Raw genomic sequence first — 106843 nt, 5'->3', positions numbered from 1 at the left:
GGTGCCCACACAGGTATCAGTCCGGTCAGAAGCGAGCCGGGAGGATGAGGCCGAGGAGTGGGAGAGGGAGGTGGACGGTTTGGTGGCCTGGACTTCAAAGCTGGACTCCACTGAGCTGGAAAATAGCTGAGCACCAACATCGGACTCTGCGGAAACTTCCGAAGGAAAGGAGAACCAGCAGCGGCTGTGAGGCCCTGTCCACTCCCGGGATTTTAACCATGACATTCCCCCCCACCCGCACCCGCACCACCACCACCACCACCATCCCCGTCACTGGCCCAGTGATGGCACCGTTGTTTAGTTACACGAGTGGGGTGTGTGAGTGGGTGGGTGTGTGAGTGGGTGGGTGAGTGGGTGGGTGAGTGGGTGGGTGGTGAGTGTGGTGGGTGGTGGGTGGTGGGTGTGTGAGTGGGTGGGTGGGTGGGTGAGTGGGTGGGTGGGTGGGTGTGTGAGTGGGTGGGTGAGTGGGTGGGTGGGTGAGTGGGTGTGTGTGTGAGTGGGTGGGTGGGTGGGTGAGTGGGTGGGTCGGGTGGATAGAGTCTCTGCCTCTGTCCCTCGTGGTGGTGTATAAAATAAAATATTCCCTCGAGGTTCGGAGTTACAATTGATAATAATAATTTTCCGCTCTTTGTTCGGTGACGTGAGACTGGATGGAAGTTCCTCTGCTTATTTTGAGTGGTGCTATCGTAACCATATGGTGGTGGTGGGGTGGTGGGGTGGTGGGGGTGCAGGGGCGGGGTGGGGGGGGGTGTGCAGGGGCGGTTAGAGCGAGAGGACCTGGGTTTGATCCCCGGGCAGGGCCAGACCTCAGGCAAGTTCTGTCACACTTTTTTTTAAAAAAAATCACATTCCTAAAATTACAATAAAAGAAACTCCCTCCTCGCCTCCCCTCCCCTCCCACCCCCCTCCCCTCCCCTCCCTCACACGCACAAAACAAGTTATCTGAAGTTTTTTTTATTTTGCTTACGGCGTCCCCCCCAAAAAAAGGGGGCAGTAAAACAAAAAGGGGTTTGTTTGCGCAGCGGATGGGGCGGTGAGGAGCGCGGGAGAGTGGTTGCGTTTTATCGATCACAATAAATGACAATTTAAAAAAAAAATAGAGAAAAGAATTTACCAATAGTCCTTGCGTTCGGTGCAGCGCCTCTCATTGGGTGATCGCGAAGTGCGTCGCCGGATTCACTGTGAAGTGTAGTGACTGTGTGCTTGTAGGTGAATGTACAAAATATATATCTAAATATATATATATATATACGCCGGAGTCTCGGGAGTTTAGTGGTTAGAGCACTCGCCTCGCAAGCGAGAGGACCCGGGTTCGATGATTCCCGCAAGTTTCCTTACTCCACACGCCTCTGTTTACCCGGCAGTAAGTAGGAACACCGGGTGGTTTGGAGGATCACTTTTCCGGAGTGGTGGGGTTGCGGGGGGGGGGCGGGGGGGGAGGAGTGGGGGGGGGGGAGAGGGTGTGTTAATAAATTAGTCCCTTATAAAAAATTTGGCGACTGAATCCCGCGATCGCCCGCCCCGCGTTTGGCCCACGAAACGAAACGTGCGGTCGCTGCACTACGCGGTGTACGACGACGACGACACAACAACAACAACAACCGCTCGCATTGACCTTCCGGCATCTCGGAACAGCTACATAGGACACGAGGAATATTATTATATCTATCATTACTATTATTATTATTATTATTATTAGCGATAACAGTAATCCTGGCAGTCGGGAAAAGCGCGGCGCAGGACGCAGGAGTGTAGTGACTGTGAAGTGTAGTGACTGTGTGACTGCAGACGGTTTCTCCATCCAAACAGCCAGAGGTCTGGGCTAAGCCATTGGGGCGGAGGGGGTGGTTTTGCTCACATCTGGAGCCGCAAACCCGGCTGTTTCGCACGGCCCCAATGCCAACCGCCCGGTCGACCGCAAGGGGACGCCCCAGGGGGTCTCTGGCTGCCTCCAGCCCGCAAACTGTCCGCTCAGACTGCGGGGGGGAGTGAGCCCGGGACCCACACCCCCCCGGTCTGCGCAGAGTGAGGTGCGGCTCTCACTAACACCTGGAGAGGATTCCCCCCCCTCTCTCTCTCTCTCTCTCGCTCTCTCCCACTGTCAGGAGCGCTCTACCTTTCACCTCTCTCCCTCTCTCTCTAAAGAAAATAATAATAATAATAATATAATAATAATCCTCGCATTGGATATAGCGCTTTTCTTATTTTTCACATCGCATCTGATTTGCGGATTCTCTCAATGTTACTCAATGCTGGAATTCCTGACAAGGGTCGAGGGTCTGGCTCATTCGGCCAAGAACTTTGAGCTCACAGCCGAGGTTGACGCTCCAGTGTAGGGCTGGGGGGAGATCCGCACTGTCGGAGCTGCCATCACGTGTTAAACCGAAGTCCTGTCTGTAAAGCTCTCACGGCACAATTCGAAAAGGGAAGCGAGTTCCTCTCTCTCAGTTTCCTGGCCGAAAATTTTGACTCACTTTGTGGCTCTTTTTGGGACATTGATGGTGCGGTCCTCAACAGAATAGACAGTCACTACGCTTTACAGCGAATCCTGTGAAGAACTTAGGGACATTTTTGACCTGATAAGACACAGGGGTTATTGTTGCAATGAATGCAGTGATTTTCTTTGCGAGCATCCATTTTGCACACAGCGACGTTCCCGCAAACAGCCGTGAAATGAGTGACCAATTTTATCTGGGGGGCATTGTCGGCACTGCGGAAAGGGAGAGAGAGAGAGAGAGAGAGAGAGCGCAGCGGGATCTCTAAGGTGGACTGACTCAGTTGTTTGTGAGGGATGGAGCTGGAGGTTGGTGGGTGTGTCTCCACTTATCAGCCAGCCATCTGTAGGTGAGTTCCAGGAGCACTCTTCACACTCCCTGGCTTTGTTAATGATTAGCTTGTGTGTTAGTAATAAGTTAGTAACCCAGAAACCTTCAGCGCTAACAAAAGGCCATTGGGCACATTGTGTCTGGGCCACCACGAAAAATCGTCCCACCAGTCCAATGCCAGTGTTTATACTACACATGAGTCCCACCTGCTCATTGCTCCCTCACGTACCCTTCTATTGCTTTCTGTCTCAATCTACGGACACTGCTGTGCACAAAATATACTTTCAATTCACTGTACGGTATATTTTGTGAAGCGCTATTATATGTCTCAACGAAGTGATAAGGCCCTATATGGAACCCAAGGATGTATTTTTATATTTAACTGTTCTAAGTAATGTGTTGATCAAGCTCTTCTCCCCCCCCCCAGCTATTGCTCACTGATAATCCTTTGGGATTTCAGTGCTCGGGTCAAGTTGAAAACAACGACAGGCATGTATCGGGAATACCGAATGGAAAACTGTAGTAAATCACGAAAGTAATCCGTTAATCCCAGGGAGAAAGGGGGAAAATTCCTTGCGGTGTGTGATTGCATGACCCTGAAAGCGTCATCCTGGGACTCTGCCGCTCACACTTTCGCCTCACGCTTGAGTCAGAAGATTGTGGGGTCGAGCCCCACATCAGGACACTCTGAGCTCACAGTCTAGGCTGATGATCCCGATGCAGTGCTGGGGGGAACACCGCATTGTTGGAGGCATCGTCATTTGGACGAGACGTGAAACGTCACTCCACCGTCTCTTCAGGGGCGTTAAAGATATTGCAGTGCTGTAGGGAACCGGTGAGAGTGTTTCCCTCTCTGTCCCGGCCGACAATCCCCCAGATAAAATCGCTTGCTCACATCTCGACGGTTGCAGCATGTTATTGTGTGAACATTGGCTGTTGTGTTCGCCTACAAAACACAAGTCACTTCCCTTTACTGTGAAGAGGTGTGAAGCGCTTAGAGACGTCTCAACAACAGATAAAGGTAGCGGGGAGGGAGGTGCTTTGATAGGAAGCATAGCCTGAGGTGAGCAAGCGATTTTACCCGGGGCGTGTGGGTGGGGGGGCGGGGGTGGGTGGGGGGGGGGTGGCGGATTGTCAGCCGGGACACCGGGGGGGAGAGCGCATCGCTTGGATCTTTCAAGTCCACCCGAACTTCCTGCCCCATCTTCCGATCGCGCCTAAAGACGTTCCTCTTTGACAGTACGGAGCTCCTCTCTCCCCCCCTCCCTCTCTCTCCCCCACACACCCCCCCCACCCACCCCCCACCCGTGCCTGGAGCGAGAGTTCTGCTGCCAGAGTCAGGCAGTGAGTGGTGTGTGGTGTCTGGAATGCTCTGCGCTGCTCTGTGTGGGTAATGGGAAGCAGGCGCGCGGTGGAATTCTGCTCTGCAGTGTTCCTGGGGGAAGCTGAAGCGATTGGGCCAGAGAATGAGTCTCAGGGTCAGGAGGTGGGGTCTTCCAGGCCCCCTACATTGTTTACCCACAAAATACACAGTCAACTCCGCTTTACAGTGCAGGAGGTGTTTTGAGACGTCTCAACGACGTGACAAGGCGCTATGTCAAATGCAAGGATTATTATTGTTATTATTATTATACGTTGGGGGCTCTGAGCTCACGCTGGGACGAGGGGAGGTGGGGGGGGGCACTGCATTGTTGGGGGTGCCGTCCTTTGGATGAGACATTAAACCAAGCTCCCTGTCTGTTTCAGGTCGATGCTAAAGGTTATGGTGTGGTTTAGTAAATTGTGCGTGTGTGTGTGTGTGTGTGGAGAGGGGGTGGGGGGTTGTTCTCTGTTCACTATAATGTAATATAAAAACCTGTGCCGTTAATTATTATGGTCGGTCGTGTGCAAGACGAGCTGTCCAGGCAGTGTCCCCGACGTCCTTCCTCTTCGACCGTGCCTACGGTCACCTCCCCGCTCCCTCTCCCCGACTCGGAGTCGTGCTCCGCCACTGTCAAGCGCCGTGGGACCCTACCCCGCGTGAGGGGCGCGATATAAACGCAGATTGTTGTTGATGTCCTGTCACTCAGCTCACGTGGGGTTGTGTTTGGCGTCAGCACTTTGGCTCTCACTCTCACGCACTCTTTGTTGAGAGCTTTGGCAACGTGAGTTTGGTTGTGGAGGCTGAGAGTGGTGGAGTCGCGTGGGCAGGGAGGGCAGGAGGGGTTTCTTGAAGTGGTTGCGACGAGGCTGCTGCCTGGGTTTATTGGAAACCTCAGGAATGCAGACCTCTCGCTGAGCTTTTTAAGATTAAATCTGGCCGGCAGAACTGGCTCCTCCAGCGCTCAGCTCCCACTGAGTGAGTGAGTGTGAGGGTCAGACTGTTCGTACAGAGGTGTGCGTGTGTGTGTGTGGTGGGGGGGGGGGGGGGGGTGTGTGTGTGTGTTGATGCAGCACTGAGGCTCACACTAAGTGACTGAGTGAGTGTGAGTGACTATTTGTGCAAGCGTGTGTTGGTGCAGCACTGGCTCACACAGCTCGTAGCTCGCACTGAGTGAGTGTGAGGGTCAGGCTGTGTGTGTGTGTGTGTTGGTGGCTTCTGTGTGCACAGCACTCATCTCACGTTGAGGGACTGATTGAGTGCGAGGCTGTTTGTGCAGGTGTGTGTTTGTGACGTCCTGTGTGCATAGCGCTCCACCAGACACCATCTAACGTGACGGCAGCTATATAAACGGAAGTAATAATAATCATAATAATCCTTGCATTTGATACAGCGCCTTATCCACATCATTGAGACGTCTCAAAGCCCTTCAACGAATATACTATAAAGTGAATTGACTGTGTATTTGCGGGCGAAACACGGCAGCGAATTGCGCACAGCGGTGTCCCACGAACAGTCGTGGATTGAGTGACCAATTTTTTGACCAATGTTTTTTTTGGGGGGGGGGAGAAATTAGCATTTCCCCTAGAAAGGGATCCAGAAATCGACTAACGACCGGGTTCCTTACTTGCTGCTTGGTAAACAGAAGCGTGTGGAGTAAGGAAACTTGCCCCAACCCGCCCGGGGAATCGAACCCAGGTCCTCTTGCTTGCGAGTGCTGACTGTTAAGCTACCGGATGGACTCCACAAGCTGTGGTTGTTGTTGTACCGTGTGGTGCCATGGGGTGCTGTGGGGCTGAAACCCTGCTCACCAGACCCTGTGACATATGGAAGCCATTGAATAATGTGCCGTCGTCAGTCCCTCTAGTTCCCGGCCCCTCCTCGGGCTTTGAAGATGCTTTTATAGAAGCTGCTGCGTTTCGGGAACAAACTTGTTTTTCTGTTTTTTTTCGGGCAAAGCTCTTGTGGTTTTTTTTACGCTCCCCATGCGTGCGCTCACACACACCCACGCACACACACTGGACACTAACCTGCATGAGGGACGCTATGTCAATGGAAGAAGTTGATTCGCTTGAGGACACGGGGTGTGTGTATGCACATGTGCGTGTGGGTGGGGAGGGTGGAAGTGTGAGTGCATCACAGATCTGGACTCACCCTGACCACCCTCTGGTGTGTGTGGATAGTGGTGGGAGAGGGCAAAGCGCTGCGCTGCATTGGAGCATCAGTAAGATTCCAGATGTGGGGTTTGAACCCACAACCTTCTGACTCAAGAGGCCAGAATGCAAAACCATTCTTCCCCACTCCTATTTACTCGCACATACGCTCTTGCACACTCACACGTTCACTCTCTATCACACACACACACACACACTCATTCGAGAATGTTCCGTTTTGAGCACAGCTCCAAGTCTTTCACAAGTGTGAGCGAGCTCCGAAGAAGTCTGTCTATGTAGGCGAACGTGGCAGCGAATGTGCACACAATAACATCCCCCAAACAATCAGACAAGCACCAGGAGAACTCTCCTCTGCTCCGCCAGTACCATGGGAGATCTTTAACAGCCGCCTGAACGGGGCACAGACGAGACCACAGTTTAAGCTGTTCGAAAAGAGTTTCTCTCTCTTTCTCTCCCTGTGACCTGGCCGACAATCCTCCCCAGATAAAATGGCTCATTTTCTTCACGGCTATCTCGGACCTGGGAGTGTGGTCGGACAATGTAGAGGGAGCTTTACTATGTCTCTAACCCTGACCTGGGAGTGTGGATGGAAAGTGTAGACATGTTGGGATATTGCTGTGCGCAATTTGGCTGCTGCGTTTGACTTCCATGCAGTCACTACACTTTATAGTGAATCCTGTGAAGCGCTTTGACGGTTTTGATGATGTGATCAGACATTGTACACAAACTCACGGATTATTACCACCGTTGGATAACTGCCCTTTATTCTAGAATACTCCCACACTTTTAATGGCGGAGGTTTTGCTGTGCAACTCCAGTATTCCAGAAGGTTCAATGGCCACCAATGTATTATAAAATGTTTGAAGGACGCGCTCCCTGGGCCTGGCATCTCACTGACACGCCTCCTCACACTCTCTCTCTCTCTGTCTCTCTCTCTCTCTCACACACAGGCAATCTACAAGTCTTTTGTCTACGCAGAGAAGGTTTCCAATGGGGAGAGTGAGGTACAGCAGGTGAGTGCTGTGTGATGATTGTGTTGGGGACAACAAGGGACAATGACCGTTTGGGTCTAAACTAACTGCTCGTTTAGCCTGGTGGGACGTCCCATCAGAACCTGAGGCTGAGAGTGAGAGAGGGTTGGGGGTGGAGGTGGGGGGTATCAATGAACAGGGTTACCAGGAAGGGTTCAAGAGGCAGGACACGAGAAGGATGAGATCTAATGAGTTGAACCATTACTAGAGGCACAGTGTAGAGGGAGCTTTACTCTGTCCCTGACCTAGGAGTGTGGGCGGACAGTGTAGAGGGAACTTTACTCTGTCTCTAACCCACACCATTTATTCTTATTTATTTATTGAAATCAATAGCTGCCCTTCATCTTCGTTTTACCACCCCCCCCCCACCCCACCCCCGGCCGCCCTGCCCCCCTCCACATTGGAGGATTGGGGCTGCCTGGCTTGGGGGAGTGAGGAATGTCTGGGTGGGTGTGAGGGACTCGGTTACGGTGCTGTACAGCACAGCCTCGGACAGTAACCTGAGACGAGAGAGGCTGTCACATTGTGAAGCCAGCCAGTGGCAGTCTATGCTGGGTAATCCCATGCAGATGTGAAGGATGTGATGTGCAATGTGCAGAGGGGGGAGGGGGGAGGAGGAGAGTGGGGGGGGGGGGGGGAGAGAAGGGAAGAGCGTGCCGGAAACTGATGCAAACTTCGGGATCTCACACTGGATTCTTGGGTTTGAGTGTTTGCTACAGGTTGCCGCTCCAGCAGGGGGGGGGGAAGGGTGGTGGGGGGTGGGGAGAAGCACCACATTTTCTGAGACGCCGTCCTTCAGGCGGGACGTTCATACCGAGGTCCTGCCTGTGCCCTGTTCAGGCGGACGTTAAAGATCCTGTATCTATTGGAAAAGAGAAGGGAGTTTCTCTCTCTGGTGGCCTGACAATATCTCTCCCCCTGCTCCCCCCCCCCCCCTCCATCACTGTGTGAAGGGCGGTCAAAAGCACGTGCACTTCCTGAGCGGTGGTGGGGGGGACGGGGACGCGGGTGGATTGAGCAGGCTGGCGAGTGACAGGTGGGTAGAGATAGAGTTGGCTGTTGGCCCAGGCAGTATGAGAGTTGGGGGTGGGGGTGTAGGGTGGGGGGGAAGCAGGTGTCCTTCAGTCTCTGCTCCCAGGAACATTCTAAGGGGGGCTGGTGACGGGGGGTATTTTTAAAATTAAATCTTCCCAGTTTTAATTTTGGCATTGCATAGACAAGTGGAATTCAATTTGTGTGGGTGGTGGGGAAAGAGCGCGTGTGTGATGGTGGGGGGAGAGAGTGTGGGGGGGTGGGGGAGGGAGAGTAATAATCATTGCATTTGACATAGGGCCTGAAGTTTAGTGACTGAATATTTTGTGGGCGGCACGGCAGTGTCCCACAAACAGTTGTGGATTGAGCGACCAAATTATTATTTATTTAAAGGGATTGTGTAAGGGTTAACTCAAATTCATGACCCTGCGGTGAAGTAAGGACTGACACAAGGTGCTGTACAAAAATATGGATGTTTATTAATTCAAATTAGTAATAGTAATTAAAGGAATACATCACGATAATGCTTACGTATCCATGTACAGTTCACAACGATTTAAGTTGATCTAACCAAATGCTGTGGAAGAGATAGTGGAGCAATGTCCAGGTTAATGTCCATTTTAATCCAAATATATCTGTCCATCAAAAGGTATCCCAAGTATTGTTGTTTTCAATCACCCGAAAGTATCAAGGTATTATTATAATAATAATCCTTGCATTTGATATAGCGCTTTTCACGTCAGGAGGACGTCCCAAAGCGCATCACAGAACACACCGTAAAGTGAATTGACTGTATATTTGTGGGCGAACGCGGCAGCCAATTGCGCACAGCAATGTCCCACAAACAGTCGTAGATTGAAAATGACCAATTTATTATTATTTTGTTTTTTGGAGGGATTATTATTTTGATATGGATATCCAAATATCCAGATATGGATTACTTCCATTCTCCTGTTCTTTTTTCCGAATCTCTTTCCGAATCGATCTCCGTTTATACGGTTGGGGAGCTGACCTTTCGCCATTGTCTTTTGCAAGATGGTTCTCTCTCCCATGTTAAACCAGCTGTAGACCAATTTTCCACGAGAAAATGACTGATAAGGAATGAAAACAGTTTGTTGTTTATAAAGAGTCTTTTGTTTCTCCTCCTTGAGAAAGGATCTTTCTTGGAAGCTCGTCACAACCAGCTCCCCTCATATGAGATTGATCCTATGTCTCAAATACATAAACATCGCACATTTAATTTGCGATATTATTTAACACTTTAAGTACAGAATCTTACATTGAGGAACAAAAGCATCTCCACATCCCCCTGTAAATCACACAGGCACTACACTTGATTGTGGAGCGCATTGACACGCTTGAAGGGGTATCAATTGGACGAGTTATTTTGTGCTAGCTGTTGTAAGTCGTGCCATCTCCTGGGCCCTGTGCTTTGATCTGTGTGTTTCTGTGATGGGATTCTGGCCAGCAGTAAACCATTAGTGTAGAGGATGGCATTAGTGTGCTGGCACGGCTCCCACTGACCTTTCTCATCCAGCTATAAGCAGGGCTTGGATGTTGCAGTGGGCAAGACGCCTCCTCTGGGACCTGGGGTTTGAACTCGGCCCAGATCTGATGGGATTAAAAGTGCCTCGCTGCTGCCAGACAGTGTAGAGAGAGCTTTACTCTGTCTAACCCTGACCTGGGAGTGTGGACGGACGATGTGACTGCTCGCTGTTTGACGTGTTGTCTCTGCCCCTCTCCCACAGCTGGCTAAGAAGATCCGGGAGAAGTTTAACCGGTACCTGGACGTGGTCAATCGCAACAAGCAGGTGGTGGAGGCATCGTACACCGCACACCTCACCTCCCCCCTCACCGCCATCCAGGATTGCTGCACCATCCCCCCCTCCATGATGGAGTAAGTACTGAGCTCCCCCTTCACTCTCAAACCCAGGCACCCCCTCTGCCCAGCGCATAAGAATTTTCTGGTGAAAGAAGACCAAGGTCCATCTAGTTCTCCGTCCACCATCCTGGCAATTGCTTGACATGTCATGTCTCAAACTAGGTACTGTATCCCGAGATATTACCAGAGATAATAGCAGAAATCTATCTAATTTCACCGAATATATTGTAAACATACTCAATCCATGACTGTGGGACCCTGTGCTCAATTGACTGCCGCATTTTACACGCAAATATACAGTCGCTCCACTTTACATCATATTCTGTGAAGCGCATTGAGACGTCCTAACGACGTGACAAGGCACTGACTGTATCAAGTGCAAGGATTATTATTGGGAGGGAAGGGGTGTGGGGGGAAGGGGCTCAAAACCACGACCCCCCTGACCCAGAGGCGAGAGCATGAGGGGCTGAGAGCGAACGCAGGGAGAGACGTGGAGCTGTGTTGATTAAGGAGGAGAGCTGGTTGTGATTTCAGGTGGAGTCTGAATTCTCTCTCTCTCTCTCTCTCGCTCTGCATCACTCCAGCATCTGGTTCACATGATAAGGCCAGCCTGATTCAAGCGTGCTTGGAATTTGCTGGAAGCTTCGGTTTTGATGTCAAATTCAAAGCGTTGCCAAGAAAATAAGTTTTTTTTTATCATCTGTACGTTCAGCCCCCAAACCCCCCCACTCTCCCTTCTCCCCTCCCCCCCCTCCCCCCCCGGACATCTCGTCGGCAAAATCGAGGCCAGCCGGGGGTCTGGGGGAGTTTAATATCTTAAGTTAAAAGCGCTCAGAACATCAATCAGCCAGCGGCCAACGCATGCTCCACGAGGGAGCTCGTCTCCGCAGGGAGAGATCAAAGCACACGCAGAGAGGCTCTGCAATCACTCTCTCCGTCTCTCTCACACTCTCTCTCTCTCCTCACCCTCTCACATAGGAAAGGAGTAAGCCATTCAGCCCCTCGAACCTGTTCCACCATTCTATTGCTTCATGGCTAATCTGTACCTCAACTCCAATTCTCTCAACCTCTTTTTTTCCCCTCTCACTCTTCTCACACTGTCCCTTTTGCTCTCCCTCTCGCTCTTTCCCGATCCCGGTCTCTCTCAAGCTTGCTCGCTCATTCTTTCAATTTGCCCAACCTCTCTCTCTACCCGTCATTTGCTTCCTATCTTTATCTCTCGTTTCTTTCTCTCCCTCGCCCTCCTCTCTCTCATTTTCCTCTTTTTCTCTCCCTCTCCCCTCCCTCTCTCTTTCTTTCTCCTCTCTCTCTCTCTCTCTCTCTCTCTTTCCCCCTCTCTTTTTCCCCCCTGTCCTTTTTCTTCTCTTTCCTTCCCCCCTCCATCCTCTCCCCCTCTCTCTCCCTGGGGCTGTGTTGATCAGAGTCTCATTAATGCGCTGCCAGTGATGTGACGGCTCTTTGGAAACTGAATTTCAATGTGTCTCGTTTGATCATTGACAAGTGAGGAATGTGGCATGGAAACTCATCAGCTGGCTTGTCACGGACCTGGGCTGCTCCATTGCTGTGGTGGCGGGTAGCGTGATTTACTGGCTTATGATGTCTTTGTGGAGGTAGAAGGAATGGTAGTGTCCATGGGGGGGGTTGGGGGAGTGGGATTTATCCCCCGTGTGTGATGCTGGCACTGATGCGGGTTATGGGTTCCCAGTGAGAGCCCGGACGGACAGGGTAGGGGGAGAGAAAGAAGAGAGAGGACGAAGATAGAGAAAGTGGGGGAGTGAGAGAAAGTGAGGGGGGTGGTGGCGGGGTGCGGAGTGAGAGAAAGTGGGTGGGGGGGAGAGAGAGAGAGAGGAGAGCGGGTGGGGAATGAGAGAAAATGGGTGGAGGAGTGAGAGAACTTGGTCGGGGAGCAGGGAGAGAACGTGGGTGGGTGGGGAAGGAGAGAATGTGGGTGGTTAGGGAGAGAATCTGGGGGGGAGGCAAGGGAGAAAACGTGGGTGGGGGGAAGGAGAGAAAACGTTGGGGGGTAGGGAGAGAATCTGGGGGCGCATACTTGGGGGTGAGGGGGGAGAGAGAAGTTGGGGGGGTGGGGGAGCACATCACTGGCTCCAATATCACAACCCTTGTGCTGCATTCACCCAATGTCAGACACTGACACAAAGTGGGGGGGGGGGGTTAATGAATGGGCTTATTGCCCCTTCTTCCCCTCCCTCTCACTCCCCCCCCCCACTCCCTCTCCCACCCCTCTCTCTCTCCCCCCTCCCCTTCTCTCTTTCCCCCCTCCCCTTCTCTCTCTCCCCACGCCTCTCTCTGTCTCCCCGCCCCTCTCGCTCTCTCTCCATGCCTCTCTCTCCCCGCACCCCCTCTCCCCACCTGCCTCTCCCCTCTCCCCGCTCAGGAAAACTCAGTGTGATTCCAGCGCCCTCTAGTGTCCAGCAACTCACTCAACACACATGGCAGACATTGGTACAATGGAATCCCATTTGCCAACGTCAACAAAACAGAGCGCCTTTCACGTCGGGAGGACGTCCTGAGGCTGTGGAACCCTCTGGTCCAACACCTGGGGAGGATTACCCACCGAATGTTTGGGGATATTTCAGGGTGACAAGAGAACACGGGGTCTCTCTCCCTTGTATGACTTGTTCCAAATCTCTCCCCACACTCTCCCCCAGCTTTCTCTTCCCCTCGCCCCTTCCCCCTCCCCCTCCCCCCGACACACACACACACTTTGTGTGTTTAACCTGGTCTTGTTCTCACCCTGCAGGTTCGATGGGAATTTCAACACCAATGTTTCAAAAACCATCAGCTGCGACCGTCTCTCCACGGCCATCAATAACCGAGCATTTAATCCCGGCCGGGACCTGAACACTGGTCAGTATCTCCCCCCTCCACCCCGTTTGCCCCCCCCCCCCCCAGTGAGTCACTAATCTCAGCCGCGCTCACACAGACAACTGATGTATACCCTCTCCCCCTCACCCATCCAAATTCAGCCACAGCCTGGCTCAGTCAGTCACATTCTTGCCTCTTTGAGTCAGAAAGTCCAAGCTCCGCGTCTACGCCTCGTCTACGCTCCAGTGCAGGGTATTGTCAGAGGTGCCGACCTGAGGATGAGATGTTAAACCAGGATCTGTATGTGCCCTGTTCAGGTGGACATTAAAAATGTCCCAGATGAAATCCCTCACAGCTGTCAGCTGCCACGTTCGCCTACAGAGTCACTACACTTTACAGTTAATTGCTGTGAAGCCCTTTGAGACATCCTCTGGACTTGAAAGACCCTGTGCCAGATGCGAGGATTATTATTATTATTCTATACAGGCCTCTGGAAGTGGCTCAACCATGTGATTGCGCCCATGACCCCATTTGAAGCACCTGTCTTGGCTGGTTGGCCTCTGACAATCCCATGTACCTTGTCGTGCTTTAATTGTTATGTGGTTTCAGCCGGTTAGAATCCAGCAGTGTCCAATACACACTCCAATACAGTGTCCAATACACACTCTGGGGTGCCCAAGCCTTGGCTCTTGCTAACCAAAAAAAATGCTTCTGGTTATTTCCCAATATTCCCATTCTCTTTCCGGTTTGAAACCCTGCACAGTTCTCGCTGATAACTTCAAATCCAACGCGGGGATAAAATGGCAATATTTCAGCTCGGAGGAGGGAATCTTTACCATATTCCCGGCTCACACCTTCCACTGCAAAACGAGTTATGAGCATCGCAGCAGGTAAACCGCCTGTCTACTCTCTCTCTGTGCTCGTGGTGTGTGTGTGTGTGGATGTGTGTGAGGGGTTGGTGTGTGCTAACTGTGTGGGTGTATGTTGGTTGCTGGGTGCTCACAGTGTGGGGTGCTCACTGTGTGTTGCCTGCTGTGTGACTGTACTCACTGTGTGTGCTCACGCTGTGTGTGTGTGTGTGTATACTCACGCTGTGTGTGTTGGTTCCAGGCCGGTTTATGTCTCGACAGTGCGGCCTCAGGCCAAGCACATTGTGGTGATGGTGGATCATGGGGCGTCAGCCACCGACACCCAGCTCCAGATCGCCAAGGACGCCGCCCAGGTCATCCTCACCTCCATCGATGAGCACGACAAGGTAAGCCCCCCTCCTCTTCCTCCTCCCCTCCCCTGCATTTACCACTGATATTTCTCCCTTCCCCCAACCCCCACCCACCCCAAACGCACATACGCACACAGACACGATTTCGGTGTCTGCATTCCTAATGGTTCATCAGTGAGGCGAAGTGACTCCGGAGTCGGTGTTCCTCATTGTTCCAGAGAGAGACGGAGCAATTCTGAAATAAATAATAACATAATAATCCTTGCATTTGATACTGCGCCTTATCACGACTTCGAGACGCCTCAAAGCGCTTCACAGAATATACTGTAAAGTGAATTGACTGTAATTTGTGGGCAAAAATATTCCTGATTGTTCACGAGCGACTCTGGAGTCAGTGTTTCCGAGTAAGGCAGAGTGACTCTGGAGTAACCATTGCCGCTGGGTCCTCTGCAGATCTCAGTGCTGGCGGTGGCGGACACGGTGAGGACCTGCTCCCTGGACCTGTGCTACGAGTCGTCGCTGTCCCCGGCCACCAGCGAGACCAAGAGGAAGATGAGCTCCTTCCTCAGCAACATCAAGGCTGCCGAGGGCCCCACACAGCACGCACTGGGCTTCCGCAAGGCCTTCCACCTCCTCCACAACACCAACAGCAGCCACAGCCCTGGCCGTGAGTGTTGAGGGGGTGTGGAGTGGGGCGTGAGTCAGCATTGGGGGAGAGCGGGCCATGAGTGTGATGGGGGTGTGAGTCAGTGGGTCAGGAGGTTGTGGGTTCAATCCCCACGTGACTGATTTAGAACTCACAGTCCAGACTGACGCCCCAGAGTGGGGGTGGGGGGGGGGGGGAGGCATTTCAGAGGTGCCACACAGAGAGAAGTAGCTGGGGGTGAAGGCTGGGTTTGCTGCAGTCAGTGGGGATGCGGGGGGAGGGTTGGGGGGTGTTGTTTGCATCCAATGTAGGGAGTGGAGTGGCTGCGGGGAGGTTGGGTGAGGAGCGGTGGTGGGGTGGAGTGTGGGTTCAGGGTGCTTTTGCCTGTGCTCAGGCACTAACCTGTCCCCCCCACCCACCCCCCATTCACTGCCCACAGCCACAGACATGGTGATCGTGTACCTGTCGTCGGGCACCACCTCTCGGGGCGGGTCAGAGGCTGAGAAGGCGGCCACACTGAGTGCCGTGAGCGAGGAGAACAGGCGGCTCAACAACTCCGTCATGCTGCTCACATACGCTCTGATGAACGGTGAGTCATGGAGTGGGGGGGTGTGGGGGGAGTGGTTTGTGTCTGTTGGGGGTAGGTGGGGCTCGTGGGCTTTGTATGTGTGTGTGGGGGTGAGGGCTATGCATGGGTTGGAGGGGGCTGTATGCGTGTGGGGGTGCAGGTGGGGGATGTGAGGGGGCTGTGGTGGAGTGGGGTGGGCGATAGAGAGGGGGCTACATGTGCTTGTGGTGGGGGCTGTCTAGTCGCCTTTTCAGAAGCTTTGGCAGAGGGGGCAATTTGGAGGGGGATGGGTTTGGTGTGGTGGGGAGATCTCTTGGCACACTTGTCACTGAGGTAGTAAGTGACTGAGTTGAGTGCTCGATGAGAGCCTAAGGAGAGGGGGGGGGGGGAAGGGACAGTGACAGTAACCTGAGCTGCTGACGTTAACCCTGTGTTGTCCAGAGGGCGTGACGGGGCTGAAGGAGCTGGCCTTCCTGCGGGACCTGGCGGAGCAGAACGCGGGGAAGTATGGGGTGCCGGACCGCATCGGGCTGCCCGTCGTCAAGGGAACCATGATGGTGCTGAACCAGCTCAGCAACCTGGAGACCACCGTGGGCCGCTTCTACACCAACCTCCCAAACCGCATGATCGACCAGGCCGTCTTCAGCCTCCCCTACACTGACGAGATGGGCGATGGTGGGTCCCTCCTTCCCTCCTTTCTTAGAAACATAGAAACAGGAGGAGGCCATCCAGCCCCTGGAGCCTGTTCCACCATTCTATAAATTCATGGGTGATCTGTACCTCAACTCCAATTACCCGGCCTTGACCCATATCCCTTGATACCCTGACCTAACAATCCTTTCTTCCTTCTCTTCCCTCTACCCCCCCCTGCGGATATCTCCCCAACCCTGTGTCTCCCCCTCCCATTGCCACCCCTCCTTTGCCCTCTACTGACTTACCCATCTTGGGTTCGCACAGAACCTCGGAGGGTTGGTGGGGAGTTATAGGAGGGGGAATGGGTCCACTTTCTTTACTTCACCCCTCCTGCTGCCAGGTACCAGGCTCCTCATAGCTAGACTGTGGGGATTGAGGTGGCCACAATTTACACTGACACACTGCTCTCACCTTGGGAGGACGTCTCAGAGAGCTTCACAGAGCTGTGTGGGCACCCGAGCTGATGGTGGTGGGAGGAGGGCAAGACAAGTCAGAGGCTTTAAAGGTGGGAATGGAGAGGGAAGTCCGTGATGGATATCCAGGACTGAGGAGGGGGGGGGAGAGGGAGAATTGCTGAAAGTTTGGTTGCAAATACGTTTGTTAGAGATCGGTCACCATGGGGACACCCCCCGCCCGCCCGCCCCCACTCCTATGCATTGCGTCCCATTCTCTTCCCCCCACTCCCACGACCCTGGCTGTGCGTGTGTGTGTAGTTGACCAGTGGTGCCCTCTGTTCGCAGGTCTCATCATGACGGTCAGCAAGCCCTGCTACTTTGGGAATATGCTGCTGGGCATCGTGGGAGTGGACGTCAACCTGGCCTACATTCTGGAGGACGTGACGTACTACCAGGACTCGTCTGCCTCCTACACCTTCCTCATCGACAACAAGGGTAACAGCCCTGCTCAGCACAGCACAGGGACAGTCCAGCCTCCGGCCTATCACCAGGGGCCACACATCATCTCATTCAACCAGAAACATCTCAGAATGCTTCACCCCTTATATACAGCGTCTTTAACCCAAACAGAGACGTTTCATAATGCTTCGCCACACACATTTACACAGTGCCGTTTAATCGCCCAGAGATGTTTCACAATGCTTCGGTTCCCTCGTCCTCTAACTCTCTCTCTCTGTTGCAGGCTACACCCTGATGCACCCTTCGCTGACACGGCCCTACCTGCTGACGGAGCCCCCGCTTCACACCGACATCATTCACTACGAGAACATCCCCTGGTTCCAGCCCGTCAGACATAACATCCTCAGGTAGAGAGAGCGCAGGGGACGTTGCCTGGCTGGGGGTGAAGGGAGAATGGGGAGGGCAGTGGTTTTGCCGGGGCGAGGTGTCCCAGAGGCTCAGGGATCGGGGAGGGGGTTATGGTGTCCAGTGGATTAGTGGTGGGGGCGTGTTGTATGTTGGTTGGCAGGAGGGCTTGGGGCGCCTGGAGAGGCGAGTTGGCGGGCAGTGGATGGGTGGGGGTTTCAGCAGAGGCAGGTTGGGTGTGGTGGGGTTGAGGGGGCAGAGGGGTTGGCAAGGGGAGAGGCTCGACGGGTTGGGGGTTTGGCAGAGGGGGCACGTTGGAAGGGCATGGGTTTGGTGTGGGCGGGCTTGGTGGCGGTGGGGAGGGGGTGGGGGTCGTCTTCTTGGCACACGGTGACTAACCCAGTGTCCTTGCCCAGCCTCCCCCTGGGGAGCCAGATCATCATGGTGCCCGTCAACTCTTCCCTGTCTTGGCACATCAACCGCCTGCGTGACACCCGCCCCCTCACCTACACTGTCAGCTATGCCTGGAAACTGGTAGGTACCCCCTCCCCGGTGGTGGGGGGGGTGGGTTCTGTGCTGAACAGGATGCAGGCTAGAGAGGAATTGGGGAGAGAGAGAGAGAGGGGAGGGGGGGACGCATGTTACTAATTCAAATTACTCTGGTACTAAATCACCAGGTTACTAAGTTATTGTATTACTATTTAATATTACTGCTAGTTATTAGCACTTACTCTGTTGGGCAAGTTATCAGGTTACTGTGTTACTAAGTTATTGTATCACAGAGTTAAAAGTGATGATAAGTGACTGTATGCTGAGTTACCGTAGGTGAGTTGGCGGGGTGGGTGGGGTTTCCGGGAGGGGCAGGTTGGGTTTGGTGGGGGGTTGGGTTGAGTGGGGAGAGGGCTTAGCAGGGGAAGGGCTTGGGGGGTTGGCAGAGGGGGCAGTTTGGAGGGGGGTGGGTTTGGTCTGATGGGGAGGTGGGGAGTTCTCTTGGCACACATGTCACTGAGGTAGTGAGTGACTGAGTTCAGTGCTCGATGAGGGGTGGTCAGTGTACGTGTGTGTGTGTGTGGGGTGGGGCGGGGGGGTTGCCAGCGGGGTAGTGCGTTTGTGTATGGGGGGGGGTTCTGTGTGGGTGTGGAAGGGGAGATGACATGCGTGCGTGCGGTGCGGGGGGGGGCCTGTGGTGTGTGTGGGGGGGGTTGTTTGCTGCAGTCTCTGTGCGGCAGTAACGCTGTGTGTGTGTGTGTGTGTGTAGCAGTGACAGGCAGCAATAACACAGTGTGTGTAGCAGTGACGGGCAGCAGTAACTGTGCGTGTGTGTGTGTATGCGGCAGTGACGGGCAGCAGTAACAGTGTGTGTGTGTCTGCAGATCCAGGACACGTCCTTTATCCTGTGTATTGTGGTGGTGCAGCCCCAGGTGCCTGTCAAACATCTGAGAAACCTCAACACGGCCCCGAGCAGCAAGTTACTGTACCACAGGCTGGACCTGCTGGGCCAACCCTCCTCCTGCCTGCACTTCAAACAGCTGGCCACGCTCGGTACGTCACACCGGCCGGCTCCCGGTTACACTCCGGGCTTCCCACTCCCCCTCGCGCCGGCTCCCCCCCCCTTCTGGGAGTTCAACTTTTCGTCCGAAGGCCTGGAGCATGGCCTCTGAGCTTTAGGGAATCAGAACTAACCGCTGCCCCTGTCCCACAGAGAGCCCAACCGTCATGCTGTCCGCTGGCAGCTTCTCCTCGCCCTTCGAGCACCTGAGCCAGGCCGAGACCAAGCGCATGGTGGAGCATTACACCGCTTACCTGAGCGACAACACTCGCCTCATCGCCAATCCCGGCCTCAAGGTAAGCCCCGCCGGCACTCCGGTAGAACCCCCGTTCTCTCCCCCCCCCCCCCCACCCCAACACACACACACACACAAACGCATACAGCCTCCGGGCTCAGCTAAACACCAGCCTCATTGATTGGGGAAAACACTTCCCGCAACAACAACAACACATCACATTTACACAGCGTCTTTCATGTCGGGAGGACGTTGCAAGGCACTGGACAGTTAGGGATTTGGACCCGAGGTGTGGGGGGGGGGGGGTGTGTGGTTGGGATCGAGAGGGGTGGAGGGCAGGGAAGGGGTAGAGGGGTGGCCGAAGGCGAGGTCGAAGAGGAAGGTCTTAGATGACGCCCCTTGAAGGAGGCAAGGGAGGGGGTGATGCGGAAGGTCTGTTGGATGGAGTTCCGAGGGTGGGGGCAGAGAGGCTGAATGCCGATGGTAACCGGAGCGAATGGAATTGATGGGAATTAAGGAATCTAGTTAAGAAATACCGTAAATTAGACATCCACCGAGGCACCTGGTGGACTTCAGTCGCTTGTGATATGGGGGGGGGTTTGGTGAAGATTTTAAGCGAAGAGGAGAGCATTACTTGAACCAGCTGATCTGAGACCCAGCCCCCTGGCCTGGAAATCACACTCTCTGTCCGTCCAACTCTCGCTCTCTCTCCAGGAACAGAGGAAGAGAGGAGTAGGCCATTCAGCCCCTCAAGCCTGTTCTGCCATCCTGTTAGATCATCGCTGAGCTGCACCTCAACTCTAATTTCCCCTTGCCCCATATCACTTGATACCCTGACCTAACAAACACCTATCCACCTCAGTCTTGAAAATGTGAATGGATCCAGCAACCAGTCTTTTGGGAGAGAGAGTTCCAGATTCCCACTCCCCTTTACGTGAAATGCCTCCTGATTTCACTCCTAAATGGCCTGGCTCTAATTTTAAGATGCTACCCCCCCCTTGTCCTGGATTCTCCCATTCAAAGGATATAGTTTCTATGTATCTACCCTATCAAATCTCTTTATAATTCTAAACACCACCATTAGATAATCCCTCAACCTTCCAAACCAAGTTCACGCAACCTATCTTCATAATTTATAATAACCACTCTGTCTCGCTCTCGCCCTCTCTGTCTCTATTTCTCTCTCTCTCTCTCTCTCTCTCTAGTCCTCTGTCAGGAGTGAAGTCATGGCGACCAGCCACGTGACGGATGAATGGATCTCTCAAATGGAAGTGAGCGAACTCAACAGCTACATCGTCAGACGTTACATAGCCACGCCCAATGGTGTGCTCCGCATCTACCCCGGCTCCCTCATGGACAAGGCCTTTGATGCCACTAGGAGGCAGTGGTGAGCAAGTGGGCATTCCCTGCGGTGGGAATCATAATACAGTGAAACCCAACAACAACAGCTTGCATTTACACAGCACCCCTCATGCAGGGTAGCCTCCCAAAGCGCTTGACGTGGGGGAATCACAATGCCGAGCTGAGGGGAGGAGGTGATCGTAGGCACGGTCGAAGAGAAAGGCCTTCAAGTGCAACCCTAAGATAGGAAAGGAAGGGGCAAGGCGGAGGGATAGAGGAAAAGTTTTCCAGAGTTTCGGGGCGCAGTGGCTGAAAGTGCAGTTATCGATGGTGGAACAGAGGGCACGAGGGACATGCAGGAAGCCAGAACCATTCGAGCGGAGGGAGCGGGTTGGGGAGTAAGCAGGTCGCAGAGGTAGTGAGCTGCCAGGGCATGAAAGCATTTGAATAAGTCCAATCTATATAAGTCGGACATCTACTCAAGTCTCGTGCGAGAGTTTATATTCTGTGCAAGTTTGGCGTAACTCATACTTTAGCATAAGTCATTAAATGTATGGTCGCAACTGATGCGACTTATGTGAGGTTTCTTGTGAAGTAATCATGATCTTGCATTTAGTATGGTGCCTTTCACATCGGGAGGCATCCCAAAGCGCTTCACAGCATTTTACTGTAAAGTGTAGTGACTGTGTGTTTGGTAGGTGAAAGGGGCAGCAGGTTTGCCCACAGTGACGTCCCGCAAACAGCTGTTAAGTGAATGAGGGGTGTAAAGGGCGGAGAGTGTGACATAGTGGGGCCCTGGGGTGGGTGGGTGGGTGCTTCGGTGGGGGGGAGTGGGGAATGAACCGAGTTACCAATTGGGCTGCGCTGGAGTGGGGAGGGACTTATTCCCTTTTGGGGGGATTCTGGGGGGAGACAGTGAACCGCACACAGACACCCTCGGGACCCCACACACTATCAGCTCTGATCTCTCTCCCCCAGGTATCTGCACGCCATGGCCAACCCGGCTCTCATCACCTTCACCGGCCCCTACTTGGATGTTGGGGGTGCTGGTTACGTGGTGACCCTCAGCCACACCATCCACTCCTCCAGGTAACGTGACCCCCTCCCTACGCACACAACACACACCTTTAATCCCTCCCGCCCCACATACACATCCCCCCACTCTCACACACATACACCTCAGACCACACACATACCTGTTGACCTGTCTGTCTCTCCCCCCCCTCCCCCCAAACCCCCCCCCCCCGCACACAACACACACCTGTGCTTCTTAACAGAAATGTGGCCTGGGAATATAAAGCCGAATCTTTATGATTGTGACAGTTACTGGGAAAGCCACGTTTGCGACAGTCATTGATACACTTTTCAATCTCAGCCAACTTTTCCCATCACAATTCAAGAGGAGGGTCTCGAGACAGGCCTTGAAGGAGGCAAGGGAGTGGGTGAAGCCAAGGGACAGTGGGATGGAGTTCCAAAGAGTGGGGGCAGTGAGGCTGGAGGCCTGACTGCTGATGGTAGGGCAGGCCAGGTGGTGGAACGTGAAGCAGGCCAGAACCTGCTGAGCGGAGGGACCAGACAGGTTGATATGGGGTTAACGGTCATAGAGGTAGGAAGGAGCAAGGCCGTGGAGGGCCTTGAAGGCGAGGATGAGGATTTTGAACTCTATCCTCTGGGGGATGTGGAGCCAATGAAGCCGAGAGAGGACGGGGGTCATGGGGGACACAGAGCTTTGCGGGCGAGGCCAGTCATTGGGTCAAACCTCTTGCTTGTTCCTTCTCCCCCACAGCTCTCTCTCGGCCCCCGGGCACGCAGTGGCTGTCATGGGCATTGATTTCACCCTGAGGTACTTCTACAAGGTGCTGCTCGACCTGCTGCCCGTCTGCAACCAAGATGGCGGCAACAAGATCAGGTAAGCTCTCAACCCTGACCAACCTGCTAACCTTTGCTAGTGAGTAAACCAGCACACGAGGAGGGAAGAACCTTCCTGAAGGAGTAATGATTCATTGACGGACCACTCTCTCTATCTCTGTTTGTTGCTCTATTTCTCACTCTCTCTGTCTCTCTGTATCTCACTTACACTCTCTCTCTTTGTCTCTCTGTCTCACTCCCACTCTCTCTATCTTTGTCTCTCTATCGCTCACTCACACTCTCTCTGTCTCTCTCTCTCTCTCTCTCACTCTGTCACTGTCTATCTCTCTCAGTCACTCTTAATCTCTATCTCACTTTATCTCTCTCTACTTTCTGTCTCACTCTCGCTCTGTCTCTCACTCAATCTGTCTCTCTCTGTCTGTTTTACACTCTCATTCTGTGTCTTTCTCTGTATCATTTCCTCTGATTGACTGACTGATCCATCCACCTACCCTCTCACTCTCTCTCACAGGTGCTTTATAATGGAGGACAAAGGTTACCTGCTGGCACACCCCACACTGATTGACCCCAAAGGCCACGCTCCGGTTGAGCAACAGCACATCACACACAAGGTACTGGTGCCATCTCAAACCTTGAGAGTCCTGTAGCTTAGTGGATAGAGCACTCGCCTCGCAAGCGAGAGGACCTGGGTTTGATTCCCGGGGCAGGGCGAAATGTTGGGCAAGTTTCCTTACTCCACACACCTCTGTTTACCGAGCAGTAAGTAGGAACCCGGGTAAGTCACTACACTTAGCAGTAGATTTTGTGAAACGGCGTCCTGACGTGATAGGCGTTGAGTGTAAGGATGGATACTTGTGGAACATTGCTGTGATCAAAAATGTCTGCCGCGTTTGCCTGGAAAACCAGTCACTGCACTGATTGACAGTGAAGCGCGCCAGACAAGATGCTGTGAACGATTCTCACTCACTCTCTCACTCTCCCCCTTTCACTTTCTCTCTCTTTCCCCCTCACGTTCACTTTCTCTCCCCACTCACGCGCTCTTCCCTCTCACGCTCACTCTCTCTCTCTCTCTCTCTCCCCTCTCACGCTCACTCTCTCTCCCCTCTCACGCTCACTCTCTCTCCCCTCTCACGCTCACTCTCTCTCTCCCCTCACACTCACTCTCTCTCTCCCCCTCACACTCTCTCACACTCTCCCTCTCACACTCACTCTCTCTCTCTCCCCTCTCACGTTCACTCTCTCCCCTCTCACGCTCACTCTCTCTGTCTCCCCTCTCACGCTCACTCTCTCGGTCTCCCCTCTCACGTTCACTCTCTCCCCTCTCACGCTCACTCTCTCTGTCTCCCCTCTCACGCTCACTCTCTCGGTCTCCCCTCTCACGCTCACTCTCTCTCTCTCTCCCCTCTCACGCTCACTCTCTCTCCCTTCTCACGCTCACTCTCACTCTCTCTCTCTCCCTCTCCCTTTCACTCTCTCTCTCCTCCTCTCCCTTTCACTCTCTCCCCCCCCTCACGCTCCTTCACTCCCCCCCTCACACTCTCTCTGTGTGTGAGAGCAGGAGCCGCTGGTGGCCAATGATATTTTAAACCATCCCAACTTCGTCAAGAAAAATCTGTGCAACAGTTTCAGCGACCGGACGGTGCAGAGATTCTACAAATTCAACACCAGCATCGTGGTGAGCACAGTCCCACAGCGCTCGGGGTGGGGTGGTGGCCAGGGAGAGGAAGGGGATATCCTGTCGCATGGTGGTTAAGAGCATTCGCCTCACAAGTGAGAGGACTCGGGTTTGATTCCCGGGCAGGTCGAAGCCGTAGGCAAGTTTCCTTACTCTGCGCACACCTGTTCACCGAGCAATAAATAGGAACTTGGCAGATCTCCGTACGGGGTAATAATCCCTTTTGTTAAAACAAAAGTAATAGTAAAAAAAAAGTAATATCGCGGTCCCTCAATCCACAATCATTTGTGGGACACTGCTGTGCGCAATTGGCTGCCGCATTTCGTCCACCAAATGTACAGTTACTCCACTTTATGGTATGCCCTGTGAAGCGCTTTGAGACATCTCGACGAGATGATAAGGCGCTGTATCAAATGCAAGGATTATTATTATCTCGGGGTCTTTGCGGCTTGGTTGTTCGTTCGCTGGAAGTGGGGGTGGAAAGTGAGGAGTGTTGCTGATGAGCGGGGTGGGTAGTGTATCCGCTTACATGTGTGTGTGTGTGACACAGGGAGACCTGACTAACCTGGTGCACGGCAGCCATTGTTCCCGGTACCGGCTGATACGCATCCCCGGCACCAACACCTTCCTGGGCCTCGTCAACGAGACCTGTGATGCCCTCGCCTTCTGTGCCTGCAGCATGGTGGACAGGCTGTGCCTCAACTGCCACCGGTGAGTACCGGGCAGGCCTCGCTCCCCTCACTGCCATGTAGCCCCCTCCCAACCTGGGCGCAGTCCCTTTCCCCCCCACCCCCACACCCCCCATCTCAGTCCCCTCACACTCACATACACCCCCAATTCACTCCCCTCACCCCCACATACCCCCACCTCAATCCCCTCACCCTCACATAATCCCCCAACTCACTCCCCTCACCCCCCATGTACCTCCCGCGCTCCACCCAATGTGCCACTCCATGCTACCAGCACCACGCTCTGTCCACCACAACACACCGTGCTTTTTACCGCACGTCCCACACCGTGGCCCCCACTATATACGTACCGTGCAGTTGAAATCGTTGTGAATTTCAGCTATATATATATATATATAGCACCTGCGAATGAACATAGAGGATGTCACACAGGCTGCTCCCACCCTCAGGAATCCCCACACGCTATCCTACAACAAAACTTGTGGAGTCCTGTAGCTCAGTAGTAAGTGCTTTGCAAGTGGGAGACCTGAGTTCAATTCCAGGCAGAGGGCGAAACCTTGGGCAAGTTTCCTTACTCCACACAGAGCCTAATAATAATCCTCCAAAACCAAAACCAATAATAAATTGGTCATTTTCAATCCACGACTGTTTGTGGGACATTGCTGTGCGCAATTGGCTGCCGCGTTCGCCCACAAATATACAGTCAATTCACTTTACGGTGTGTTCTGTGAAGCGCTTTGGGACGTCCTCCCGACGTGAAAAGCGCTATATCAAATGCAAGGATTATTATTATTATTATTATATAGCGTGGTGTAGCTCTATCGGGAGCGAGGCCAAGATTGGTGACTCGTTTTGGGGGAGGCCCAGGGTTACTCGGTTCGCTTGAGCGGTCATGGGCCGATGGGCGAGTGAGTGATGGAGTATTTTGTCTGCAGAATGGAGCAGAACGAGTGCGAATGCCCCTGTGAGTGCCCATTGGAGGTCAACGAATGTACTGGCAACCTGACCAACGCTGAGAACAGGTGAGAATCACTGGGCATCTGTGTCAGTGGCCCTGTGTGTGTGTGAGACATGGCGAGGCGAACACTAACCTGTGGCGGCTGCTGTGTGACAGGAACCCGAGCTGTGAAGTTCACCAGGAGCCGCTGACGCTGGCAGCCTTTGACCCCACGCTGCAGGAGACCCTCCCCCAGTGCATCAACACCCGGTGTCGGGAGAGAGCGTCCAGCGGGTAAGTGCCTGTGTCAGACCAGGGCTAGGTGTGCCCGGGTCAGGGGAGGGAGGGAGATCAGAGGTCAGGGGGTAAGTGTGCTCGAGTAAGGGTGTGGGGGGTTGGGGGGGGCGGAAACAGAGGAGAGGCACTGGGAGACACGCCACACACCTTTGTCCCCGATCCGGCTTCTTGGAATTTGGTTTGGGGAAGAACAGCAGTGTTTGTAAACCCTTTGAAAAATCTAAGAATGTGGCCCGGTGTGACCCTCTGATGGGGGGCTGCTTATCAGCCTGTGACTGGGTAGGATTAGAGCGCGGCAGGTTTGTGTGGGGAACGGTTTTGTGTGTGAGCGGAGCCTGTAGCTCTCAGTGGTTAGAGCACTCGCCTCGCAAGGACCTCGATTCGACTCGCGGGCAGGGCGAAACCTTAGGCAAGTTTCCTTATTCCACACGCCTCTGCACCTAGCAGCAAGTAGGAAGTTGGTTGTTAATCGATTGGTGGATCGCTTTTTCAGGGGTAATAATCCCTTCCAAAAAATTAACTCAATCACTCAATCCAGGACTGTTTGTGGGACACTGCTGTGCACAATTGGCTGCCGCATTTCACCCACAAAATATAGAGTTACTCCACTTTACAATATATTCTGTGAAGGGCTTTGGGGCATCTCAGCGACGTGACAACAACAACAACAAAATTACATTTGTACAGCGCCTTTCACGTCGGGAGGACGACCCAAGGCGTTGGACAATCAGTGTTTCGGACCTGAGCTGGGGGTCGGGATCGAGGTGGGTGGAGGGCAGGAGGGGGAGGAGGATGACCAAAGGCACGGTTGAAGAGGAGGGTCTGAGATAGGTCCTGAAGGAGGCAAGGGTGGGGGTGAGGCGGAGGGACTGCGGGATGGAGTTCCAGAGGGTGGGAGCAGAATGGCAAAAGGTTTGCCTGCCAATGGTGGGGCTGGTGAAGCGGAAAACGTGAAGCAGGCCGGAGCCCACTGAGCGGATGGAGTGGGCAGGATGATAGGGGGTTAGAAGGTTGCAGGGGTAGTGGGGAGCAAAGCCATGGAGGTCTTTGAAGGTGAGGACCAGGATCTTGAACTGTATCTCCTGAGTGATGGGAAGTCAGTGGAGTCGGGCAAGAATGTGATAGGGTCACGGAGCCTGGTGTAAGAGAGGACACGGGCTGCAGAGTTCTGGATGATCTGCAGCCTATGGAGAAGTTGGGGAGGCTGACAAGCAAGGAGTTTGTGTAGTCGAGCCTGGATGTTATGAATCCATGCATGAGGGTCTCAGCGGCCTGCAGTATGAGACAGTTGCGGAGGTAGGGGAGGGCAGATGGGGTCATGGCACGGATGTGGGGTAGGAAGCGTATTTGAGGGTTAAAGTTCTGGCTGGCTGAGTAAGGTGGAATGTGTATCCTTGGATGGTGAAGCTTTCAGCGCGTGTATATATTTGTGCTCCAGGGTAACCCGCTCTCTCTCTTTCTCCCTCTCTCTGTCTCTCTCTCTCTCTCTCCCTCTCTTCCTCTCCCTGTCTCTCCCTTTCGACGGGGCAGGGAATGCATCGGTTTGCTGGACTGCGAGTGGTGTATGGTGGAGAGCGATGGCAAAACCCACCTGGACGAGGCGTACTGTGCCTCCCAGAAGGAGTGTTTTGGGGGGATCGTGGGAGCCAACAGCCCTTATATGGACGACATGCTCGCCCTGGGTGAGCGACAACAGCTTGCATTTTCTATAGCGCGTCTCACACGGACATGGCCATTTCAGGTCATGGAGATCCACGCATCTCACGACCCTCCTCTTCGACCACGCCTTCGGCTGCCCCTCCTATCCTCCCTGTCCTCCACACTCTCTGATCCTAACACCTCTCCCCCCCCCCCCACCCCTCCCAACCCACAGAGTTTAGGTCCAAATCCTCCTGAAAGGCGCTATCTAAATGTCATTTTGTATTGTATTTTGTATTAGAAGAAAAACAAATTGAGACCGTTTTAGGGGTTTTTGAAAGTTAATATTATTAATAATCTCACGTAATGTGGAATATTTCGCCCACAAAACACAGAGTCCCTCCACTTTACAGTATAGCCTGTGATGCGCTTTGAGACGTCTCAACGACGTGATAAGGCGCTGTATCAAATGCCAGGATTATTATTGTAATTATATTATAATGTGAAGACGATTTGAGGTCTCAGACTGGATGGAATTTGGTGCCTGTGCTGCCTGATTACTTCGCTCCCCCTCTCTCTCTCTCTCTCTTTCCCCATCCGCCCCCCCCCTTCCAGGTGACGAGGTCATTGCCCTGAACATGATAAAGAGCGCCCCCGTGGGGCCGGTGGCGGGGGGTATTATGGGATGTATCATGGTGCTGGTGCTGGCCGTCTACGCTTACCGTCACCAGATCCACCGCAGGAGCCACCAGCACATGTCACCGCTCGCGGCTCAGGGTAAGCCGTCACCGGGCAACCGCGAGGCCTGACTTCAGCACAGGAGAGGAGTCAGGAGGGGGAGGAAGACACGGAGTGGGGTGGGGGGTACAGAGAGGGAAGGGTCAACAACAACTTGCACCCTTCACGTGGGGTAGCGTCCCGGAGCGTTTGACAGTGGCGGAGTTTGACCCCGAGCCAGGGGCAGAGGGAGGGGGGAGGTGACCATAAGCCCGATCAAGAAGGAAGGCTGGATTTGTAAGTGGGGAGGGGGCAAGGCGGAGGGACTGAGGGAGAGAGTTCCAGAGTTTTGGGGCGTAGGGACTGAGGGAACGGCCACTGATGGTGGAGCGGAGGGGATGAAGGACGAACAGGAGGCCAGAGACAGCTGAGCTGAGGCAGTGGGTGGGGGACGGGGGTGAGCACTCCGGGTGCGCGGGGGGAGTGTAGGGAGGCCGAGGGGGAGAGCCGGGGAGGGGAGTTGGGGGGCTTGAGATGGGGGGAGTCGTTTGCGACCCCCTGAGCTGAGGCATGACTATTGTATTCTCTGTGTAGAGATGTCGGTGCGAATGTCCAACTTGGAGAACGAGCGAGACGAGCGAGATGAAGACAGTCACGAGGACCGAGGAATCAGTGAGTGTCTCTGCTCCCGCCTCCGGCAAGGGGTGGTGGGGGGGATCTCTCATCTCAGGGCCTCTGAGCTCACAGTCCAGGCTGGCGTTGGGGGAGGTGGGGGAGGAGCGCTATGCGATCAGAGACGCCATCCTTCAGAGGAGACGATAAACCTCACTTCCCGTCAGTGCCCTGTTCAGTTTTTCCTGCGGTTGACGAGGGTGACTGAGCCGGGCTGACACCAGCTACTTCTTGTTTCAAACCTTGTGTATAATGAACATCTACAATTGTTGTTGTATTATGTCGGAGTCCTGTAGCTCAGTGGTTAGCGCCCTCGCCACGTAAGCGAGAGGTCCCGGGTTTCGATTCCCAAGGAGGGCAATAACTTAGGCAAGTTTCCTTACTCCACAGGCCTCTGTTTACCTAGCAGTACGCAGGAACCCAATTGTTAGGTGATTGGCTTTTCTGGGGGTATTAATCCCTCAAAAAAAAATGCTGTCACTCATTCCACTGCTATGTGCAATTGGCTGCCGCGTTTCGCCCACAAAACACACAGTCACTCCACTTTACAGCGTATCCTGTGAAGCGCTTTGAGAAGTCTCAATGACGTGATGGGACGCTCTGTCACACGTAAGGATTATTATTACTTGTATTTGTTATTATTATTCTCCCCTCCTACGCCCCCTGTTTTGACAGTCAGTAACACCAGGTTTATCGCGGCTGTGATTGACCGACACGCGCACAGCCCGGAACGCCGTCGCCGGTACTGGGGCCGGTCCGGCACAGAGAGCGACCACGGTAAGCACCGGCTTCACCATCACTGCCATACGGTCAACACTCCCTCCCCGACCTCAGCCTGCTTCTGGTTACCATGAGAGCCCTCAGCTGGGCCCCCTCCCTCATGCCCTGCGCTCACTTTCTCGTTTTTTCATTCACTCCCTCCCTCTCGCTCTCTCTCGCTATCTTTCTCTCTCTCTCACTCTTCTCTCTCTCTCTCTGTCTCTCCCCGCCGCTCCCCCTCGTTTTCTCTCTCTCTCTCCCTCCCCTCCAATCTCTTCCCTTGTTCTCCCTCATTCACTCTCTCTTTCCTCTAACTCCTCTATCTCTCTCTCTCTCTTATTTAGCTGCCCTTTACTCATACTCCTAAAATGAGTGGAGGGAGAGTCTAACCTGTGGGGGGTGGGTGGGGGGGAGAGCATGGCTGGGGGGGGGTATCCCATCGCGGGGGGTTAACCTCTCATGGCCCACAGGCTACAGCACCATGAGCCCACAGGAGGACAGCGAGAACCCGCCCTGTAACAATGACCCACTGTCGGCCGGGGTGGACGTGGGCAACCACGAAGAGGAGGGGGAGCTGGAGGCCCCGCCCCAGACCACAGCCCTGCTCAGCCACAAGCCCGGTCCCTACCGGCTCCACCAACACCAACACCAGCACCAGCTCCAGCTCCACCACCTACAGGCTGCCGTCACGGTGCACACTGTGGACGCCGAGTGCTGAGACCACCCACCCCGCTCCTCCTCCAACCCCCACCGAGACCACCAACACTACCGAGACCACCACCCACCACTTGATCGCAAGGAATTCCGAGGATCTCCTTGGTGTGTTTTCTTCTCCTTCCAAACCACCCCCCCCCTCCCTAAAAACACAATCCAAACGGGGATTGGGGTTGGAAAAACAAGGATCCACGGGGAAAATGATCGGAACAGGATTTTCCAGGATTGGGATTGGGACTGGAGGTGGGAAACGGACTTGGCAGGCAGCTCAGATTTTTTTTTAACACAATAAAGGATTATTTTTCTACTATTTATTGAACTTTTGTTTGGACGGGACAAAAAAGCCAAGACTTTTTTTCCTCGTGGGGAAGAGGAGGAGATGGAGTGAAACGAAACTGATGTTTTTATATATATATATATATTATATATAATAGGAATATATTAATGAAAAGGGAAAAAAAATGTACGCCGAAGACTGACTGCTTAACGGATGGACAGACAGTCTGTGTGTTTGGCTGCTGATCACGATGACTTGAGAGATTGTCGGTAAATCGTCTTCTGGTTGGCGCCATGGAGAGATCCCAGTGTTCCGTGATCCCGAAGCCGCCCAGCATTTCCCGGAAGAAGAGCGGGAGCCGTGTTGTGACGTTCCAGCGTGGGATCAAACAGCCCAGTCCCGTACAAGACGGAACGTGTTGGCGGGCGGACGGCTGAGGGAGGAGAGAGGGAGCGGAAGCGAGGGAGTCGTTTCACAGCTCGGAGAAAGCAACAACGCCGTCGGGATCGCGGGAGCGAGAGACCTGTCCAACAATGTCCGGGTCGGATGTGGTGTGTACAGGGTGTTTCACAAAGTCCTGTTACCCCCATGTTTTTTCTACTGTGCACTGACCAACAACTGGAACATGTGGAAGAATGATGATCATTGTGTTTAGTAGTACTTAGTTGTATTCAGTACAAGTATTTAACTGTATTTGGATGTCCAGAGGGCCGTTGTGAGTGAGTGTGTGTTAGCACCGTCATTTTCAGGGCAGAGAATGATCCGTCACCCTATTCGGTGCCACATCTTCTGTAACATGGATGGAGTCAGTGACGAGGGCGAAAATGCACCTCTGACAGTTTGTCTCGGCTCCTCCACAGTCTTATTGTGACTGTTGTAACAGGTAACAGGACTTTGTGGACACTCTGTACAGTTTATTGGAAATGTCTTTATTCACTTTGCTGCTGCTGATTGAAGTGTCGGAGAGAGAGAGAGAGAGAGAGAGAGAATGCAGAAGGTCTACTAACTCCCCAGCCTTCCTCTCTACCTCCCGGCTTCTCTGAAAGAATTGTTTTATGAGATTGTAAATTTAAATTTTTTTATTTTTATGTGAGTTGAACGACTTGTTTGCCAGTGTTTTTTTATATATTGACGTGTGAACCTTAGAAAATAGATTTTTTTAATCCCCAGTGAGTTCAGTCCTTTGTTTCGAACCTCAAGAGTTATCAAGTCTCAAAAGAAGTGTGGTTTCCGTGTGAGCTGTTTCTGTTTCTGTTCTGACCTGTGTCACAAAGCTTTGCTGTGTAAAATACAACAACTACTAGATTACATTTGTATAGCGCCTTTCACGTCGGGAGGACGTCCCAAAATAGTTTCATGGGGTGGGAGTTCTCAGTGAACCAGTCGCTTCGTAAATCCCAAAATCTCCATCGCTTGAGCTTCAGTGGTGTCCTGTAGCTCAGTGGTTAGAGCACTGTTTGTGGGACGCTGCTGTGTGCAATTGGCTGCCGCGTTTTGCCCACAAAATAGAATCAATTTGCTTTACAGTATATACTGTGAAGCACTTTCAGACGTCTTGAAGAACATGATAAGGCGTTAAATCAAATGCAAGGATTATTATTTTTATTGCTTATCCTAGATAAAGCAAAACCTTCCTCCCCTTTACCCCATTGCCCATCATCAGGCTTATTTCTCTTATCTCTGGGAAGCACTTAGAGGCAGTTTTTTTTATGTGGAAAGCACAAGTTGTGCAGAGAGCGAGAGAGGGAGGAAAGTCTCATTTTGCCCACAAAATGCACAGTCACTCCACTTTACAGTATATTCTGTGAAGCGCTTTGAGATGTCTCAACGACCTGATAAGGCGCTATATAAAATTCAAGAAATATTATTATTGTTGTGATTTGGTAATTCCTCGCAAATTAGCACAAAGTGACATTTACAGCCTCATTGCTCATTAACCTCATGTTTGAGAATTTCCCTTTCTGTAAAACACACTCCTGGGAGAGAGAGTCCCATCAGCCAGTGAACTGTTCCCCCAGAAAGAGGAGGCGGGAGAGGGGATGAGGGAAGGCGACAGCGAGGGATGGGGAGGGAGAGAGAATCTGTGAATCTCCAGCGCTCCGGACGTCCTCCCAACGTGAAAGTCGCTGTATAAATGCAGCTTGTTGTAATCTTGTCACCTCCTGATAGAAACATCACACATTTCCTTCCCCCTTCTGGAAAAGGAGGAGGCCATTCAGCCCCTCAAGCCTGTTCCACCATTCTACAAGATCATGGCTGATCTGTACCTCAACTCCAATTGCCCTTGATACCCTGACCTATCCACCTCAGTCTTGAAAATTTTAATGAAGGAGGGGAAAAATCTGAAAAAGATATACAAAGAGAAATTGGAAATGTATTATTTTCCTTTTGTTCAGGCTGAGTATTTTGAGCGGGTTTTAAGGCGACCACATCTCCGGTGTATGCTATAAAATCAAAATGGCTGTTATTTTCCTCAGTTGTCTGCTGAGCACATCTCAAACTCCAGTAAAATAACGTCATGTTTTCAAATCTATTTGAAATCAGTCACTTGCTCCCAGCGCCGTTTTGGGTCTGTTTTTGGCCTCAAAAGAGAGTGTTAGTGGTATTAAATCTTTCTGTCACCCTCCCTTTGTCTTGAATAGATATATATATTTTTTGATGTGTTGAATTGACCATCTGTTTGCCGCACCCTGGTTTCTGGTGATTGTGGGTCTGGATAATCAGTGTTAAATTCACTCCATCGTGATGTGTACCTATCACGTGTCACGTGTAAAGTGTCGACTTAATGTGTGCTCACGACTGCACCCTTCGTGTTCACGACTATCATATCTGTTCACGACCGGACTTCATATTTACAATTACGTTCTGTCTATCAACGACTGCGTTGTGTCTGTTCAGGACTCCACACTGTGTACGTATGTTGTATTGGCAACTCCATTGGGTTTGGCTTCTCTTTGGGAAGCCTTTGGCGATGGAATCTTGCCCCCACATGGGTGGGCTCTCACCACAGCGTAATTTAATGTTTACAGATGTAAATAGATAAATATTGGATTAATCTCCTTTTATCTCCACGTTAGGAAGCGGAGTGCTTAGTGACTATCTACCCTCAATGTAATTTTACCTAAAAACTGGAAATCTGTATCTTTTAATTAAAAAAGTGTTTTGATGGAGAGGCGTTGTGTGTGGTTTGTCTGTTTGCCTGTGTAATTTCTCCTGAACCAGAACCTCTCGAGAAGAGGGTTCAGCTGCGAAGCCTCCAACGATAAATGGAAATCATGTAAATATTGCATCCGACACAGTACCTTGACTGTCTAATGCTTTAGGACTTCCTGCTGACATGAAAAGCCCTATGCAAAAGTAATTTGTTGTCTCCCAAGTGCTTCACGGGATTTACTGTAAACTGTAGTGACTGTGTTTTGTAGGCAAATGTGCTTAGATTTGCAGTGCAAACTGTTGGAAGAGAGAAGGGAATTTCTCTGCGGGTGTCTGGCTGCCGGATCACTTTGCTGTACCCAAACCCCTGGTGCTTTTGACCACAAGTCATTATTAAATAAATAATAATCCTTGCATTTGATATAGCGCTCTTCACGTCTTCTCGACGTCTCAAAGCGCTTCACAGAATAAACTGTAAAGTAAATTGACTATATTTGTGGGCGAAACGCGGCAGCCAATTGCGCACAGCAACGTCCCACAAACAGTCGTGGATTGAAAATGACCCCATTTGTTGTTGCTTTGTTTTGGAGGGATTATTATTAGGCTCTGTGTGGAGTAAGGAAACTTGCCCAAGGTTTCGCCCTCTGCCTGAAATTGAGCCCAGGTGTCTCGCTTGTAAGGCGAGTGCTCTAACCACTGAGCTACAGGACTCCATTTGGCACTGCCCCCAAAAACACTGCTTGTGTGAGCAATTTTATCTGTTGTCCAGGAGACCAGGAGAGAGAGAAATTCCCTTGGCTTTTCCAACAAGGCCATGCAGGGTTGCCAACTCTGGTTGGACAGATTCTGGGAGGAAGAAGTGCTATCGCAAAGTGAGACGGTGCTGACTTCACCTTAACATCTCAGATTGTAAAGTGCGGCAAAATCCCAATAATGTCCCTAAGCCCCAAGAATTCCCTTTGCTTGTTCTCCTTCCCCGCTCGCAGTCACGTCTGGGAGATTAATCTTTAATTCCCGGGGACTCCGGGACAAGCTTGGGACGGTTGGCAACCCGAGCACCGCGGGGAGCTTTACCGTCCGCCTGAACAGGGCACAGACTCCCCCGGGGAGTGAGGTTTCAACGGCTCGTCAGAAGGACGGCGTCTCTTTGACGCTGCGGCGATTCTCTCCGCCCAACGTGGGCCACGCTGGGGCTTCTGCCCTGACTGTGAGCTCTCACACACAGCCCCCGACGTGGGGCCCGAACCTAAACCCAGGAGGGCAAGTGACCTAAACTATAGTCTACGTACAACAGCAACTTGCTCAGTGGTTAGAGCACTCGCTTTGCCAGTGAGAGACCTGAGTTCAATTCCAGGCAGAGGGTGAAACCTTGGGCAAGTTTCCTTACTCCACACAGAGCCTAATAATAATCCTCCAAAACCAAAACAATAATAAATTGGTCATTTTCAATCTACGACTGTTTGTGGGACATTGCTGTGCGCAATTGGCTGCCGCGTTCGCCCACAAATATACAGTCAATTCACTTTACAGTGTGTTCTGTGAAGCGCTTTGGGACGTCCTCCGGACGTGAAAAGCGCTATATCAAATGCAAGGATTATTATTATTATTATTATTATATAGCGCCCTCCAGGGCTGAACAGCGCCTCAGAGCGCTTAACAGTGACGGACGGAGCCTGACCATGAGCGCGGCCGGAAAAGGGAAGGTTTTCACGGGGGACTTGGAAAAAGGGGGCGAGAGAGAGAGAGAGAGAGAGGGGGCAAAGGGGGCGGAGGGGTTGAGCGAGAGGCGTTCCAGAGTTGCGGAGGGGGGGTAGTGGCTGAAAGCGCGACCGCCAATGATGGAGCGGAGGGTGCGAGGGGCGCGCAGGAGGCGGGGGGTTGGGGAGTGAGGAGGGCGGAGAGGGCGGGAGGTGCCACAGGGAAGGGATTGGAACACAGAGGGAAGGAGGGCAAGTGAGACTGTAGTGACCGGAGTGGCCGCGGGGGCGCTGTGGGGGGGGGCCGCAGTGTGGGAGCGGCCGCGGGGGCGCTGTGTGTGTGGGGGGGGAGGGCCGCAGTGTGGGAGCGGCCGCGGGGGGCGCTGTGTGGGGGGAGGGCCGCAGTGTGGGAGCGGCCGCGGGGGGCACTGGTGTGTGTGTGTAGGGGGGAGGGCCGCAGTGTGGGAGTGGCCGCGGGGGGCGCTGTGTGTGTGTGTAGGGGGGGGGGAGGGCCGCAGTGTGGGAGCGGCCGCGGGGGGCGCTGTGTGGGGGGGGGTGAGGGCTGTGTGTGTGTGGGAGCGGCCGCGGGGGGCGCTGTGTGTGTGTGTGTGTGTGTGGTGGGGAGGGCCGCAGTGTGGGAGTGGCCGCGGGGGGCGCTGTGTGGGGGGAGGGCCGCAGTGTGGGAGCGGCCGCGGGAGGCGCTGTGTGGGGGGAGGGCCGCAGTGTGGGAGCGGCCCGCGGGGGGCGCTGTGTGTGGGGGGGGAGGGTCGCAGTGTGGGAGCGGCCGCGGGAGCGCTGTGTGTGTGTGTGTGTGTAGGGGGGAGGGCCGCAGTGTGGGAGCGGCCGCGGGGGGCGCTGTGTGTGTGGGGGGGAGGGCCGCAGTGTGGGAGCGGCCGCGGGGGGCGCTGTGTGTGTGTGTGTGGGGGAGGGCCGCAGTGTGGGAGCGGCCGCGGGGGGCGCTGTGTGGGGGGGGGTGAGGGCTGTGTGTGTGTGGGAGCGGCCGCGGGGGGCGCTGTGTGTGTGTGGGGGGAGGGCCGCAGTGTGGGAGCGGCCGCGGGGGGCGCTGTGTGGGGGGGGGGGAGGGCCGCAGTGTGGGAGCGGCCGCGGGGGGCGCTGTGGGCGGCGCGGACACTGAGCGGCGGCGGCGGGAGGAAGATGGCGGCGGCGGCGGCCGGGGACGGAGCGGGCGAGTGGCAACCGTTGGAGCCGCTGGAAGTGGAGCGACGGCTCGAGCGGACCCGCAGCCAACTCAGCAACCGCCGCAAGATCCTCATCAAGAGCCTGGTGCCCGGCACCGGCCCCCAGGTACCCGGCACCGGCCATGACACCGGCCTCACCCCCTCACTCACCCCCTCACTAACCCCCTTCCCCTCACACTCCCTCACACACTCCCTCACACACTCCCTCACACACTCCCTCACACACTCCCTCACACACTCCCTCACACACTCCCTCACACACCCCCTCACTCACCCCTCACTAACCCCCTCACTAACCCCCTTCCCCTCTCACTCCCTCTCACACTCTCCTCACACACTCCTCACACACACCCTCTCACTCCCTCACCCACTCCCTCACACACCCTCTCACACTCCCTCACACACACCCTCTCACTCCCTCACACACACCCTCTCACTCCCTCACCCACTCCCTCTCACTCCCTCACCCACTCCCTCTCACTCCCTCACCCACTCCTCACCCACCCCTCTCACTCCCTCACCCACTCCTCTCACTCCCTCACACACTCCCTCACACACCCCTCACACTCCCTCACACACTCCCTCACACACTCCCTCACACTCCCTCACACACTCCCTCTCACTCCTTCACACACTCACCCACTCCCTCACACACTCCCTCACCCACTCCCTCACACACTCCCTCACACACACCCTCTCACTCCCTCACACACTCCCTCTCCACTCCCTCTCACACACCCTCTCACTCCCTCACCCACTCCCTCACCCACTCCCTCACACACTCCCTCACACACACCCTCACACACTCCCTCTCACATCCCTCACCCACCCTCTCACTCCCTCACACACTCCCTCCCTCTCACTCCCTCACCCACTCCCTCACCCACTCCCTCTCACTCCCTCACCCACTCCCTCTCACTCCCTCACCCACTCCCTCACCCACTCCCTCTCACTCCCTCACCCACTCCCTCACCCACTCCCTCACCCACTCCCTCACCCACTCCCTCCCTCACCCACTCCCTCTCACTCCCTCACCCACTCCCTCACCCACTCCCTCACCCACTCCCCTCCCCACTCCCCCCACTCCCTCACCCACTCCCTCTCACTCCTTCACCCACTCCCTCACACACACCCTCTCACTCCCTCACACACACCCTCACCCACTCCCTCACACACTCCCTCACCCACTCCCTCACACACACCCTCTCACTCCCTCACCCACTCCCTCTCACTCCCACTCCCTCTCACTCCCTCACACACACCCTCTCACTCCCTCACCCACTCCCTCACCCACTCCCTCTCACTCCCTCACCCACTCCCTCTCACTCCCTCACCCACTCCCTCACACACACACCCTCTCACTCCCTCACCCACTCCCCCCCCACCCCCAGACGCCCTCACTAACCCTCTCGCATCACGACCCCCGCCCTCTCCCCTCATCCACCCCCTCACACACCCACTCCCTACCCCCTAACCACACACCCTCACACCCACCCTCTCCTCCTAACCCCCCCCACTCCCCCAGCTCCCTACCCCTTCCCTGCCCCTCCCTCCCCTACTCCCCCTCCCTCCCCCTATACCCTCACCCATTCCTTCACTAACCCCACTCCCCCACTCCCTCACCTTAAGCACTCGCTAATCCCCTCTCCCTAACCCCCTTCTCAAACCTATTTCCATCCCCTCACCCACTCCCTTTCCCCCCCCTTACCCCCTCCTCCTCCACCCCCTCACCCACCTGCAACCCTCTCCCCACCCTCCTAACTCCGCACCCTCCCACCCTCTCACTCACAACCTCACCCATCCCCTGAGAGGCGCTTTGAGACGGCGCGATATCAGATACAACTATTATTATTATTATCTTCCTTGTTTCAGGAAGTGCATGAGCTGTTGGCAGACTATGAGCTGAAGTACTGCTACGTGGACAAGAACAAAGGCACCGGTGAGTTCCAGTCCCTCGGGCTGTTGGCTACGCTGCAGAGTAACGGACTGAGCGGGTCCCTGTCCACAGTGGAATTCCATTAGCTGTTTCACTCGTGTCTCAACCCCCGGAGGCAAGAGACTGAGTGAGAGGGTTTCCTCCCAATGCAGGTGAAAAATCAACCACAGGACATGAGAATGAGACACAGTGCTCGGGAGAGGGCAGAACGGATCAGGAGATTTCGAAGGGAGCTGGATGGATATTTAAAGGGATCTGCTGTGTGCGGTGTCATAGACAGGCAGGGCACTGAGAAACCCAGTTTCCATGTGCTCCTGACTGAGGCCTGGATACAATGAGGTTATTTCCCTGTGTCTTTCTCATAGCAACTTGTGCTGCCTTTCCACAGGCCCTGAGGTCAATATCATTACATCACATAGATAGCTCCCAGTGCAGCTATTAATTCATCTCCCCAATGAGAATCTACCGACGTAAATATTGCTCTTCAGATACCATCCAACACAAATATTTATTTGCCTTCATGTTGTAACCTCAAATGTTTTCTTTCTGTTTCACTGTCTCTCTTTATGTTTTTTCTCTCTCTTGGCTTCCATATGTATGTGTATGTGTTTCTCTCTCTGTACATGTGTGTATTTTTTTCACTCTCATTCTGTCTGCCTCTCTTTTTCAAGCTTTCTGAGATATGATACCCCATGTCAAGGGCACCATATTGTTGTTAGCTTTTTTCTCTGTCAGTTTTTTTCTGTTTCGTTTCTCTCTCCCTCTTTGTCTCTAGGCCTTCATTCCATGCAGAATTGGCTCTGGAGCTAGACTTAGACCTTGACTTAGATCATTCCATCCACGTAACAACCCTCGCCTTGGGAGCCCTCATTACCACAGGCCCTTTTCCTTAACCTGCCTCATTTCACCCAGTAACAGCTCGCTGCGTGCCTTTGTGGCAAATCACCAGACCTGCCTGCCTTTCTTTTGACATTTTATAAAGGTGACAGAACAGTGAGAGAATGGTTGCAGTTCTTTGTGAACTGTATACAAGCTTTAATCTCTGTTACACACAACAATATAGTGCCACCGTGGAGCCCTGTAGCTTAGTGGTTAGAGTACTTGTCCTGTAAGCGAGAGGACCTGAGTTTGGTTCCCGGGCAGGGCGACACATTGGGCAAGTTTTCTTACTCCACATGCTTCTGTTCACCTAGCAGTAAGGAGGAACCCAGTTATTCGGCGATTAGCAGATCGCTTTTCCCAGGGTAATAATACTTTAAAAAAAATAATTATTATTTGGTCACTCAATCCACGTCTGTTTGTGGGACACTGCTCTGTGTGATTGGCTGCCACGTTTTGCCCACAAAACAGTCAATTCACTTTACAGTATATCCTGTGAAGTGCTTTGAGACATCTCGAAGACATGATGAGGTGCTATATCAAATGCAAAGATTATTATTATTATAATGGTTTCCAAGGACGTGGTGGGTAGATTTGTGCCTATTGGCCTGGGGGGAGTGAGAGGGTTAGCGTGTCAGGGTGTAAAGGTGCTAATTGCCCTAAGGGAGGAGGGACGGGAGGGTCTTCAGCAGGGCTTAGGTTACATTGGATTGAATAGTAAACCTGGTCCAGCTGTAATCTGCTTCACTGTGTAAATGTCATTCCATCTTTTACCCCTCCTCAGACTTTCCCATCTCCTCCTTGGCTTCTCAGAGTGCTGGAGAGCAGCCCCTGCCCCACCGGGATCTAACCAAACCACAGAAACATACATCATCCTTGTATTTGATAGAGCGCTTTTCATGTCTTCAAGACATCTCAAAGAGCTTTTACAGAATATACTGTAAAGTGAATTGGCTGTATATTTGTGAACAAATTCCTAACCTTTACTTTGTTAAGTGAGGGATCTGGTGTGAAGTTGGGAGCAGCATATTCCTCTCTTAGTTTTGCTCCACTTCCCCAACACTTCACCATCCCCTACACCTTTTATCTCATCTCCTGAAAGCCTGTACTCTTTGGGGATAGCTCAGCCAGCCATTTTTCATGGATGATCTTAGGTGGTGAGTGTTTGTAGACTATTGGTAGATTATTCACCATGACAGACCACTGGCTCACAGCTCTTTCACTGCTCTGCTCCACACCCCCCCCCCAAAAAAAAATGGTGCTTTAAATAGAATTTCCTTCCTCCTCTGCACCCTCCCCACCACCACTCACAACCTTATTTGATGTGGCCTTTCCTATCAATTAACTCAGCTCCTGTTAACCCTGAAAGTCAAAGCTCTATTGGGTAGGGTGGTGCTAGCTGGACAAGCATCAGGAAAGCTCGGCAGACTGCCCTCTCAATGACAAGCTGTGTGTTTTTAAGCTGATTAGACTCCAGCGTTACCCCAAAGCACACTCTGAGGTCCCCAAGCCTTGGCTCTTGCTGACCTGCACCTAATGCTTTCAGGAATTAGGTAAGCAGGACGTGTCTCTCCAGGGAGAGCGCGCACATTCCATTCCAGCTATCTATCTCTGGGATTTCCACGTGTAGGTGGGATGCGTGGAATTCTCAGTTGGGTTTCGAGACTCTTAAGCAAAGGCGATGGGTCGCTGCGTGTGTCAACACCCGGCTGACCCCCAAAAAAAATCAATTAAATCCGATCAAATCATTCCCATTGAACACCAGGATTGGTTCCAGAGGAACGCTCAATATTATTCTCGTTGAGAAGGTTTGTGTTACACAGCACCTGATGTGTGCAGACTGAGGCAATTGGGCGAGTGTGACTGACTCACTACAATGGGGAGAGGTGTCACTGAGTGTGTCACTGACCTCTGTGCTTGCTGTTTACACCACAGGCAATGCTGCGTAAGCTGGATATCCGGGGGATTGTTGGCAGCATTGCAAAGCATAGAAAAAGGGGGAAGTCGGAAGAAAATATCCAGTACGTCACGGCCTGTGTAGCCGTGACAACCGCGCACTGTGGGGCACGCTCCTTTCAGTCTTCCCAACTCTTCCGTTGGCCTCTCTCGGCCCCACTCACTCCAAGGAGAGCTTTGCTGGCAATTAAACAACGCTCAATTTGTGAAACTCTGAATTTATAGAGTGAGGCAGTTTCCAGGTCCTTCAACATGGCTCTCGGTCTCTCACAGCCTAAAGCTGAAGTCATTGAATTCTCTCTCAGTAAGGTCATTACCAAAGGGAGAGAGGCTGGCACAGAGGGTTGCTAAGGCCTCGGCATATGTGCAGTCGCCTGCCGCGTCTCGCCCACAAAGTACGTGGTAAATCCACTTTACCATGTATCCTGTGAAGCGCTTTGAGACGTCTCAAGGATGTGATAAGGCACTATATCAGATGCAAGGATTATTATTATTATTAAATGTTACTAAAATCCAGAGTTTATCCAGAGGCCAGCATTGTGCACTGTCCTGGGAAATCCTATGATTTTGAGTGCCTCAGTTTTGCCTGGTTGTACGTTAAACCTTCCCCTGGCTGTTTTAGCAGCTATCACACTGCCGCCCCCACAACACCCACCCCCCACCCCCCAAACCCAGCGTGTGGGCGTCACTTGATCTCTCACCGCGGTGCCCACAGCGCTTGTCAATGGATTTCAGGCCTTGTGACCTGCTTTGGAAAGCGAGGTCCTGTGCACTCATCAAAACCCATCAATTGGACAGTGAGCGAGTGCCACGGGCAGGAGGCATTGGCTGCGGGTTCTGAGTTATCATTGACCTGACAAAGAGCATGTAGGTGAAAAGTCAGGCCCCGCGCCATTGGTTTGAACAGGTTTCTAGACTAGTGCATGTGTGTGGACGTGAGAGAAATTTGCTGCATTCATTGTGAGCACCTATTCTATTTTCAATGGAGAGATCATTCTATCTCCCCCACCACCCCTCAACCCAACCAAACCCAGCCATAGTGACTGGTGATGTGTGCATTGTTCCACAAGCGCTGAGGTGCTGTCTGTTGCCTTCCCCTCTCACATGTGAGCCTAGATCCTTGACCCGGTCAGGTTTCGCACACAAATAATACAGTCACTCCACTTTACAGTATATCCTGTGAAGCACTTTGAGACATCTTACCGACATCTTACCGACATGATAATAATAATAATAATAATCCTTGCATTTGATATAGCGCTTTTTACGTCGGGAGGACGTCCCAAAGCGCTTCACAGAATATACTGTAAAGTGAATTGACTGTATATTTGTGGGCGAACGCGGCAGCCAATTGCGCACAGCAATGTCCCACAAACAGTCGTGGATTGAAAATGACCAATTTATTATTGTTTTTGGTTTTGGAGGATTATTATTAGGCTCTGTGTGGATAAGCCACTATATCAAATGCAAGGATTATTATTATTGTTGTTGTTGGCAACAGGAGTCACTATTGGGAGGAAGATTCCCCCCAATGTTAATTTCCCCCCCATTGGGCCATTATAGCTCTTCCCTTCTCCACTCCCCCATTACTTTCTCAATCACCAACTACTATCAGCTGTTTCCATTCAGTCCATGAACCTGTGGCCTTTCTGGTCTTTGTAGCTCAGTAGAGCAATGCAGTACATTTATCCACTAAATATGGTGGGTGGATTTTTAGCTGCTGGAAAGTATTCATAAATTGCACAATCAATTCGAGGCATGTATCTCATTCTTTCAAACTGTGGAAGCTGGAGTTAGATTGAATCAAGGAATGTTGAAGGATGTGAGTGGGATCAGACTGGGTGACTTTGAGCTCACAGTCTAGGCTGACACTCCAGTGTAGCAGTGGGGGGAGCAATGCATTGTAGGAATGAGCTTTCGTCCTTTAGATGAGATGTTAAGCTGAGGTCCTGTCTGCTGCGGCGATGTTTGAAAATAATCCTTGCAGTTGATATAGCGCCATATCATGTCCTCGAGATACCTCAAAGCGCTTCACAGGATATACTGTAAATAATAATAATAATAATAATCCTTGCATTTGATGTAGCGCTTTTCACGTCAGGAGGACGTCCCAAAGCGCTTCACAGAACACACTGTAAAGTGAATTGACTGTATATTTGTGGGCGAACGCGACAGCCAATTGCGCACAGCAATGTCCCACAAACAGTCATGGATTGAAAATGACCAATTTATTATTATTGTTTTGGTTTTGGAGGGATTATTATTAGGCTCTGTGTGGAGTAAGGAAACTTGCCCAAGGTTTCGCCCTGCCTGGAATTGAACTCAGGTCTCTAGCTTGCAAAGCGAGTGCTCAACCACTGAGCTACAGGACTCCAGTGAATTGACTGTGTATTTTGTGGGCGAAACGATCAGATGTGCGCTCGATCTTCTGTCCAGTGTGTAAATTTGATGCCTCTGTTATTTTCAGCCTTTGTGACTCTGCTGAACGGTGAGCAAGCGCAAGATGCCATTCAGAAACTCCACCAGTCGGAATTTCAGGGCCGTGAGATCTCTGTTCAGCTTCAGCCGACAGACACGCTGCTGTGTGTGACCAACCTCCCCCTGTGCTACAGCCAGGAGCAGTTTGAGGAGCTAGTGCGACTGTATGGGAACCTGGAGCGCTGTTTCCTGGTGTACAGCGAGACCACAGGACACTCGAAGGGCTACGGCTTCGTGGAGTACATGAAGAAGGATTCAGCAGCTCGGGCCAAGTCTGAACTGATGGGCAAACAGCTGGGGACGTGCACGCTGTCTGTGCAGTGGACAGACGTCAATCACCTCTCAGCCGATCTGCTTCACTCCAAGTGCCTTTGTGTAGATAAGCTACCACTCGACTACCGGGACGCCGAGGAACTGACCCAACTGCTCTCCCGGCCGTACCGACCGGTCTTCTGTCAGGTACGTGACGCCGTTAGAGAGTGGGGGGGTGGGGGCACGGCAACTCAGACACGCGCTATTTAGAGGGCACTCTTTTTATTCAGGGAAGAGTAAATCTCGGAATGTCCCATTGCGCTTGTCGGTAACAAACCAGGCTGTCGGTACCGCTCTTGCTTCTGTGTCAGAAGGTGGCGTCAAAAAAGAGAGAGTTTCTCTTGGGTGAACCGGCCAAGAATCCCGCAGATTAATTGCTCATTCTCTTCATAAATATTTGGGAGACCTCGATGACTATGTTTGCTCACAAATATGCTTTACAATAAATCCTGTGAAAAGTTTCAGAGAGACAAGGCACTCCAAAACTCTTGTTTATTTCTTCTGACCCGCTATCTATGAATTTCCCCGGCAGCTGACCCCGGGATCGAGCAGCCAGGCTGGCTTCGCGGTGGTGGAGTACGAGACGGCCACTCAGACGGAGCTGGTGCAGCGAGCGCTGGACGGGATGCTGTTGGGGAACAGTCGGATCCGGGTGTCGTTCTGTGCCCCGGGACCCCCAGGCCGCAGCACGCTGGCCGCGCTCATCGCTGCCCAGGGCTTGGTAAGATAGCCTTGCCCATGCTTTCCACTTGGTACCCAGCGACCTCCCACATACAGCCATAATAATAATTTAAACTAGCACCTTGCATTTGATCTAGCACCTTATCACGTCTTTGAGACATCTCAAAGCTCTTCACACAATATACTTTAAAGTGACTGTATATTTTGTGGACGAAACACGGCAGCCAAATGTGCACAGCAGTGTCCCATAATCAGTCGTGGATTGAGTGACCAAATTATTACTATTATTTTTGGAAGGGAATCTTACCCCCTCCCCCAGAAAGCGATTTGCCAATCGACTAACAACCGGGTTCCTACTTACTGCTCGGTAAACAGGGAGGCCTGTGGAGTAAGGGAACTTGCACAACGTTTACTTAATCTGTGACTGTTTGTAGGACGCTGCTGTGCACTATTGCTGCCGCGTTTCACCTACAAAACACTTTACAGTATATTCTGTGAAGTGCTGTGAGACGTCTCAACGACGTGATAAGACACGATACCAAATGCAAGGATTATTATTATTATGAAATGAAGGACCACTACTGGTCCTTCATTCATGCTCCGCCACTGTCAAGCGCTCTGGGACGCCACCCTGTTTGAGGGGTGCCATGTAAATGCAGGTTGTTGTTGTTGACCAAAGATTCCATGCTTTTACCCAGTGCCCGGCACCAGTGACGTTGTGTCTGCCTGCGGCTCATTCGCTCTCACTCTCGCCTCTGCAGTAGAACATTGTGGGTTCGAGCCCCCATGTCGGGGACTTTTAAGTTTACCCACAGTCCAGACTGATAGCAGAGTGCTGGTGGGAGCCAAGCATTGTCCGAGGTGGGAACCTTTGATTGAGCTGTTTAACAGAGCTCCTGTCTGTGCTGGGTCAGATGTAGATTAAAGATCCCGTGAAGCTATGACAGAAGAGACAGGAATTTGTCTCACCCTGTGTCCAAGCAAACAATCCCCCAGATTGTTTGGTTATTCATTTCATGGCTGTATGTGGGGTGTCGCTGTGCACAAAACGGTTGCCTCTTTTACCTACAGGGCCCATCTCAAGACCTGCCGCTTTGATCATTTTTTCGGTGACCCACCCAAACCCCCACTGCTCCCTCCCCCCCCCCCCACAGCCCCTCCAACCTCCAGCCCTCTTGTTTCCAACCCCCAGCTCAGGTGAAAAAACCCTTAACTGTCCAGCACCTTGGGATGCCCTTCCAATGTGAAAGGCGCCATGTAAATATAATTTGTTGTTGTTTAGTGTCATTTGTGTTATTTGTTGTTTAGATGCACTGGTTATCTATCACTGTTTGAGGCAGGTGTTGTATCACACGGTACAGTGGTGGAGGTGGCGGGGTTGGGGGGCTGTGTTAGGTATAGTGGTGAAGGCGGGGGCTGTGTTAGGTGTACAGTGGTGAAGGCGGGGGCTGCGATAGGTATAGTGGTGAAGGCGGGGACTGTGTTAGGTATAGTGGTGAAGGCGGGGGCTGTGTTAGGGTATAGTGGTGAACGCGGGGGCTGTGTTAGGTATAGTGGTGAAGGCGGGGGCTGTGTTAGGTATAGTGGTGAAGGCGGGGGCTGTGTTAACCGGTCTCTGCTGACGTTTTCTGTTTTAAAACCTATTGTTAAAGCTTCTGACCAGCAGGAAGGGGCTGCTTCCTGAGCCCAACCCCCTGCACATCATCAACAACATCAATCACCCGGCCGCACTACAACTTCTGCTGAGGCCTTACCTCAACGGAGGCGCGGCCAAGCAAGGTGAGCCAGTCGTTGTTTGGCACGTTGCTCTCACCACCTTGAAGTCAATGGGGTGAGGCTTGGAACCTCATGCAGTAAGCAGGAACCCGGTTATTAGTTGATTAGCAGATCGCTTTGCCCGGGGTATTAACCCGCTCAAAATAATAATATTAATAACTTGGTCACACAAGCTACGACTGTTTGTGGAACACTGCTGAGCGCAATTGGCTGTTGCGTTTGCCCACAAACTATATAGTCAATTCACTTTACAATATACAGTGAAGTGCTTTAGGACATCTCGAAGATGTGATAAGGCTGTATATCAAATGCAAGGAATATTAGTATCTCATCCTCCAGGAATCCCCAACTCACCGTATTCCCACTCCAGTAACTCAGCAACTGGACCCATCCACCCTTTCCACAAGCCTGCTCCACCTTTTGATTGCCCTGATCGTCACGTCTTGTATCATCCCCCTATGTTCCTAGGACACCGGGACAGAGAGAGAAAAACTCCCCTCTATTTCCCGATAGTGCCGCAAGAGATCTTTAACGTCCACCTGAGCAGGGCCCAGACGGGGAAACTACACAGCAATATAAGACCATAACAAGCTACTTTTTTTCTTTTAATTTTATTAATAGCTGCCGCGTTTTGCCCAGAAAATACACAGTCACTCCACTTGACAGTATATTCTGTGAAGCGCTTTAAGACTTTTCGAAGATGTTCCTATTCCTCCTTTGCAATGCTCGTTCCAACCTTCCTTTGTGTGTTGTTATTGACCATCGTGACCATTGATGTGTTGTTGGCAGGTGTGTTTGCAGCCCCCTGTAATGTCCCTGTGCTGCCCAACCCGGCACTGGCCGCAGTGCTGCTCCAGATCAACAGAGCACAACAGGTAAATTCTCGGGAAACCATGGGGTCGGGGAGAGCAGCCCTGAGCTGTGTCGACTGTCCACCCATCTAAATAAACCGCGCCATTCAGCACCCACTAGCTAACCACAGGCTGATGGCACATCTGAGGATGTGAGTAGAGGAGAGTCAGGGGTCCTGGCTAATTGATTGCGTCTCTCCCGTTTCTTTCACCCACCCACCCCCTCAGCACCAAGCACAGTTCTAAGAACCTAGTAACATAAGAATTTGCTAGATGAAAGAAGACCAAGGTCCATCCACAAAATATCCAGTCAATTCACTTTACAGTATACAGTGTGTGTGTATACATATATATATGTGAAGCACTTTGAGACGTCTCGGAAGTCGTGATTAGGTGCTACATCAAATGCAAGGAATATTTGCATTTCCGTATATTCTGTGAAGTGCTTTAAGACGACTGAATGATATTCCTATTCGACTTCCACCATCCTGGCAGTCGCTTGACATGTCGTGTCCCAAACTATGTACTGTTCCCCCAAATATTATTTTCTAGCAGAAATCTATCTAATTTGTCTTGAAACAAATGACATTCTCTGCTTCTACTGTCTCCCTGTTCCATAAGTCTACTACTCGCTCACTAAATTAGTGTTTCCCCAGATATTTCCTGCAGTTATACTAATGCTCACTCTATCTTTACCTAAATCACTTTTAATCAGTTACAGGTACAGAGGGTCCAGGCAGGCAGGAGAGAGATTGATGGGAAGTGAAGTTGTTTAGGAAAATGGAATAAAAGACTTGACGTAACTAAAATAGACTTTATAAGTCGAATGGGTGTTTCTGGTCACCTGCCCCCTCTCACACTCGTGCTCAATCACAAAATGGCACAGTGCAGAAATAGGCCAATTGGTCCATCCAGGATGTGCTGGATGGAAGCTCTTAATCTAGTCCCACTACCCGGCAAAATTCTTTAACATTCCTTCTGTAACATCTCCGGTAGATGCATTACCTTGAGTGACTCCGGAATTAAGTATTGAGGGGAGTTTAGTTAGTTAGTTTGTTTGTTTGTCTCCTTTATTCTTAGAACGCAATGCTAGGAAACGGACTGTTGTTTCAGAGTCTCCTGAGGATGCAGGTAGCCCAACAACAACAACAGCAGCAACACCAGCAGCAGCAACAAAAACAGCAACAACAGCAGCAGTTGCTCCTGACCAAAGAAACGCCAGCGCCCGGCATTGTGAGTTTTACTCCAGCCTCTTCATCCCACACTGCACAGTCACTACGCTTTAGGATATAAACCGATTGGGGTGAGGCTCCCGGCATTTACTTACTGACAAATCCAAAATAATAATAAATAATAATCCTTGCATCTGATAAAGCTCTTTATCACGTCGTTGAGACGTCTCAAAGCGCTTCACAGGATATACTGCAAAGTGAAGTGACTGTATTTGTGAGCGAAAGCCAGCCATTAAAACCTGGTGTCAGGCCGCCCCAAACTTATTTGATGAGGTATTCACTTTGTTTTAAAAAAAGCTAAATTTTGATTGTAATCATAAATCCTGATATTTTTTGTTTCCAGAAGCCTGGATTGCTGGGAGACCCGGCTGTGCTGTTTCTTCAGAAGGCTATGGGTTTACCGGCTGCAGGGATTAATCACCCAAAGGGAGTTTTGACCGACCTACCAAAGGGTAAATTCCAAAACTCAGTTGTCTTGACCAGCGCACACAGGGTGGGGAGAGAGCAGTGAATGGGGTTAGAGTAAAGAACTCCAGTGGGGGAGTGAGTACCACCACAGACACGATGGCGAGAGAGAATGGGATTATGGTTTGGGATTGTTCCTAAGTGTCAGGAACTCTTTGCGCTCTGGGTGCCTGACAGGCTGTGTTCTCTCTGGCAGGTGTTCCTGTTGCAGGGCTGAGCCTGGAGCCCGGCCAGTCTCCCGTGGGCACGTTACCGTTTTATCCCAACCGCAGCCTCTTGCCACACGGACGAGGGGAGCAGAAGGCCCCCGAGAAAGCGGCAGCAGGTTTGGGAGTGCATCCGGCACTACCGGCAGCCGCCCTGGCACACCTACAGGGCATCCCCAACCCTCTGCTCAATACTCTGCTCGCCAGCCTCCAGCAGCACCGAGCTCAGCCCAGCCTGCCCGAACCTGCGTCTGTGGGGGTAAGCAGTTTTCAGTAACCTGGAGTCCCGTAGCGTAGTCGTTAGAGCACTCGCCTAGCAAGCGAGAGGAACTGGGTTCAATTCCCGGGCAGGGAAAACCTTAGGCAAGTTTGCTTACTCTACACACATTCACCTGTTTAGCAGTAAGTAGGAAGTTGTTAGTCGATTGGCGGATTGCTTTCTGAGATAATAATCCCTTCAAAAAAAGATAATAATTTGGTTACTCACACTGGTGTGCGCAATTGGCTGGTGCATTTTGTCCACAATATATACAGTCAATCCACTTTACAGTGTATCCTGTGAAGCGCTTTGAGACGTCTCAACAACGTGATAAGGCGCTGAATTAAATGCAAGGATTATTATTATGTTAAAATTCACCCTGCCCTCGGGATGTGGGCGATGCTGGGAGGGCTGGCGATTATTGCCCATGGCTGGTTGCCCTGGGAAGGTGGTGAGGGTGGGGATGTAGGGAGTTGGAGGATTAAGGCACTGTGACATGAGTGGGGGGGGGCAAGTGGGAGGGAGGTACCTTAATCTAACAGACACCTTAATCTGGAGACTAGGAGAGTTGATATATTGAATCTGATGATATTTTCACCCTCAAAAGGCAGAATTTTATTCTCAAACTGGCACCAGTTTCAAAATCAAAACCACTTGCAAAAGCCTTGTTCCATCTAGTTCGCGAGCTTGCTGTAGGTAACCAGAACCAAATAACATTGACTTACTCGCGTTTTCTTTCTCCAGGGCATCACGGCAAACAAGTTGTCTCTGTTGGGTGATCCTCCCCAGGACCTAAAGGTGCCTAACAATCCATACTTGAACTTCTACAGTGTCTTTCCTAGCCTGAACCCACCGGGTGAGTCCCTGCGCTAAGGTTGCATGTGGGAAGAACACAACCTACATTTACATAGAGCCCCTCACCTAGGATAACACTGACACACTTGACAGGGAATGGATTGCATGTGGATTGGGGGAAGTGGGAGCAGGTGAGCCAGTGGCCTGGCATGGTCGAAGGGGTAAATATTAAGGTAGAAATTTAAAAAAGACACAGAGCCCGAGGGGTGAGCCAGAGGGGTAGAGAAAACACCAACAAATGAAAATTTACATAGCGCGTTTCACATCGGGAGTATGTCCCAAGGCGCTGGATAGTCAGGGATTTAGACCCGAGCTGATGGGCGGGTGGAGGTCGGAGGGTGACCAAAGGTGCAGTTGAAGAGGAGGGTCTTGACGCGGGCTTTGAAGGAGGCAAAGGAGTGAGCGAGGCGAAGGGACTGTGGGATGGAGTTCCAGAGGGTGGGAGCATAGAGGTTGAAGAGGTAGGGAATGAGGGAGTTCCAGAGGTTTGTTGATCTAGGTATGATCTTGGTTAGGACTCTACCCTGTGTGTTCACTTAGTTTCACCTCCCCACACACCCCACACCAATATCCCTCCCCAAGCATTAAGTAGGTAGAGAAGGAAGGGGCAATTCAGGGTGATGACCAGAGGGGGCATTTTGACAGCTCCATCGTGTTGTGTTGAGTGAGTCTCCTCCATACCCTTTACAGCAACTTGAAATCTTCCCTATAACACAATACAAAATTACATTTGTACACGCCTTTTCACGTCAGGAGGACGTCCAAGGCGCTGGACAGTCAGGAATTTTGACCCAAACGGGGAAGGGTAGGGAGGGAGATTCAACACGGCGCCCAAACCTCTCCGCAGCACTCCTCACCCCGCGCTGACTGACCCATGTCCTGTGTGTTGACTCCAGCAGGGAGCATGGGTAAGCAGGTCGGTGTGTCGCAGCAGTCCAGGGGGCTGGGGGCTGTGCTAAACCTCCCCAGCTCCAGGACCACCCAGTCCTCAACCGAGCAGCAGCAGCAGCCAGCCGCCTCCCAGTACACGTACGACGCTTACCAGGATTACCCGTCAAACTACCGGGATTACTCACAGGTATGTATGTGGACAGCCACAGCCTCCTGTGCTGAGCTGCGGTGTAACAGCCACACTGCCACCTCTCATTTGGTCATGTTTACAACACATTTATATAGCACCCTTCGCACGGTGTAGCATCACGGAGTGCTGGATGTATCCAATACAAATTTACACTTGTACGTGAAAGGAATGAAGACACACACACACATATATATATATAAAAGTCTCTTTAAATGGAATATAACTCCTAAGTTAAAATGTTAACTCCCAGTCTCTCCTCACAGGGTCTTACCCTGACTCTGCTCAGCCCCCATCCAAGCTGTTAATCCATTTTTGGTAAAGAAAAGCTATTATATATGTTTATTTAGTAGGAATCTGGTTGTTAGTTGAATGCGAACCGGATCGCTTTCCAGGAGTAATAATCCTTTAAAAAATATAATAATAATAATTTGGTCACTCAGTCCATAAATTTTTGTGGGACACTGATGGTACGCAATTGGCTATACCGTGTTTCGCCCAAAAATACACAATTAATCCACTTCACAGTTTATTCTGTGAAGCGATTGGAGACATCTCAACGACGTGATAAGGCACTATAGCAAATACAAGGATTATTATTATTTAATATTATGATTCAAATCTATTTTGAACAGTAATCCTCGTTACAGAACCTGTAACCTCGCAGCGTCTCAGAGAACTCCAGAAGAAGTAGCTGACAACTGTGTGTGGGGGTAAAAGCATGTTTGCTCACAATAAAACCTCACATACAGATGTGAAAGACCAATTTATCTGAAGTATTGTCAATCAGGACACCGGGAGAACTCCCTTCTCTTACCAATAGTAATGGTGTCAGCACTCTTTCAAGACACTATCCTGCATGAAGGGCGCTGCGTAAAAGCAAATTCTTGTTGTTGTTGGAAGCGGGTAGTATTTAAACTGTTGGGAGGGGGAAGAGTTTAGACTGTAGACAAAGGGGAGTGTTTAAAAGTGTTGAGAAGTATTTACCTGTTCAGGTGCGGGAGTCAGAGGCCATGTGGCACAGAGGCTTTGAGCGCTCCCTCTTTGTGTTGTGGTAGGAGCAGCCGTGGTACCCCCAGGGAGTCCCGTCGTTGGATGAGGGCTTTGCACATGGGCACAGAGCGGAGCAAGACGAGGTAAGCGAAGGTGGCAGCCCCAGGCATAGGGCGTCCGCGAGTCATGGTTGCTACAGGCACCGGGTTCAAGCCCCAAGTCAGGGACTTTGAGCTCATAGTCTAGGCTGATGCTCCAGTTCAGTGCAGTGTCGCGCTGCATTGTCGGAGACGCTGGCTTTCAGGTGAGATGTTAACTCCAGGTCCCGTTTTTTCTCTTCATGGCTGCTTTGTGAGGGCGTTGCTGTGCACAGATTGGCTGCCGTGTTTGCCTCCAAAACACAGTCACTGCACTGTAGGAAACATGGGGACTTTTACTACATAACGTGATAGTTAATAAAGTGAAGGATTTACAGAGTTGGGTTTTATTGCCGTCTTTCCTCAGGTGACGGCTGCAGCTTATACCGAGGCATCGACGGCACCTGCGGAAGCGTTCTACAATCAGGTGAGCAACAAGACCCACCTCTGGTCACCGCTCCCACCGCAGAGAAAGCTCGGCCGAGACACTGATTCTCCGGGCTTAGACGTGAAAAAGCTTCCTCAGTCCCTGGCTTTTACAGGGCAGCGCAGAGACCTGAGCCTGAGAGAGAGAGAGAAAACCACTGACTTCTCTCTCACACTGTGGTCTTGTTCCAGCTGTGCCTGGTGCTCTGCGCGGTGACGGAGCGGTTTTCTGGTGCTGTACTGAATGTGACGTCTCCCGACCTTTGTGACCTGCCATATTAACCTGTCCACTCCCTCTGCTCAGCAGGCTCCGGCCTCTCCATGTCCCTCGCCCGGCCTGCCCTATCATCGGCGGTTGAGCCTTCAGCCTCTCTGCTCCCACTCTTTGGAACTCCATTTCACAGTCCCTTCGCCTCGCTCCCTCTGTTCCTAAGTCACGTTCATGGGCTGTGTTGATCTTCACAAGATAACATCAGTTGGACATTGAATGACCACATATCGGAGGCGATGTAGAACTTACAGTGAATCAAACACTTGTTGTCTTATTTCTCAGCCACCCGCTGCCTATGGGGACTACAACACCTTTGTACAGATGGTGCCTTCCTATTACACTACCAGTCAAGCCTACTACCCAGCCAACGTGCCCTCTGCTTACACCAACAAGGTAGTCACAGAGTTTTATCAAAGAATTTAATGAGATTAACTTCTGTTTTCTCTCTCTCTCCCTCCTTTCCTCTCTCTCTCTCACTCTCCATCTATTTTGCCCGCGCACACTTACACTTGGTATAGTTTTGTCACCGGGTAATGTTTTGAGCACACCTTCGTGAAAGCAGTCCGCCTTCAACGGGAAGTTAAATGGGGATCAGTGATGTCACCTGTCGGCCTTTCGTGGATATTTTGTCTACTCCTGAGTTGAATAAGATGGTGAAAGGCAGCCAACGCTGAGACTGGCAATAGCAGCTCAAGTCCATTCCCTGCTGATCTCCATTATCCAGCAGCCTCCCTCCCTTCAAATGAGACATTAAACCAAGGTTTTCCCTGTGCCTGTTCAGGTGGGCACGGTTTTATAATCCTAACATTTGACGCTGCGCCTTATCACATCATGGAAAACATCTCAAAGCACTTCACAGGCTTTACTGTAAAGTGCAGTCACTGTATTGTGTAGACGAATGCAGCAGCCCATTTCCATCACAGCGGCGTCCAAGAAGCGGCTGTGAAGCGAGTGACCAATTTTACTATGGTGACTGTGTGCCCAGCGCCCGCTGTGATGATGCGTTCTCTCTGCTCCAGTGCAGTCAGAGCTGCCCCGGGGTCTGGGATCCTTGGGCTAGGGCCTGGCGGGAGCTTCGCCACTAAAAACAAGACAACCGGCGAGCGAGTGTCTGTCCTGTGGTGCTTTACAGCAACTCTGAACTCACACTCACACTGTCCTGCTGATCCACTGCTCTGTGCACCCGCTTTAATTATTTCTTTCTCTATTTCTCTTCCTCTGCCTTTTTGTTTTTGCCTCTTATCTATTTCTCTCTCTCCTCTCTCTGCAAGAAGGATGAATACAAGATATGATGTCTTACCTAGCCAATGACAAAACATTGCCCCCGAGTGTGTGCGTGCTATGTGTGTGTCTGTGCATGTGTGTCTTTGTTTGTGAGGGAGGGAAAAAGAGAGGAGAGATCCAGGGGGTGAAAACAGACAGAAGAGCCCTGGGAGAGAAACCCCGGGTGATGGTATTTTATTAATAATAATCTTACTTTTGACAACGGGTCGTTTCACTTCAAGAGGTTGTCTCAAAGGGCTGCACGGTATGTAAAGTGCAGTGACTGTTTCAGAGGGGTATTTTATGACGGAGAAAATGCTTGTTTTTGTGACGAGGGCTGGAGACGGAAATTTCTAACACGGTTAACAACGAATTACATTTGTACAGCGCCTTTCACGTCGGGAGGACGTCTCAAGGCGCTGACTGCATTGGAGCGTCAGCTTCGACAATGTGATTCCGAGTCCCGACGTGGGGGCTTGAACCCACAACCTTCTGACTCGAGGCGAGCGAGAGAGAGAGAGCGCTACCATTGAGCCAGGCTGACACACAAGCTAACATCCTTGTTCCCCCCTCTCTCTCTCTCTCTCTCTCTCCCAGAGTCCTGTGGCAGGCCAGAAACGTGCCTCTTCCTACCTCCTGCCCTCGCCGGAGGTCAGCCCAGACGGGGGGTATGTGGGGCAGCACTCGCAAGGGCTCGGGGGTCATTACGCCGACTCCTATTATAAGAAAAAGCGTGTGTTCTGAGCCGGCCGCTCTTGGTGCCTCCTTTGCCATGTTTGGGTGTCGCTGATGTTATCGCCCAAACGCTGGATTGACTGTTTTACATTGTGAATGGCTGTGACCCCACACTCGGCAGCCGTTTTGCAACCTCCTTTCCTTCGACCCGCTTTCCGTTCATCAAGACATCCCGACTTTTAAAAACAACACACGGAGAGAACAGAAAAGCTACGTTTTATCGAGTTTATGCGAGTTTTAATTGTTGGAATATGACTTTTTAAATCATTGAATATTTTTCTTCTCCCCCTCTCTTCCTCCCCCCACACCGCCCCCCCCCCCCTCACACACATGTTGCTGATTGTGGGTTCTAACTGTCTGCCTTCCTACATTACACACAGGATGTTTCGTACAGTGTTGTTTTACAGGATTTTACAGGATGCATCCCTCCAGAGTTACCCCAACGCACACTCTGGCTCTTGCCAACCTGCACCTAATACTCTCCGAAATTAGGTAAGTAGGAGGCGTCCAGGGAGAGAGAGAGAGTGCATTCCATTCCAACAATCTATCTCTGGGATTTCCATGTGTAGGTGGGATGCATGGGATTCTCAGTTGGGCTTGGAGACTCTTAAGCACGGTGGTGGGTTTCTGTGTATGTCAGACACCCGGCTGGCCACCCAAAAATTTTTGTTTTATAGCACCTTGGACCACCTGACCCTTTCCTCAGCCGGTCTCGAAACATTTCATACAGGGTGGGGGTGGGTGGGAGCGGGGGTGTGTGTGTTGAGAATAAGGTGTCAAACTGAGCCACACTTGAATATTTTACCGTGGAATGTATTATAGTTTTTTTTTTAAAAAGGGGAGGGGTACAGAATGCTTGATGTGAATTTTTTCCCCCTTTTTTTCCTTTTTTCTCCTAACCCCCTTCCCCCCCCCAAACGTTCTCCTTATCTTGTCCGATCATTCAGCACCAGTTGTCCCGTCCTATCCTGTTGGACACTTTGTGGTGTTTAGAATTGCACTTTTATCAGCTTCGCCTTGCCCGAAGCCCACAGTTAACGTAGGTGGAAGTGAGCGTCAACACATTAGGGTCCACTCGATTGTCCGTGACTGCACTACCTGAGCAGATGTGTGTGAATGTGCGTGTGTGTGAGTGTGTGTGTGCATGCGTGCTTGGTGTGGGGGTGGGGTGGGGTGGGGGGATTCCTCTCTGTTGCACCTACACGATACAGTACTGGTTTTCCACCACTGATCGCTTCATCTCTGGCTCGGCTTGAGATGACTATATTTTTGTGTAATGGATTACCACAGTAGCTGCCTAGGTTGTGGAGGGCTGTTGGTGGGGGTGGGGGGGTGGTACTGTGTTTCCGTTTGCCCTCAGAGCAGGTTTACATTGACCCGAGCCAGGGCTTTGCTGGTTGTGAATTATCCATGTAAATTATTTCCTTCTGACTTGTGTGACAAGTAATATTTTTAATTATTATCTAGAGATGTTGAGACGTGCATGTTTTTTATTTTGTTTTGCTTTCTGGCCCCCTTGCGGGTGTGTGCGACTGTGTGGGATGTACTGGGCCTCCTTGTGTGTGGGAGAGGAGAGTGTGCAGAAGGCTTCGCCTGAACCACACACTCTGTGCTTTATATATTTCTCCTCAGTTTCCTGAACTGACAAAAAAAACAAGTAAAGTCTTAAGAGTTGTTTTTTTTTTTGGCTTTGTTTTTTCTCGTGTTTGTGGTTTTGTGTGCATGTGATTATAATCCTTACAATTGTTACAGCGCCTTTCATGCCATCGAGGCAACTCAAAGCGCTTCACAGAAACGTGCAGTGACTAGAGTTTTGTAGGCAACCACAGCAGCCAATTTATACACGGCATCATTCCCCATACAACCGTGGAGTGAGTAACCAATTTTAGTTGTCCACCAGGACACCGGGAGACAGAAATTCCCTTTTCTTGTTAAACAGTGCCATGGGATCATTAATGTCCACCTGGACAGGCACAGATGGCAGCTCGGTTTAATGTCTCACCTGAAAGAAGACACCTCCGACCCGGGGTGCCAGCTTTGACTGTATGAATTCCAAGTCCTGAACCGGGGCTTGAACCTGCAAGCTTCTACCTCAGTGATGAGAATGATGCCCGATGAGCCAGGCCAACACAGGTAGGAATTACAGGAGTAATAATAATAATCCTCACTTTGAAGCGCTTCACAGAATACTGAAATTCCAATTACGCATAGCAGAAGTAGGAGGTCAATAATATCAGTGTTACTGTGAAACCGTTTTCTGAATCCATTGTGCAAGTTTTATGAGTTTTTTTTATTTCATAAGAAAGAATGCAATTAAAACGAAGTCCATTTGGAGATAACTCAAGCCGACAGTCACTTCATTTATAAAATGGCAAAAGCATTATAAAAAAGATGACAAGTGTAGAGCAATAAGTTCAGGGCAGTGGAGTGGGCCTGAGAGACAGAGTGTGGACTCAATTGGCAATCAGACAATTCCCTGCACTGTAAACATAATTTTTTTTAAGTATGTAACACAGGAGATAATTAATATGTAACACAGATAATTAATGCACAAAAAAACTTGAATAATCCTTGCCTTTGATATAGTGCCTTATCATTTGAGACGTCTCAAAGTGCTTCACAGAATATCCTGTGAAGTGAATTGCATGTATATTTTATTGGCCAAACACAGCAGCCAATTCCGCACAGCAGCGACCTCCAGATATTCGTGATTAAAGAAAAATAGTTGTGACATAATCGGGTCATAAAGGAGGAAAGGCTTCTCCAGCATTGCTTCTGTGTGAAAAGACAGCAGGGTTGTGAGAACGGAAAGCCCTTCCCACACTGAACGCTCACAGCTAAGCCCTGACCATCTGTCATGGATTGAGTGTTTGCATGGCTTTGGTTCTCAATGTTTGCGGAGGTTCAAATCAATGATTATGCTGATTCTGTCCTCCCCGCCCCCACACCCAGGCTCGGTATCGGGCTCCGCCACTGTTGAACACCCTGGGACATTGCCACGTGTGAGGGGTGCTACATAAATGCAAGTTGATGTTGTCTTCCCACCTCCTGGTCGGAGTTGTGATTTCAGCTGAGGGCTGCAGTAAGTAGCCTCTCGGCCCCTACGGTTAGGCGGGGTGAATAAATCAGGCTGTGTTTCCTTCTCCCTCCCGGGGGAAGTAAAGAAGGACAAACTTGCAACTCGCTGTACCCTTAAAGGAGAAAATGTCACTAAAGCTGATCACCAAAAGAAAAGAGCTCAGAACAGGGCACATAGAGCATACAAACACTCAATGAGGCACATTGTATCATATATACACATCTATACAGATTTGCTCTCATTAGAACCACAGCTATACAGTCTGGTTTCGTAAACGTAAGCCTGGTGATGGGTTTCCACGCATGTCAGACACCCGGGTGATCACCCAGTTTCCCCCCTCCCATTTTATAAATGGTAAGTAATATCCGAGAGGATGTTTGGGTGGGTGGAGAGAGAAAGCGAGAGAGAGGGAGAAAAGTGCATAACACAGAATGCTTAACACGTTTTTATAACTGTTTTAACTTGCGGGATGAGTTGGCAGGTCTACACTACCATTTCCGTGCGTGAATGTTTGATGAGTTCCCAGCCACAGCTGAAATATTTCTTTAAAAATCTATATATACACAAGAGCCAGGGGCTGCACCCCTCAAAGTTGGAGGGGGGGGGGGTGGGGGGAAGAGGAAGGGCGGGATATCACTCCCTCCACAATCCCTCACCCCTCCCGCCCAGAATATCAGTTGATGGCAATCCAATGTGTGTGTGGCGTGTGTCTCTGACTCACGGCTCAAACAAATGTTTCCGTGTGTGGAGCTCAGACACATGGCGGATCTCTGTGGGGGGCTGGGACTGTGTGATCCCTCACTGGCAGCACACTCTCTCTTCCCTTCATGCCCAGCAGCGTCTCGAAGACCCCAATCAGATTGGTGAAGGTGGTCCTGTTGTTAGGGCTCTCCTCCCAGCACTTCCTCATCTGGCTGTAAACCTAACGTACCACACGGGATGGTCAGTTAATCAATCAACCATTAAACACTGGTAGATCAATAACAACAATAACAGGCACATGAGAAAGCCATTCAGCCCCTCAAACCTGTTCCACACACACACACACATTTCCCCTCTACACACAGCACCCCCTCCCACACACAAATATACTCACACACACCCACCCCGCCACACACACAGCCACGATCAGCTGTAATAAAGGGAACACGAGGCGAGCAAGGCCAATAGAATTTACCTCTTCGGAACATTTGTCTGGGCACGGGAGACGTTTCCCTTCGTTCAGGATTCGAACGAGCCTGGTGACTGTCATCTGACCTTGGGTCGGGCCGATCAGTTTCAGGAACATCTGTGAGGACGGGACAGATATCATCTGATCACGTGCGTTCTGAGTGACCCACGGCTCTCCTCTCCCACCCTCCTACAGCATCAGACAAGTCTTTCCCAGCACCAGTCAGCCATCCGACTTCAGAGAGGAGCATTGAACAGCAATAAACCTCACATTTAACACAGCACCTCTCACATTGGGAGGATGCCTTAATGTGCTTCACAGGATTTTACTGTAAAGTGCAGTAATTGTGTTTTGTGGACAAATGCCAACAAGATAAAGTCGCACCCCCCCCCCCCAAAAAACCTTAAAAGACATGAACCTTTTTTTGTCTTTTGTATTAATTGAACGTTAACTATCAAATGTAAAGATTATATTAAACATTAATAATCTCAACATTTGGTCCAGGGCTCTGACTGTTATTCTTGCCATGGCCATAAGGTGGGGGGATTGGTAAGAGTACCGCAGATAATAATAATAAATACTTACTGCTTGGTAAACAGTCCTGTGGAGTAAGGAATCTTGCCCAACATTTCGCCTTGCCCAGGAATCTAACCCAGGTCTCTTGCTTGTGAGGCGAGCGCACTAACCACTATACTACAGGACTCCACGATCTCACTCTGAGGAGAGCACAACTCAGGAGATTGCAACAATAACAACAACTTGATAAAAATAATCCTCACTTTTACGCTCTTGCCTTTTCACAACACCGAAACATCTCAAATCATTTCCTGGCAGTGCACAAAATGGCTGATCTCTCAGCCTACAGATAGCTGGAACATGGGAACAGGAGGAGGCCATTCAGCCTGTTCCGCCATTCTATAAGATCATGGCTGATCCATATATCAACTCCAATTACCCACCATTGGCCCATATCCATTAATACCCTGACCTAACAAACATCTATCCACCTCAATCTCGAAAATGTGAATGAATCCTGCACCCCCAGACTTTTGGGGAGAGAGTTCCAAATTTCCACTACCCTTTGGGTGAAAAACTGCTTCCTGATTTTACTCTTAAATGGCTTAGCTCTAATTTTAAATGATGCCCCCCCCCCCGTTCTGGTTTTGCTAACACCCTACAAATCTGTCTGTTCCTTCTGCTCAGTAGGCTGCACCCCAACATCAGTGGTCGGGTCTTCAGCCTCTGCCCTTTGGGCCCCTCTGCCGCTCCCCCTCCCTTGCCTCCTTTAAGGCCTGCCTCAAGACCCTTCTCTTTGATCCCACCTGCCCACCTCCCAGCTTGGGTACAAATCCCTGACTGTCCAATGACTTCGGACATCCATTGTGAAAGGCATTGTGTGAATGCAACGTGTTGTTGAATAAACCGAGACGTTTCAGTGTGATGAGAACACAAGTCTGTTCCTAACTCACGTTCATCGGGCTGTGTTGAGCTTCACAAGACGTCATCAGCTCATACAAGGTGACTCCGAATGACCACACGTCAGAGGCGATGTAGAACTTGCAGTGAATCAAACACTCGGGGGCGTACCTGAGGGGCAGGAGCACAAGGTGTGAGCGAGTTGCAACAGGAGAGCGCGAATGGCAACGAGAGAGAGAGAGGCAACAGGAGAGACGCAACCCAAGAGTGAGAAGCAGCGTGAGGAGGCAACATGGGGCAACGTGAGAGACACCACCTCACCAATGTTGTCCCTTGCTCTCTCTCTCTCGCCACCCCATTCCCCCAGCCCCCTCCCTCCCTCCCCACTCCCTCACCCACCCACCCACTCACTCACCAGAAGACAGGGCTGTCCAGGTCGTCCTTCACTGTGTAATACTCCCTGTTGGTCTGGATGGCTTTGGTCAGCCCAAAGTCACCAATTTTCACTCGGTTTTCGTTCTCCACCAGCACGTTCCTGGCCGCCAAATCCCGGTGAACATACTGGAGAGATCCCAGGTACTCCATCCCCTGGCAACGGCACAGCGCACAGGGTTAATCTCCACGGCAACCGGCGCCAGAGTAATAACGTAATATAATATCTGTGTATCTGATACAGCCTCCATCTCATCACATGGCTCAAAGCACTGAAACCACTATAAAGTGTTGTGACTTGTTTGTTCTGTCGGCAAACACAGCAGCCAATTTACACACAGCGACGTCCCCTCGAACAATTATGCACACACACACACATTGTACATACACACATGCCGTACACACAGTATATACACACACTGATCTGTTGATGAAGCCGTACCTTACAGATCTGCAGTGCGTACAGCAGTTTGCTCTCGTAGGTCACTTTGTTCTTGAACCGTGGCAGATACTCTTTCAGGCTCCCAGATGGCAGATACTCCATGATCAGCTTCATCCTCCTCCCTCCTGGGGTAACAAGCGGCTCAGGGTTAGGTCAGAGCTTCACTCAGCCTCAAATCAACAATAATAATCCTTGCATTTCAATAGCCCCTTATCATGTCTTCAAGACTTCTCAAAGCGCTTCACAGAATATACTTTAAAGTGGAGTGATTGGATATTATGTGAGCGTAACACGGCACCAAATTGCGCACAGCGGTGTCCCACAAACAGTCGTGGATTGAATGACCAAATTATTATATTTTTTTTTGAAGGGATTATTACCCCCGGAAAAGTGATCCGCCAATTGACTAACAACTGGGTTCCTACTTACTGCTAGGCAAACAGAGGCGAGTGGAGTAAGGAAACTTGACTAAGGTTTTGTTCCGCCCGGGAATCAAACCCATCTCCTAGCTTGCAAAGCGAGTCCTCTAACCACTGAGCTACAGGATTCCATTCCACTTTTACAGTAAATTGTAGTGACTGTGTGTTTTATAGGTGAATTTAACAGCCAAATTGTGCACAGCGTCGTCCACACAGACAGCTGGGGGGGCGAAGAGGGCTGAATTGTTAGAGACACCGTCCTTCGGATGACATGTTAAACGTCACTCCCTGTGTGTGCCCTGTTCAGGTAGTCGTTGTCGGGAAAAGAGAAGGGACTTTCTATCTCCCCGAGTTCTGGCCAGGCTAATCTTTTATCCCTACCCGGTCCACCCCAGCATCGCCAGTCAGGCCTTCAGCCTCTCTGTCCCATTCTCTGGAACTCATCCCACCAGTCCCTTCACTTTGTTCCCTCTCTTGCCTCCTTCAAAAGAAGTCTCATGACCCACTTCTTCAAACCCACCTTCAGTCAGCCTCCTAACCTCACCCTCCCTACCCCAAACCCCAGCTTGGGTGCAAACTCCTGACTGTCCAGCGCCTTGGGACATCCTCCCGACATGAAAGACATTGTAAATGTAATTAACTGTTGTCTCGATTTCAAGATCACCTCACTGGTTTTCAAATCCCTTCATACCCTGGCACCTTCCTACCTCTCTGACCTGCTTCCCCCCCAATCCACCACCCGCTGCCTCCGCTTGACTGGTTCTGGCCTCCTGTTTGCCCCTCGTCACCTCCACCACCGGTGGCCATGCATTCAGCCACAACACCCCAAAATTCTGGCAATCTCTATCTCAATCCTTGCCCCCTCCCTCCCCACTTCAAATCCTGCTTGAAGACCTTCCATTTTCATCGGGCTTACAGTCACCTCCCCCCTCTCTCTGTCTCGGGGTCAGATTCCGCCAATGTCAAAAGCTCCGAGACTATATAAATACAAGTTTGTTGTTGTTGTTGTTGGTCACACACAGGTCAGACACTGGTGGTCACACTTACCCTCCTCGGTACAGATGCCCTTGTATTTGACTATGTTCTCGTGGTAGAGTGTTTTGAGGATCTGAACCTCTCTCCTCAGGTCTGCCTTGTGCTCCTCACTGCTGTCCGGCTTCAGGGATTTCACAGCCACCAGCTCTCCGGTGTTGTCCCCTTCTGGGTCGTAGCGACACAGCTCCACCTTCCCAAAGTGGCCCTGTCACAACACAGCGCGACGTCACTGAGCCAGGCACACAGCAAAGTCACTCCGACACTATTCCTGACTCTCTCTCCCTCTCTTCCCTCCTATCCCACTCCCACCCATCTCTCTCACTTTCTCTCCCTCCCTCCCCGTCTCCCTCTCCCCTCCCATGTCTCTCTCCCCCCATGTCCCTCTCTTCCCCCCATGTCCCTCTCTTCCCCCCCCATGCCTCTCCCCCTCCATGTCCCTCTCTCCCCACCCCATATCTCCCCCCCCACCCCATGTCTCTCTCCACCCCATGCTCTCTCACCACTCCCATCTCTCTCTCTCCCTTGTAACTCTAACCTGTCTGTTCACTGTCCCTCATATACACACACATATATATATCTATATATACACACACAGCCAACAACAAATTACATTTGTATAGCGCATTTCACGTCAGGAGGACATCCCAAGGCGCGCACACACACACACACACACGGGTACACACCTCCCCCAAGTCTCGGAGTCTTCGCAGGAATCGCTTCTCAAAATGAGTTGGATCAATCTCTGCCCTCGGCTGGTCCTCATAAACAATGTCTGGATCTGAGGGTGAGAACCATCATTAGTGTCCGTCCCACACTCCCAGCGCAGCCACAGCGCGGGTTAGAGATACAGTAAAGCTCCCTCTACACTGTCCGCCCATACTCCCAGGTCAGTGATAATTGCTTGACACGTGGACACATGAGTGTGACACTCACTCTGCTCCTGAAGTCTGTTGATGTCTCTCATGATGGCTCTGAAGAAGGGTCTTTCGGGGGGGTTGTAGTTCATACACTGCTGCATCAGCTCCGCCAACTCCTTACAGCACACAGGGGGGGTCATCTTACAATGTGCCTCGTAGAACCTCTCCTTCTGTAATGGCCACAAGGTACGTTAGAGTAAAGAGCTCCAGTGTGGTCTGCGCCACCTTTCCCCCCCCAGCCCCCCACCTGGGTACTTACTTCTGCCAGGCTCCTGTCCTTGAGGGGCAGCTCCCCGTTGTAGCAGACAGACCACAGGGTGGTCCCAAAGCCCCATTTGTCAGTGGCGATGCTCAGGTTCTTGGTGTCGTCCATACATTCGGGGGCGATCCAGGGGATCCTCTCTACTCGCTCTGCGTGGAGGGGGGGGGAGAGAGAGCGTTAGAGCAGCGAGTGGGGGAAGGGGTAGAACGAGTTACAGTAGTGAGGGGGTGGGGGGGGCACAAGCAAGGACACGGGGAGGGGTACGAGGGTAAGGAGGGAGCGATAGAGCAGCCAGGGCGCAACTAGGAGTGGGTGAGAGTGTGAGGGAAGGGCGTGGCTGGGAGTTGGCGGGAGCAAGCATGGCGAGGGCACGGGGGCGGATGGTGGAAGAGCGGTGTGAGGGAGGGTGTGAGTGGACGGGGAACGAGTGTTTGTGGAGAATCGGAGCTGGGCTTTGGTGCTCACCCTCGCGAGACAGCACGGTGATGGGCACCCCGGGGTCACTGAGCTTGATGAAGGGGCCGCTGTCGCCATCCAGGCCCTGCCGGGCCAAGAGGATGTTCTTGGTGCAAACGTTGCCGTGAACCAGGTTCTTGTCCTCCTGAGAGCAGAAAGCAGGCAAACAAGGGGCTAAATCTGACTGTGATCTGGTCCTAAACGTGCGCCCACCCCGTTAACCCTGCGTTCGTAAAGACAAGCAGCGGGAAAACTTGCCAGACAACGATATCAATGGCAAGCTATGCGGGTTTTAGCTGGTTAGACTCCAGCAGTTACCCCAACGCAGGTCTCGCCAACCTGTGCCTAATACTTTCTGGAATTAGGTGAGCAGGAATCATCCCTCCAGGAAGAGAGGGAGAGAGAGAGAGAGAGCATTCCATTCCAACAATCTACCTCTGGGATTTCCATGTGTAAGCGACATACATATGTGGAACTTTCAGTCTGATTTGGATCACGGTGATAGGTTTCCGTGTGCGTCAGACACCCGGCTTTCCCATCGCTGTAACCCTGGCTCAACCTCGCTGCCTAACTGGGGTACAGCACTCCCCCCACCCTCCCCCCCCAGCAGACGGGGGCCGGGCTTTGCCTCACCAGGTAGCTGAGGGCGCTGGCCAGCTGTTTGGCCACCAGGAATTTCCAGGCCGTGCTCAGGTGCTCGCTTTTCCGGTGCATAAACAGGTCAAGGGCTCCGAACTCCACCACCTCCTCCACCATGATGTCTGCAGGGGAGACAGTTGCCCGTCATTCACACACTGCCCGACCCAATGCCCTCCCACTCACACACTGCCCCACCCAATGCCCCCCCCACTCACACACTGCCCCACCCCCACTCACACAAAGCCAGTCACTCACACACTGCCCCACCCACTGCCCCCCATTCACACACTGCCCCACCCAATGCCCCCCCACTCACATACTGCTCCACCCAATGCCACCCCACTCACACACTGCCTCACCCACTGCCCTCCCCCCCACACACTTCCCCATCCAGTGCCCCCCCCCCACTCACACATTGCCTGTTACCCCTCTTAGCTCATCCCCCTCATAGGTTCCTTCCTCTCTCCCCCACCCCTGTATTGCCCATTGTACATCTGTGGTGTGGTTGGGGGCAGTGTGGTGTGTTGTGGTACGTTGGGTGTGTTGTGTCGTGATATATTGCAGTGTGTTTCGGTGCTGAGAGCCACTCACTCTCCAGGTTGCGGACACACACTCCGTGCAGGAGAACGATGTGCTTGTGACACACTTGTCTCATCATACTGGCCGTCTCGAAAAATGGCTGCAGAGGAGAGAGAGCGAGACTCGTTAACACAGAACCAACCCGTTCCCTAACCATCCAAAATACAAGATTAGATTTAAAAGCCTCTCCGCTAGCACGGTGCGTGTCTGTGCGTGTGTGTGCGCGAGTTGACACATGTGAGTTTGAATGCGTGGTGAGGTCGAATCAGCATCACCAACACTGCAGTGCTGAAGTTGAGTTGCGCCCCCTCTGACCACCACACTCCAACACCCCCATTCCCCCACAGCCCCTCACCAGGGAGATGTCTCTGTGCGCGGAGTCCAGGATCTTAAGGACCACCCTCATCTCTCTGGTGCTGTACTGGACGTTGCCCCCGTCCTCCTCCTCTTCCCGGCAGCTCAGAGTCCCCGCGTAGATATTTGTCCTCGTTCCCCGGCCCAGGTGCTCCAACTGTATGACACACACCGTTTACACTCACGCTCTCGTGCATTCAAACACTCTCACACATTCACACCCATTTCATACAATCATACAATTCTACAGCAGAGGAAGCCATTCGGCCCATTGTACCTGTGCAGGAAAGAGCTTTTAAAGAGCAACCAACGAGTCCCACTACGCCGCTCTTACCCCGGAGTATTGTTCCCTTTTAAGTACCAATCGAATTCCCTATCGAAACTGCTTCCACCAGCCTTTCAGGGAGTTCATTCCAGACAGTAACAAACTCTCTGGGTAAAGAAAATGTCTCCTCGTCTCAACAACCATAATAAATTACATTTACACAGCGCCTTTCACGTCAGGAGGACATCCCAAGGCGCTGAACAGTCAGGGATCTGCACCCAAGCTGGTGATTGGGATCAGGAGGGGTGGAGAGCGGGGAAGGTAGAGGTATGAGGGTGAACGAATACATGGTCAAAGAGGAGTCGTGAGACGCGTTTTGAAGGAGGCAAGGGAGTGGCGAGGTGGAGGGACTATAGGATGGAGTTCCAGACGGTGGGAGGCAGCGAGGCTGAAGGCCTGGCCCCCATTGGTGGGGCAGGCAAGGCGGGGAACGTGAAGCAGGCGGAACCCGCTGAGCGGAGTGAGCAGACAGGTTGGTAGGGGGTTAGAAGGTCGCAGAGATAGGGAGGAGCAAAGCCATGGAGGGCTCTGAAGGTGAGGACCAGGATCTTGAACTGTATCCTCTGAGTGATGGGGAGCCATTGGATAATTTGCCAATTATCTGAAATCTTCGTCCTCTGGTTACCGACGGACCTGCCAGAGGAAACAATTTCTCCCTATCTGCTCTATCAAAAACCCTCATCATTTCGAACCCTTCTATTAAATCTGCCCTCAACCTTCTCTACTCGAAGAAGAACATTCCCAGCGTCTCTAGCCACTCTGCTTATCATTCTGGTAAATCTTCTCTGCCCGGTCTCCCAAGGTCCTGACATCCTTCCTTAAGTGTGGAGCCAAGAAATGGACAGAATACTCCAGCTGAGGCCTAACTAGTGATTTATAAAGGTTTAGCAGAACTTCCGTGTCCTTTATTTATAAACCCAAGGATCTCACAGGATTTTTTTACGGCTTGGTCAACTTGTCTTTGCCAAGATTTACACACTAGCTTACAGCCAAACACACACACACACACACATGCACTTAAATCGACACATTTACAATCAAATTCACACTTCGTGCATAAAACACCACACCAAGTAAATTCACCAACATACCCAGACACGCACAGAGACACAAAAAAAGGAACAGAACCAACACACAATACAGATGTTTTGCAGCAACAGGGAATAAATTGGGAAGTAAAACTTTTTCATTTGGTCAGGAGCAACTGAAAATAAAACAGGAAGGACTCCCAGGTCAGGGTTAGAGTCACAGTAAAGCTTTGGACATTGCTTACGAGGACCAGATAATCCGACTGCCTGTTCAGGTGGATGTTAAAGATCCCATGGCACTATTTGGAAAATAAAAGTTTCTCTCTCTCCCGGTGTCCTGGCTGACAGTCCCCCAAATAAGATTGGTCACTCACGCCAAGGCTGTTTGTGGGACATGGCTGTGCGCAATTAGCTGCTGTGTTTCACCCACAAAATACGCAGTCACTACACTTTACAGCATGTCCTGTGAAGCGCTTTGAGACACCTTGACGACGATGGGATAAGGTGCTATATGAATTGAAAGGATTATTATTATTTCAGACACCAGGAGAGAGAAACTCCCTTCTCTTTTCCGATAGCAATTGCGTGGCATCCACTTGAACAGGGCACAGGCCGAGGAGATTTCCCGAGGAGGAGGGGTTGTGCGTGGTGTGGCGGGGAGGGGATGGGGGTGGGGGGGCGCGTTACCTGGGTGATTTCCTCCTTGGGGATGCGATGGAAGCTCAGCTGGCTGAGGTTGGTATTGTTGGCAGCAAGTTGGGAGTCCAGTGCCCGGCCTCTTCTCACCACCAACAGGTTAGAGATTTCTGTGCGATGAGAGACAGCAAGAGAGAGAGTCAGATCTCATGGACAAGTCACACAAAAAAAATTAACCTGTGGAATTGATAAGTCCTAGTGATCCCCAACCTGACCCCCAGCCCCCACACTCCCCCCATACCCTGCATGTGTGATTGGAATGGCCTCGAACTCTATGAATCTGGACCACACCCCCTTGACCCACCTATCACTATGATCAGCCTCAACACTGATCATGTCTGACACAACAACAACAAGATTCCATTTATTGAGCGCCTTTCACGTCGGTAGGACGTCCCACATGGACACACATGGAAACCCATCACTGTGCTTAAGTGTATCCAAACCAGACTGAGAGCTCCAGATATGTCTGTCACCTGCAAATTTCCGGAATGGAATACGCACTGCACTCACTCTCTCTCGCTATCCCTGGACAGACGTGTCCTGCTTATCTAATTCCGGAGAGTATTAGGCGCAGGTTGGTGAGAGCCAAGTCTTGGGTGATCCCAGAGTGTGCATTTGGGGTAACCGCTGGCATCTAACCAGCTGAAAACAACATAGCTTGCCATTGATATGACTCTCTGGCAAGCTTTCCCACTGCGTGACCAGCTAGGACCCGTTAAGTATAGCCAGCTCACCATCAACATCTCAGGTTATCTGATCTTGTCTGTTGCTCGCTCCAAATAGTAGCGGTGACTTGCAGACTGATTGACCCCCCCCACCCACCCCGGCCCGCCCTGTAACCCCCCACCCACCCAAAAAAAAAAAGCAAACAACCCCTGAGGCACAGGGACGCTGCTGTCAAAGTTGAAAGGGGTTGATTTTGAATGGAACAGCCTGACACCTACACAATCAATGTCAGGCCCTTTGATCTGACTGCGAACTGTGGCTATTTTTGTGCTTTCAAATTGATTTTAAATCCGCCTCGCGCACGGTTCCACGCGGTCATACACTGAGAAGTGTAGTGACTGCGTGTTTTGTAGGTAGGCAAACTCAGGGATCGACTTGTGCAAACAGCTACGCAAACGGTGTTTGGATAAGTCAGTGTGAAGCGCTCTAGGACTCAATCCCGCGTGAAGGGCGCAAATTGTTGTTGTTGCTTGATCAACAGAACGTTAGCCCCGCTGTTGGGAAGCACACTGAGAGCCTATATTTCCATGCTCCTGCCCTTACACACCAGATCAAACACTTCCTTGTAAACTAGCGTCATCCCTCCAAGCGATACAGCAGCTCATCGAGACCCCTCAAAGCGCTTCACAGGACATGCTGCAAAGTGATGGGACTGTGTATTTTGTGGGCGAAACTTCTGATTTGAAGGATGCCACCGTTGAGAATGAAGCTCTCCCCCACGTCAGCTTTAGACTGTGAGCTCCAAGTCCTCACAAGTGAGAGGACCCGGGTTCGATTCCCAGGCAGGGCGAAACCTTAGGCAAGTTTCCTTACTCCACACGCCTGTTTACCTAGCAGTAAGTAGGAACCTGGGGGGGTAATAATCCAGCCTCCACCCAAAAAAATTGGTTACTCAAAACACGACTGTTTGTGGGACACTGCTGCGCGTAATTGGCTGCCGCGTTTCACCCACAAAATGCGCAGTCACTCTATTTCATAATATATCCTGTGAAGCGCTTTCAGACAGCCTCCTTTGTGCTTGTGTCACTCTCCATCATTCTGAGCGCCATCACAGGTTCTTCTTGTGTTTTTCTCTCTCTCTCTCTCTCGTTCTGCAGCTATTTTGTACCCAGTAAAAATGTCAGCAAAGCTAGCGTTGGGCTCAGGGCTGCGTGGGAGGCTGTGTTGGCTGGGGTGTGGACATGCGTGGGCTGGTTGCCGTGTAGGTTCAAAGGAGGCGAGAGAGAGAGAGAGAGGTGCGTACACAGCCCTTATCATCTATGTATCCAGTGGCCTCTGTGGCAGACAACTCAGAAGAGAAAGAGAACTGATCAAACAAACAAGTCTCACCCCAAAAAATCCTGAGCTGTAAGAAAAGAGATAGAGAGAGTGCGGCGACATTGTGTACGCGTGTGTGTTGGGGGGGGGGGGTGGGATTTCAGTTGTTTAATTAAAGTGTAGAGCTAATAAAAAAAATCGCTTACGTCCTCCCGTGTTTCAACAGGAAATAAAGAGTGATAGAATAAGACCACAAAGCTTCCGGAGATGGATTCTGTAAACAGCGGCTGTGTGCGAGTGGGGGTGGGGAGGGTGAGGGTGGAGGGGACCGCGCTGGGGGGGTTTGGGGGCGGCAGAGGTGTGGGGGAGGTGGGGAGAGGAAGGAAGAAATAAAGATTTGAACAGCGTGCAGAAAAAGTGGGAGTTTGCCATTTCAAGAGGAACACAAAGGAAGGTATATCGGAAAGTTAATGCGTGGGTTTTTGCGTGGGTGGTGGGTGGGGGAGAGGTGGGCGGGTGTGGGGGGGTATGTACTACAAGGGCGATGGTCTCAAATTAGGGTCAGTCAGAGAACTGAGGTGGTTCCGCAGCTTTAAAGGTCACTCGGCCCGAGATGGTTTGATAACAGCTTCCTTGAGCAACACATACCCAGAGCAGTAACCACACATAGCGTACACGTAACCCCTTGGTCTCCAGAGACAGAGTGAGTCAACTCTCCGCAAAGCCACGTGCTCTCGCTCTCTCTCTCTCTCTCTATGCCAGCGCAACAGCACAAATCACTGAGCTCAAATCATCAAAATAATAATAATAATGTGGTCACTCAACCCACAACTGTTTGTGGGACGCTGTTGTGCGCATTTGGCCACCACCTTTCGCCCCCAAAAATACAGGGACTACACTTCGCACAATATTCCGTGAAGTGCTTTGAGATAATAATCCTCGCATTTGATACATCGCCTTATCATGTCTTCAAGACATCTCAAAGGGCTTCGCAGAACACACCGTAAAGTGAATCGACTGTATATTTTGTGGGCGAAACCTGACCCACAAACTGAGTGACCAAATTATGTCTCGAAGACCTGATAAGGCGCTGTATAGCGAATGCAAGGATTATTATTATTATTATCCATTCACACCAGGAATCGGCAGTCAAAACATCAATGTCCGGCACTCTAACAACAACACCCTGCATTTATAGGGTGCCCTCCATGTTCGGCAGTGCCTCAGATCACTTTAAAATCAGCAAAGACATTTAGTCAGTGATAAAATTCTGTCTGGATTTTGACTGGATTCCACTTGGTTTAGTTGGTGACATTCTGGTCAGGAGATTGTGGGTTCAAGCCCCCCACCCCCTCTCTCCCACCTCTCCTGGCCACTGATTTGAGGGAGTCGAGCTCACAATTTAGGCTGACGGTCTAGCGAGCTACTTTCTTTGGTGGTGGGGTGGGGGCGGGTTGGGTTGGGATGGGATTGGGAGGTGGAAGCTTCTTTTCAATCTCACATCACGTCACTTATCGCCTCTTTTTCCTGCCTTTTTTCCTCAACTCCCAAGTATCTCTCCATCGGCCTCTGCCTTACGGAGGGGAGCGGGCAGGGAAACAGGACGGGAGGAAATGCTCTTAAAAAGCACAAGCACGGACACGATGGGCCGAGTGGCCTTCTGTATTGTAGATTTCTCGGATTTCAATCATGTCTCTGATTTTACCGATTCCAGTGATTTTTGAATCGAAATATACACATCAAAATACACAGTCAATTCACTTTGTAGAGTGCTTTGAGACGCCTGTGGGGAAAGGATGTGCAGAGCGGAGGCGTGGAGCTTGGCGAGGGAGAGGGGTTGGTGGTTCTGACCTCTTTGCTTGGCGGGGAGGGGGTGGCAGCAGTGAAGTAGGGAGGGTTCGGGCGGAGTAGGAAGTGGGGTGCAGAAGTGGGGGAAGCTTGGCGAGGTGGAGAGGGAGAGGGGTTGGTGGTTCTGACCTCTCGGTTTGGGGGGGCAGCAGGTCTTGAGTTGGAAACTGACGTCCTCGGTTTTGAGGATCTGGGATTTGAGGTGTTTCATCAGTTCCCTGAGGCTGGAGAAGCAGGTGTCAGAGCCGTGCAGCCTGTAGCTGGTGTTTTGCGTCACCTCGATCTGGAAGTTCTTGTAGTGTCTGGTCGGCATCGACGGGTTGACTCGGTCAAAGATGTCCATGCCCTAGAGAGCCAGATACAAGCATTGAAGAGCAGTGAGTGACCACCTGAACAGGCACAGAAGGGACCTTGGTTTAACCCATCATCTGAATGACGGTGCCTCTGACAATGCACTGCTTGCTCCCCAGAGCCTCTTTGCACTGGGGCGTCAGCTTAAGAGTGTGAGCTCAAAATCCCTGAAATGTGGCTTGAACCCGCAACCTTCCGACTCAGAGGAGAGAGCTACTAACTGAGCCAGGCTGACACCCAGAACGTATTATGATCATCAGGGGTGGGAGAGAGAGAGAGTGTGTGTGTGCGTGCGTTTTGTGAGAGAGAGAGAGAGAGAGAGAGAGAGAAATAGAGAGTCTCAGGTGAAAACCTATTTGATCTCATCCTTATAGAATTCCCACCCGAACATCCTTCCATTTAAAGCTGTTCAGCTGATTCTTAAACAAGTCGCATTGTCCTGGCCTTAGCCTCCTTGTTCAAATGGTTAATTAGCCTCTATAATAATACAAATAATTCTTGCATTTGATACAGCTCGGGTTGATTTTCGTTGGATGTACATATTAACATCCTGTTTTTCTCTTCCCTTTCTGAAAGTGTTTTGCATGTAAACAGCGACAGTTCTTTGTTAGGTAGCCAGAAAGGAGGAAGAGAGAGAGAGAGAGTGGGTGTGTGTGTGTGGGGGGGGCGGGGGGTGGGCGGTGAGAGAGAGGAAGGAGAGAGAGAGAGAGAGAGAGAGAGGAAGGGGAGAGAGAGAGAGAGAGGGAAGGGGAGAGAGAGAGAGAGAGAGGAAGGGGAGAGAGAGAGAGAGGAAGGGAGAGAGAGAGAGAGGAAGGGGAGAGAGAGAGAGAGAGAGAGAGAGAGAGAGAGAGGAAGGGGAGAGAGAGAGAGAGAGAGAGGAAGGGGAGAGAGAGGAGAGAGAGAGGAAGGGGAGAGAGAGAGAGAGGAGAGAGAGAGAGAGATAGAGTAAGGGGAGAGAGAGTGAGAGAGAGAGGAAGGGGAGAGAGAGAGAGAGAAAGAAAGGGGAGAGAGAGAGAGAGAGAAAGAGAGGAAGGGGAGAGAGAGAGGAAGGGGAGAGAGAGAGAGGAAGGGGAGAGAGAGAGAGGAAGGAGAGAGAGAGGCTACGGAGGTGTGTTGACAGTGTTATTATCAGGTACGGACACCCCTTTCTCACCTCAGTGGACGCATTGCATGCGACCGTCATGAGGATGTGGTTGAAATCGGTACAGCTCCAGCGCAGGACAAACATGCCGTGCTCGTTACCCTCCAGCTTGAGTTTGGCGATGGCGTATTCCGTCCTAAACACAAACACAAAATAGGTTCCCCGTCCTTCAAGTAATAGCACTCCTCGCACTCGATGCAGTCAGCGCCTGAGACGTCTCAAATGCTTCACAGGATTATACTGTCAAGTGAATTGACTGTATATTTGCGGGCGAGTCGCGGCAGCCAATTGCGCACAGCAGCGTCCCACGAACGGATTAAGTGACCAAGTTATTATTATTTTTTTTTGAAGGGATTATTACCCCTGGAAAAGCCATCCCCCAATCGACTAGCAACCGGGTTCCTACTTATTGCTCGGTAAACAGAGGCACGTGGAGTAAGGAAACTTAACTAACATTTTCGCGCTAACCACTGAGCTATAGGACTCCACGAACAAACCAAACAAATGATCACCTCCAGCAATCACACCTCGGCAGCCACAGACGAACCACAACGAGTACTCGCATCTACACAATGCCCGTCGCGCAGGATAGAGTGCCGGAGCGCTCGACAGTGGCAGAGCACGACGGTCGAAGAGAATGGTCTTCGGGCGTGACCTGAGGGTGGGGGGGGGGTGGGGGAGGTGGAGTCAAGGCCGAGGGATAGAGGGAGATAAAATCCCTCATTCACTGCATGGCTGTTGGCAGAACGTCGCTGTGTGCAGATTGGCTGCCGTGTTTCAACCACAAAATACATAGTCACTACACCTTACAGTAAATCCTGTGAAGCCCTTTGAGGTGTCGCGACAAGGCCACGCATCGAGTGCAAAGATTATGAGCATAATAACTATTATAGATTATTATAATTATTCTTATATTTACTAGGATATTGTGGACTATGTGGTAGGGTGAGGAGTGCGAGGAGAGGAGAGGGGATTACCTTATGGGTCCGTGGCAGCCATTTTTAATGTTGTGGACAACCAAAGGCGGGGCCACCTCTGTGCACAGGTAATGGTGAGCGTCAACCGTCAGCCTGAAATAGCCGTCAATAAGGGAGACCAGGGACAGAGCCTCAGTGTAACTGGCCATTGTCACCTCCTGCAACACATACACAGAGTAACCACCATCCTCACTTGGCAAGAGAATGGAAGGAGAGGAGAGGAGACAGGGAGAGTGGAGCAGACAGGAGGGAAGGAGAGAGGGGGGAAATGAGAGAAGGATGGAAAAGAGGAGGGCAGAGCAGAGAAGGGAAGGAGAGAGAGGAGTAGAGAGGAGCAAAGAGAGAGAAGGGGAGAAGGAGGGAAGGCTAGAGGAAGGAAGGAGGAGGGAAGGAGAGAGGAGCAGGGAAGGAGAGAGGAGAGGGAAGGAGAGAAAGAGAGGAGAGAAAGAGGGAAAGAGAGGAAAGGAGGGACAAGGAGGGAAAGAGAGAGGAAGGATGAGAGAAGGAAGAGGAGAGGAGGAGGGAAGGAGAGAGTAAGAGCTCACCATTTTCCTGTTGTCCTGCTTGTTGATGCTGACGATACAATCCTTGATGACGATGTGAGTGATCTCGAAGAAGTCCGAGAAGATGGTCCAGGTCTCACTGGAGGACTTGGTGTCCGGGCTCCGCACACTCTTCCCCCCGCTCTTCCCTTTCTTGCTCTTCACTTTCTCCTTGTTGTTCACCACCGGCTTCAACCCCAAGGAAAAGATGTTGTTACCATCACACAATCATCACCAACTCAACTGGAGGATTGTCAGCCAGGACACTCCAGCGGGAGGGGGGAGGGGGAGGGCGCGTGGAGTGCGCTACATAGTCAAAATTTTAATAATAATCATCTTTGCATTTGATATAGCGAATTATCACGTCGTTGAGACGTCTCAAAACGCTTCACAGGATATGCTGTAAAGTGAATTGTGGACTGAGTGACCAAATTATTATTATTTTGTGGGAGGGAGGTATTATCACCCCCAGAAAGCAATCCGCCAATCGACTAACAACTGGGTTCCTACTTACTGCAAGGTAAACAGACGTGTGGAGTAAAGAAACTTGCCTAAGGTTTCGTCCTGCCTGGGAATTGAACCCGGGTCTTCCCGCTTGCGAGGCGAACGCTCCAACCACTACACTACAGGACTCGTTAAAACCACACTCCCCATTGTCTCCTGTTACAGATCGCCGGGAAAAGAGAAGGGAGTTTCTCTCTTGTGGTGTCCCAGCTGAGAATTCCCCAAATAAAATTCACTCACTTGACTTCATGGCTGTTTACAAGGGCATTGCTGTGTGCAAATTGGCTGTCACATTTGCCTACAGAGTACACAGTCACTCAAAATTTACGACATGTACAGTAACTCCTGGGAAACGCTTTAAGACGCCCTCCTGCAGGAATTATGCAAGGATTATTATTATTGTTATTATCACAAACTTGTGTCTCAGTGTGCACACACTTATCTAGCTCTCTATCTCTTTCTTCCCGTCTCAAAAAACCCATCCCTACTCTCCAGCGATCGCCCCATCTCCAATCTCCCTCTCCAAGGCCCTGAAACGAGTCATCACATCCCAGACATTCCCGCCATTCCCTCTGTGAAGAACTCCAATCGGGTTTCCAGGCAACTTTCTGAACAGCTGTGACCAGGTCTCTCTCCGTCTCCTCGTCTTCCTCAACCTCTCTGCCGCGTTCGACACTGTCGAACATTCTATCCTCCTACACTGCCTCTCCTCTCAGCTCAATCTTCGCGGACCTGCCCTTGCCTGGTTCGATCCCCACCTCTCCCACCGTCTCCATTTTGTCGCACTAACGGCTTCCCCTCCAGCCCACACAGTGTCCTGTGTGGAGTACCTCAGGGCTCTGTCCTTGGCCCTCTCCTTTTCAATAGCTACATATTTTATAGTAAGATAATCTCCCCCTTGGTGACATTATCTGCAGACATGTGGTCAACTTCCACAAGTATGCAGATGACACCCAACTCTACTGCTCTGCCTCCACCCTCAATTTCAGAACGTCTATTGGACATCAAGTCTTGGCTGAGAGTCCTGCAGTTGAACATCAACAAGACCGAGCCCCTTCTGCTTGACTCTCGTCAGCGCCTCCATACCTCGATCGCTGGCAGCATCTCCCTCCCTCCATGGATGTACATCTCACGGAGCCAATACGGAACCTCAGGGTCCTGTTCAACCCTCAACTATCCTTTCTACCCCACATCCGTGCCATGAAGCTCCGCCTTCCCCCACCTCCGCAACTTCGCTCGGCTCCGCCACTGTCTCACGCTGCAGGCCACCAAGACCCTCATCCACACATTCATAACATCCAGGCTCGACCACGCAAACTCCCTGCTTGTCGGCCTTCACAACTCCTCCCTCCAAAGGCTGCAGATCATCCAGAACTCTGCAGCCCGTGTCCTCTCCCGCACCAGGCTCCACGACCCCATCGCCCCCATCCTCGGCCGACTCCACTGGCTTTCCATCACACAGAGGGTATAGTTCAAGTTCCTGGTCCTCACCTTCAAAACCCTCCATGGCCTTGCTCCCCCCTACCTCTGTGACCTCCTAAACCCTTACCAACCTGCCCACTCCCTCCACTCAGCGGGCTCCGGCCTGCTTCACGTCCCTCGCCTCGCCTGCACCACCATTGGTGGGCGGGCCTTCAGCCTCGCTGCCCCCACCCTCTGGAACTCCATCCCGCAGCCCCTCTGCCGCGCTCCCGCCCTTGAAGGGGGCTTCAAGGCCTGTCTCAAGACCCTCCTCTTCGACCGTAACTTTGGTTCCCCCACCCCGGCCCTCCACCCTCCCTGATCTCGACCGCCAGCTCTGGTCAATGATTGTCCAGGGCCTTGGGACGTTTTCCCGACATGAAAGGTGCTATACAGTGTAATTTTGTTGTTGTTGTTGTCTCAGTGTGTACCGTTTCTCTCTTTCTTTCTCTCTCCTTGTCTCAGTGTGTCCTATCTCTTGCTCGCTCTCTCTCTCTCTCTCTCTCACTCACATCTCGTGCGCTTGAACATTTGGTTAGAAAGAGGAAGTGGTCCCAGCGTAAACAAAATACAGCAACTTCATATCTTGAAGCAGAGTGAGTGAGATTAGCACGAGCAGGCACTCAGCCAATAACTGAGACCAGCACAGTCAACAGCTGGGAGTAGGTTGGGGGCAGAGGTGGGAAGAGTCCATCCTTAGTGCCCGACGGTAAGGGAGAGTGACTGGATCGCCAATGCTTGAAGCCATGTCACCTCAAGGCTCGATTACGGGAACTCCCTCCTCATCGGCCATCCCAACTCCTCCCTTCACAAGCTGCAGATCATCCCAAACTCTGCAGCTCGTGTCCTCTCATGCACCAGGCTCCTTGACCCCTTCACCCCCCGACTCCACTGGCTCCCCATCCCCCAGAGGATTGAGTTCAAGATCCTTTAAGTCTTGCCCACTCCTACCTCTCTGACCTGCTGACTCCCTACCAACCTGCCCGCTTCCTCCATTCATCAGGCTCCGGCCTGCTCCATGTCTCCCACCTGACCCGCCCTACCATCGGTGGCCGGGCTTTCAGACATGCTTGCAGGGCTATGGGGGAGAGCGCAGGGGAGTGGGATTGATTTGGGTAGCTCTCTTAAAAGCGCCGACACAGGCACAATAGGCCGAATGGCCTCCTTTCTGTGCTGTATAATTCTATGACATAGCGCCTTATCATGTCGGTGAGACGTCCCAAAGCGTTTCACAGGATATGCTGGACGTGAATTGACTGTATATTTTTGTGGCTGAAACCCAGCAACCAATTGCACAGCAGTGTCCCACAAACACTGTGGACTGAGTAACTATTGAGTGACTAACTTACATATTTGAAGGGATCCGCCAATCGACTAACAACAGGGTTCTTACTTGCTACTAGGTAAACAGAGGCTTGTGGAGTAAGGACGCTTGCCTAAGGTTATGCCCTGCCTGGGAGTTGAACCCGGGTCCTCTCGCTTGTGAAGTGAGTGCGCTAACCACCAAGTTATGCGACTAAGAAGTAATAAGAGAGAAAGAAGATTCAATGGTAGGTTCCAAAGAAAAAAAGAACAACTGCGCAGGTAAGAGATAAGTCTAGTTGAAAACTCTTTCACAGAGCCAGCACAGGCACGATGGGCTGAATGGCCTCCTTCTGTGCTGTTAAGATTCTATGAGGGTGACAGCCCCAGGCCCTCTCACCTCGTTGGTAACACGTCTCCATTTGATGCCCGCTCCTCCTGTGACCATCACCTCGTACTCTCTCTCCTTCTGCTCCTTCTCCACGGGCTGGTACTGACCGGCTGTCACGGCCTCGCTCTCCACGCACACCAGCAGGCTGGTGGCCTTGTAGATCTCCTCACCGAAGTGCTTAGTCAGAGACTCCAGTGTGGCCAGGTACTTGACCTTCAGGTCGTGGGGGGAGACTCTGCTGTCGGACACGGTTCTGTTGTTGAACTCCTTCAAGAAGCTCTTGAACACGTTGTTGATCCGACAACGGGTCAGGAAGTTACGCTGTCTGATGCGACGATTCAGAGCCTCCGGAATGTACTGCTTGTAACTGGAGGGTGGCAAGTTACACAGTCACTACACTTTACAGTCTGTCAAGCACTTTGAGACATCTCAAAGACGTGATAAGGCGCTGTATCAAATGCAAATTTAATTACGAATGTGTTAGCGTCCAGAGGGACTTGGATGTCCTTGTACACCAATCAACAGAAAGTTAGTTTGCAGGTGCAGCAGCAGTTAGGAAGGCGAACGTTATGTTAGCCTTCATTATGAAAGGATTAGAGTATAAGAGTAGGGAAGTCTTGCTGCAACTGTATAGGGCCCTGGTGACACCACACCTGGAATACTCTGTGCAGTTTTGGTCTCCTCATTTAAGGAAGGATGTACTTGCCTTGGAGGGGGTGCAGCGTAGATTTACTCGGTTAGTACCAGGGATGAAGGGGATGAGTTACAAGGATAGGCTGACCAATTTGGGACTATATTCTCTAGAATATAGAAGAATTAGAGGGGATCTTATAGAAACCTATAAGATCATCAAAGGGCAGATAGAGTAGATAGTGGGAGATTGTTTCCCCGGTTGGAGAAACTAAAACCAGGGGTCACAACCTTAAAATCAGAGGCAGCCCTTTCGCTCTGAGTTGAGGAAGAACTTCTTCACTCAAAGGGTGGTGAATGTATGGAACTCACTACCCCAAAGGGCTGTTGACGCTCAGTCCTTGAACATATTCAAGACTGAGATGGATAGATTTCTTATTGCAAAAGTGATTAAGGGATATGGGGATAAGGCAGCGTCAGGTTATCAGCTGGAGTTAGATTAGAAGATCAGCCATGATTGAATGGCGGGGCAGTCTCGAAGGGCCGAATGGCCTACTCCTGCTCCTACATGTTATGTTACTACTATTATAATCTCAGGACCCCCGGGACTGAGCTCTCGTCCCACCCTCCCATATGCACAAACCACCAGTGACTGCACTCCAAACCGGTGGAACTCCCTCCCATAATCCCTCCACCCTCCCCTCTCTCTGTCTCTGGTCATCTTCCCACCCTTCACCCCGCTCTCTGATCCAAACCGCAGCTCAGGTACAGACCCTAATGGGCCAGTGGGTTCCCCCACGACGTGAAAGGCGCTGTGTAAATGCAATTTGTTGCTGTCTTTCTGGCGTCTTCTCTGTCTCTTTGTCCCTCCCCGCGCCCCACCCCACCCCCACCCCTCCCTGTCACTCCCACCTTCTCCAGCGCTCTCACCTCATCTCCTTGGAGATCTCCTGAAGCGGGATCTTGAGCCGGAGGGCCTCGTGTGTCATGGCGAGCACCGCCATCCCCAGACACTCGTTCTCAATCTCGTGGAACTCGTTCTCGGTTTTGGAATCTCGCACGGGAGCCAGGCCTTTGATCAGTTCATACTGGCCCTGTGAGCACAACACACACACTGTGTCAACCTGCCCCACACTCACTCACTCACTCCCTCCCTCCCTCATCTCAGCCTGTGCCATTACCACACACTTTCCCCTCACCGCAAGGCCTTTGGTAAAGTGCCTCACGAGAGGCTCACAGCTGACGTCAGGGATCGTGGTGGCAGAATGAATTAAGGAATGGTTAGGAAACTGAGAGCAAAGAGTAGGGAATAAGGGCATCTTCTCAGGCTGATAGGAATGGGCACAGCAATGTCCCACAAATAGCTGTGGGTTGAGTGACCACATTTTTTTGTTAAGATAACAATTTTTTATGGAAGGGATTGTTACTCCAGAAAAAAATAAACGGATGCCCTAATTTGGGGGCTACAAAACAAAGGTTATTATTTCGAAGGAGCACACATTACAATTGATCAACAAAATACTGAAGGTGTGGGGGAAAAAAATGTATATTTTTTGTCCAAATTGGAAAAGAAATCAGTTAGTTAGAAGACAGTACTAAGTTTAAACAAGCATTTGGGAAGAAATGTGCCAACCCACAAAATATGCAATCAATTCACTTTACAGTCTACGCTGTGAGACGCTTCGATGACGTGATAAGGCGCTATATCAGATGCAACAATTATTTTTAATATTAAATCAAGAAACCACTGCCAAGAAGCTTTTTTTTTTAAAATGGCACACTAATTGTAATAAATGAAGAGGCTTTTTCAAACTGTTGTGAAGCACAATTCAACACCCATTATCATAAATGTTAGAAATAAATGACTTGGACTTAGATAAGGGAGGTGTGGTGTCACAATTCTCAGGCAACACCCAAGATGAGGCGAGTGTGGTAAAAAATGCAGGAAGAATGGCCACACAGTGGTATAATGGCTGCAAATAGGAGCAATTTGCAACCACAGATGTATTTTCGCTAGATTTACATATTAAATACGCCCTGCCCGTTTTCTTCTGTTGCTCCCGTCTGCCCGCCCGCCTGACGTGCCTACCTGGGCAAATAGGTACTCCAAGGAATTGGCGTCCAGCAGTGGAGTCCCATCCTCCACACTCTTGGAGTTGTATCCATTCCTAGTTTTCCTGACGGGAGAGTAGCGCCAGACAGGAGGCTCATTCTCGTTGGAGCCGTGCCAGTTATAGAAGAAGAACCTGAGGGGATGGAGCAAAGGGTGACCAGGGGTCACGGACCACGCCCACACCAGACCCCACCCGCCCCCAGAGCCCGTCTGCCCCCAGACCTCGCCCTCAGACCACTCCTGCCCCCAGACCCCACCCTCAGACCCCGCCCGCCCTCAGAGCCCACCTGCCCTCAGAGCCCGCCCGTCCTCAGACTCCGTGCACATTCAGAGCCCGCCCACCTCCAGACCCTACCCGTCCCACTGTACCCAGGCTAGACACCCTCCCCCCACCCCACCCCACATCCCACCCATTCCAGACCTCGCTCTCTCAGTGTCCAGCTGCAGTCAGGCCAAACCTGGAGTCCACTGCTCTGGGCTAAGACGCTTACCTCATGCGGTAATGTAATATCAGAGCCGTGCTCTCGTCCACCTTGAAGAGGTGATTGGGAGGAACCCAGAGCCGCTGGACGGGATCGTACAGGGCGAAGAGATTCTGACATAGTGGAGAGACGCCTGGCGAGAGAGAGAGAGCAGCAACGTCCATCACTGCACCAGTAAGCAGTAACCTCCCCCTCCCCTCAAAACAGGAACGAGTTCTCCTTCACCAACCGAAGCTCCCCACCCCACTCCCAACTGCCTGCCCGCCACTCGAATACCCTGTGACTGGCTGCCAGGCTTCACACGTGAAGGGGCAAGCAACAAGGAGACACAAGGCCCCAAATTCCCCCCCCCCAGCCCCAGTCTCAGACAGCGAGACAATAGAGTCTTCAAATTTAATAATAATAATCCTTCCATTTGATATAGTGAAAATACGCAGCCAACTTGTGCACAGTCATTTCTCATCAAACGGCTGTTAAGCAAATGATCAATTGGGGAATTGTTAGACCAGAACACTGAGACAGAGAGAAACTCGCTTCTCTTTTCAGAACCGCATGGCGGGGAAAACTGTCCACTTCAATTGGGCACAGATAGCCTTGGCTGATTAACGTCTTATGCCAGCGCTCTCGCCTCCTGATGCGAGAGCCCTGGCATAAGAACTGCCTAGGCAAAAGAAGACCAAGGTCCATCCAGTTCACCTACCACTATCCTGGCAGCCATGTCGTGTCCCAAACTATATGCCGTCTCCCCTGATATTATTTCCTACCAGAAATCTATCAAAGTTGTTCTTGAAAGAATCAACTCTTTCTGCTTCCACCATGTACGACTCGCTCACTGAAGTAGTGTAGCGCAGACTGAGCCAGGCTGGTATCTGCCTAGACCCTGATAGAATTGCAACCCAACCGCGCCCCCCGCCACCACCGCCCGGCTAGCTTCCCCCGCTGGTTGTTCAGGCCTGGGCCAGCCGGTGCGAGGACTCAGGTGTGAGAGACTGAGATGGAAACTCACCGCATTTCTTGGCCGCCTCGATGCACAGATCCTCGGCCACGTACTCGCCGGCCAGGTACCGGATGGGGACGTCGGACACATAGAGCTGGAGCTCCAGCCCATGCTCCGGCCCCGACAACAGCAACGCCAGCTTGGTCATCTTCTTCCTCTTCATACAGAATTCCATGAACCAGCTCCACTTACATGGAGGTCCTATTACACACACACACACAAAGAGCCATCAATGTCAACGGAAGAGTCGAGGTGGGGGGGGGGGGGGCGGGGGTGAGGGTAGAATATCCCCAGTAACCTGCCATTCAATCCACTGCTGTGAGCAATTGGCTGCCGTGTTTCACCCACAAAATACAGTCAAATCACTTTAAATTATATTCCGTGAAGCGCTTTGAGACGTCTCGAAGACACGATAAGGTGCTATATCAAATGCAAGGATTATTATTATTATTAGTTTCTTTCTTTAATCTCCCAATATTGCCCTCTTTGGTCTTGCACCATCAACACCTCTGTCATCTCATCATCTACTGTCCTCCCACCTTGCGAGGCGAGCGAGCTAACCACTGCTCAGCAGGACTCCACATTAACCATCTCTTTCCGCCCAACCACACTCTTTCCGCCCAGTGGATCTTCAGAATAACTGACCTGAAACATTAACTCACTTCCCCTTCCCTCTCTCTCCGTAGATGCTGCCTGACCTGCTGCGTTCCTAGCGACGTCTGTTTTTACGCCATTTTACGCTAGTGGAGTCCTGTAGCTCAGTGGTTAGAGCACTCGCTTTGTAAGTGAGAGACCCGAGTTCAATTCCAGGCAGAGGGCGAAACCTTGGGCAAGTTTCCTTACTACACACAGAGCCTAATAATAATCCCTCCAAAACCAAAAACAATAATAAATTGGTCATTTTCAATCTACGACTGTTTGTGGGACATTGCTGTGCGCAATTGGCTGCCGCGTTCGCCCACAAATAAACAGTCAATTCACTTTACAGTGTGTTCTGTGAAGTGCTTTGGGACGTCCCCCCGACGTGAAAAGCGCTGTATCAAATGCGAGGATTATTATTATTATTATATTCAGATTACCCCGAAGCTCTGTGCTTCAATCTCTAGCCTCGCCATCCCCCCCCCGGCCCCCACTACCCTTTTCACCTGTCGGCAGATCACATTGCCCTGTACAACCGTGCCCCACGATCACCAACCCCATTCCCTACCGCCCCCCCCCGGCGTCAAATTCCACCACTGCTTAGCCTGGAGGGTGCTGAAGAAAATGCAAGTTGTTGTAGTTGCTGCTGCTGTTGTATGGTCAAACCATCTCAAAGTGCTTCACAGGCTGCGTTGTAAAGCTCAGTGAGTTAAGTATTTCTCAAAGCTAATTGGTAAATTCCAGTGAAGTGAACGACCAGTTTATTAAGGGAAGGAGGCATTGCTGGCCAGGACATGTGTGTAAAATGAGTTTGGGAAGAGTCACAGTGTGATCTTACTCAGCCCAGAAGGGAATTAACATCACTCAGGCACAGGATTACAGTGCAAAGCTCCAGTAGGGGTGCGAGCGCAAAGTGTGGGGGTGTGGGGGAAACTGAGAAGTGTACGGCTCAGCTATTTGCTGAGTAAGTGACCCCGGAGATACTGAAACACTGCCACACTAGACTGAGTATTTCTAGAACGGTTTCGAGGTGGATTATGACTCAGGAGAGTTTGGGGAGTATTTCCTGGAGATTACGCCTGCTGTTAATCACCCCGGCTTGGAAGACAGCTCAGGGCAAGGGAGGGGAGCATCTCAACACAGGCAGCAAAGAGAATGCAGCTGCTAAAAGCTCTCTCTCTCTCTCAGCACGTCTCTCCGACCCGAAACGCGGCAGCCGATCGCGCACAGCAGTGTCCATAAACAGCCGTGGATTGAGCGACCGGATTTTTTTTTTTTATTAATTTTACTGAGAAGGGATTATCACCACCAGAAAGTGGTCTGCCAGTCGACTCACCACCAGATCCCTACTTATTGTTATGCTAAGCAAACGGGGTGGCGTGTGGAGTAAGGAATCTTGGCTAAGATTTCGCCCTGCGTAGGAATCCAACCCAGGTCGTCTGGCTGGCGAGGCGTGCGCGCTCTAACCACTAAAAGCGACAGGACGTGAATACGGAACGTCCTCAAATCTAGTACTGCTTTGGAAAAATGAGTTGCGTGGTCACCGGAGTTTCCGGTCACTGTTTTTCCTCTGTCACCTGAACGCAGGGTTAACCCGGCGATGGGGAGAACGCATTAATCTGCCAACGAATATTCATTTCCTCTTTCATCGAGAACTGTTCTGGGGCCCTGCGAGCACAGGGACTTTCCTTGCAGACGTCAGCCAGTTCCAGTTAACAGTGAGGAGGAGATAGCGAGCGAGAGTCACAAGGTGTGACACACGCTTGACTGGAAAAGACTCTATAGGTCTACAGTTACTCTGTATGTTTACAGTCAGTGACTGACTGAGCATCAGCCTGAAACTGAGAGCACACACGACCCCAATATATGGTAATATACACACACACACATACGCCCATACCCACTCGCACACTCATCCAAACTGGCGCGCACACACACACATGCTCACGCTCGCTGGGACGCCTGCTCATCATTGGCACGCCCCCTCCTCACCGGCACACACATCCACCGACACCACACACACATTCACCTACACACACATTCACCGACACACACACATTCACCGACACACACACACACACACCGACACACACACACCGACACACACATCCACCGATACACACACATCCACCGACACACACACACACATCCACCGACACACACACACATCCACCGACACACACACACATCCACCGACACACACACACATCCACCGACACACACACACATCCACCGACACACACACACATCCACCGACACACACACACATCCACCGACACACACACACACACATTCACCGACACACACACACACACTCACCGACACACACACACACACTCACCGACACACACACACACCACTCACCGACACACACACACACACACCACTCACCGACACACACACACACACACACTCACCGACACACACACCACCGACACACACACACTCACCGACACACACACACACACACTCACCGACACACACACACACACTCACCGACACACACACACACTCACCGACACACACACACACACTCACCGACACACACACACACACTCACCGACACACACACACACACTCACCGACACACACACACACTCACCGACACACACACACACTCACCGACACACCGACACACTCACCGACACACACACACACACACACCGACACACTCACCGACACACACACACTCACCGACACACACACACTCACCGACACACACACACTCACCGACACACACACACACACTCACCGACACACACACACACTCACCGACACACACACACATTCACCGACACACACACACACTCACCGACACACACACACTCACCGACACACACACATTCACCGACACACACACATTCACCGACACACACATTCACCAACACACACACATTCACCAACACACACTCAAACTCACTGATACACACACACACTCACCAACTCACCGATACACACACACACTCACCGACACACACACGCGCTCACCGACACACACACGCGCTCACCGACACACACACGCGTGCTCACCGACACACACGCGCACACACACTCACCAACACACACACACCGACACACACACACAACCACCAACACACACACACCGGCACACACACACATACACACACTTACACAAATTTAGAGCCATTTGGCCCATCGTATCTGTGCTGAAATCATTTCAGTCCTGTTCACCTGCCCACCCCCCACCCCAACATACACTTTTCTGTGTTTTTGACGGTTCTGACACATCTGGAAATCCATCACTGTGCTCGAGTATCCAAACCGAGACGAGAATACCACACATCCCACCTGCACATGGAATCCCAGAGAGGGATAGGTTGTTGGAATGGAAATGGAATGCTCACTTTCTCTCTCGTTCAGCTCCGATCAGCCCTTTCTGTTCCACTGTCAACTCTCCGCTTCCTCCAGTCTCTGCTCAAACCCCTTGCCCACCAGTCTCAGCCCAGTAAACTGTGGAGTCCTGTACCTCAGTTACAGCACTCGCTTTGCAAGCGAGAGACCTGAGTTCAATTCCAGGCAGAGGGGGAAACCTTGGGCAAGTTTCCTTACGCCACACAGAGCCTAATAATATTCCCTCCAAAACCAAAAACAATAATAAATTGGTCATTTTCAATCTACAACTGTTGGTGGGACATTGCTGTGCGCAATTGGCTGCCGCGTTCGCCCACAAATATACAGTCAATTCACTTTACAGTGTCTTCTGTGAAGCGCTTTGGGACGTCCTCCCGACGTGAAAAGCGCTATATCAAATGCGAGGATTATTATTATTATTATTATTATTATTATTATCTCCTCTCACCTTCTCTGCAGCCCTGACATCCACCCTGAAGTGGAGGTGAATTCTCATCGGCACGGACACGTACCTTAAAGAGAAATTCCAAAAGATAATGGAAGGGGGTCCAGTGCAGATTCACCAGAATGATACTACAGCTTAAAGGGTTAAATTATGAGGTCTGGGGGCATAAAGTTGGCCTCTATGCCCTCGACTTTAGCAGGTTGAGGAGTGATCTGATTGAGGTTTTTTAAATAATAAAGGGATTCGATAGGGTAGATACAGAGAAACTATTTCCTCTGGGTGGGGCAATCCAGAACAAGGGGGGGGACATCATCTTTAAAATTAGAGCCAGGCCATTTAGGAGTGAAATCAAGAGGTAGTTTTTCACCAAAAGGGTTGTGAGAATCTGGAACTCTCTTCCCCCAAAAAGCTGTGGATGCTGAATCCATTCAGGTTTTCAAGGCTGAGGTGGGTAGATGTTTGTCAGGTCCGGGTATCAAGGGATATGGGCCAATGGTGGGTAATTAGAGTTGAGATACAGATCAGCCACAGTCTTATAGAATGGCGGAACAGGCTGAATGGCCTCCTCCTGTTCCCATGTTCACAAGATGTGTGGCAAGGGCAGGCAGTTAGAGTTGAGATACAGATCAACCATGAAATTGTAGACCAGCAGAACAGTCTCCAGGGGCTGAGTGGACTCCTCCTGTCCTTTGTTCCAGAATAAATGCAATCGGAATGCAAACGAATGTTACGGAGATGGAATAGTGAGCTAATCTGGCCAGCGATGGCCCCTCAGGCAAAATGGAGATTAGAGGCGGATTAGAACTTCTGGAGAATAAATGACTTGAGGTGTGCGGACTGACGCAGTGGTCGCGCTCTTGTTTCTGAGTCAGAAGATTGTGGGTTCAAGCCTCCACCCCTGGACTTGGAATCGCACAGGCTAAAATGACGCTCCACTCCAGCCCTGGGCTGTGTGGGGTGGGGGGGTTGTTTTGTTAGAGGAGGTGCCGTCTTCCGGATGAAACGTTAAACTCGTTTGCTCTATTTGGGTGGACGCTAAAGATCCCGTGGCGGTATTCGAAAAGAGGAAGGAGTTTCTCTCTCCCGGTGTCCTGGCCAACAAAGCTCCAAAAGAATTGGTCACTTACTCCATGGATATTTGTGGGACATTGCTGTGCACACTCACTACACTTTACAGTATATCCTGTGAAGCGCTTTGAGACAACTAGACAACTTAATAAGGTGCTAGATCAAATGCAAAGATTATTATTTAATATTCACACAGAGTCCCTCGCATAGGACTCTGGACTTGAAGCACTTTACGATTCACACTTGTATAACATGTCACACACAAGATGGAAGTATTGCAATAATTCAGGCTTGCACATTGAGACAAGGTGACATCCCAAAGGGACAAAGACTGAGGTGCAGGTAGGTCAGCGCTCAACAAAATTGAGATGAAGATTAAGTAGGATCAAGATTTCAATTCACAAAGCGTTTTTAAATAATGATAATAATCCTTGCATTTGATATAGCGCCTCACTACGTCTTTGAGCCGTCTCAAAGCGCTTCAATCAATGAATAACCAGGTTCTTACTTACTGCTAGGTAAACAGAGGCATGTGGAGTAAGGAAACTTGCTCAACGTTTCAACTGCTCGGGATTCGAACCAGGGTCCTCTCGCTCGCAAGCGCGCTAATCACTACACACTACAGGATTGCAGAATGCACCATCAGAGAAAGGATTATGTTAAAGGATCAGTGTTATTAACAGGTCACAAGAGGAGGATGGAAAGGTGACAGGCGACACGCATAGACTGCCAACAGTGCAACGAGGAAGTGGAAATAGTTTCAAACAGGAAATCAGAGAGTTCCTGTCAACTATGAGGGTTAACCACTATTTTGAGAAGATGAGTTTGAGGATTGAGTAGTTTTCATCATAGGGAAGACATCAGCCATGGAGAGGATGCAGCTGAGGTTCCTCTGGGGTGATACGGAGGCAATGTTACGTGGAGAGACTTGTAAAGATGGGACTGTATTCACTAGACCGCGACGGGGCGAGAGCAGGAAATGGGATCAGAGTAGAGAGCTCTGGGGGGAGAGGGGGAAGCGAGCACCAGCACAGACAAGATGGGGGGACAGCAGGGATTGGGGTTAGAGTAGAGATCGCCATGACCCCAGGTTAAACCAAAGGCACATGTCTCCCAATCAGAGGCCTGAACCAGCCTCCCGCTGCGCAGAATTTTAGAAAAATTCGAAGCTCATCATTAATGCGGAAACAGCCTTTCCATACAGTTATTTTTGGGGAATTGGGTTCCAAAGTAACACTGAGGTAAAATTCCACACAATTGCTCTAAAGTTAAGACCGGGTGAAATGTTGAACCGGGAGACTAACGGCGGGTATGGTGGAGCTTGCTCTAATATATACTGTATAATCCTTGCATTTGATGTACCCTTAGCACGTCAGGAGGACACACCTACTGTAAAGTGTAGTGACTGTGTTTTGTAGACAGCCTTGGAGCAAGTGACCAATTTTATCTGGGGGATTTTTGGCCAGGACGCCGGGAGAGAGAGAGAGAGAAAAAAAAAACTCCCTCCCCTTTTCGAACAGAGCCGCGGCGGGATCTTTAACATCCACCCGAACAGGGCACGGGCAGGGAGTGAGGTTTAACGTCTCACCTGGAGGGACAGAGGAAGAGTGTTCCAGTAGCGTTCCAATAAAAGATGACGACAACAGCTTTTATTTAGACAGCGCCCGCGACAGAGCTTGCATTAAGCTAGTTACTGGTGATCGACCTCGAAGAAAAATGCCCACAAAAAGGGGCAGCAGCAACAACTGGAGCACCCTTTGAGCAGGTAGCGCTTCGGAGTGTTTAACAGCTGTGCAGGTCGACGTTGAGTTGGGAAGAGAGGGGTGAGGTGACCGAAGGCAGGTCTTAATAATAATCCTTGCATTCGATATAGGTCAGGGAATCCTGTAGCTTAGTGGTTAGAGCGCTCGCCTCGCAAGCGAGAGGAACCGGGTTCGATTCTCGGTCAGGGCCAAACCTTAGATAAGTTTCTTTGCTCAAAATGCTTCTGTTTATCGAGCATCCCGGTTATCAGTGGATCACTTTCCGGGGTTAATAATTTCAAAAAAAAAATTGGTCGCTCGATCCGCGACTGTTTGTTGATTGACTGCTGTGGGCAATTGGCTGCCGGGTTTTGCCCACAAAATATACAGTCACGACACTCTACAGCATATTCTGTGAGGCGCTTTGAGACATCTCGAAAACATGATAAGGCGCTATGTCAAATGCAAGGATTATCATTTGCTATTATTATTTATCCATTCCCTTTTGTCCTAAGCATCCTCAACGGCAGCCAGTTGTCAGAAAGGGTTCCATGAAAAAATAACCCTCCTGATAATAATAATAATAATAATCATCGTAATCCTTGGGTTTGATATAGTGCCTCGTCACGTTTTAAGACGTCTCAAACTGCGTCACAGAATATACAGTAAAGTGAATTGACTATGTGAACGTATGACCGTATTCTGTGGACGAAATATGTCTCATATCTCAAAAATCTCCCCCCAGCCCACCCCCGCCCCTTCACCCGGGGACATTAAGAGGTGACCGTAGGCACATTATTCATCCTTCCTCCAGGTCGCTCCCCCACCCACCCCCCCCAACCTCACTCACTGTGTTTGCTCAGAATCTTCTCTCAGTGGCTCTGTCACAAACACTGTTATGAACACAGGGTTTCAATTCCAATCTTCTTATGCGCTGGGAATCTGTGTGCGCTCGTGATTGTCTCGCTCTGTCTCTCCCTCCCTCTGTCGCTCTCCCTCTCTATTTCTGTCTGTTTCTTTCCCTCCGTCTCTCTCTCTCTTTCTGTCTTTAAGATTCTAAAGGGGCATACAATGTATGTAAATCATGACAGGCTGTTTCAACTTGTCCAGAATAGTAAAACCGGAGGATAATGAAAGGGGGTAAGTTCAGAACGAATCTACGGAAAAGCTATTTCAGTGAGCGAATAGCGAACCTGTGGAACAGCATCGCTCGGGAGACGGTTGAAGCAGGAAGTGTTGAGTCCTTCGAAGACAGATTAGATAGTTTTCTCTTAGGAAATAACATTATGAGATACAGTGCAACAACAACTTGCATTTATTTAGTGCCCTTCATGCAGAGGACCATCCCGCCAGCACGTAGGTATATGTGTATTTGACCGCCAGGAAGGTGAACTAGATGGGACTTTTTGTTCGTCCAGCATTTATGATGTTCTTATCTTATGTCTCTCTCTCTGTCTGGCTGTCTGTCTGTCTGTCTGTCTCCTCCTGGCTGTGTTGTCTCTCTTTCTTCGTCTCTCTCTCTGGTCTCTCCCTCCTTCCCTCTGTTTCTCTCTCTTTCCCTCCATGTGTCTCTCTGTGTGCCTCCTTCCATCTCTCTCTCTCTCTCTCTCTCCACCAGTCTTTCTCTCTCCCTCTATCTCTCTCTCTCTCTCCCAGTCTCTTGCCAATGTTTGGTTCCTGCCTGTATGTCATTGCGTCTGTTTGGTTACTGATAGAATTATAGATTAACTTTCTGTGTAGAACTCGAAAACAATTAAAAAAAATGCACCATCTGTTCCATCGTCATGGCATAGTAAACACAGCGTCGTGGGATCCTCACATGACCATCTGAACAGGCACAGACGTGACTTCGGTCTCACTGCACCTGAACATGACAGCACCTCTCCTGCAGGATAGCGTCCCAGAGCGCTTGACAGCCGAGTTGGGGGGGGGGTGGGGGGGGGGGTGGGGGAAGGAGGATGTGACCATAGGCACTGTCGAAGAGGAAGGCACAATCTGAAGATGGGAGAAGGAAGGGGCAAGTCGGAGGGATAATGGAAGAATGGCTAATAGCGCTCCCATCGATGGTGGAATGGAGGGGACGAGTGACGCGCAGGAGCCCGGGACCGGCCGGGCGGAGGCAGCGGGCAGTGGGTTGGGGAGCAAGCATTAACAACAACAGCAACTTGTGTTTATACGGCACACTTTGCATAGTCACATCAGCCCAGTGTGAGCTCAAAGTCCCCACATTCAGTTTCAACCTACAACCCTCTGACTCAAAGGAGCGAGAGGGTGTTGTGACTGAGCCAGGCTGACTGTGTCGTCTCTGATTTGATCTCGGTGTAAATTACATACACCGCAATCGCTCGTTACGTTTTATATCTTAAACATCATGTTTCCGTGTAGCTCACAGTCTGCGCCCCTTGTTCAGGTGGATGTTAAAGATCTCCCGTGGGCACGATTGAGAGATAAGAGGTGAGTTTTATCTCTCTCTCGACGTCCTGGCCAACAATCCCCCAGACAAAAAAAAAATGACTCGGTCGCTTCATGGCGTGCGGGGGGGGGGATGTCATTATGTGCAAATCAACTGCTGCAGTTTGCCCATTACACAGTCACTACACTTTCCGTTAAAATCCTGTGAAGCTCTGTGAGACAGCTGAATGACTACAAAACACAAAGCGTTTCTGTACAATTTCGCGGACGGACACGAGATGGGGGTGGGGGTGGGTTGGGGGTGGGGAAACAGGGCACACACGGCGTGGTATACAGAAATGTGATCTTTAAAATATAAAGCCGTAACGAGTTGACTTTTTTTTTAATAAATAGTGCATTTGTTTCAGGGTCAGTCTAAAGCTTCCCCTTCCCCTCTTCCGCCCCCGTCTCACTCTCTTCCCCATCTTTCTCTCTCTCTCCCCCTCCTTCTCTCTCTCTCTCTCTCTCTCCCCCCCCCCTTTCCCAAGGCAGGATGTCTGTGTGTTATGAGGCCAGATATTGCGCAGATTGCCAGCTGTTCGCTAAACAAAACCTGAACAGTAAAACACAGTGACAAACGCTCACTCACTCACTCTGGAGCCTGGAGGTGCGCGCCCTCAATCTTATATATATATATATAATATATATATGTGTGTGTAACACTGGCATTTCCCCTCTCCCATTTATAACCCACTTTCTCTCCATTTAACTAACACGCACACTCTGTGAAATCGCGGAGTTTCCTAACGCATTCGATATCGTACCGAAACAATTCAGAAGTGTGGCAAATTTCATAACCCCCTCCCCCCCCCCCCCCCAACGAAGGAATTTGGGGAATACCTTAGTGATCTCCCCCACCCCCACTCCAGCTCCCAACTCTGGTCTACATTTAGATTTTGCAGCAAACTGAATCCACCAGAAAATAGGACAATGTGGAGTCCTGTAGCTCAGTGGTTAGAGCACTCGCTTTGCCAGTGAGAGACCTGAGTTCAATTCCAGGCAGAGGGCGAAACCTTGGGCAAGTTTCCTTACTCCACACAGAGCCTAATAATAATCCCTCCAAAACAAAAAACAATAATAAATTGGTCACTTTCAATCCACGACTGTTTGTGGGACATTGCTGTGCGCAATTGGCTGCCGCGTTCGCCCACAAATATACAGTCAATTCACTTTACAGTGTGTTCTGTGAAGCGCTTTGGGACGTCCTCCCGACGTGAAAAGCGCTATATCAAATGCGAGGATTATTATTATTATTATAAATAGAAACACAGTCACAAGAAATACTGTCACACCCGATTAGCCTGATCTGTTTACCAAGGCCCCAGTGGCAATGTACACTGACCCCCCCCCCCCCCACACACACAGACCACCCCACACACACACACAGACCCCCCCCACACACACACAGACCCCCCCCACACACACAGACCCCCCCCCACACACACAGACCCCCACACACAGACCCCCCCACACACACACACACAGACCCCCCCACACACACACAGACCCCCCCCCACACACACAGACCCCCCCACACACACAGACCCCCCCCACACACACAGACCCCCCCCACACACACAGACCCCCCCCACACACACACAGACCCCCCCACACACACACAGACCCCCGCACACACACACAGACCCCCCCTCACACACACAGACCCCCCCCACACACACACACAGACCCCCCCCCACACACACAGACCCCCCCCCCACACACAGGTATAGATAGACACATACATACAGATATACACTTAGATACACACACCCACAAACTAACACACACACACAGACGGAGACCCACAGATAGAAAGTCAGACATATAGACAGACCCACAGACACAGTCAGACCCACAGACACAGACTGACCCACAGACACAGTCATACACACAGACACAGACTGACCCACAGACACAGTCAGACACACAGACACAGACTGACCCACACAGACACACAGACACAGACTGACCCACAGACACAGTCAGACCCACAGACACAGACTGACCCACAGACACAGTCATACACACAGACACAGACTGACCCACAGACACAGTCAGACACACAGACCCACAGACACAGACTGACCCACAGACACAGTCAGACACACAGACACAGACTGACCCACAGACACAGTCATACACACAGACACAGACTGACCCACAGACACAGACTGACCCACACAGACCCACAGACACAGACTGACCCACACACAGCCCCTGTCCCCCCTCTCCCTCTCGGGAAGGCTCACTCACCACCTCCTCGGCGAGTGGTCGCCCGACAGCAGCGACCTCTGGTCCCGTAAGTGGCAGAAAACATATATGAAGGCGATATCGATCCCCTGTGCACAGGGAGTGCTGGGGGGGGGGGGGGGGAGAGGGGGGGGGGGGGGGTGGGGTATTGGGGGGTGTGGTGGGGTATTGGGGGGTGATGGTGGGGGGGTGTGGTGGGGTATTGGGGGGTGATGGTGGGGTATTGGGGGTGATGGTGGGGGGGTGTGGTGGGGGGGGTGTGGTGGGGTAGGGGGGTGTGGTGGGGGGGGTGTGGTGGGGTATTGGGGGTGTGGTGGGGGGGTGTGGTGGGGGGAGGTGTGGTGGGGGGGGTGTGGTGGGGTATTGGGGGTGATGGTGGGGTATTGGGGGGTGATGGTGGGGGGGGTCGGAGGGGGTAAAGAGAGGCCTTTGGGATCCCGGATCCGCGACCCTGGAGGTGCGCACCGTCACTCCTCACTCCTCACCAGCGCTCACTTCCTGGTTTGTGTGATTGACAGCCAGGGGGCGGGGCGGGGGCGGGGCGGGGGGGGGCGGGGGCGGGGCGGGGCCGGGGCGGGGGCGGGGCGGGGGCGGGGCTGAGAGGGGGCGGTGCTGGTGTGATTGACATGACCCTCCACCAATGGTGATAGCAGCTCTGCCCCTCCCCCCCACCCATCACCACCACCCTGTCAGCGTGTGCGGCATTGTGTCATGTGGAAGCACCCACCATCATCATCATCATCATCCCCATCATCATCATCATCATCATCATCCTCATCATCATCATCATCATCCATCATCATCATCATCATCATCATCATCATCATCATCATCATCATCATCATCATCATCATCATCATCATCATCATCATCATCATCATCATCATCATCATCATCATCATCATCATCATCATCATCATCATCATCATCATCATCATCATCATCATCATCATCATCATCATCATCATCATCATCATCATCATCATCATCATCATCATCATCATCATCATCATCATCATCATCATCCCATCATCATCATCATCAATCATCCCCATCATCTCCATCATCATCATCATCATCATCCCCATCATCATCATCATCATCCCCATCATCATCATCATCCCCATCATCATCATCATTCCCATCATCATCATCATCATCCCCATCATCATCATCATCATCATCATCATCCCCATCATCATCATCATTCCCATCATCATCATCATCATCCCCATCATCATCATCATCATCCCCATCATCATCATCATCCCCATCATCATCATCATCATCATCCCCATCATCATCATCATCATCCCCATCATCATCATCATCATCATCCCCATCATCATCATCCCCATCATCATCATCCCCATCATCATCATCATCCCCATCATCTTCATCATCATCCCCATCATCATCATCATCCTCATCATCCCCATCATCATCATCATCATCCCCATCATCATCATCCCTATCATCATCATCATCCCCATCATCATCATCATCCCCATCATCATCCCCATCATCATCATCATCCCCATCATCATCATCATCCCCATCATCATCATCCCCATCATCATCCCCATCATCATCATCATCATCATTCCCATCATCATCATTCCCATCATCATCATCATCATCCCCATCATCATCCCCATCATCATCATCCCCATCATCATCCCCATCATCATCATCCCCAACATCATCATCATCATCATCAGAGGGAGGGATTCCTACCCTCGGTATTCATTGTTATGGACTTTATTCCGTTTTTACGCACAAACAGATAAAAAATACACAGTCACTGCATTTTACGGTACGTTCCGTGAAGGGGCTCTTGCGAGGGCTCAGCGACGCGTCCCTCCAGCTTTGGGGTCGGAGCACCCGGGCCTCTTAAGCGGGAGGACCCGCGTTCAATTCCCGGCCAGGGCGAAACATCAGGCAAGCGCAGAAAAGGCTGGCGACGAGATTGTGAAGGGCGTAACAGATTCCGGGCGGGGTGAAACGTTAGGCGGGCGCGCTTACTCCCCGCACGCCTCTGTTTAGCTCGCAGTAAATAAGTAACACGGCGGTTAGTCGATTGGCGGATTACTTTTCTCGGGTAAATAATGCCTTGAAAAAAAATGTGGTCACTCAATCCACTGCTGTTCGCCATTGGCTGCTGCGTTTCGCTCACAAAATATATAGTCAATTCACTTTACAGTTTAGTCTGTGAAGCCCTTTGAGACGTCTCCACAACATAAGGTGCTGTACCAAATCCCAGGATTATTATTGTTATTAACGACCTGTATGGAACTAAGACCTATGAAGAAGTCTCTTTGGGAAAAGTCCAAAGTTTCTGGGTGGGACTTCCATGTCCAAAGCTGGTGTAAAACACTACGTAAATACCAGAAAGGCTACGTGGGAGGAAAGAATGACAAATTCCTGGACGTGCGGTACAGTCAGCCTCAGTGCACAAACCGACCGCTACTACTGTAATAATAATCCTTGCATTTGATATAGCGCTTTTCACGTCTTCCAGAATATGCCGCGAAGTGAATTGACTGCATATTTGCGGGCGAAACTTGGCAGCCAATTGTGCCAATATATAACTATAGTGGCTCGATGACGTGATAAAACGCAGTAGCAAATGCAAGGATTAGGATTGAATGCAGTGGGCGAGACTGCCGCTGGTTTGGTCAGACGCAAGAGAGAGAGAGAGACGGCCTTAAGCTGAGAAAGACTGCATGGCTTTGAGTGTGTGGGCGTGTATTTATGACATTGACTTCTTATGGGAAATCAGATGGTGTCTGAGGATGTTAGAAATATGGGGGGGGAGGAGTTCACCTAGAAACTATGCAAATAATTTGACATTAACCACATCATGACCCGCGCCACCTCCCGCCCCTGCATCCCGCTATATTTTTCAGTTATTTATACTTATTTCATTCTTAAAAACACTAAAGGTTCTTGTTTCGGATTTATAAAGTCTAAACACACACGTGAATCGGAAAGATCATGCCATAAACGCCTGATTATTCTTAAGACACTCATTAATCAACAATTCATCAGTCGTTTCATTGAGTGTTTTTTGTCAAATTGCCTGCCAAATTTGACAAAACACACAGTCACTACACTTAATAGTGAAACCCGCGAAGTGCTTTATGATAATAAAATAATCCTTGCATTTGATATAGCGCCTTATCACACTGTTGAGACGTCTCAAAGACCTGAGAGATGTCGACAGTGTGATAAGGATTATTATTAAATTAATTACATTAAACTATTTGAAAATAATCTTTCCCTTTCTGCCACACAATTAAATCAACAAAGCTCCATGGAGACTAAATTAAGCCAATTATTTACTAAATCAATCAATTATATGAGCAATTAACCCCATCACTAATTTCTCAGCATTCATTATGTACGTTTTAAAAATAATCTAAATTTAATAATACATAATATAATAATATAAATTGACTTTTTCCAGGCATTTATATTTATATTTAAACATATTTGATAGTTATATATATTTAAGCTTTTAAATACATTTAGCATTTTTATTTATAGTTAAATTTTATTTAAACAGGTGTTTGCATCTTTATACCACTGCATTTTTTTTACCAGAAAGCTTGAGAAATTCTAAAAAGGTTCAAATACTTTAATGATCCAAATTATTAAAAGAATATTCCTCAAAGATTTCCGGGACCAGCTTAAGCAGTTGGTTTTAAAAAGCAGTCCTGTCCCCAATTGCGGTCGCAGCACATTTATGCAAATGGACTGAGGTGAGCCCTTGCATTTGATATAGCAACGAACTTTTTGTGGCGCTTCACAGCGTAGTGCGAATTGTGCACTGCAAAGCGAATGGATAACTTACCTGGAGGATTCTCAGCTGAACAGGTCACAGCCTCGACCTCGGTTTAAAGTCTCATCCCAGTAGCAAGGTGTCTGTAAGCGTGTGCTCCTCTTCAGCACTGTGCTGGGAGCTCAAAGCCCGTGGGGCTCGAACCCACAACCTTCTGACTCAGAGGCGAGAGTGCTACCGACCGAGCTACGCTGGCTGCACACACACGGACACACAACTCCTTCACGCACGGACACACACGGTTGATTTTAACTTTAAATCTCTTGTCACAGTGACTGATTCCTACCCCCGCAGTAAAAAGGGCATTATTCCCACAGTGACATCTCGCATTTTTCTCCGCAAACTTTGTTAGGACGCTCTCCCCTCTTCCCCACCCACCCATCGCGCACGCACACACACACACACACTGCGCTCTCGCCACTGGTTTAGAAGAGAGACTATTTGGAAAAAAAAACCTTTTTAAGTGGAATTAAACTTCTTATGCATATATTCTATATATATAAATCTACATAATGTTCATTATTTGATCTCAAATTGATCCAACATCAGAAAGAAGACATATAGTGGATGGGCATTGCTCTCCAGGCTACACTCAGGTGAACTTGTCTGCAAATAGTCTGTGGCTGTATATAGATTCTGGTTGGAAAACGTGAGTGTGTTGATAGGAGGAAGGTTCATGCAGTTACAAGCACATCATCCCCACCCTCCCACCTCCCCAGCAATACTCTTTATTTGTCGGCTAAATCAAACCCTGATCACGATCACACGCACACACAGAAGATGCGCACACACACTCACAGGAATAAACGTAGACACGCACACAGACACTCACAGAAATATACACAGACCCACATACACAGATAAAGATGCACAGACAGACAGAGACAAACTCTAGGTCAGAGAGACAGACAGAGAGCAGGTGTGACCACTCGTGCCCACACCCCCCCCCCCCCACAACCACCTTGCGAGATGTCAGCAGACAGCGACTCTCACAGTGTGTACGTGTGTGTGTGGTGTGTGGGAAGGGGGGGTGTGGGGGGGGGGGGAGAGAGATGTTATCTGGCCAGTGTTTACTACAGCAGACACTTCACACCTCAACCCCACAAACAAAAACTCTGATCGAAGTCACCAGAAAGCACTGAGTACCGAAAATTCCGTCAATTGCCCCTGCACGCACATTCGTGTTTATTCCGCACTGTGATTTCTGACTCGTGTAAAAGTAGCATCTTTTTATATCTGAAGCCCCGGAGGCGAGGAAACACTCAGATTTTTTTTTTGGGGGGGGGGGGGGGGGCAAAAAGAGAGAAAAAAGTTCTGATCCGTTTTATATTCTGACCACTTTCATCGTGTGGGTCCCCGAAACGTTTTATTTTGAAAATACTCTTCCAAAAATCTAACCTTGAATTTGCACCTCAACCGCAACCCCCCCCCCACCCCCCCCTGACAAAATCTGTGTGTGTGTGTGTGTGTCTGGGGATGGGGGGGGTGGGGTTGGGGAGAGAGGGGGGGGGGGTGTTCAATAAGGAATTGGTTCGCGAAAACTGGCTTAAAAGTTCAGAAGTTTTCACAATATGGTCTTAAAAGTTGAGACTAATAATCCTTGCATTTCATATAGCGCCTTATCACGTCTTCAAGACGTCTCAAAGCTTCACAGAATATAATCTGACGTGAAGGGTGTTTTATATATACAAAGGTAATCTGTTGTTGTGGCAGGAGCACAGCCAAATTGTTATTCATTTATTTGAAGGGATTATTACCCCACTCGGAAAAGCAATCCGCCAATGGATTAACTGGCTTCCCACTTACTGCTCGGCAAACAGAGACGCGGGTGGAGTAAGGAAATTTGCCAAAGGTTTCACCCCGCCCGGGAATCAAACCCGGGTCCTTTCGTTTGCGAAGAGTGCTCTAACCACTGAGCTACAGGAATCCACATGTGGACACCTTTCGCACTGGGGAAATGGCCAAGCGATTCCAGGCGACTTTATTTATTTACATCTCAAAGTGTGGTGGGTGGGCAAAAGATAGGGATAAAGCACCTCCCTTCCTAGTTTCACGATGGGCCAGTGTTAGGGCAGAACATGAGTAATATGAGCTGACACAGGGGATTTTGCCAGTGGGGGAAATTGGCAGCTATTATCGGCCGCTCAAAACTTCCCAAAACAGCGAAGGCCACGAGTCATGGTGTTCAAATAATGTGGTTTTCGTTTCTCTCGGTCTTGTCAGGGGAAACACATTGGTGACAAGAATATAAATAACGTGCTGACAGGCTCTGCTCATATGTAAAAGAACCTCTCTGCCTGCCTTAGCGGTAGCGCTCTCGCCTCGGAGACAGAGGATTGTGGGTTCAAATCCCACCGCGGGATTTGGAATCAGTCTAAGCCGATGCTCCGACGCAGCACTGGAGAGGTGTTGCATTGTCAGAGGTGCCGTCCTTCAGATGAGAGGTTAAACTGAGCTTCCGTCTGCCTGTTCAGGTGGACGTTAAAAGATCCCACGGCGCTATTCGAAAAGAGCATCGTGTCTCTATCTCGTGGTGTCCTGGCCAACAATCCCCCAAATAATATTGGACACTCGCTCCATGATTCTTTGTGGGACACTGCTGGGTGCAATTGGCTGCCGTGTTTTGCCCACAAAACTTTGAGACGTCTTGAAGACGTGATAAGGCACCGTCTCAAATACAAGGATTATTGTTATATTATTATGATTTCAGACTCTGAACAATGTTGACTGAGGCGATGTGGTGAGTTAATACCCAGCAGATTCCTGCAGCGGGAGAAGCTGGGAATTAAAATGTAATTAATTCAGGGCGATTTCCTTGGCCACTGGTGTCATGGCTGAACTTATAAGAGGAGTCCACATTGATTTAGAGACTGTTCCCAGACACTTCAGTAACACAAGGTGATTTGTGAACAGGTTAGACTTGGGGGGGGGAGGGGGTGGGGGCATCGAACTTTAGCATTGATGGCTGCAGGTTATCCCACACCCCGCAAAAAACAATTGGATTGCTGGAAAAATCATACTCCTTAATGCTGAAACGTGATGGAAATCTACTGTGATCCACTTACACGTGCCTCGTCCACATTTTGTTGAGTGCGTTCACTCACATTGAGCGAGTCCTGTCACTTAGTAGACTCCAAACCACGTTTTGTGATCAAACAGCCGGGCTGGGAGGTTAACAAGGTGTGAGCTGCTTGCAAAGGCAGAGTGAGAAACGAGGTGTAAGATACCAGAGCCACCTCCACCGCACCGGTGTTCTTATTTATTAAACCCGCCACCCCCTCAGAAATCAACAACTCCTGATGCCCACAGACTTGTAAAGAATTGGATTGCCTTCAAATCAAAGATGGTGACCAAATTGGAGTCCCAAATTGGAACTCCATTCCCCCAGTGCCTTCGCCTTCGCTTCCTCCCTTTCCTCCTTCAAGGCCGGTCTCAAGACCTTTCTCTTTGACCGTACCTTCTGCTCCCCTCTCGACTCTCTACCCCCTCCTCGCTCCCTCCCTTCCCTCCCCTCACCTGACCATTTCCCCACTGCTCGGGTCCTGACCCAACTGTACAGCGCCTTGGGACGTCCTCCCAACGTGAAAGGCGCTCTATAAATGGAATCTTGTTGTCGTTGCTGTTGTTGTAGTGGTTAGCACTCGCCTCACAAACGAGAGGACTTGCATTCCATTCCCGGGCGGGATGAACCCTTACGCAATTTCCTTACTCCACGTGCCTCTGTTTACCCGGCTGTAAGTAGGAACCTGGTCGATTTGCGGACTGCTTTTCCAGGGTAATAAATCCTTTAAACAAAAAACAATTTGGTCCCTCAGTCCACGACTGTTTGTGCGTCACTGTTGTGTGCAATTGGCTGCCAGGTTTCGCCCACAAAATACAGTCAATTCACTTTGCAATATATTCTATGAAGCGCTTTGAAATGTCTCAACGACGTGATAAGGCGCAATAGCAAATACAATTATTAGAAATAAAACCATTAAACAAAGAGCGATGACTTTGCAGGCGATTGGATTTCTCAAATGTAGATAACAACAACAACTTGGATTTATATAGTGCCCTCCACGCCGGTGTCTCAGAGCGCTTCACAATAACAGATCCCGGGGCTGAGCCGGGGGGGTGGGGGGGAAGGTGACCAAAGGCGCGGTCGAAAAGAAAGGTCTTCAGCAGAGACTTGGAAGTAGGAAGAAAGGGGGCGAGGCGAAGGGAGTGAGGAAGGGAGTTCCAGAGCCTCGGGGCATAGTGGCTGAAGGCACGGCCGCCGAGGGTGGAGCGGAGGACTCGGGGGACAAGGAGAAAGCCAGACCCGGAGGAACGAAGGCAACGGGCACTGTTTTGAGGAGAGAGGAGGTCAGAGAGGTCGGGGGGTGCAGAGGAGTGGAGGGTTTTGAAGACAAGGGTGAGGATCTTGAAATCAATCCTCTCTGAGACAGGGAGCAGTGCAGTCCGGCCAGGACTAGGGTAATCGGGGAGCGGAGCTTGGTGCGGGTGAGAATGCGGGCGGCAGAATTTTAAATAATCTGGATTTTATGGATGGTAGTAGGCGAGGCCGGCGAGGAGGGCATTTGAATAGTCCAGCCGAGAGGGGACAAAAGCATGGACTAGGATTTCAGCAGCTTTTGGAGTGAGGTATTGGCGGAAACGGAGATGGAAGAGAGCGGTGCTGGTGAGGACGGAAGGATAATTGGAGGTCGAACGTGACCCCTAAGTTGCGTACAGGTTCGGAGAGTTTTAAGTGGAGGTAGGATAGGTGGAGGAGGTGAGAACCGTGAGATTTTAAAGGTTGATGAGAGCCAAAGAGTATGGCTTCCGTCTTGTCAACGTTCAGCTGAAGGAAGTTTGCGCTCATCCAGCCCCTGAGATCTGACAGGCAGCTGACAGAACATCAGGGTCGCAAAGAGAGGTGGAAATGTAGAGTTGGGTGTCGTCCGCATACATGTGGAAATGTACCCCAAGTCTGCGGATGACATCCCCAAGAGGGAGCATATAGATCAGAAAGAGGAGGGGGCCAAGGATGGATCCTTGGGGTACTCCGCAGGTGACCGGGTGAGAGCGGAAGGAGAAGCCGTTTGTGCAGATGTACTGCTGGCGGTTTGTGAGGTAGAACTCGAACCAGGCGAGCGCGGTCCCACTGAGGAGGATGATGGCGGAAAGGCAGTGGAGGAGGATGGCGTGATCGACTGTGTGGAATGTGGCGGAGAGGTCCAGGGGGACAAGGAGGCAGAGGGAGCTCTGGTCACAGATGGAGAGGATGTCATTTCTGAATTTCAAAGCGCAGTCTCTGTACTGTGGGCGGAAACAGGACTGGAGGGGTTCAAAGAGCGAGTGGGAGGAGAGGTGTGCGCGAAGTTGGTCGGCAACATCGCTTTCCAGGACTTTTGTGAGGAAGAGCAGGTTAGAAATAGGGCGGTAGTGGCTGGGGTTTGAGGGATCTAGGGAAGATTTTTTGAGGAGGGGGGTGATGACAGCACTTTTGAGGGGGCAGGGACTGATCCGGAGGAGAGGGACTGGTTGATGACGTCAGCCAGTAGTGGGCAGAGGAAGGGGAGTTGGGTGACCAGCAAGTTGGTGGGGAGGGGGTCGAGGCAGCAGATGGTGGGTGACAAGAGGCAGGAGGATGAGGCTGCCTGGCGGATGTTGTGAATTTTAGATGAAAAGAAGTCCATGACCTCCTCGCACTTGGCATTGGATGTGAAGATTGAGGAGACCTGACGGGCGGCACGGAGGAGGTAGTGGGTGGTGCCTACGCACCCAGCACCAGTTTGTGCCTCTGTTCCTCTCTTTACCCGTGTGGGATCCAGGTTCTCGCGCCGCTCCCCCGCAGGGGTTTGGGGGTTTCTTCGTGCTGTTCACTCTCTCCCCAGGGTCCAGGAACACTCCGCGGAGCCCAGGCGACTGCCGACTTTCAGTTATCACAGTACTGTACCTTTACAATGGACAGCATCAGCACTGTGAGAACTGAGACACAGCAGCCAGCAACCACCATGAGAATCCTCGCCAGGTGTCAGCCACTGCGGAGGAGAGAGAGAGATACACACACACATAATGAGAGAAAGGGACAGACAAATAGAGAGAGAGAGAGAGACACACACACACATTCACAGGGAGAGTGAGGGAGGGGAGAGAGAAACACACACGTATACACATGAGAGAAAGGGAAGCGAGATACACACATACACACACATACATACATACACAGACAAACAATAAGAGAATTTAGGACATTTTGTGAATCAAGTCGAATTACTGGGTAAAAGTTCATGTGGGGGTGAAGTGCTACTCGACATAAAGGAGTCGACTCTGTCAGTGACATCCTGACCCACCTCATCGCTCGTCCCTCTGAGCTGGGCTGAGGTCAGCCACTCTGCCCAGGGCGGAGGGCAAAGGGAAGCGACAAAGCGGGTAAAATTCAAGGCGCTGCAAAATAAAGATTCTTTCCCAACCGACGCAGCCACGATGGGCCGAATGGCCTCAATCTGCCCTGTAAAAGACTTGAGTGCAAAACCACCCAGTTTTTGTCCTTGGTCCCAGCCTCAGACAAACGGGGGCTCAATGAACTAACGCAAATATTCTCAAAAGAAAAACAAGCCATATCCTGCTGGGTTGGTAGTTTTGCCAAGTAGAATATCAGCTCCCCCATCACCGGCACATCAGAGTGTGGTCTGTGGCTGAGTCTGTGATATATGATGTTCCTAACGCTGTGGGCCTGACCTACATACACACTCCACTAGGATCACACACACCAGCCCACCCCACCCCACCAAATTCTGCCTGGTCCCAGCCTGCGGAACCACCCGGCCTCTACAGCTCCGCCTGGTGGCTGTCAGATGAGGTGCACACCCACCCCCTCCCGCCCCGATATGGCTGGTCCAAGGTCTGACACCCCCCCTCTCTCCCCCACCCCCACCTCCATCACCCCTGAACTGAACTACTGATCTCAACCGGGCAAATTGTCTAGAATAGTGACCCCGAGGTGAGGGAGGGGGCTTGAATAACAATCTTGCAGGCTTTCTGCTTCCGATCACTATCCAAAAATAAATGGGGGGGGTGGGTAGGTGTGGGGGTGGGTAGGTGCGTAGGGTAGACAGGGTGGGTGGGGGGGAATAGGCGGTGGGGAGGGTAGGCAGGGAGTGGGGAAGAGAGGAAGCCAATAAAACAGCTGGAATTCGGCATATTTAAATTCCGTGTGCGTCGGGTGGGTGGGGGTGTGTGGGGGGGATGGGGGGGGCGGCTGCGGGCAAAGAGCAGCTACGGAGTCTCAGGAGTTTTGGAAGGAAGTTTCTAGTACGTACATTTAGAAAAACACTTAGAAACTCACAGTACCGCAGCGAGCAAGCG

General features: G+C 51.1%; 5 protein-coding genes across 8 annotated transcripts in view; 4 read left to right on the top strand and 1 right to left on the bottom strand.

The window, feature by feature from the left end:
- Positions 1–228, top strand: part of LOC103173437 (ubiquitin conjugating enzyme E2 U) — a 7950-nt gene extending 7722 nt beyond the window's left edge. Inside the window, exon 11 of the mRNA XM_042335781.1 lies at positions 1–228. Within this exon, the coding sequence (XP_042191715.1) occupies positions 1–130 (130 nt within the window). The 3' untranslated portion in view covers positions 131–228.
- A 6338-nt stretch (positions 229–6566) lies between these two features.
- On the top strand, positions 6567–14588 carry LOC103172359 (VWFA and cache domain-containing protein 1-like). Its single transcript, XM_042334939.1, has 7 exons — positions 6567–6605; positions 7310–7372; positions 10171–10319; positions 13066–13172; positions 13894–14020; positions 14241–14385; positions 14568–14588. The coding sequence occupies exons 1-7, from the start codon at positions 6567–6569 to the stop codon at positions 14586–14588; spliced, it is 651 nt and encodes a 216-aa protein (XP_042190873.1).
- A 214-nt stretch (positions 14589–14802) lies between these two features.
- On the top strand, positions 14803–30983 carry cachd1 (cache domain containing 1). The gene is made up of 21 exons (XM_042335108.1): positions 14803–15016; positions 15435–15584; positions 16005–16238; positions 16997–17146; positions 17394–17517; positions 17932–18049; positions 18889–19057; positions 19218–19360; positions 20505–20686; positions 21619–21729; positions 22427–22549; positions 23021–23120; positions 24068–24184; positions 24735–24895; positions 25809–25895; positions 25988–26104; positions 27638–27789; positions 28361–28522; positions 29057–29134; positions 29810–29911; positions 30364–30983. The coding sequence occupies exons 1-21, from the start codon at positions 14902–14904 to the stop codon at positions 30609–30611; spliced, it is 2943 nt and encodes a 980-aa protein (XP_042191042.1). The 5' UTR covers positions 14803–14901; the 3' UTR covers positions 30612–30983.
- Positions 30984–36877: 5894 nt separating this feature from the next.
- On the top strand, positions 36878–56166 carry raver2 (ribonucleoprotein, PTB-binding 2). Of its 2 annotated transcripts, none has more exons than XM_042335107.1 (15): positions 36878–37039; positions 38806–38872; positions 44172–44641; positions 45027–45215; positions 46828–46954; positions 47741–47826; positions 48883–49035; positions 49378–49486; positions 49696–49964; positions 50709–50820; positions 51719–51897; positions 52956–53033; positions 53395–53454; positions 54007–54117; positions 55585–56166. In XM_042335107.1, exons 1-15 carry the CDS (start codon positions 36890–36892, stop codon positions 55729–55731), a joined length of 2307 nt encoding a protein of 768 aa, XP_042191041.1. In that variant the 5' UTR covers positions 36878–36889; the 3' UTR covers positions 55732–56166. The 2 variants fall into 2 exon arrangements, with proteins under 2 accessions (XP_042191041.1, XP_042191040.1); XM_042335106.1 differs by having other exon boundaries at positions 51716–51897.
- A 1827-nt stretch (positions 56167–57993) lies between these two features.
- On the bottom strand, positions 57994–99536 carry jak1 (Janus kinase 1). 3 transcript variants are annotated; one of them, XM_042335953.1, is made up of 24 exons: positions 99521–99536; positions 83707–83898; positions 82710–82833; positions 82195–82351; positions 81036–81199; positions 79485–79842; positions 75821–76006; positions 75276–75433; positions 74311–74434; positions 72936–73152; positions 68964–69082; positions 66925–67080; positions 66582–66669; positions 65985–66112; positions 65361–65496; positions 64893–65044; positions 64650–64803; positions 64400–64494; positions 63729–63921; positions 62263–62387; positions 61804–61976; positions 61442–61559; positions 59979–60089; positions 57994–59723 (listed from the first exon to the last, which is right to left on the bottom strand). In XM_042335953.1, exons 2-24 carry the CDS (start codon positions 83870–83872, stop codon positions 59553–59555), a joined length of 3573 nt encoding a protein of 1190 aa, XP_042191887.1. In that variant the 5' UTR covers positions 83873–83898; positions 99521–99536; the 3' UTR covers positions 57994–59552. The 3 variants fall into 3 exon arrangements, with proteins under 3 accessions (XP_042191887.1, XP_042191886.1, XP_042191888.1); XM_042335952.1 differs by lacking the exon at positions 99521–99536 and adding an exon at positions 95668–95767; XM_042335954.1 differs by lacking the exon at positions 99521–99536 and adding an exon at positions 92157–92185.
- Between the last annotated feature and the right edge of the window lie 7307 nt (positions 99537–106843).

Source organism: Callorhinchus milii, unplaced genomic scaffold (assembly GCF_018977255.1).
Source record: "Callorhinchus milii isolate IMCB2004 unplaced genomic scaffold, IMCB_Cmil_1.0 Scaffold5, whole genome shotgun sequence".
Lineage (NCBI taxonomy): Eukaryota > Metazoa > Chordata > Chondrichthyes > Chimaeriformes > Callorhinchidae > Callorhinchus > Callorhinchus milii.
The sequence above is the reverse complement of the archived record's forward strand: the minus strand, read 5'-3'. Positions and strand labels throughout refer to the sequence as shown.

Bases quoted from the DNA above. Each gene is read 5' to 3' on its own strand.
- LOC103172359 (XM_042334939.1), top strand. From the start codon at position 6,567: ATGTTCCGTTTTGAGCACAGCTCCAAGTCTTTCACAAGT. The intron at 10,320-13,065 runs GTAAGTACTGAG...CTCACCCTGCAG, and splicing joins ATCCCCCCCTCCATGATGGA to GTTCGATGGGAATTTCAACA. The intron at 13,173-13,893 runs GTCAGTATCTCC...AACCCTGCACAG, and splicing joins CGGCCGGGACCTGAACACTG to TTCTCGCTGATAACTTCAAA.
- cachd1 (XM_042335108.1), top strand. From the start codon at position 14,902: ATGAGCTCCTTCCTCAGCAACATCAAGGCTGCCGAGGGCCCCACACAG. The intron at 15,017-15,434 runs GTGAGTGTTGAG...CACTGCCCACAG, and splicing joins CAGCAGCCACAGCCCTGGCC to CCACAGACATGGTGATCGTG. The intron at 18,050-18,888 runs GTAGGTACCCCC...GTGTGTCTGCAG, and splicing joins TCAGCTATGCCTGGAAACTG to ATCCAGGACACGTCCTTTAT.
- raver2 (XM_042335106.1), top strand. From the start codon at position 36,890: ATGGCGGCGGCGGCGGCCGGGGACGGAGCGGGCGAGTGGCAACCGTTG. The intron at 49,965-50,708 runs GTAAGCAGTTTT...TTCTTTCTCCAG, and splicing joins CCGAACCTGCGTCTGTGGGG to GGCATCACGGCAAACAAGTT. The intron at 51,898-52,955 runs GTATGTATGTGG...GTGTTGTGGTAG, and splicing joins ACTACCGGGATTACTCACAG to GAGCAGCCGTGGTACCCCCA.
- jak1 (XM_042335952.1), bottom strand. From the start codon at position 95,731: ATGTTTTCTGCCACTTACGGGACCAGAGGTCGCTGCTGTCGGGCGACC. The intron at 69,083-72,935 runs GTCAGAACCACC...CTCATCGCACAG, and splicing joins CTGCCCCCCCAAACCGAGAG to AAATCTCTAACCTGTTGGTG. The intron at 63,922-64,399 runs GTGTGTACCCGT...GTGTTGTGACAG, and splicing joins GACTCCGAGACTTGGGGGAG to GGCCACTTTGGGAAGGTGGA.